This window comes from Meriones unguiculatus, chromosome 9, assembly GCF_030254825.1.
Source record: "Meriones unguiculatus strain TT.TT164.6M chromosome 9, Bangor_MerUng_6.1, whole genome shotgun sequence".
Lineage (NCBI taxonomy): Eukaryota > Metazoa > Chordata > Mammalia > Rodentia > Muridae > Meriones > Meriones unguiculatus.
In genome coordinates this window covers 62,831,935-62,969,014 of record NC_083357.1, presented here as the reverse complement: position 1 = coordinate 62,969,014, position 137,080 = coordinate 62,831,935, and the positions used below count along the sequence as shown (strand labels likewise).

The 137,080-nt window shown below is 47.8% G+C and overlaps 1 protein-coding gene and 1 long non-coding RNA gene across 8 annotated transcripts; both read right to left on the bottom strand.

Annotated features, from left to right (window-relative positions):
* Positions 1 to 10,022: 10,022 nt before the first annotated feature.
* On the bottom strand, positions 10,023 to 18,104 carry LOC132656629 (uncharacterized). Its single transcript, XR_009594343.1, has 3 exons — positions 18,020 to 18,104; positions 17,612 to 17,857; positions 10,023 to 11,101 (listed from the first exon to the last, which is right to left on the bottom strand). It is a non-coding gene; the product is annotated as an uncharacterized LOC132656629 (long non-coding RNA).
* Positions 18,105 to 37,133: 19,029 nt separating this feature from the next.
* Scara5 (scavenger receptor class A member 5) lies at positions 37,134 to 128,600 on the bottom strand. Of its 7 annotated transcripts, XM_021654480.2 has the most exons (9): positions 128,237 to 128,600; positions 123,752 to 123,869; positions 107,476 to 107,604; positions 70,464 to 71,138; positions 64,277 to 64,357; positions 62,347 to 62,445; positions 60,411 to 60,458; positions 45,513 to 45,707; positions 37,134 to 39,233 (listed from the first exon to the last, which is right to left on the bottom strand). In XM_021654480.2, exons 2-9 carry the CDS (start codon positions 123,861 to 123,863, stop codon positions 39,097 to 39,099), a joined length of 1,476 nt encoding a protein of 491 aa, XP_021510155.1. In that variant the 5' UTR covers positions 123,864 to 123,869; positions 128,237 to 128,600; the 3' UTR covers positions 37,134 to 39,096. The 7 variants fall into 7 exon arrangements, with proteins under 7 accessions (XP_021510155.1, XP_060247331.1, XP_060247330.1 ...); XM_060391348.1 differs by lacking the exons at positions 123,752 to 123,869; positions 128,237 to 128,600 and adding an exon at positions 117,635 to 117,757; XM_060391347.1 differs by lacking the exons at positions 123,752 to 123,869; positions 128,237 to 128,600 and adding an exon at positions 112,209 to 112,313.
* Positions 128,601 to 137,080: the final 8,480 nt, after the last annotated feature.

Below are 137,080 nucleotides of genomic sequence, written 5' to 3'. Positions count from 1 at the left end.
TGATTTCTTTATTAAGTGGGTTTAGAACTATCTGACATCATCTAAGTAAAGTAAAGGTATTGTTTATTCTTTGCCCTGTCATATGTTAAGCAACTGTTGAAAATCGGTGCTGAGAAGAAGGCTTCATGGAGACTGATCAGGAGCTCTATCCTACACAGCCCTGCTCCCCAACAATTCCGGCTGTTCAGATAAAATGGAGATCAGTCACAACCTGCCGTGTCTTCATTTGTAACTTTCCTTAGCCTGTTCCATTGGCCTCAGGAGAAAAGTTCCCTCCTCCTACCTAGGGGACCCAGTCAACCCATAAGCTCTAGAGCCCTCTCCTTCTCTCACACATCACTGCCAAATCACCCGCCTCTCTGGCATTTTTACCTTCCCCTCCTTTAAAGGTCCTAAGAAAACAAAACGGTAACAGTAATAGCAAGCACTTATCCAGTACTATGGTGGGTCTCACAGGGGTTCTCTTGCTTTTCCTGTATTAATGTATTTCATCCCCACATAGCGATCATATGGATCGCTATGATCAAACCTCATGTTTCCCTTTATAATATACATATATATGTAATTTTAAGTGTAGACTTCCCATATGAAGAAAACATGCATTATTTGCCTTGCTAAGTCTGGTCTATATCTTTAACATATGATTTCCAGATTAATCTATTTACCTGAAAATATCATGATGAACTTTTTTTTTTCAAATGAGGAAAACAAGAAAGAAAAGAGTTAAGTAATGTGTCTGAGGTCAGAGCTAATAATTTATGTGGACAGGATTCAAACATATGTTGAACTTAGTGTTCCTTTTAAACAAATGTTTTCAAAATCTCTTCACACACACACACACACACACACACACCCTTACCTCCACTCCCAGGACCTTTCCACTTTGTATCACTCTCTTCCAAGTATAGTATCTTCTCTCACCTCCTCACCCATTACTTATTTAGATAATTTTTTGTTGCTGTTTTTTTTTTTTTTTTTTTGAGACAGGGTTTTTCTGTGTAGCCCCAGGAGTCCTGAACTCACTCTGGAGACCAGGCTGACCTTGAACTCAGAGATCTGCCTGCCTCTGCCTCCCCAGTGTTGGGATTAAAGGCCTGTGCCAGCATGCCCAGCAGAATAGATTCTTACTATATAGTCCTGGCTGGTCTGGAGCACACAATGTAGGCTAGCCCCAAATTCAAAGAAATCCACCTGTTTCTGCTTCCCAAGTGCTGAGATTAAAAGTATGTATCCTCATACACATATATGTACCACACACGTGTGCCCTTCAAGGCCTGAAGAGGCTGTCAGATTTCCTGGAGCTAGAGTTATAAGCAGTTATGAGCTGTTATAAGCAGTTATAAGCAGTTATCCCAGGCTGTTTGCTAGGTCTCAGGTCCTCTGCAAGAGCAGCAAACACTCTTAACTCTCCGGCCATATCATAATTGTGTGTGTGTGTGTGTGTGTAAACATGGTATTATATGCCTTGTCATCATTAAATATCTATAATGTTCTATGTTTTTATTGAGTCTTAAGTTTTTATGAGCCCTCCGTGTTTTGTTTTTAGTGGATAATAAAATCCTGCCTAAAACCAGACCCCAAAAGCGTCTTAACCGACCACTGCTTGTGAAAAGAAGCTCTAGGGAGAAGAAATTACTGACACAGGTTTAAGTTGAAGCTGAAGTATCTGTGAAAATAAAAGTCCTTGCCTAACATTTACAACTATCCTGCTCCGTTCCCAGTCTTGGACCTGTGAAAGTATCCCCAATACTACACACAGAAACACGTGATCATCACAAGTTTATTGCTATGGCCTGTGAAATACATCCATTTATCTCAAAACCTTGCCTGCTAGTCTTTTGTCATAGAGAGCAGCTCCAACCAGGACTAGATTTTGTCTTCTCTTTGAGGTCATGCCTTTGCTGCTTATTGGCTAGAAGGATGATAAGACTATTTAGGAAAGAAGAAAAATATATTTTATCTTGTTGCTTCTGTATTTCCAACCAGTCAGTTCATCGTGGTCTTGAACATTACACATATTCTGGTGTCCTGAGAGCTTTAGGTCCCACAGAGAAGGCACCGGAACTTCCTGCTTATGCTCCTGTGTGCTGACCTTTGACTTTCTATATCCAAGGCCTGCACTAGAGATTCCCTTTTGTCCTGGCTAGTTTTATGTCAACTTGACACAAGCTAAAGTCATTTGAATAGAAGGAACCTCCACTGAGAAAAATGCCTATTTTCCAGCTCATTGTGGGTGGTGCCATCCCTGGGCTGGTGGTCCTAGTTCTATAAGAAAGCAGGCTGAGCAAATTAGGATGAGCAAGCCAGTAAGCAACACTCCCCTGCAGCCCTGCATCAGCTCCTGCCTTGTTTGAGTTCCTGCCCGCACTGCTTTTGAAGGTGAGCTGCTATATGGAACTGTGAACAAAATAAGTCCTTTCCTACCCTAGTCGTTTCGGGTCATGCTGTATCATCGCAGCAACAGACACCCTAACAAAGACACCTTCATCACCCCGTCTATGTTCTGAAATCTCTTCCTCCTGCATCTCTGATGTCTTTTCCCTGCCTGGACTAGCTGCCCTCCAAGCACTCCCGCTCAGAACACTGCTAATCTTCTAGTTTACCATACTTCTGCAGGCCTCTCCTCCCTTCTTGTAGCTTTCCATTTCAAAGTCTGGTTAATCTTTTTGTCTGTAAATTTCATCCTGTCATTCCCTTGCTCAAAATCCTCCAGGGACCTGATAAACTTCAAGGTAAAATTCACCCTCTTTGTCATCTGACCCTAGAGTTTGCCTTGCTGGGTCTCTGGGCTCCCGTTAAAACTAAGCCTGAAGCTGTGCCTGGAGGGTTCATGGTTTTTTTCCCTCATATCTCCAGCACACATACACTCTCTTCTCAGCCAGGTATGTCCTTCCTGTCAGTGTTAGCATCACCTCACATTGCATTTTTCAGTCCAGGTACCACCCACTTCTGGGCACCCTCTTTTTTCCTCACATGGGCCACAGTCATGGCTGTTTTTCCTCTAGGCTCCCAGAGTGTCTTCTAGTTCTCCTAGTCCAGGACATTCTAACACAGTGGAATTCTCTTTACTTCTGTCTACCTCTACCTCCTACAGCATCAGTCTTAGATCATTCTCCTGGGTGTGTGCTCAGAAATGAGTAGGTGAAAAGATGGACAAACTGATCTATCTGTCCTTTGGTGACATGCCAGCTGGTCTGGGAGCAGTCACTGAGGTGAAGCTTTAATGACTTAGCAGCCGTCCTTGAGCCCACGTTTGCCATCTGCTGCAGCTGAGCTGTGTGCCTACATTCGCCCACCACACCCCAGAAAAAAGTCACATTTGAATTCCCCAGAGCCTCCTAGGATGATGTTGGAGATGAGGCCTGCCTTTGGAAACTAATGAGATTTGAATGAAGTCATGAGGGTGGTGACTAGTTTGACAGGACTCACTCTCCTAGAAGAAGAGAAGCCAGCCAAATCCCTGATACCATTTGAGCATCCGGTTTAACTCAATGATGACATTAATCAAAGTTAGCAAAGATCCCCCAGCAAAGGGTACAGTCCCATAACACCTTCATGTTAGCTGACAATTGCAGGCACTAGGTCTCCACCTTGGCTACAAGTCTGTGACATACCCCACAGTGCACCCCACCCCACCCCTGCCATGGGTTTAGTCATTATCAATATCTGTTCATAGAACTAAGGAAATAGTTGACATACTATTGCCAGCTATTACAAAGGATATTTTGTCCCTGTGAAAAAGTACAGAGAAGGGTACAGAAGGATACCCAAAGCAGGAACATTTGCCCCTGTGAACTTAGGATATACCACCCTCTTGACACATGGACACATTTAACAATCCAGAAGCCTCTTGAACCCCGTCTTTTAGGGATGTCTCTGGAGGCTTCATTATATATTATTAACTCAGTCTTTGCTTCTCTGGATCTCTAAGGATTGGGGGTAGACTGGAAGTTCTATGTTTCTAATCATGTCTTGGGTTTTTCTGTTGAATAGCTTCCATGAAGAACCTGTGAGAACAACCAACGTGTCCATCACCCAGGAAGCTCCAAGGCATTAAAAGCACTGGGCCAGCAGCTGTTACGCCCAAGTCTCATGGACACCAAAGACCACCCAGGAGCCAATTCCTATGCAAACACAGTAGGGTCTTTATCACAAGCTCAAGCTCGGGCCCTCACACTTACTGATGCAGCAGTCCTCAAGTGTAGAGCCCCTAAGCTGGGTGACATTCAGCAAGGGAAAACTTGTTACTAAGTGATTGGCTAACTAACATAACTAACATTGAGAGAGCTATCACCAGACCTCAGGAATGTTAGGTATTTCTGTGCCATGAATGTTCTACTACAAGGTCTGTGGGCTGCCCAGCACAGATGCCCCACTCTGAGATAAGATTCCTTCCCGTTCTTGTAGCTACCTCCAAGCTATTCCTTGGGTAAGGGATTTTATGGTCTTGTTCCTGGAATTGGTGACCTTCGACCTGATTCCTGGGACTGGTGACCTTTTTGGCGGGGTGGGGGGGTGGGGGGTGGGGGGGAAGGGTGATGGGGAAGTCAGGCCTGGTCTTCTCACAGCCAGACATCTGGGAGAGAAAGCACAGCTACGGCCCTGTGGAAAGACATTGGAAGGCCTCTACAGCCACCTGCTTGGAAGGTGTAGACCCTGCTCAGCCTAAAGGTGTCCACGCACGTTTTTTCTTTTTCTCACCTTTCAGTAAGGAGTGAAACTTGCTGGTTCTGGGAACATAGGGCCCACTTGAAAAACAAGAAGTGCTTTGGAAAATGTGCTATGATCTCAGATGCCTATAATTGATGAGTTCCCGATTCCATTGTGGTCCAGTGGACTGGGGAGATATGACAGGGAATTCAAACTCTCCCTGAGGAAAGATGCCCACTGCATGCCTAACAAAGCCGAGTGTTCCATCTCCTGTGATTGTGTAAGACTCCAGGCTGGCCCCTGCAGCTGGCCACAGTCTCAGGTCCTGACGTCATTTCTGCTCCACAGCACTCTTCACTCAAACTCAGCCAGGAAAAAAAAAAAAAAAAAAGTATCAGTTCTCAATTTCTAAGGGCGAATGAATACAATGAATAAACGGGAAATAAGCTCTGGCGGTTTGCATTTTTAACCACTCAGTGTCTGCTTAGTATAGGGTGTTGAGGGGTGGGAGTAGTCGAAGTCCTTCTGTCTGCTGCCCTCTGTTTGACGCTGTCCTGCCACAGAGGCAATATATCCACTGACTATACATGTGGTGGCTTATCATGAGCATCAACCTGATAGTATCTGGAACCAACTAGGAGACTTGCCTCCGGGCAGGTCTGGGAGACCTTAAAAGGATTAAATGAGGAGGGGAAGATCTTCCCAGAGTCCCAGAGTAAGTAGCACCCCCCCAGCAGTGACCCAGATAAAGAGGTCCAACGTACAAGACTCGGAGGACTGAGAGAACTGACCTGAAAGCCTCCTCCCTGGGGACTAGCTGTGACACCAATAAATTACAAGCATGACCCATGCGGTAAGATATCCCTAAGGGTGCAACAGTAGGACTCATGTCTTGGATGCAGCCAACAACTGTCTAGTTGGACTTATGACCCACTCAACAGGAAAAAAAATATGCCTGGTACTGGAAACCTGCTCAACTTCCTGGGACTAGTGAAGTCATGGAGCTTAGAAGAAAACCGTATACCACCACTTTACTAAACCAATGGAATTCCTAAACCATATTCAAAAGCTATCCTTATATACCCATAGTTAAGTGTAGCTCTTGTGCCTCAACAAAGAAGCTTCTCTTTACAACACACAGAAACCATCACAGAAAACCACAACTGCTCTAAATAAGACTGGTCATGGGGATCCCAGGCACAGGGGATGTCTTCCATCCACCTCCTGAACCTAAGGCCTGAGCAACATCACAGGAGAGAGGTCAGAAGGATTGTTAGAGTCATGATATCTCAATAATCTGCCTAAAAAAAAAGACCTGAACCATGCTAATGCCAATAGCTATGCCAAAGCAGAAAGGAAATAATCTCTTGGGGCCCAACCCCTAGACAGCGCATTACAGGGACCAAAGAATGGTGAGGACAGGAGAAAAAGTCTTCCCTAATTGGCTCTACCAAGTTATCAGTCTTGGCTCTACCAAGTACCAAGTCAGTACCAAGTTATCAGTCATATATGTAAAAGTAACACTGAGCACAAATAGGTTGTATTTACACACACACACACACACACACACACACACACATACACACACACAAACACAGTACTGGGAGAGTCTATGTAGCTTCCAAGGGACAGAAGTAACCAATAGTCCTGCCTAGCTATTACACCTATGAACCACAACAATGGCTGGTATAGCAGGATGTCCCTAAGGGTGAAATGATGGCACTCATATCTTGATAGCAGCTGGATATGTGACAATAACAAAAACAGGCTGCCAATTTGGAAAGGAGGCAAGGGGACCATGGGAGGAATTAGAGGGAAGAAAGGGATGGAGAAACTAAGCAATTACTTTAATTTTTTAAAAAAATTTTAAAGCAATCCAAGGAAAACCAGTGCTTCCTGCCTGCCTGCCTTGCTTCTTTCTGATGAGTATGTCTGTCTCTGATAGTGCTGCTGTTCTGTGTTGACTCTGGACTCCAGTTACTTTGGGTACTTGGGACTGAAGACCAGCAATCCTTTAGAAGTTTTCCATTCTTTCAGCACCAGATTGGGACCACCAAGACATCCAGATTCATGGACTGAGCAGTTACCAGTTCTCAGCCTTTCAAGCATGCATTGTTGGGCTCCTCAGCCCCCATTTCAAGGGACCTTCCCAGAACTATAGAATTTGATGGGTTAAGTCTTTGTTCTTGTTTTGGCAGATGGTTGCTACCTGCATGTTGGATTCCAAGGCCTGAATGTTACTTCCATCTTGGTGCCAGTTGTGCAAAGATTACCCAGTGTACTGAGGTCTGGAGGCCTGTTACAGTTCTGTTTTTAAAGTACTAGAAGGAAAGAGACCTGAACACATATATGAACTTCCCAGTCTCTCTGTGTTGTGCTTTTCAGTGCCCCCAGCTCTCTCTGCAAGAAGATTATCTTAGCTACTTTTCTCATGACTATAGCCAAATGCTTGACAGAGAGCAGCTTAAGGGGGGAAGAGTATATGTTGGCTTAGCTTAAGAAGGGTACAGTTGGATAGAGAGGTGGCTCAATGGTTATGACCACTGTCTGCCCTTCCAGAGGTCCTGAGTTCAATTCCCAGCAACTACATGGTGGCTAACAATGGTCTTCACTGGGATCTGCTGCCCTCTTCTGGCAAGCAAGCATACATGCAGATAGAGTACTCATATACATAAAATAAATAAATCTTTTTTTAAAAGCCACTTATTATAAAAAGAAAAGCGGGGTACAGTCCGTCATGGAAAGGAAAGGTTTGTGGCAGGAGTGTAAGGCAGTGGTCACACTGCATCAGCAGTGGGAAGCAGACAGGAAGTAGGGCTAGGCTATCAAGACTCAAGACCAGGCCCTAGTGGGTCACACTCTGCCTCCTAAAGGTTCTACAACCTTCTCAAACAGTACAATCCAAACTCACATTCATACCACTGCAAAGGTCATTGCCAAATACATCTCCTTGTCCTTGAACCAGGTCCCTGGATTGGAAAAAACTTTCCTGCATAACTTTTTATGGTACTGTATTATTAGCAATAAGAAGTGGGCTAGGATGTACTAGGGGCATATGAGAAAGAAGACTTCTCAAAGCCTACTAACACACCTATTAATAGTCTCAGAATGAATTCAGTAAGCCTGAGTCAGAAAATAGTCCTAACTGCACATATAGCTTATTAAGTGATGTTATAATGAATAGGAGTTTTCACCTAGTTTAAATGGCAAATGCAAAATTAGGTAGACTTAGTTGATGCTCCTCCTGTGCATATAGGAAGGGTATCCATTCTTTTAAAGTGTGTGTGTATGTGTGTGTGTGTGTCTGTCTGTCTGTCTGTAAACATGTGCACATGAGTACAGGTTCCTCCAGAGGCTAGAAGTGTCGGATCCTCCTGGAGCTGGAGTTACAGGCAGTTGTGAGCCACCTGATGTGGTGCTCATAGGTGAACTTCTAACCGCTGAGCCTCTCTCTCCACCTAACGAAGGAATGCATTTTAAGAACTGCTCACAAACTGTCCAGTAGGGGGCCCTTGTGGGTAGGCCAACTTCATTTTCTTAGGTGTAGAGCTCAGTCTCCTTGGAGAAGGAATAAGAGGCTCTGACAAACGTTGGGGAAATGGAAAGAAGCTGGTTCTGTTGGTATAATATGTTGTGCACAGAGCACTGTCAAGCAGGACTCCTCCACTACAAAGACTAGCTCTGTGGATTGCCCACTTCTCCACCAATGCTGTTGTTCAGAAGAACAGATCTCTTAGTGAGATCGGAAATGTCTTGGGTGAAATATGCATCTCCAGAATTCAGATGAGGATGACACCCATCCTCAAGTCCAGATAGAAGAGTTAATCCTTAAAGGATGTGATAACAAAATTACTTCAAATTCGGCTGCTTGATTCAACAAGCCACAACAGCTGGAAAGCAAGGATAAGACACCTTGTGGATCATTGCCTACATTTTTGTAAAGGGAAACCCTGTAGCAGGCTGATGAGCAGGACCAGTGTTGTTTTAAAGAAATAAAGTCCTAAACATTCGACTTCCCAGGGGAGACTCAGGAGCCAGATGCTGGGATGAAAGCTTATTAGCTAAAAGAAGCAGAGAGAGTACCCAGCTGACCTTCCTGCTCAGCTCACATCCCAGGAAGAAAAAGTCCTTCCTCCTTCTCCACGCTGTCTTAAATGCTCTCAAGTCAATACACCTCCTTTCTGCTTAATCCCTGTCAGCTGGTTACTTGCTCCGCCTCTTGACAAAGGTTTAACTTTATTTAATTCTGTTTACAGAAAGCTCTTGGATTAAAGGAGTGTGCTAGGGCTGAGCCACACCACAACCAGTACACATTCTCAGGGTTCACAGAATGATCAAATATCCTGCAACAGACTGGTGCTGCCAGCTGCAGATATTGGATTATAAGACCAACTGATAATGTTATCACTATGCAAGATGGATCAATAGATAAAATCACTTGCCACCAAAGCGCAATCAATGGCCTGAGTTTGGTCACTGGAACCCACGGAAGAGGCTGGATACAGAAACGGGAGGTAGAGAGAAGAGACTCTCCTACAAAATTTCAGCTAAACCAGAGAATACGTCGCAGGAGAAAACAACAGGAGAGACCCTGCCTCAAAAACAAGGTGGAGAGGCTGCTCTTTCACAGGAACCAAATTAGATTCCCAGAACCCACATAAATAAATCTCAGAGAAAAGGGAAGATGGAAGAAAAAGAACAACACCTGAGGTTGTTCTCTAATCCACATGTTCAAACTCTTGCACAAACATGTACATACACTTCATACACAAAATAAGTAAATTTAAAGAGATTATCATGTGCTTATTTCTATCTTGCATATGAATGTTTTGCCTGCATTTGTGCATATGTGCGTGTATAGTACCCAGCAAGGCCAGAAGACAGTGTTAGATTCCCCTGGAACTGAAGTGATAGTCAGCTATGAGTCACCACGTGGGTGTTGGGAACAAAACCTAAGTCCTTTGCAAGAGCCCCAGCCCCAGCATGTACTTAAAAAAAATAATTTCATGGAGGGGGGAAGAAGTATAGAATGATTATTAATATTTAATATTGATTCATATAATTATTAAGATGGTAGTTATTCCTCAACCTACTATTATATAAATACATGAACACAGGAACCTGTCAGATTTTTAATAAACCCTAATGCACTGTGGCTGAGCAGATCCTAACCCTCTAGCTATCTTGTCTGTTTCCCAGCAATCCTCCCCCATTAATACTTGCACATGTTTTCCATTTGGGCTGCTTCTACTCCATCACAGCAGTCTTCAGAGTAAGCTCCTTGTGGCCACATGCTTCCAGATCACTGCGAACCCATGGCAGCCTGCTGGTTTCCCTTCTCCTCTCCTCCCTCAGTGATGGTTCTGTGACTCTTAATGCTCCGCCTACTCTTTTCTGCCCAATCCAGGCTGTAGGCAACTTTATTAGCCAAATGGGGATAATTACACAATGTTATTTTGGATATGAGAATTTGCTTGTAGGACACCAGGGATCTTGAGGGAGGCAAGCAATTAACATTTGGATACATAGCAACTTCAGATCAACCCCAACAAAGGAGGAACAACCATTACCTTCACGCAGTTTTAAGTTCACAAAGAGATTTTTGCAGCAAATACAGCTTCCATGCACTTCCTACCCGCAATACACATAGTTCCGGACATTACCAGTATCTTCCACCAGAGGGATACAGCTGTCACAACCCATACTGTCACATCAGTGTCCACTCTTGACCTCACACAGTCCAGGGGTCTGAACGAATGTATAATGACGGTGTCATGACATTCTCATGTGGAAATTTTCTACTGCCCCAAGTTTTAACTTGCCACCCCTCTCTTATCCTGAATTCTCACTCACCAAAGCCATGTAGCCTTTTCAGATGCCTTTGCACACTGGGTGATATGCATTTAAGGTTCCTCAGTGTCTCGTCATGACTTGAGAGCTCATGCATTTCCAGTGCTGAATAGCGGCCATTGTGTGAGGTTTGTGTTTTCATCCAGTCATCCAAGGGCCTTTTGGCTGCTTGTGTGTTGTAGCATTGTGAATAAGGCTGCTATAAATATCCACGTGCGGATATCTGAGTGGATGTTTTCAACTCCTTTGAATAACTATCAGGATCTGAAAGTCACTGTCACCCTAAGGGTACTCACTTTTCAAATGCCTCATCTTCTAGGAGTTTTATAATTTTCCAGTTTTCAATGGAGTTTGTGATCAAGGTAGAGTTAATATTTATAAGGGGTGTAAGTCCAGGGTGTCTATGTTAATTTTTCTTTCAGCACATGGCTCTCCACTTGCTCCAGCACCCTTTGTGGGAAAGGCAGTACTGCTTTTGTTCCTTTGATGTGGATGTCTGTTCTGACCCATTGATGCACTTGTCTATTTTCTGCCAAAAAGCCACGTGATGGAGAATGGGAGAGCAGGACGCGGCCATCTACGTCTGGCCTCGTGGCACCTGCTGGCAGACATGGGCACTTGAGCACACACGTTTTCATCTAATCCCTTAGTGTTAGCCTTGGCTTCACTCCCGCTTCCCCCAGCACCATATCTGAATCGCAAGCTTCGGGAACCTTTTAACTCCAGACTTAGGTTTCACTCTTAGATTTGACTCTGCTGCGTCATGTGACACTTAAACATCACTTCCATTCTTGAAAATGTTGTGGTTTTGTCCTACCCGTGAGGAGCCCAGAGCATCCCTGTGTTGCCCCCTTCTGCTGGGAGCCCCCTACCCTAGATTCTTTCCAGCTACAGGAAAAGCCTGCTCTGACCCATAAAGTTAAGACAAAAGCTACAGCCTTGAGCTGGTACACATCCTTTCCCAGGCGCTCTGCTATCAAAAGCCCCAGCGCACTCCTCTCCCTGTTCCTGCACTCCCCGCTCTGTTATCACAGCCGTGGGAGTGATGCACAGCATCTGTTCCCATACTCTTCTATCGGGCACACATCCTGAACGGGCCAGTACTCAAGTACTCAAGAATTTGATTCATGGTTTTGTTTGTTTGTTTTGCTTTGTTTTGTTTGCCTGCTCCGTCCCCTCAGAAGCCACAGTTCCAGCTCCAAAGTCTGGGCTGTGACTGCTGAAAAAAAGTTGCTTTCTGGCTTACTTACACTTTGTTGGTCTTTTCCTCATTGTATACGAGACCCTCAGACCCGACACCCATATTACCTCATTCTTGTAACTGTATGCCTATGAATAAGGTGTATTATTTTTCTTTCACTAGTGTTTGTAAAGTCAATGAAAGCAGGTATGTATGTCTAGTCTTCTACTTATAGCTTTGAGTCTCTTCATTATCCTGGCTTTATTAATTTTTTGTATGTATTTATGTGTGTGTCTGTGTATGCATGTTCTCATGTGTGAATACACGTTTGGGGAGAGGGCATGCATGTGCCTGTGTGTGTGTTGTCAAATTTTAAGTTAGGAGTCTTCTTCAATGGCTCTTAACTGTGTTTATGGAGGCAGGGTCTCTTGCTGAACCCAGAGGTCACCAATTCTGGCTAATGTAGCTAGTCAGCTTTCCCTGGAGCCCCTGTCTCTGTCTTCCCAGTGCTGGGATGACAAGCAGCTGCCGTGTCTGCCCAGAGCATCTGAACCCAGGTGCCTACGCTTGCATTTCGAGAGCACTCAATGTACTGAGTCATCTCTCTCTAGGCCTCATCTTGATAATCCTTTTTTTTTTTTCTTTTTTTAAAGATTTATTTATTTATTTTATGTAGGTGAGTGTTTTATCTGCATCTACACCTGCACGTCAGAAGAGGGCACCAGGGCCCCATATAGATGGATGTGAACCACCACGTGGTTGCTGGGAACTGAACTCAGAACCTCTGGAAGAGCAGCCAGTGCTCTTAACCACGGAGTCATCTCTCCAGGCCTCATCTTGATGCTCTCGATCCAACTGCTTTATTACTCCTCAGTAAACATCAATGGGAAAGAACTAAAGCTCTCCTGAGAGTAGGTGGCCCAGCTAGATTCTGGTGTGCTCCTTTTCGCCCCACTTGCCTTTGCCTTGTGTGTTTCCTTTATAATCTCGTTACCTGGGATTTAGACCCCCCGCCTGTGTTTTCCTGAACACCTCCAGATTCATCGTATGTGCTGTTGATGCAGACTTTCTGATTCACTCAGGGTCAGACTCTCGCTGTAGTTTGATATGGTTTAGTTGTGTCTGCCGGAGGTGTGTGTGCTAGGAATATTGCACCCCCGTGCTCCAAGCTTTGCAGGGCTGTGGTGATGAAACCCCATCATGGAGGCTGTGGTGACTTGAATGAGTTGTCTTGCATGTTTTCAGACATTTGCATACTAGGTCCCCAGTTGGTGATACCCAAGTTTGGGTAGATTTAGGAGGTGTGGCCTTCGTGAAGGAAGCATGTCCCCTGGCGGCCCCTCCTGTCGGAGCTGCCACCATTGTGGTGGGATTTTTCCGTGATCTCACACCAGAGCTAAGCAGAATTCATTCCATGCTCTGAAAGCCTCCTGAACTGTGAGCCTAACAAAGCAAACTATCCAGGCTCAGAGGCTTAGTGAGAACAAGAAAAAAATAGATTAACACACGTCTTGTTGTTGTGATGCTGCTGTTGTTAACCTTGATGTTGACTGACTGGTTACCAAAACTATACCAATAGTCCCGATTCCTAGGTGCTGCTAGGTTTGGCCAGCTGTAAAGCACAACCATTGCCCTCTCATCTGTAAAATCGCTGGGACATCCTGACTCTAAGGCAGGTCCACCTTCTCAAACAGGAAGAGGATTTCGGAAAAGGGCCATTCTACCCCGTGAAGCATAGAATAATGTAACATGGATTCTGGCTTGATCAGGATCTAATCTTACCTACCCATTCTAAACACTAGAGGAGATCTTTGCAGAATTATGGCCTATTTCTAAGCAAGTTATGGTCTATGGAAAGTTTTTTTTTAGAGAAGACTTGACACTATTTGTTTCAGGAGATAGTTTGTTTTGCCCCATTGATCCTCCTGCTCCAGATAATTTATGGTAAGGTTGGATGATTTGATTCCCCCTTGCAAAGAGGAAAGAAGGAAGAGCAAATTAAAAGACCCTTAGAATTCTTTGGGAAAGGGACATGGAATTAAAGATGAGGCACCAGTGGCATGCTGTGTGTCTCCAGCGAGCACCACGTGGGGCATGCCTTGACCGCGGGAGTGGCCACACCAGAAAGAATGCCATTTTCTGATGCCATGTATTTTCCACAGAACTTGATTCTGCTCTTTGCTCTGGCTGCCTGTGGCCGCTCAGTTACGGGAAACCTGCTGTGCCAGTTCTCTGCTAAGTGGCTTTGGCAAGGCCTCTGCTAACATTTAATCATGTAAGAAGGCTCCAGAGACTTTATTAGATGTAGGAAGAATTATAGAGATGTTAGCCTGAGCTGGATGAAGACCAGGGTAGCTGTAGTGTTCTTTAAATGGTGAACTTCTCAGAGAGACTTAGCTAAGTGAGTTGAAAGGCATCCTGGGATTTATCTCAGATCATATTACTAAAGATCCCGAGTATCCCATAATTCATAGCATTCTTGGAAATTGTTATGTAAATCTTACTTTTCCATTTAATATATTATGATCTTAGATGTGATTAATCTGCATTCATGGCTAAATGTCAATGTATAGACTCTTCTCTCTCTTACTGGAGAAATTCCTCATTTCACAAAGTTTCTTTGGCAACTATTTAAATATGACAATGTAAATACACTAGGGTGTCTCTCGAGTTAAAGGATTATTTATTGAATATTTTTGTAACATGAATATCCATTTCGTGTTTTGATATTGTATGCATTACAAGAATTAAGTCTTGGCTTCTTCCAAAATGTATGCTTTGGCTCACTGAATCTGGTTTACTTTACTTTCTAAAATGTATTCCATGGTTTAAATCTGAAGTGTCTTCTATAGGGTCATGTTGGATGGCTTAGTCCCCAGCCTTACGGCACTGTTTTGAATTCTGTGGGTTAGAGAGGAGGTAGAGTCTAGCTAACAGAGGTACGTTACCATGGGTATGCTTTTGAAGTCATGCTTGCTTTTGATTCTGGCCTGTTTTCTCTGCCTTTTTATCTACAGCCATGCTAATGAGCTGCTGACTCACTGCCATGGACCAAATACCCTGCTTTGCCTTTCCTTCTTTGAAGGACTGTGTCTCTCTGAAACACATGAGCCAAAACAAGCCTTTCTTTTCTTGAGTTGTTTCTGTCTGGCATTTTATCACAGTGACGGGAAAAGAAATGAATGCAGAAAGTAATACCAAGGAGTGGTGTTGTTGCTCTGTAAACTCAACTATTTGGTCCACAGGCCTTGGAACTTGACCGTAGGAGGAATGTGAAAGAACTCCTAGAGTATTGTAAGCAGAACTTAATGGATCATTCTGGTGGAAGCTCAGAAGGCCAGATTACCCCAGGAAATAAGGGTAGTAAAACCATTCATGAGTTTCAGATAGGAATAAGGAATTTATAAGGAACTGAGTTAGAGAGCATTTGTGTTACATTCTGACAAAAAAAAAAAAAGAAAGAAAAAGAAAAAAAGAAAAAAAAACTGGCTACATTTTTTTCCATGTCCATACGTTTTGAGTGAGGTGAATTAAAAAGTAATGAATTTATTAATCTGGAAAAGCATAACAAGACAGCATACATTTTTGGCTGTGGCATGGTTACTGTTGTCTGCATTTAGCCAGGTTTATAGTGAGCAAAATGATGTAAAGGCACGCAGTTTGGTAAAGAAAGAAGCATAGGCATAGTTAAAGCTGCAGGTATAAGGTGACTGTCATTAGGATTAGTACTGTTAAAGAGAACCTGCACATTGCACCAGCACATAGGAAAATGTTCTGAGAGACCCAAGGTGTCAAAATGCATTTGAAAAATCTTTTCTGGAGAAGAGAGTATCTGGATTAGTTGGGTGGTAGAGCACTTGCCTAAGACATTCCAGACCCTGGGTTTAATCCTCAGCAATGCAAAGATGAAAAAAAGAAAGAAGAAAAGGAAAGGAAATAGAAAAGAAAAGAAAAGAAAAGAAAAGAAAAGAAAGAAAAGAAAAGGGAGTGTATCTGAAAAGAGGAAGCCCAGGAAATTGAGATGGAAAGGACCTAAAAAAGTGTCTTTCCTCTTTCTGTCACCCAGGCACTTGGAGGCCACTAACTGAAGCTGTTATAAAAGGGACCCTGTGCCAGGCGTGGCGGCATATGCTTTTAATCCTAGCGCCTGAAAGGAAGAAGCAGGCAGATCTCTGTGAGTTTGAGGCCTGCCTGGTTTACATCGGGAGCTGCAGGCCTGCCAAGAAAACACTCTAAATCAATAAATAAATAAAGCAGAGGCTGTTGACCAAGGTGGCAGCGTAACTTAGACTTATCCAGGTGGTACTGCTTTGCTAGCAAGCAGAATGTAAGACTCCTCTGGCCATGGAGGCTTGCACCAAGATTTAAGAAGCAAAGCCTGGGTGACCAGATGATAAAGAATGAGACTCGATTGCTTGCATTGAACCCGTGGGTAGGCTCAAGAAGGGAGCAAAGTGTGATTAGACTAGCAGGGTGGCTCTAGCCTGTTGGAACCGATGATGCCACCACATGCCCAGATCCTGGGCTGCAGCTGCAGAATCTAATGTTTTATGTGCTGGGTTTAAATCTTGCCTTGGTCCAAAGTTTCCTTGCTATTCTCCTTCCCCTTTGGAGTCGGGATGTTTATTGTGGGCCATTGCATCCTGGAATTATGTAGCTTCCTTTTTTAATTTACAGGGGCTCACAGCTGAGTATTTGCCTTGAGACAAAGTAAACTCTTGGAAATTTCAACTTTCAAACAGTGTTGGGACTGTTAAAACTGTGGGGATTGAGAAAGATTTATTGTATTTTAATTGAGTGTGTGTGTGTGTGTGTGTACCAGAGAAGGTATCAGATCCCCCGGAGCTAGATTCACAAGCAGTTGTGATATACCTGACATGGTGCTGGAACTGAACTCCCATCCTCTGTAAGAGGCTGTTCTAAACTCCTGAGCCATCATCTCTTCAGCCCCACTATGGAGACTTCTGAAGTTGGACTAAATGCATCATGGGATAGACAAAGACTGTTTGGAGCCAGAAGTCCAGTGTGTTAAGAATTTGCTTCCTAGCTCAGGAAGCTATTGTAGGGGTTGTAACCTTCATACCAGTGGTTCTCAACCTGTGGGCCACAAACCCCCACAGAGGTTGCAAGTCCGATAGCCTGCACACAGATATTTACACTAGGATTCATTACAGCAGCAAACTTATAGTTATGAAGTATCAAGAAAAATAATTTTATGGTTGTGGGGGGGGGAATTCCCCATGACATTAGGAAGGTTGAGAACCACTGCTTTCTACGACAGTGTCTAGCTGGCTGGTGGGTCACTTGTGGCATGCCTGTGAAGGTTACATCTGCTTTAGGTTCCAGCCTATTTCCTCTGCCCACTGGCCAGCAGCCACAAGAACAAGCTGCTACCACACCTTCCGCCACCAAGGACTGATACGTTTTGCTTCGCCTTATCCTGCAGTGATGGACTATGACCCTCTGAAGGCAGGAGCTGATATAAGCCTTTCCTTCTCTGAGTTGTTTCTGTCAGGCGTTTTATCATTGCATAAGTAATTAAGGCAACAAAAGCAGTGCGTCTGCCTGCCTGTAATTAATGTCTTCTCCCAAGAGGTGGCAGTGTTTTCAATGCTGACTGTTCTTGCTAAAATCATTTTTTTTTTTTTTGATATTTCGCTTTCAAAACAAGACAAGCCGTGGGTTTTGTTTTGCTTTGTTTTCCTTTTTTGAGATAAGGATCTCATGCAGCAGCCCAAACGCACTATGTAGCAGATGACCTTGAACTCCAGGTCCTCTTGCTTTCACCTCTGAGCACGGATTACAAGTGTACGTCACCACACTCAGTGTGTACGGTGCTGGAGATGGCACCCCGAGTTCTGGGTTCTCTGGACAAGCATTGAGTGACACCCACAGCCCCTCTGATTGTAGCCATTGTCATTTCCAGCTTACCTCTTCTCAGTGTATTCACTGCTTGCTTGTATCAATGTTTCTTCAGTTCTGTGCGGCCTCTGGTCCTCTGCACAGTACTTTTCTGTGCCGCAAAACAAATGGCCACGCTCTTATTACCTTAAAGCAGCAAACACTGTGGTTCCCACTTTACTGAGTGACAGGCGAGGAGTGCTCCCGTCTCCAACCAAGCAAACAGATTAGTGAAACTCCTGGGTGAAACCCAGAACAGACGCTCTGGAAATTATCCTAAGGGCATACAGCAAATGAAGAAGAATTTATTCCAGAAAGCCCAGTAAAACTTGGTTAGAACAGTGGGAGTCTGAGGCTTCGAGCCATTCCCAGGTCACTGTGTCAGAAGCTCCACACTCAACAGTGATGAGCAGGCCGCCACAAGTTTGTGTGTCCTACCTTCTCAGCTACACGCTGAAGTCCAGGTGAGTACAGCGGAAAGGCCCATGCTCTCCCGGTTAGCCAGCATCCACCTAAAGGGTTATAGGAGAATCACACTGAATGCAAAGGCTCCAATCATCTGGGCCCCAGCTTGTTTGTAGGGAGGAGGTTTCACTGTGGGAGGCCAGCCAAGGAGGCCAGAGGCTAACATTTCCGCCACCTTATTTACCTAAAACTAGGCGCTACTCACAAGAGAAACAGGTCACTGCAGCTCAGGGCTGGGACTTAGAGATTTCGTTAAGACGGGGGTGGGGGTGGAAGGGGGGAGAGACAGAAAGTTCCAGGCTTCTCCTCAGAGGACCCAGCTTCACTCGAAACAGAGAATGAGGGGGTTAAAGCCTTAGCAGCAACTGAGGTCTGGGTTGTGAGGAACTGACATGAGTGTGTTACCAGAAAGAATGAGGGAAGGAGGGAGCTAAGAACATTGTCATTGTCAAGTATAAACCACTGGCTTCAAAAGTTACCCTTGCAAATGGCCGCACGTTATTGGATCAGACTGTGATGAGGTTTCTACCCCAGAGCGTTTACAGAGAACCACAGAGTGATATCCAGAATTGGTAGAGCCTAACAGATGGGCGTGGTCGGGGAAAGAGAGTGCTAAAGAGAACCCTGCAAAAATAGCTCTCCTTCCAGGAAGAATATGAGCAAGCCCAAGGCTGTGTACCTTAGGAGAAGCCTATGTCTCTCGCAGACACATGGGCCTGTCAAAATCCCAGCATGGATGGAGAAGGGGCTCAGGAAGCAGGGAAGCTTCTGGCTTGGCCGGATGCTGTGGGAAGAAGAGGTAGCAATCTTCTGGGTTTGTCTTCTGGTAGGTTGTTCACACTCTATGCATGGCCCTACACCCACACATGTACTGGAAGCACTGACCGGACTCCGTAGGTTCGGAGAAGAGAGCACCCCAACGTCCTATCTATGAACTGCTGGATCGTGGGAAGGGACTGGTTCTGCAGATCCAAAGCCGAAGGCTCTCCACAACATGAGAGGAGTCCCCTTATTGAAGCTGGGAGACTGCTGTTTCCTCCCAAGCAAAAGGCGTAAGAAGGCAAGCTTAGCCTCTCTCTTCTACTGAGTGAACATCACATCTTCCCTTCTCAGGTCTCACCCCCATGAGGATTCAGTACCATCCCTCCAGGGGGTACAGCAACAAGGTGCCACGTGCTGTTTGAGCTCCTCCAGGAGCTGGCTCTGCAAGCAGGGTTGCCTCTGCTCCATTTCAGACCTAGTGCCCGTCAAGACCCTTTCTCTGGAGAAGAAATGGCTCCCTTAACTCTGTGACAGGAAGGGAGGAGAAGAGCGAAACATCCCAAGAATAAAAGTATTGTGTCCTTAAAAGCAGGAATAAGGGCAACCATGGATCATAGTTGTTTCTCTCATGAGGTGAAAGTGGCTATGTGAGAAACAGAAGCTGCATTTCAGCTATGGGGCAAAGCTCAGGCAGGAACTCAAGCAAACTACCTCAGCTTCCCCAGTAGGTTTCTGCTGGATGCCTTGAGCACCTGATTGATGGCATCTCTGATTCTGTTTCTTCTTTTACTTTGGAACCTCATCAAGCAGACAGCCTTCATCAGGAACTCCAGCCTTAACAGGACATCCCTGCTCCATTTCCGATGGATGTTTTAAGTATCGGAAATGATGATGTTCTCCCCCCCGCCCCGATTTTATTTTAGCTTGCAGTATGCTTACTAAACTCACTCATTCAAAATGCTAAGTATGGCTGTTGCTCATTCTCTGTCCATACAGAACACATGTTCATTGTCATTAGTGATAAAAACGGTGTTGGGCTGAATATTTTTTTTATTAGCCCTATAATTATTATAGTGGTATTGTTTAGCCTGCTATCATAATTAGTAAGACACAGAAAGCTGTTAGATTTTATAATTGCCTTATTTACCTTAGGCTGGGCAGACAATTCCATCTATGCTATCTCAATAACCTCCACACAAATCTCTCAGTCCCTATCCAATGCCATTCACCTTAACCATTACTATCTAGGCTACTTTCCATCCATAATCTTATAAATACGTGCTTATATTTTTTATCTTGGTGTTTTCTCCATCCATACCATCCTCGGCATCCTTCCTCCTGGCCCCTATGGTTCCTTCTCCCCACTAACTCAACGTGGTCTTCTCCTTCCTCCTCTCTCCCCGTCTTCCTGTCTAGTCTCCTTCCTGTGATTCCCCTGCCACCCCTACCTCCTTCCTCTCTGCCCAGGTACAGGCCTTCTTTATTAACAATCATGAATAATGTCTTAGGCAGGTTTCTACATCAAGGATAGGTATATCCGTGCAGTAACCAGATCTTGGGGTCCGGTAATTAGCATAAAAATAAAAAACCCAGACAATTCATGGAGCTGGACTTTGAGGTGTTTCAAAAGTACATGGTTGGGAGTAGGGGCCACCAAAGATGCTAGGGATTAGATGCTGTGGGAAGGAAAACAGACACTAACAAAGGCCCCAGGAGCAAGCCACACGCAGGGGAAGGCGGACAACAGAGGTAAATGGTGGCTGTGCTACCAGTGATCTGACCAGGGCCCTTTGTTCTACTTGAATGGTATCATTATAAAGCAACGAGTAGCTTTTGTAGCACCCGACCCTTGAGTGCCAAAGGCTTATGGGTGGAACTGAAAAGCCTAAATGCTTATAGCCTTGGGAACTAGAGAGTTATGTCTACGTATTCAGACAGGCAGTTTATTGATCTAGGCTTTGGTTACCAATGCCTGGCACTTGGCAATGGCAGCAGCAGTCAATAGGAGTTCAAGGCTTGGCAGCTCCCTGGTATTCTTCCAGAATGTGGGGCTCGTAATCTGTGCTGACTTTGGATTTCTATAGCTCTTGATTTCTGCCATCTTGTGCCAGCTTTCTCATTGTGTACTTCCACAGCCTCTGTCATCTCCACCAGCCAAACACTTGGCCTCCTCTGCTCCCCACCAAGTCTACCCCCAGCCTTCTTGTACTGCTGCTGCTGCCATCACTGTTTCTGTGGCTACTGTTACTTACGGTAAAGAATGGAGTCTACCTCTGGTGAAGACATGCCAGTCATTGTCTCCTCTAAGTTCAGTTAGCCATTCACCTGGCCAGTCCTCAGGAGAGCAGATCTACCTTAAACCAGGCTGAAGAGAAAGAGGGAATAATTTTCCCTTTAATGAGATAATCTGTCACACACACCTCTCCCCCTTCCCCTCCCTTAATTCCTGCTCTCTGTGCAGTTGTTATAGGGCTGCCATGAGCTTCCATTGGGTCTGCCTCAGAAAGGGTAACTTCCCCTTTTTCTGTCTTCTCATCTGTGTTTTGGATGCTAGCCAGCGCCTAAGCAGCCTTCCCTAACACTCTGGGCTTTGCTCTTTCTCCAAAACTGCTTGTCCGTCCTGTGGCTGACCTCCATGCTGGCTTAATGCAAACAGCATGAGTGTTTTCTTCTTCCTCCCCCAAGCATCTGCCAGGATAGACAGGTTTTTTTTTTTTTTCTTTTAAACTCTGATTAAATTACTCTCAAGCTTTCTTCCGAGTTTGTTCTTCAATTCCTATATTAATGAGACTAAGAATCTCATTAAGGGGCACTGGTTTCTATGGTAACAGAGGCAACTCCACCAGGTGTCCCCCAAATTTTAAGTAATGCTACCACAGAGGCAAGGCCTGCTGTCTCTTCTGGGGCTCAACCGTCGACTGTCTCCCCTTCATGATACTGGCTCAGCCTGTCCTAGTCATGACGAGATCACAAGCGGGTAAAGAAAGGTTGCCAAGACAGAGGGCAGCCTCTAGGCTGACTCGAAAAGTGAGCTTAGCAACCCAATTAAACAGCCGGGAGCATGGTATGGCGTGAGCATGGTATCCAAATGTGTGACAGCTTCCAAGCTCTCCCATCTGTCACTCACAAGGTTTTAGGCTAAGTTGTAAGGAGAATGGCCTCCTCTAGCCCCTGTAAGATGCAGAGCCATCACTGGGCAGACTCGTGTAAGCTTATTCCAAGCTTGTCTTACTGGGGCTAAAGGTTTCCTGTTGCTAGTTCAGGCTCTGACTGGCACAAGGCCTTCTGAAGAAGTCATCTTCAACAGCCCTGGTGACAATGTCCCTTATAGCTGGAGGCCAATTCTTCCGGGGAACAGTTCTCTGCTCAAGGCTTTCAGGTGTAAATGATAGTCATCCTTTTGACAGTTTCATTCAAAGAAAAGCATCAAAGAGGCTTCTAGAAAATTACTTATGAAATGTTCAACAAGCCTTAATACAATGAACAGCATTTAATACTGTTTGACGAAGCTTAATCCCAGCCCCAGTCCCTACGGAAAGTGCCTCAGTTTACCAACACAAAAGTCTCTGGAGAGCTTTGGTTTGTCTCAGTGGTTCTGAGCAGGAAGGTGAATTAGAATCTGCTGGTCAGGGAATGGGAAGAAGGAAATGGAGTGGGCAGGTCACCTCATTTTTGGGATTTGGCTTTGAAGAAGAAAACAGCACAGGGGCTGGAAGTGCAGGCAAGAAAACCATGTTCTTAAGCCGTGGCCAACAGTGAGGGCTCCATTCGCTCATGCCGTCCAGCATTTACAGGGGCTCAACCACATGTGCCAGGACCCGTGCTATATGCTGAAGAGGTGAGTGGGACTGAGGCCCCAGGTGACAGGCAGCTGGCTGTGTATACAATTCTCTCACATACACTGGACAAGAGAGACGGCCTTGAGTGTGGCAGAGAGAGACCAAAAGATATCTTTCTTGTAGTAGCAGATTTTTTTTCTACTATACTAGCTTTGGCTGAGCAGGGTGTGTGGCTTTTGCTGTTGCTGTTATGTGTGTGTGTATGTGTGTGTGTGTGCGTGTGCGCGTGCACGCACGCATACCACAGAGTGCATGTGTTGCTCAGAGGACAACATTTTTGGAGTCCGTTCTCTCCATCCACCACGTGGGTTATGGGGATTAAAGTCGGGCCTGTGTCAAGTGCTTTTAGCTGCCGAGCCATCTTGCCGGCAGGTGAAGAGGTTTTGGGGTAATAAAACACTGGACCTGGCAGAGAGCAGAGATACCATCTAATTCCAGCCCTTCGTCTTAGAAACACAGTAATGTGAGTTCCTCAGAGGCTGAGCGGCTTGCCCAAGGCCACATCCGGCCAGTGGCTGACTCCAGCAGAAAGCTCTTATCTTCTGCTCCCCCACTGCAGAGAATTTTCCATTGCCCTGTGCCAGATTACACACACAAGCGTTGCTCCTGCGCTCTGAGCTCCCATACCTTAGCCACTTCTTTAAACGGTAATGTTAGTGGATTCCAAGAGGCGGTGCTAATTTTCCGTATTCTGCCAGTTAATCGTGGTTTGGGGATAATCCACTCCAAGTCCCTGGGTTATAAAGTGTGGCGTCAGCTAATCTTTTTTCAAGGTGACGCATTCCGAACCTTGCATCAGTTATACCTATTATAGTTCAGTCTTCGCGTTAAAAATCAATAGTGCTATTCCTGTCCCTCACAGCATGATCACTGGGAGGAGCCGGTTGTCTCCTATTTGAAGACAACAGGATCTTACCTGGTAGGCCTGCGTGGTCCCGAGTTGGCCTCCAGCTCACAATGATCTGCCTGTCTCTTTCTCCTGAGTGCTGGGATCAAAGGCTTGCACCACCACACTGGGCTCTGGGAAAAACCATACCACTGTGGGGTGCAGGCTGGCCACAGGACCAAAATAGATAGCCTGGAGAGTGGAAAGGGCCAGGCTTAAAGGAGCCCCATCTTCATTTGGTGGGTAACAGGCAGGAGAATTGGGGATCTGCCTTTCATTATTATCGCAGGCAGCCAGAGGCAATGGTAAGAAGGAGACACGTTATTTAGAAGCCCCGCACCCTCCACCCCTGCCCCCTTCCCGGCAGTCCACACTGGGCCACTGCCATCTGGAAAGTATGAAGTCTGTTTGGAAGCCAGAAGCACCTTCTGTATGTAAAATGAATTACTTCCTTAGCCAACAGCACATCCAAAAATAAGAAAACAATTAGCCACTGTACAAACAGCCATTTTCATAGCCAAGACTTTCTGGCTATCAGATTAACCTTTGATGGTCTCGGTCTCACAGACCGCTGCTCCATTAAAGAGGCAAAGACATGGTGGCGTACAGCAAAGGGAATAGGAGACCGTATGGGCCAGCTTGTGTTTAAGACAACATGGCACGGATATGGCGTTCTGGCTTGGGTAATGGCTGACAGTGAATGCGTGAGGGTCCCCAAGGTGAACAGTAATATGACCTCTTATACACCTGTTCACGGCAGACACCTCATTTTGGGATTCTCTGATAATGTAGCCTTGATGTCGGAGGCCAGTACCTTCACTTTTTGCATTTGTCAGCCAACCTGTTCAGCTGCGTGTGCCTACCTCATGGCCTGTGTGTCTACCCAAGTGTCTGCTTGCCTAGAGGCTGGTGTGCCAGTAAATACAGTTTTTCTTCCTGCTGATGATTCCTGGATTTAACCTCTGGCTAGTCATAACCCTCTTCTGTTCCAGGCTTTGGAGCTTGGACCTAGCAGTGGAGATCTGGGCCAACTATTAAGCATATGAGCCAGAAAGTACAGGGGAAGAGAAAAAGTTTCTTCTATCCTTTGTCCCTGTTGTTTAGGTTGACGGATTTGTAAGAGGAAGACAAGCAGAAGTGTACTAAGATGTATGACCCCCATATTTGTGAGAAGAAAATGGACCCTCAAAGACGTAGCTTATAACTCGGTCTTAACGGGATTATTAGCAGACAGCAGAGGACGCTAGGGTCAGTGACAGGTGCAAATGCAAATATGTGGGAAACTAATTACCATATAGACTTCTTCATTACATAGCATGCCCTAGTGTGGGGTCCAGGTTGTTAAGGGTCTTAAGTCATCTTGAATGATCAATTTAGTCCCTATTTAGAGAGGGAAGCAAGGAAGACCTTACAAAGTTCTACCACACTCTAGGGGAAAGGTAGAAAGATGTCTCCTGTTTGTTTCTCCTTAATTGCTTTCAGCTCCAAATAGTCCTTATGTCAAAGCGGCATATTTGGAGGATGCATATTCTGATGTTCTTTGAAAGTCTTTCTGGGCACTTGTGGTTCTGTATTACAGACAAGGACGTAAGGCTTAGGAAATGAAACACCTCATGTGCTTGCTCTCTCTGTTTGCAGCTTTCCCACCTGATTAAGATAACCTCCGACATCCTTTCCACCCTGACAGCCGCGCTCTGAAAGCCTTTGCTGAGCCTTACTGCTCCTCGGTGGCTGTGGGCAAGCAGCTGAGGCAGCAGCCAGGAGCTTCTCAGACATGCAGAATGCTGAGCCCGGCCCCGGTTCAGCTGATGGAACAGTGTGGTGATCCGCACGTGTTTAAGACCTGCCTTTAACATTGAGGTTGGCCCTAGACTCCTCGTGGTGTTTCTCTGAAGGTTCCAGTCTGTTTCTCTAGTTAGCCCGTAGGTGTCACCAGAGAGCCGACAGCCGACTTGTTGAAGCAGAGGTAAGACTTCCTCAAGTGAAGTTTGATTTGCCCCCAGCTTTTTGGGTAATTCTCTTTAGACTTCTGACCTGATACCCTTTGAAACTGTAAAGAAAAAAACCCCGACAGATATTTTGAAGCTACCCACACCTCAGACATTGAAGGTCCTGCCAATTTAGAAAAGAGAGGAGCCCAAGGGCCTCTGAACAAACCACATGGAATAATTTTAATAAGCAAAAATTCTGGTGTTCTCTGTTTGTCCTTGTGTTTTAAGACAGGATCTCACCAAGTCTGGGCTAGCTGAAAACGAAGCTGAAGTTAACCTTGAACTTCTGATCTTCCTGACTCCTTCTTCCAGCGGGCTAGTGTTCTGGGTGTATGCCACCACCCTCGGCTGCATCCACACAGCGCTCTGCTTGCTGGCAAGCACTCTAGCAACTGAGCGACATGCCCAACCCCTCCTTTTATTTATTTTTGCAAGTTTAGGTAGAGTTATTTTTTTGCACTCTAGTAATGCCATCTAATTAAACACAACCTGTTTTGCTCCTAAAATATTCATGAAGGTGTCTATGCCGTACTTTAGGGTTTTATTTTGTTTTGTTTTTAGGAGTTGTTTCCTTTTATGTGTATGGGTGTTTGGGTGACATTTCTGTGCATTGTGTGTGCGCCTGGCGCTCAAGCCCAGAAAAGGGTGCTGGCTGCCTTGGGCGTGGAGTTCTAGCTGGTTGTCGGCCACCATGTGGGTGGTAGGAGCTGAACCTGGGTCCTCTACAAGGACAGCCCGTGCACTTGGCAGCTGAGCCATGCTCCAGTGTCTATGTTATACTTTGTTGTCCACCAGTTCCCAGTTTTAAATGGTAATGATCACCTTTCTCATAAACTACAATCTTTCATGTTATCCAAACTATTATTTATATACTGCTTCAGAGTCTGCAAACCACCTCCAAATGAACTTCTTTTTTTTTTAACCCTCATAAATAAAGCTGTGTGGGATATATCCTTTTACAACAATGGCCCTGAAGCCGTTGTTCCTTCACAAATTGATGGAACCAAGCTCAGAATCAAGGTCCTTCAATCCCATATTCCCGTCAAATAAAATTTTATAGGAGGCATCGATTTAGACTAAGCCCAGCAGTTAAACTGATACGAAATTTAATCACAGTAGCCGGCCTTTATTTAGCTCATTGCAGGAGGCTCTGTAACCAATTCTCTCATTAAGTTCTAGCCAATTAAACTGTTTCTCGCAGTTCCATTTTCTATAAATGTCAGATTATGTTGTTGGTTGGAGCTCTCAGGGTCTGCTCCAGCTTTGGAAGCAGTCTGATTCTTGAGACATTTTTTGGCTTTGGCTTTTTCTTTTGCTTACTTTTGTTTGGTTTTCCTTGCTTAAGTTAATTTTGCTCAATGTAATTGGTCACAGGAATTTTCCTTTCAACATTCCATAATCTTGCTATTGTACCAACGACCTCCACTAATTACAATAAAATTTCTACTCTCTAATCATGCCAAGGCATCATCAGCCACCATTGAGAAATTTCACGTGGAGATTTAGCATCTTTATTTTTCTTTCATTATTATTATTATTGTGTTGTGTTATTATTATTGTATGTGTAGACACGTGCGTGCCACAGTGTGCATTTGGAAGTCAGAGGACAACTTGAGAGACTTGAGAGACTCTCCTTCCACCATGGGACCTGGGTTTGAACTCAAGTCAAGTTTGGAAGGCAAGCATTTTTGCAGGCTGAGCTACACTGCCAGCCCTCCACCTTTATCTGATAACATTTTCTTCAGCAGCTCTGTTCTTCAGCAGTGATGAAGAAGGTAGGTGCTACCATTCCCAACGATGACCCAGATGTGCCTAAAATTGGAAAGCAGCTTCCGGTTTTTGCCAGTGATGTTCCAACAACAACAACAAAAATGGTGACATTTACCTGGAAAGCAAACCGCATTCCTAGTTTCAACGCACAACTATACTACTCCTTTCCAGAGCAGAGAGGATATTTTTCCTGTTCTCCATCTTCATTCTTTTCTCAGATATTAAATACCTAGTGTCCCACTTGAGAGAGTGTCACCTTGATGAGCTAGTCACTGCCCTAGGGCTCCGAGTGCTACCATCCCCCTGGGTGTTAGGATTTTAAGGTGGGAATTCAGAGGGGCGTAGACATTCAGACCATTGCTCTAGCATTTTTCCAGCCTTGCTTGTATCCAGGCCTGCTGATACCATGACAACTGCCCCACTCCTTTCTTAGTGAAATTGATTGTTTATTGCAGTAGGACACTAGGCAATCAGGAGTGGTATTGTGGAGGGAAAGGGCGGTGTTCCATGACAGCTGATAGTGAGGGGACCCCAGCATGGGAATCAGGCAGGCACCCCGTCCCTGAGCCTTGAACGGGGTGAACCGGATGTCTCATTTACTGCTGAGCCCTCGACAATTGTTTCTTTGTTTTTCTAAACATCCAGTTAAGAGTCTATGTGGAATGAGGAGACTTTCAAGTTTGAAGTTTACATCTTACTTAGACTCCCGCACAATGAGGATGTCTTCATTCTGGCAAATTCCCATTGACTGTTCTGTTTTTTAAATTGGTCTGTGTGTGGAGGTGGGGGTAGGTGTTGTTTGGGCACATGCAGTAGGCAGCTCCAGAAAAGAGAGAGATGTCAATCACTTCCTGTCTTTTCCCTCTGAGACAGGGTCTTTCCTGAACCTGGCGCTAGGCTGGCAGCCAGTATATCCTAGTAATATTTCTGTCTCTACCTGCCACAGTGCTGGGGTGACAAGCGTACAAGGCCACTCCCAGATGTTTACATGGGTGCTGGAGATTTGAACTCAGATCTTCCTGCTTTTGCAGCACGTGCTTTTACCTGCTGAGCTGTCTGCTGAGCCCGAGCCCGGTATTCAGGAATTTTATAAATGTGAGCCCCCTCATCTATAAATGATTAACTGTTTCCTTTCCAGTCCTGGTAGCTTTCCTCTCCTTGCTCTGCATGCTGGGGTGTCTGCGCATGGCGGAAAAGCATCAGAGACAGCTTGATGCTTCACTTTATTTTTAATTTTTTATTGCCAAGTTCACGCTTACAGTGTTTATGTTCATATCTGCTTATTGCATGCTGTTGACAGAGGTCTTAGTGGGAAGTCCCTGCCTTTCCTTAGCCCATTGCAAGTTTTTATTGTACGTAAATACCGAATTTTCTGTGTTTACTGAAATTGTTGTATATTTTTCTCCTTGAGTTTGTTAACATGGAGAACTGTAATTATGGACTTTTATTACATTAAACCAAGTTTGCATTTCTAGGAAAACTCCAACTCAGCCTAATGTATAATTCTTGTTGCTTTGTGGGTTCTGTCTGCTAAAATGTTGTTTGTGGCTTTTGTATTTATGTTGGTGCATGAGACTGGCCTGGAATCTTTCTGCTCTCCTATGCTTTTGTCTCATTTTGTTATGCAAGGGATTCAGGTTTCACAAAATGACTCGGGTGGGTGTTTCCCCATTGTCATGTTCTGACGCTGCTGGAGGACACCCATGCCGTGTTCTGAGTGCTAAGGGTTCACCCTAAAGTCACCGAGCGCTGCTTCCTTTGCGGGAAGCGTTTCAATGACAGGTTCTATTCTCTTGGGCTCACTGCAGTAGCTAGGTCTTTGTCTTGGTTCTACTTCCACATTGCTTTGAACTGTAGTCTCTTAATTTTTCCAAATTGCATTGGCACAAAACTGCTTATAATAGTCATTTGCTATGTTCTCCTATGTCGCTGCTTCTCTTCTTTGCCCTCTTTCACATTCCTTATCCTTTTATTTAATTTAAAAATACTCTTTTGGATTAGCTGTTTTTATTATTAATTTTTCGTAGTAAGGACCGAACTCAGGTCTTCCTTATGCTCCGTAAGCATTCTGCCACTGAGCGACATTCTGGTCTTTTGATGTTTTTTATTTTGAAAAGGCCTTGCCAAGTTACCTAGGCAGGCCTTGAACTTGCAACCTTCCTGCCTCAGCTTCCTGACTAGCTGAGGTTACCTTTGTCGTTTTAAAGCTCTATGACCAAAAGCAATTTTGGCGTACACGCACACATCACTGTCTACCACTGAGGAGTTGGGGCAGGAAGCTGGAGGCAGGAACTGAACCAGAAGCCATGGAGGAACAGTTTCCATTGTGTTTCTACACAGTGAGCTGTTGTGTTTCGCAAACAAGTTCAGCAAGCGAGCACCACTCCTTCACCTGTGCATTTCCTGTCATTGGGTAGTAGGCTCCCTGGGTGGTCAGGGTTAGACTGAAAGCGACAAGAAGATTTCTGGGATCATGAGCGCCAAATGTATAAACATGTGCACCTTTCTCTCTTGTACTTTAGGAAGAGAACGCAGGGTAGGTCCCATTAGCACCTGCTAATCAGGGTAAATGGGCCTCACACGTGGTAGATACTCAATCAGCACATGATAAGTGTGATGGTTTGAATGAAAATGGCCCTTATAGGCTTTTAGGGAGGGGCATTATTGGAGGTGTGGCCTTGTTGGAGTAGGAGTGGTCTTGCTGTAGGAAGTATGTCACGGGGTTGTGGGCTTTGAGGTTTCAGAAGCTCAAGTAAGGGCCAGTGTCACTATCTCTTCCTGCTGCCTCCTGATCTTGGCCTCCTGTCAGATGCAGAACTCTCAGCTACCTCTCCAGCACCCTGTCTGCTTTCATGCCGCCGTGCTTCCCACCATGATGATAATGGACTAAACCTCTGAACTGTGAGCCAGCCCCCAAAAAATGCTGTCCTTTATGAGATGTGCTGTGACCAAGGCAATAGAAACCCCAACGGAGACGATGAGTGAATACATAACTGAGCAGGGTATAAGAACTATGTCCATGCCCTTCAAGGGGTAGCACAGGAGCTTCTGCAAGGAGCGAATGCTGACTCACAGTGCCCATTAAGATGAGTCTGCCTTTGTCCGCTGCAGAAGTATGAGGTCCGTCCCCAGAACCACACCCATGTCACCAGGAGTGGACCCCAGGGGAATGATGGGGAGTGTGCACTGCCCTCTCTGTTCATAGAGAACACGGCTTAGGGAATAAGAATTTTCCTCCATTGACCTGAGAGGTAAGTGAGCCAGGCAAGGGGCCACTGAAGCATTACCAGCTCTTTGGGGCCACAACACACGCAGCTATTGATCAGCCTACTGCAACATCTGTCTGGTTTAAACCTGTTTTGCATTCTTACTGAGATGATTTCCTCATTGCTCACCCAGAGCTTAGTTATGCAAATGCTAAAGGGGAACCCATGGAGAGCCTTGAGACTGAGTTTTAAAGGGTATCTGGAGGGGAAAGGCTGGGACCCGGCTATAAGAGAATGCTATGGGAAGGGACAGTCTTGGGACAGGGACTATTTGAGTGTCCTCTACAAAGGGAAGGGGCTGGGACAGGGGCTACAAGAGAATGCTATCAGAAGCTTTTTGCTTACTCAGTCACCTCTCCCAACCAGATCATCTTTCCAGAGCTCATCTTTGCCAAATGGCGCTGTGTTTGAACAAAGATGTTCCCTTATGATTCTCCTGGACCAGTAAATAGCTATAGGGGAGATTTCTGCTTCTAGCCTTGGAGAACACTTACCAGAATTACCTACCTTCTGACATAATTGGAAACTGGCAAATTGCACAGCGTTTTTGAAACCTATCATTTTAGACGTTGAACAATATGTAACTGGAAGACTGTGGGATTCCTGAGCAAAGGGGAGCGGGTGGGGAGCTCAACCTTGGCCTGGATTCTTTCTCTGTAGTATCAGGAGTAGGCCACATCTAACAACTTTGCAGAGGTGAAAAATGATGCCTGGAGACGAGAGGCCGAGCCTTGCAAAATTTCTCAATACTTGAGAGAACGGAACGTCATAGAGAAAGCTCCAGAAAGGCGTACAGGCATTCCTTTGAGGCCTTGGCAGCTCAGCTTTGATCAGCACATGTATGAAGCTCATATGGGTGGTACAGCTTCTGAAAGTGTTACACCCAGTTTGAGAGCCCCCCAAAGATTCACAGGAATTTATTACAAGCTCGAGCCCGGGTGGCTGCCCTTTACAAAGACATTTGGGCAAGTGACCCCTGGCTCCTGGAGATCAAGGTTTTTAAAGGAACAAAAATGCCAATGGGGTAGTACAAGCCTTGGCATTACAGGATTGGGTAAGAGGAACAGAACGCAAGCAGGGTGGTCTCTAGGGAAGCTGACCATTAAAATGATTGGTCTATTTTTAAGCGCCAAGACTGCTAACGGTCGGGCCTAGCTACCTGGGAGACATCTGACCTCTAGTTCTTAGGAGCCATGTGACTCCAGTCATACCCTGAGGTTTATCTGGGTGGGGACTGCTGCTGGCCCATTATCTGAAAGGAATGTGGGACTTTGCCCTAGCCTCTGGGCTAGCCCTCTGCTCTGAAAGGAATGTGGTTTTGTGATTCTGCCCCAGCCCCAGGAATTAACTCTAACCTTTCAAAAGAAAACCTATGAAGAGACCCCACACTATTGTCTCCCCTATGACTTCCTCAAGGTCTCCCCCCAGGAGATTAAATGTTCTTCTAGAAAGTCCCTTTACTTTTTCTAGTTGGTGGAGAGGGATGAACAATAGGGATCCAATAGGCAGAACCCACCAACACTAAGTAGAGGGAGGAGAGGCATTCAAATTTGGTTGAGGAATGTGTGTTCTACAGAAGGTCTCAGGTGGGGAGTTTGGTTCTGTTCTTTTACACCCTGGATCTGTTAGAGAATGTTAACCTGATTTTTTTTTTATTATTTTTGTCATCAAAATCACTGAAGAAAATTGGGGCCAAAGTTTGAGACAATTGTCCAAAAATATATGCACGTTTGTTACTAGAAGTGGCTGCATTTGACTTCTGAACAGTGGGAAAGACAACAAAAGGTGTGTTATGTCCAGATCTCGGGGTCCCCAAAGACCACCAGGAGCTGGACAACATATACAAGAGCAAAGGGCTTTGTTTGGGCTTAAGCTTGGGATCTCCACTGTCACCAGCTCAGTGGATCAGAGAGCAGAGCCCCAAGCTGCATGGCAGGGTTTTTTATTGGGGTTTGAGCAAGGGCAGTGAATTTCCAGCTTAGCAGTTACATGATTGGGTGCTGTTCAGCAAGGGCAAGCTTGTCATTAACTAACATAACTAACATTAGGAAAGTTAGGTCTTTTCTTTCCATGAATGTTCTACCCAGATGCCCCACCCTGTGAAAAGATACTTTCCCATTCTTGTGGTTACCTCAAGCCTATTCCTTGGGTAGGGAACTTTATGGTCTTGTTCCTGGAATTGGTGACCTATGGCCTAATTCCTGGGACTGATGACTTTTTTTTTGGGGGGGGGGGGTGGCGGTTAGGCCTGATCCTCTCAGGTGGAGGGTGCTACCTTCTTCCAGGGCCTTGATCACACAGACAGGCTCACTATGGTATGTATAGGCAAGGAGGGCAGGCTACCATCCAGGCCTTTGGAAAAAGAAGGGAAAGCACACTGCCTTGATGGATTTCCAGAAACATCTGTTGATTGTTAGCACACTGCAGTGGCCCCCAGCAAACTCAGGGCATGAGGAACTTCCCTTTGCTGCCGTGTAGGAGCATCTAGGACTGTGGAGGCCAGACCTCTCCTCACAGGCTGCTATGGTTCTGTGCCTGGGATACTGCTGCCCAGGAACCTCACACTTAGTACTTAATTGTTGTTGGTTTGAATGAAAATGCTCCCATAGACCCATAGGGAGTAGCACTGTTGGGAGGCAAGGCCTTGGAGTAAGTGTAGCTTTGCTGGAGGAAGTGTGTCACTGTGGGCTTTGTGTTTCATTTGCTCAAGCCAGGCCTACTGTTTCTCCCTGCTCCTGCTGCCTGTGGATCCAGACGTAGAACTCTCAGTTCCTCTCCAGCACCATGTCTGCCTGTGTGCTGCCATGCTTCCAACCATGATGACAATGGACTAAATCTCTGAAACTGTAGGCTAGCCTTCATAAGAGTTGCTGTGGTCAGGAATTTTAATTCAGAACATGGTTGTTCTGGCAAAAGATCACATCTTCTAGGTCTGTGTGATCCCTCTGTAATATAAACACGCCTTTAGTCCAGGAGACAGAGGCAAGCAGATCTGAGTTCAAAGCCAGCCTGGAATAGAGCAAGTTTCAGGTAAAGAAAAGCTTAGGTCCAGGCATGGTGGCACATGCCTTTAATCCCAAACAATGAAGGTAAAGTTAGTTTGTAGAAGGAAGCACCCATGTTTGAAAGTGATTGAGTGGTGGAAGTCTAATTGAGTGGTGGAAAAGGTGACAAATCAGAGAAAAAGTTGACAGATTAGCATATGCCCAACTCTCACAAGGAGAGGAAGCTACAAGGGAGCTACTTAAGGGGCAATTCAGAGAAAGAGAGAGAGAGCAAGAGAGAGAGAGCAATTTTACTGGGACAGTGATAGAAAGACAGGTTGCAGAGAGAGAGAACACAGGTGAAGACTGAATGAGCTAGAGAATGAGGAGTCAGAAGATTAGAAAAGATTGTTGGAGTTAGTTTGAGGCCAAGCAGAGAAACTCAGAGGCCTAGAGTAAAGGTAGATTAAATAAGTTAGCTGGGAGAGGAGTTTGACCCAGAACAGCTGAGTTGAATCAGCCAGCCCAGACAAGAAAGGGTGAGCTTATTAAACAGTAAGTCTCAGAAGCTGAAAACATAGGCCTAGGTTAGATAGTACAGAGGCTAGAAGCTTCTTGGACTAGGCCTATGTTAGCAGAAGGAGTCAGTACGCCTCTGAGACAACAATTACAACAAGAGAATAAAAGTTCATTTTACAATCATGCCGTCTCTTCACAGCAATAGAAACCTTAACTAAGATAGACGTTGGTACCAGAGACTGGGGTATTGCTGTGATAAGCCTGACTATGTTTTTGTTTGGATGAATGTGGTCTTTGAGGCTTGGGGGCTTAAGTGTGCCTTAACTGGCCACACAAGTAGGAGCATGCATGGAAGACAGTGCTGCCGAGAGTGATTTGTCGGACTGGCTCAGAGGTTTCAGAGGAGAAGAATTTTAATATATGGCCTAGAGACTGTTTTTGTGATATTTTGATGAAGAGTGTGGATGCTTTCTGCCCGAGGCTAAATTGAAGAGTTATTGATTAACAGATTTGGCAGAGGGCATTTCCAAACATCCTAGCATTTACTGTGTTGTATTGTGCCCGATTCTTGAGACCTCAAAAAACCACCAGGAGTTGAGTCCATTGCAAAACACATGAGGATCTTTTTATTACAAGCTATAACTTGGGCTCACACTCTCACCTCCACAGCAGTTGAGAGCAGAGAGTGTTGTGCTCAGGGTAAGTGGTTGATTTAAATATTCCAGTCCCTCCCAGGGCACCCAAAGCAGGGGAATTCCTGCCCGGCAAGTGTCTATTGGTTGAAGCACAAAAGGGGATGTTGCATTTTGAACTGATTTGCTATAGGAAGGCCCCCAAACCATTAATGGTCTGGCTTCCTTTGCTTGGCTGTCCTAGGGGAGAGGGGCTCTCTGAGCCCTTTTCCTAGCAACTGTATCTCTAGTGGGCAGAAAAGAATGCAGTAAGGCTGGTTCCTCCCTGCAGGTGGCTGGACATGTCTCCACCTGTCCAGCCTTTTTTCAAGGTTTGTGCTTTAAACTTTAATTCAATAACCCAAAAAACTAAATTTTTAATTCTTTGGTCTCTCAGCTGCATGGCTATTAGTGGCCAGTTTCATGTATATCTATAATGAAAAGAAGCAAGGTGAGCAAGGAAAAATACAAAATGCACAGTTGGAGGAGAAAAGGAGTAAGTATGAACAGATTAAAGAAAAGCTGAGGCTAAGTGGAGTGAAAGGAGCGGTGACCTCAGAACACTATTACACCTGGCTAAGCCTCTAAAACGTGAAAAGGAATTTTAAAAAAATCTCAGGGCCAGGTGTATTCGTGCACACTTTAATCCCAGCACTTGGAAAGTGGAGGCTGGCGATCTCTGAGTTCAAGGCCAGCCTGGTCTACAGACTGAGTTCCAGGACAGCCAAGTTTGGGCACTGAAGGAAACCATTAAAAGCAGAGTTGGTGAAAATGTATTTGAAGAAAGGGGCTTATTCCAGTCCCAGCAGGCAGCAGAACTTGGCAGCTTCATCCATGTGGTTCTGGATTTAGAGTCAAGGATACCAGAGTTTATGGAATCTCCCTCCAACACTAAGGAAAGCCCCTGAGGCCAGGCTTGTGGCAGGGATGTCCCTGCATGAAGACCTAGAGAGCCTATTTTCTAAATCTGTGAAGGTGAAGCCTGGATTGCCTTGGAGGCCCCCACTGGTTAGAGATGCCATAGCTGTGGGATGCCTGCCAAGGAGAGCTGCTAGCAGGGAGTGGAACCAGACCAAAAGAAAGAAGTGTATTGCCGTCAGCAAAGCTGCAAGAGTTGGAAATCTGTAGAGCACTTTGACATCAGACATGGAGACGCAGAGTTTGGACTTTGCCCAGCTGGTTTTCAATCTTCCTTTTTGGTCCAGTATTTCCTCACTATGGTCCCCTTTGGAATGGTAATGTATATATCCTTTTGAAATGGTAATGTAAATTCTGTGCCATTATATGTTAGAAATATGTGATCTGCTTTTTCATTTTGATTTTACAGGGGATTACAGTTAAGAGATTGCACGAGTTTCAGGAGAGCCTTTGGCCATTGGACTTTTAAACAATGTTGAGACTGTGGGAGACTATGGGGACTTGTGAAGTTGGACGGGATACAGTTTGCATTATGATAAGGCTACAAGCCTTTGGGGGCCAGGGAATGAAATATACTGGTCTGGATGAAAATGCTCCCATAGGTTCATAGGCAGTGGCACTATTAGGAGGTGTGGCCTTGTTAGAGTAGGTGTGGCCTTAATGGAGGAAATACTGCCATTATGATAACAGACTAAACCTCTGACCTATAAGTCAGCTTCAGTGAAATGTTTTTCTCTGTAAGAGTTTCCTTGGTCCTGGTGTCTCTTCACAGCAATAGAACCCTAAGACTCCTTTCTTTTGCTGGGTACAAACACGAGCACTTCCTTTTGGCTGAGAGCAGGTGCAGCTTAAGACCATTCTCTCATGAATGGACCCCAAGGGCTGCTTGGAAACTGTTTTCTTTGGTGACCACCAAAACTGGCTTAAATGCCACAGTTCTGCTGTGGATGTCCCCTACACGTGCATGTGTTGGAACCTTGATTCATCAGTGCAGCAGTTCGGGAAGGTGTCTGGATGACATGGGCGGAGTCCTCATAGAGGGGTGCGTTTCCCCCAGAAGTCCCCTTCTCACTGAACTAGTTTAATGATGGTGGTTCTAGTTTGTTCTAAAGCAAGCCTGTCTGGCCTCTGTTGAACAGACCCATTTGTCCTCTTCCTTCTGCCATGAATTGAAACAGCGTGAGTCCCTTGCCAGATATGGCTGCCCAGTTTTGGACTTTGAGTGCCATAGCTCAACCCTTTTTCTTTATAAATCTACCTCATCTCAGGTGTTCTGTTACAGCAGCAGAACACAGACTAAGATGTACTCTGCAGGTATGATCAGTCTAGACATGTGTGTTGGATGTCTTCTGAAAGCACTAAGATGGCTTTGCAGCCATCTGTAAATTCTGACAGCCCTCACGGGAAAGTCATCAGATTGCCTTACCAGCCCTCTCCACAGTTTCTGGGTTTTCATGATAAAGAATATGAAGAACTACGTATCAGTGGCATCTTTCAAATGTTTGCTTTATTGAAATTCTTTCTTACAAAAAGTCTGAAGTATTTTAGGCCTGGTTTCCATTAGTCCCTGAAATACAGTCCACGGTCATTTCCATGTCCTCATAGGTCGGTCTGTAAACTAGTCAGCTTCTATTTTTGCGGTTAATATACTTTTCAACATTGCTTTTGTAAACATAAAACCAGACTTCTGTTTCCCCCATGTAAAGACCAAGTGAGAAAGTTACCCGAGTCTTCATCATTGGGGTAACTGGATTCTTTCCCAGAATTCTCAAAGTGTTGTTTAGGCACTTTTAAAATACCCATTTTTTAAAAAATATGCCCTTTAGTATGTCTTTTCAAACATAACCGTGTGACGTGCTGAGCTATGTGATAAGGAGCGCTGATACGGGTGTACATACACTGGCTCTGGGAGAAGATGCATGAGTACATGCATGTGATGTAAACATAACAGTTGGTCAGATCAGGAGCACAGTAGTGAGTAATGCGTATTGCAAGCAAGAGTGACCAAGATCACATGTTGGCTTAGTGGCCAGCCAGGATCTTTGCGGGAGGGGGACTACATCAGAAGGTACCTAGGTCTTCCTGACCCCAAGGAGGATAATGCCCGCCCCATCGGGCATGTGATTGTGTCTGTGACAGGTCCGCCCTCAGTCGCTACCCTTTAGCTCCCCCGGTTCTAGAATACATGTACCATCTGGTTCAACATCCTCCTCCTCATCATCATGTCAACAGCAGAACGTGTTCCCTTTGTAAGCAGGAGATGAGTGCAGCGCACAAGATTGAAGAGGCCCAAGGTGTCTCATTTCCCACGGGGAAGGTTATAGGGCAGTCACACATCTTTCTGCCCTTTAGAGGTTTATCAGGATTGTGTTCCTCGGATCACAGGATTATATTTCAAGAGGCCTGGAAGGTATGATGTCACCAACAGCCCTGAGACACAGTCTCTAATAACTGATGGGCTCAGGTTAATGGGAATAGCTCCCATGACACCCTTCAAATCAGCACTTCTGTGTGGGTGTTTGACTTAGAACCCCATCATGTCTGATCTTACACGTTTGCTGTAGGATTTGGGGTATACATCTTTCTAATAAGCAATGTCTACAGCTCAAGCTTATTGCTCAGGCCTAACAAGGGCCTGACCATAACACCAACGTCCATGAGGGAGCCTGGTCTCAGTCTCGGTCATTCTTGGTCTTCTAACTTGGAAGCCGGATGGATGGGCCAGGTGAGCACTACCTGGAGACAGGGTCCTGCCCCGAGTGACCTTGCCTTGTATTAACACAGCAAAGTGGATAAGTGATTTCAGCACCCAAGATACGGTACTTGTCCTCCTCCCTCCCCAGCTCCAGCCGGGTTTCTTCCGGTGACTGGCATTTTCTTTTGTCTCCCATAGCTGACTTCTCCTCTGCCCTTTCGTCAAACTAACATATAGTGTGAAGAGGCAGAGGAGAAGAGGGGAAACAGAGTCATGAAGGGTTTCTACTTGCTGGGGAGGTGGTTGGTTAAAACTCTGGGATTTGAGAATTATCTGCAAAGTAAATGACCCACAACAGTCCCCGCCTCTGTCGATACTCTTGCCTATGACATCATATTAGCATCAATCTGTAACCAAGAGAGCAAAGGGAACATGGATTCCCAGGCCCTGCGGATGGTCTTCAAATTGCTGAGCACACTGTTGGTTCAACTGACCAGGCCTCCCATGTAGAAACTTTGGTGGAAGGGAAAGACAGAATGTAGGTCCCGCTGAGCACTTTGGAGCAGTTTTCCTGGAAGGAGGGTAACACCAAGTCACCGTGGAACCAGAGGAAGGCCAACCGGAAGCAGGGGTCGGGTGGTGTTGGAACAGGCGTGAGCCATGATTAGGTAGCTCCAAGCAATCCCCTACCCCAGAGACACAGGGGTGCGGCTCGACAGCAGTGCCCTGGCCTTGGGCTGTGGCCACTTTCAGAGTGTGGTACAGGTCACCCCAGCATCCTCAGCGTGCCCGCAGTTTGTCACTCCCCATTTGGAGAACTGGCAGTGGAAGATGGAGCTCTCGGTGCCCTTGCAGTTCACATCATCCATCCAAATCCTCCCTGTGCCTGTGAAGAGATGCAGACACAGCTTCTTAGCAGTGATCTGGGAAGCAGGAAGGAGGAGAAAAGGGAGTGTGCCTGTAAATGACACCACCACGGCCTTGGCTGTCCCTTAGGTACACGGTCATGTTCACTCTCTGCTCCACCGAGAATGCCTCCTTATTTATAGGCTTAGCCTCCTATAGGTAGAATGACAATAACAGATGGTATGGGTGTTTGTGTCTTGTATGAAGCAGGCCTTACAGTTATGAACCTCTGTGATCCTCACCATTATGCTTTGGGATGGATAGTAAGATACACATTCTGTAAGTGAGAAAGCTGAGGCTCAGAGAGCAATTGGTTCGTGATCACACATCTTATAGCTAGTGGAGACTAATTTGAAACTTAAATCTTGCTACCCATCCAACTATCCCCAGGCTCACACTGGATACCCTACTCACCCTACCTCTGAGATATAGTCTCTTGAAGCCTTTATGAATGAACAGTTTGGCAAAGTCCAGTCAGAAGTGTAATGTTGTACAGACCCTGAATTACCCAGTGGCCGAGAACTGAGTTTTGTAGTGCCAAATTGCTACATGGTCCCATTCTGTGAGCCCAAGATCCCATGGTACCAGAAAGATAAAGGATTCCCAAATTTACATTACAGTCAGACACCCTCAAACGGTAAGTCATTAGGTTAGCAACTCAGACAAAGAGTCCCTAAGCCTTGCAACCAGCCTTGTCCACCCAACTGTAATGGGTCATTCTGCTGGTCTGAAGGTGGCTCTACATTGGAGAGCCTGGTGCTTTAACAGGTTGTCACAGAAGAGCATCAGAACCTTGAATGGTATGAACTTGGCTTCCTTCTGTGAATATCAGGGTTAGGGAAGCCGGGCTAGCTTTCCAGGGCGAATACAAGGCTTGCCTAGCAGTATGTGGGAAGACGGGAGCAGGCTGTGCCAACCACCCCACGCTCCTACTGATGAGCAGGGCAGCGGGAAGGTGGGGGGTGCTGTGGGTTCCTTATGTTGATGGCTGTGCACTGGATTCTGATGCCGGGGCCTTCTAGAAAGATGACTGACTTCATGACTCCCATGGAAGCAGAAGCTTTACTATCCAAAGTGAGGCCTCGACCATGGGTGTTTGTATCACCAGAACTTGTAAGCTGCCCTGTCCTGCTAAGGCAGAATCTGCATTTTTCACAGAGGTTGAACTCTGCAATTTCATAAGCCCTGGTAACAGAAGCAAAAGCCAGGCTATGCCCGCGGGTCTGGCTTCAAACCAGGGCTCAGCACCTTTGGGGGGTGGGGTGGGGGTGGGAGTCAGTTTTCAAAGAGAGAGCAATGTCCCAGGATATGGGACTTTTCCTGTGAACCTTGGTAAGCTCTGGTCAGACCTGGACTGCTGGCCGCCTCAGCATTCTTCCTTACTTGTTAGGTATATGATGTGTACTATAGTTTGAATCTGAAGTGCCTCCCTCCCAGGGTCCTGTTCTAAGCATTCGCTTCCTTGTGTTGGCTCTGTTTGGGGAGGCTGTGGCTCCGTTAAGAGGAGGGACCTATTTATCAAAAGGAAGTAGCTCACTACAGTGAAGACTTAGAAAGTTACACCCACCCTAGCCTGCTTCTGAGTCTACTAGAATACCTCCCACTGCTGCTAGTAGCGTCTGTCACCATGGTTTCTCTCCCAGGATGGGCTGCTGAAACCATGTGCTAAAACAGTTATTTCCTTCCCTGAGTTGTTTGTGTATGGTATTTTGGTCACGGTAATAAGAAAAAGAGTGAATACAACAAAGGGGCATAAAGTACAAGGTTGAAGGTCTCCCACCAGGCTCCAGCGTGACTGGCCGTGTCACGCCACCGTTGTCTGTGAGATGTTTCTATATTGGGAAGGGCTTTGGTGTCCATGAAAGCCTACAGGAGAAGTAGCTCGGGAATTTGACCCACAACCGACCTCCATATTGTAATCTCCCCCGAAGCCAGATGGTCCCTCTCTTTTCTTAGTGGAATCATTGAGACTATGAACATCTTCAGTTCTGTTAGATCTGTCCTATGACATCCTTTTACAAAGAAGCTCGAGGGAAAGTCTGAGCCACGGTGCTATTGACTAAACCAGCTACAAGAATTAAGCCGCTTAGACCTGTTCCATGGAGATTCTCAGTGCCCTCTATCACAGGATTGCCGTGCAGTAACGCAAGGACAGAACAAGGAGGAGAGGGCTCCTTCTGCTGTCTGCTGGGACCCTGTCTTCACCAGAGCATCCCTCTGGCTCTGACACAATAAGGCCTTTGAGGCACAGCTATAACTCGCAGATTAAACGGTCTCCTGGAAAACACATCACTTCACAAATTACCCAGGAAAAGGCGGCAGGCTCAAGAGCGCCCGCTGCATTAGTCACACCCAAAGCAAATAAAGGGGACGAACAAATAAAGAACAGGCCCAAGGCCGCCCATCCCAAATGCTTTTGCAGGATGTGGACACTGTAAGCACAGCCTGGGGCTCTGCCAGGATGGGCCGGTGTCCAGCCTCGGGAAGGCCAATACGCTTGGAGTGGGGTCATCTCATGAGGAGCCCCAAACTGCTGCTCTCACAAGTGTGTGGGGCTGTGCTAGGGAAGGAGCAGATGTACATCCTTCACCCTGTGCCACAGAAGCCAGTGCTCTGAGGAGCCAGGGACTCATTGCACCCTGTCATTAGAATAGTCCTCTGGCTGCACAAGGCGAGTTCCCCAGGACCCGCCTGGGAACTCATTAGGACTTTAATCTCGCCCCAAGGTGATCCAGGGATCTGATCTATGAAGGTTGAAGGTGCCCAGTCATTCATTCAACAGGTAATCTGAGGGCCTGCTCGACACTCAGCACTGTTCTGTGCATTTGGAATCACCCAGGGAACAGCACGGGTGACAGAGACTTCCAGAGTGTACGCAGGAGCTAAAGTGTGTGTCCATGATGAGCCGACGTATCAGAGGGCCTGGGACGCTCCTTCCAGGAGACAAAACTGAGCTGCCTCTTACAGCTGCTGGGGAATAATAAGGTTTGGAGATGGGGGGGGAGGGACAGGAAGCAGCATCCGGTGGCCTCAGAAGCGCAGTAGACACCTGTGATAGAAACACCCTGTGACAAGTGGGGAGTCATAGGAAGTGGCCTAAGAAGGGCTGTGGAGTAGTGGTGCGTACTTGAAACCCCTTCACTTGGGGGAGCTGAAGCAGGAGGATTGCAAATTAGAGAGTAGCCTGAGATACAGAGTGAGGCCAAGGCCACCTCTGTCTCAAAGAACAATTGGTGGAGGGAATTAATAAGAAGGGCTTTGTTGCTAATTTGATCCCAAGAGCAATAAAGGCCCACTGAAGTTTCAGGAAGGTGCTAACAATAGCAACTGTTCATTTTAGGCCGATTGCTGGCAGCTAGGGAAGGCAGGCCCAGGCACCAGTCTGCAGGCTGTAGTAAGAAATGGCAGCAGCTCATAAAAGCTCAGAGTTGGACTCAGGGGGCCTTGGACTGACAGCCATCTTCATGCAACAGATAACAGGCAGAGATGGGCAATGGTGCCTGCAAGATTCGAACTACTCGACACGTACAACCTCATCTCACACCCGCTGAGTTGAAGCTCAGCAAGGTTAAGAGATTTGCTCAAGGGTGTAGCCGGGTCAGTGAGGAAGAAGGGGAGGAGAAAGACTCAAAAGACCCTGGAGGGGTGGACGTTGCTAGAATCTGTAAGACTTGGTGATGGGGCAGATAAGGAGTTGGTGATAGGGTGGAAAAGTCCAGGGCCTGGTTTGGATGGAGTCTACCACAAAATGGTGCTGTGGGCCTGACCGAGAGAGGTAAAGGATTCGATGGGAAGAAAGTGACCCCTTTGACAGGTGTATGAAGTGTCTGAGTGGCGTTCTCTGGGAGGTAACTGGATACTGAAGGGTCTGAGGCTCAAGGGAACATTTCAGGGCAGAGAGAATGATCTGGGTCAAGATTGAAACCCCACATGTAGAGATGGATTCTAGAGACAGTCTGCAGGTTGTTAGGAGGAGGAGGAACAAGAGGAGCAAGTAAAGGATCAAGAACATTTCAAAATAAAGAGGTGTGCCAAGAAGGGCTTGGAGTGGCACAAGAGGATTTTGGCGAGGCTGGAAGGAGGAATGGGTGTGTGCCCCGGACAGCAAGGTAAGACACACCCCAGAGGGGACAGATAGAGACAGACAGTGCAGCCTCTGGGAGACTGAAGAGAAGGAGAATCTGGAGAGACAGGCAGGATCCTAGTGTGAATAGTCCTATGGGGAACCTTGTCGTAAGTCTACCCATTGCCAAAAGAGTTGATTCCCCTCTCCCAGCTCCCAGGGGCCTCAGAGTTCTCACCATGCTGGCTAGAATACTCTCAACTGTGTACGTGTGCTGAGAACTAGGGTTTATTTGGCTCTGTGCCCTGGACCTTGTGCTTAGCATCTGGCTCATGGAATGTGTCCTGACATTTCTTGTAGAAAGACAGAAGAGACAGAGGGAAATGCAGACTGGATTGGAGGCAATAGGCTCAGCTAGACCTCAGCTGTGTCAAGCTCCTCCTTTACCCAAACCTCTGTTTTCCAGTGTGTGCCCATCAGTGACTCTTGGCCAGCCTATCTGCACAAGGTTTGACTAACATGTTAGATAGCTCAGTGGATTATGATGGGAGGTAGCAATGCAAATTTGATACATCCATGAAGGAAGTCCATTGACTGGCTAGAGGAATCAAGTGACTAGTTGGAGACACATGATGTAAAAGTCAGGGCCAATGAATGGCCAGCTACAAACCCATTGGATGAATGGCCCAGCCCCAGGAGCCATGTGGCTCAGGTTAGGCTACCCGACAGTAACTTAGGGCTTTAATTTAAGACTATGAAGAACTTCAAAGTAGCTAACTACTAAAGCTTCCTCAAAAGAGTTTATGGTTTTCTTTTTCATTAGGAAGGAGTCTCAAATACAAAGGTAATGATGGGGGTTGGGAAGATGGCTCAGAGGTTAACAGCACTGGCTGCTCTTTCAGGGGTCCTGAGTTCAACTCCCAGCAACCATATGGTGGCTCACAACCACCTATAATGAGATCTGGTGCCCTCTTTTGGTGTGCAAGCGTACATGCAGGCAGAACACTGCATACATACAGGAAGGAAGGAAGGAAGGAAGGAAGGAAGGAAGGAAGGAAGGAAGGAAGGAAGGAAGGAAGGAAGGAAGGACAGAAGGAAGGAAGGAAGGAAGGAAGGGAGAGAAAGAAGGAAGGAAGAGACAGAGAGAGAAAGAAAGAAAGAAAGAAAGAAAGAAAGAAAGAAAGAAAGAAAGAAAGAAAGAAAGAAAAGTAACAGTGGTTCCTCATCTTTCAAAGGATAGCAGATAGTATGGAAGCTTTCCTTGGACAACAAGGTTAAAACCAGCACACAGCTTTAACAGGGACAGTGGTTCTCGCTCCTGGTGGTTGCCTCTGCATTTCTAAACTCTTGGATTTCCCTGTCTGCTCTGGCCCTTCAGTAGAGAGGCCAGGATGTAGGAGTTTTGATCAGGTGGCCACTCATCAGGTGGTGCCATGAACCAACATGTGACCGGAGTCTTCAGATGACCTCCAGAGCAAGAACTGCAGCAGCTTATCATGGCAGTTGTGAGGAGCAGAGGCCCTCAGGGACAATCCATTTAGCCGCATAGAAGAGGACAGGCCACCCAGCCTCTTTCTTCATGCCGCGCTAGGAATCCCTGTAACTATTTTAGCTCAGAAGAATGGAAAGCCGACGTCTTGGGCAAGATAGTAGGCGGGTCTGGCACCGCCCCACACCCCCAAAGCCACAGCTGCCACTCACAGGTCACCAGACACACCTGATAGCTGAGTGTGACGTGATCAGCTCAAACCCTAGTCCTCCCCGCACCAGAATACAGGTTTTCACAACAGTCGATTGGATCCCAGGGGCCTGGGCTGGAAAGCAGCCCACAGTCTGTAAGCCCCTTTCCCAGACAAGCACACCAAGATGCAGAGTGGAGAGGGGGCAGGCCCAAGTGCACGCAGCTGAGGAACAGGGCACACGGAATTAAATGGAGGAGCGATCCTCTGATCCATGCACTGGGCACTGTTGTTTCAGGTTCAAGTTGGCCCAAGTTTCTTCATGTTAAAATTCTAGAGAGAAAGTGTTTATAAGTATGAGGGGTGTCCTGAGAACAGGAGTGAAGGACGGGTGCCCCCAGAGCACAGCTGGCTATGTCACATGAAGGTGATGCAGGCTTTGGGGAAGGAGAGCAGACCTAAAATCCACAGCTCTCTTCCGTGTTGTCCAATCTGTACCTTTCCTCCCCTTCCTTACCTTGCCCAAAACGAGCTGTCCGGTACACCTCCTCAACACCGTGGAAACCCAGCATTCGGCACACCACGTCCCCATCCTTCTTGTCCCAGCCATCATCACACACCGTGCCCCAGCGACGCTCGTGGTACACCTCCACTCGGCCCTCGTGTGGGCCAGAGCCGTTCACCAGGCGAATCATTGTGAAGTCCATATCACCTGCCAGGAGAGTCACCGTTAACACTGTCGCTGGACACCCAGGGCCAGACCCCGCATCCGGAGTGACCATCCCTCCACACAGGGAGGAGAGAGCGAGGGCTCAGGACCGAGAGGTCACAGTGTGTCGTTCCCACCCTTTTGTCTGTCTTGCTTTGCTTTGTTTTGAGACAAGGTCTTGTGTAGCCCAGCTTGCCCTGGGAAATGCTTGAATTATGGGTGTCTGCCACCACACCCAGCTTTCTTCTTGCTCTTTGTCAGCTTCCTTCTTGCCAACTGATTTCTAAAAAGAGTTTCGAGTTCACAGCAAAACTGGCTAGAAAGATCTCTTCTTGGGATTCAGTGAGTTTCATTCCTGACCAGGCAACCAGCCACCCCTGACAGTTACTGAAAACCCATCTCCTGCCAGCACCCAAGGGAGGCTGAGGGGCAGTGGGAGAGCATGGGGACCTGGAAGAGGAAGCTGTTGTGGAAAGGTAGAACCCAGAGGCCATATATAACCAGGGTAACTCCCTGGCAACAGTAAGGAGGAACTGGTGACACCAAAATAGGCCAGAGGCTTGACCTCAGCTTGGCTACAGGTTTTCCCAGACCTGCTTAGCTCAGATCACTTGAGAGTGTTGTTCAGTGAGGCTGAGAACAGAAGCCTCCATGTGGGCTCGGAGGAGGCAGGAGGAAGAGGCTATGGGTTCCGGAGCTGACCAGGCAGCAGTGAGGGGCAGGTCGGCAAGAGAAAGAGCTGGAATGTGATGGATAGTGAGGCTATTTTCAGTCACTGACTTAGCTTCTGTGCTTTGCCCAACCTGGCTTCATTCTGGTCCTTTGCTCATGAAACAAACTACCAAGCATCTGTTAGAGAACAGTGGATACACACATGAGCAAAGGATGTGCCTTCATGAAGTTGACACTGGAGGGGCAGAAAACAAACAAACAAAAAAAGAGCCTGGAAAACAAGCTGTAGAGCCAGATGTCATGGCACACATCTGTAGTCCCAGCTCCTGGGAGGGTGAAGTAGGTGTATCATTAGCTCTTAGGCTAGCCTGGGCTACACTGTTCTCAATATATGTATTTATAATAGCATTAAGTGTAGAGATAGGGACGGAAGAAGGGAGTAGAGGGTGAGAAAGGCACCATCTTAGAAGTGTAGACAAGGAAGTAGGTGGAGCAAGGTGAGGTGACACCTTGAAGGATGAACATGAGAGAATGAAGAGAGGGGCCATCTTGGAAGCTAGGCAAGGAAGGGACTGAAGAGTGAAGGAAGGAACCACATTTTAAGTTAGACCAGGAAAGAGAAAGGAAAGCCTGGAGAGGTGGTAGCTCATAAGTGTGGTCCAAGCAGGGTGTGAAGAATGAAGGGAGACACCTCACTGGAAACAAGACAGGCAAGGAGTAGGAAGTGGGAAGAGGCGCCATCTTGGAAACATGGCCAAGGAAGGGAATGAGCAGTGAACAAGCAGATGGGAGGGAGGATGTGGAGATGGAAAAGCCCTCTTGCATAAAATGCCGCCCTAATTCGCTCCAGGCCTCGGCTGTAGGTGTCTCCATCTCTCAGACAGCCTCCCCTAGTCCCACATCTGGCCTTTCTCCAGACATATTTATTCCTTTGTATGATGATAATTGCCTTACTTTCTCAGGTGATCCTGTTATATGGTGCAGTGTCAGCGACACTGAGGTATCCACTGTGTTTAAAATGAAGGCATCCAGATATGAACAAACTCCCTTGATAACACAGAACCTGGTGAATGCACTGGTCGGAGTCCAGGGTTTCAGTTGCAGACTGAGTGGAGAGTCCACCACCAGGGAATCTCAAGGCCCTGATACTCAAATTACATCACTGCCCCACAATTACCCAAGGCAGTTCTAGGTTCCAGACCCTAAACTCGGATTACTGTACCATGAGTTCACATTCCTCTTGAGAGAACAGGGATGCAGCCTGTCTTGGATTTTAGTGGGTGCTAAGAAAATCTGGAAAATGTCATTGAGATGGTGACGTGCTTGAATTCCCAGCAGCTCTCAGTGCACACGGAAGTGACAAAAGCAAACGTGGAAGAAAGGAAATTTTTACTAAATTGGAAACATGGTAACCAAAATAATGGGATTCATAACATCACCTTCAAAGATGTCACTGGCCCGTGGCCTATACACCATGCAGAGTCATGGGTCCCTAGTAGGACAGACCTCCCAGATAGCACCACATTGGCCTCGGAGGCTTAAAGGAGAATTAGTATCCATAGAAAGTGATACACTAGGCAGTGTCACCCCACCCAGGCCTGCATCAGTTCAAGTACTAAAGAGCCTGTTCTTTGTCACTTGTCTCCTCAGGGATGCTTGCCAAGGTGAACCACCATCTGCCCATAGGGTCAATAGATGCTGCATGTCCCCAAAGGGTGACAGTGAGTCTGAAAACTGTCCCCTCCCCTGGGACTCATTCAGAATGATGGCCCATCTCATTCTTGCCACGTCTCAAAGATGACAGCAAGCTGTGTTTCTTCACAAGCCCTTTCCCCCCCCAACAGATCTCGATTCCGTTTTTAACCTTCTTGCAAAATATATACAGAGGGTTTCCTGGCTAAAGTATAGACGGACCCAATTCAGAGACCTCAGTTCAAGAGGCAGTTCCTTGAGCGGTCCTTAGCCCCCTTGGCCTGCAGAGGAGCATGGAGGCTACAGAAGAGGCAGCGCCTTTCCCAGGCTTGAGGGGTAAGGCTACTCCCATCCACGTATTTGGGGAGTCACCAAGCCTTCCACTGAGTATCTGTCTCTAGCCCAGCCAGGTAGAATGGAGTATCTTGCTTAGCAGTTTGTATTTTCTGTGGGTAGAGGGTTTCAACTGGGCTTCCTCCCAGAAGTTTCTGCCCCAAGGTAGAGTTTTCCTACCAAACGGTCACCCAGAAATCATCCAGAAATGCTCCCACTTCATATTTAGTATGTCAGCCCCCACTTAACTGGACTGGGTGCCTGAGAGGCAGCCTCAGCTGGTGCTATGGTTTGGACTGGAAATATCCCTGCAATGTATTTGAATACTCCTGAGCTGGAGGTGCTCTTTGGAAAGTTTTGAACTCTTAGGAGGCAGAGCTTCTGGAGGTAGCAGGAAACAAGTCTGGAGGATGTCTTGCTCTCCGTTTCCTGGTTACAGGGACAATGTGACCCCCTTGCTTTGCTCTCCTGCCACCGTGCATTCTCTACCATGGCTTCCCTGCCATGCCTTTCCATGGCTGGAAAACCCCGGGGGCTTAAGCAGTTGTTCCTCACCTGGAACATGGAGGACAAGGGATGGTTATCCCAACTCGACACTTGGTCCCTGACTCTCGGCTCACAGCTCCTGGGCAGAGCTTTCTGTCTGTACCCTCCACCTTCCCAAACTAAGCTGACATTCCCAGATGTCCACAGGGCTGGGTCTCAGTTCTTTTCCCTGGGGTTGGGGATTGGGGACCCCTATGACACCTGGGGTTAGAGGATTTTCCCTTTTATGCTGAGAAGCCTGCAGTCATCTGGGGCTTAGCATCACTGCTTGGAAGAAATCCATAAAACACCCAGGACAGGGCATGGGTCCCTGGCAGCCATGTGGCCTCCTGCACTTCCAAGGGCTTATTGTTTCACCTACAAGTTTCCTGGGGTATCAGTGGTTCTGATCTCTGCTCATGCTACCTTGCTACCCCAGCTCCTAGAAACTGCCTCCTGTTCCCTAACCTGCTGAACTGTTCTTTCCCAGCATTACTATGGTCCTCATCCATGCTCTGAAGGAAGCTCCAGGGTTCCCACACCCAGACCTGCCTCCTCAGTTAGGAGGGAAAGGGACAAACTCGGGATCAGGCTGTGAGAAAAAACAGGGGATTTGGGCTAGGAAGCTCTGCATTTCCTGAGGCTGTGGATGGCTGCAGCATGCTACAGCCTAGCTGTGGGCTTCAGACATTCTATCACGTAGCGCATGGAGCTATTTCAGTTAATGGTGACACAATCACTGGGCTTTTCCAATCATCACAAATGACAGCGAAGCATGGGATTTGCCAGCTGGCCAAGATTTCGAGATGATGCGGTGCTCACAGGAAGTACCACCGGAGACCCAGAGAAGTGATGTGACTTATCCAAGCCGTGTCCTGTGAGTAGGAGAGCTGAGGTCCTCACTGGGTGCCTAACCTGAGGCCAGTGCCGAGCTTGCCCTTTCTCAGAATCCTACAGTCTTCCTGAGATCTGGGCTGGTTCTACTGACCTGCCTCACGACTGTGATGGAGCAGAAGCATGAAAAAAGGTACTTTAATTACCCTGGGGCTATCATGCGTTTTCTAGAAATTCACAGAAATGCAACAGCGTCCCCAGAGTCTTATGGGTGAACCATGATGGCTGCAACACCCTTGCAGGGCACAGATTGGCTGAGTGATGTCGGAAGTGAATGCACTACTCTGCTAGGCAGGGCAAGGACAAGCCTTGGAGGAAAGCCCAGTGAGTCCGTCCATCTCCTGTGCATTAACTATTCATTTCTTATAATATGTTGGTGTGTGCCTTTCTGTTTCCAACCGTTCATTTAGTTCTCCATCGAGATTCACCTCTGGAACTCCCAACCACATTCCAGGGTTAGAATGGTTGCCAAAGGGGAGTGGAAACAGAAGTATTGTCTTTCACCTCGAGTCACCAATAGATGAAAAAAAGAAGACCATGAGGTGCCAGAGGTGGCAGGGGACTCAGGGACTCCCCTCACACCCCATGCAGAGATGAGGAAACTGAGATTGAGGAAGCAGTTGTTCCTGGGAGGCCAAGCCCTTTTCCTGGAGCTCTGTTTCTTTCTTCACTCCTGACACCGGATCATCATACCATGGGAAGCTGGTGGATGGTTAATATTGGTACCCAGGCTCAGGAGCTGCCACGCCTCAGACCCAAGAGCTCTGCCTGCGATTGCTCTAGGACTCTCTCAGCCTCAGGCTACACTCTGAGCAGAATTCTTTTTCCCCGTGGCAATAGCTACTGCTGTTTGAATCTGTTCAGTACCCTGTCGTTACTGCCAATTTGACTTTGCCGATGAATGTGGCAAGGCTGTGGTATTTGATAAACCGATCAAGGAGTGTGTTGTGCCCACAGCCCATGGTACTTCCTTAAATGTGAGAAAGGCCCAGAAGGTCTGTTTAAGCGCAGAACTTCTGTCCAAGCCACTGTAGTGAAAAATTCCAGAATCACTGAAGAAAATGAGCTGGGGAATGTGAAGAGGGGGGAGTGGAGGCAGGAGCCAAAAAAAAAAAAAAAAAAGGCTGAGAATCGGGAATTGGAGTCACTAGGCCATGTCTGAGATGAGACACGAGCTGACCCCTTACTTACAGCAGTGGGCCCAGAGCAGCTTTGGGTCCCAACAACCCCTCAGATAACTCCCAGAAACATCTGAAGAGAACAGAAAGGGTCCGGGGATGGGAGGGGGTAAGATATGCCACACCCATCTAATGACCAACTGGTAACCTGCCTCTGAGGGTGTCATTGTGAGAAGAGGTTTGCATAAAGCCTACCAGGATTCCTCCTGTGGCCCTGTGGAGTAGAATGGGCTGGCTTGGAGTGTTGGCGCCAGTGGCCAGCACCATCTCTGGACACATAGGTAGAATGGGTGGCAGTGAGGAAAACGCCTAGAACATCAGACATCGTGAATTTTGGCAGGCCAATCAGCACACACCCGAGTTATCTCTGGGCATCTCCTTGCGCTGCTGAGGACCGCTTGCACAGCAGGGCCTCCAGCAAGCCAATCTGTGAGGATCTCCTCGCTTCCCCTTCTTTCCCCAGTTTCTGGCTCCTTGGCAGGCTAGGGGAGGGAGTTGGGGGCGGCGTTGGTGTGCGGAAGCCTGGCTCCTGCTGTCAGCAACTCTCTGCACGCTAATACAAACTGGATGTGATTTGCTAAGCGAGGCAGTTCTGGAATGATGTAGGAATTCTGCACCGTGGTCCAGGCCATTTTTGGGCGCCTAACAGCCCTTATAAATGTAACGTGTGGGGATTCTTCTCTCAAAGCGAACATCGCTTTGCTCTCACTATCCTGTAAACACTCACGTAGGAGAAGCAAGATCTTGGGAAAAGAATCTGGATCTGGGTCATGATTCCCTGAGCACTGGGTGGGAAGTGGCCTTGGCCTCGGCCCCTCCCCTTGTCCCCACCAGACTCAGATCCCTAATCTTTCCACGAGCCTGACAGCTGCTCACCCTGCCTCTGGGCATAGGAGGGAAGGCACCGTATCTCTTGGGAATCCATCCTAGGACTTTCAAACCAGCATCTGGTTTCATGTCTAGGGTGTTGACATCCCTGGCTGTCCCTGGCATTTCCTCAGACACAGGCTCCTTTACCTCGTTTGTATGTCCCGTTTGGGGTTTTGTGACTTTTACTGGGGGGGGGGGGGTAAACTGTGAAATATCTTTCTGCTCTCAGCATAACTGAGCAAGTTGCTCCATCCTTCTGCCCTGGGGGCAGATCTGAGAGGGTCATGTAAATAGCCAGTAGTGGCCATCTCTCAAAACTGGTTTCCTGGCCGAAGTAGCCTTGGAACTCCCAGCATGCCTTGGTCTTGGATGGCTCAGAGCTGTCCTCAGACCCAACCACATCAAAGTCCAGTCCTGGGCATATCACTGTGGGAGTTTTCAAGTGAAGCAGGAGCAGCGCAGGGGCGGGAAGTCTGTCCCCTGACCACCCTGAATGCCAGGTGCCATTCGAAGTACTCCATGCGTATATCTTACTGCCACGTCACATCTTACATATATCTTACTGCCACGTTAGTTGTTACAGCTTTCCTCATTCAACAGAAGAAATGGGCCCAGAAGAATCAAATGATTTCCCCATGGTCACACAGCTGCTACAGGGTGCTCAGAGCACTAGCCTGTCTTTATGCAAACAGTGTGAGTCTTGGGCTGAACACTGATGGTCACCGTCTAACAGCAGCCTTCTCCAAATGTAAGGTGCTTTCTCTCTGTGTAGGACGGTCCAGCAGGGTCTTCAGCACTTGCTGTCCTGAACTACGGGGTCTGAATCTTAGACTTGAAGCCTGCCTGACCTCACCCAGGAATCAGCGGGGGAGATTTGAAAGCCTCCAACACAGGGGCAATTTTGAACAGTCTGGGGTAAGCTTCCCTGATGGGTGCTTTTCTACCCCCTCCGTCATTGGAACTATGGAATTATCACACAGCGATTTCCTCCCCGGCTCCCTATGCGCCCCTCCCCTCCACTGTGTTATGAAAAGACCACAGCCATTCAGTATCCAGTTGTGTCCCCGTTTACACACAAAGACCTTGATGTGACAGGAAAGTAGGTGTGGAGAAAGAGTCATCAGGATTAACCTATGGGATTAACAATGGCACAGCAAGGTATTCAACCCACTGTATTGAGTGAAAGAGTAGAGCAGTGAGTGGTGAGTAGGACCCACACGGCACTTTAAGGCTGTAAGAACCGGATAGAGCACTGACTCAGGAGCTCCCTTGGCGATGTATGGGAGGGTCCCAGAGCCCAGGAATTCTGCTTCTAAAGCAAGCTGGGGAGCCCAAGCCATGGTCAGAATGGGTCCAGTCCCTTGATGTTTGTTTTTCCTGCCTTTCAGTCCTCCTCTGCCAAAGCAAAATCAAGAAGGGAGAAAGGAGGTTGTGGAGAATAGAAATAAACACACGGGGCTGGGAAAAGGGCTCTGCAGTTTCTGCAGCTGCGAAAGGGGCGGGGGTGTGGGTTGCGGGGCGGGGGGCAGGGATAATTTGGACCATCTGCCCATTAAGAAAGTTGAACTTTCATTCTCTTATAAAAGAAGAACTCCTCATGCCCTACGCTGGCCTGGAGTCCCCACCCCCTAGGATGGGGTGACACTTCTCAACAGGAAATGTGATCCATATGGGAACACCAGAGCCATCCCTGAAGCAAAGAAAAGCATTTCTGGAGAGGCTCTCCTGGAGGGTATTGCCTGTGGGTAGAAAACTCCGTTTCTTAGGGGAACGTCTCCTCTATCCCTAATGGGGGAACTTGGTGCCTCTTTAGGGTATTTGATTAGATGTTCTCAGTGGATGGTTAAGGCTCTCTTTCAAGGACAGTGAAGAAGGGAAAGAACTCTCTAGGTCACCTGAAGATGTGAATTCTTTTGGCTCTTTCCCTTACTGTGTGTATCTCCCTTGTACTGGGTTGAAGGTGCCACAGATACATCTACCTAGGTGTCACTGCCCTAACTGCATTGCTTTTGTTCATTTGCTTGTGTGTGGTGCTGCCTGTGGAAGCTAGAGGGCAGAGTCACGTGTCTTCTCTCTCTGCTTTTCTCCATCTTATGCTTTGAGTCAGGGTCTCTCCTGGACTGGACTTCATCATTCACCAGGACTAGCTGGTCAGGGATCCCCTTGTTGTTACTTGTCCAGCACTAGGATTACACATATGCACCAACACACTGTTTTTGTTTTGTTTTGTTTTGTTTAATGTGAGTTCTGGGGATCTGAACTCAGGTCATCCTGCCCATGTGACAAGCACAACAGAGCCACCCCTACCCCAGTCCCTAGTGTTAGTCCTTTAAACTGCTGACTCACATCTTCCTTTCTCCAGCTCGGTCACATAGTCTTTGGAAACCACGTGTGTGGCTCTCTGATGCTGCTATTCCTGGATGCCTGGTTCCTAGTACTTGTCAATAAAGATGTGTCTAGGGGCTAGCACCACGGCTCTGCGGGTTAAGGTGCCGCCAAGCTTGATCACCTGAGTTTGATTCCTTGGGGCCTACGTGGTAGAAGAAGAGAACAGACTCTTGCAAGTTGTCTTCTGACCTCCACACATCCACACAATAAATAGATAAATAAATATAATAAATCTTATTTTAGAAAGATTCATCTTGGGGCCACAGAGATGGTTCACTGGTTAAGAGTGCATCCCGCTCCTGCAGAGGAGATGAGTTTGGTTCCCAGCACCCACATGAGTTGGCTCACAACCACCTGTAACTCCAGCTTTGGTGGCTGATGCCTCCATCTCCATCATGTGCACATACCAACAGGCACACATACACATAATTAAAAATAGTAAAACTACATCTTAAAGAAGATGTGTCTGTCAAATAATAGATGAAGAAAGCTTGGAGCTAGGAGCTCACACGCTGGCAGCGGGAAAGGGTCAAAGCCCAAAGCTTCTCACAACTATACTTGTAGGCATCTACTGGGCATATGGATAGCTGAGGCTCTTCTCTCTCACATTGTTTTCTGTCTTTCAAAAGATGCCAAGAGGTGAGAGCCAATAAACCTCTTTAAACCTCTTCTTTCTTTCTTTCTTTCTTTCTTTCTTTCTTTCTTTCTTTCTTTCTTTCTTTCTTTCTTTCTTTCTTTCTTTCTTTCTTTCTTGGGCTAGAAAGGAAGCTGGGAGAGCCAGGAGACAATCAGGAGTGCTGATTGATCATGTCAGCAGGCCTTGAGCCTTCCCTACCGAAGCCCTCCAGGGAGAGATGCTGACATTTGAAAGACCTCTCTGGCAAAGGCTTTACAGATCTATTGCTTAATCTCCACAGTTCCCCCTATTTCCCCATCCCTTCAGCCCCAGTGGCCACTCCTGGGGAGGTTCTTTCTCCTTCCACATCCTGATTCCTAGGATGAGCCCTTCCAAGTCCAGGACTAAGCATCCCACAGCTGCACTGTAAATCCTCACCTGGAGACCCAAGCTTGGTGCTAAGACTGTGGCCCTGGGTGAGGACACGTCCTCTCAGGGGTGTCTGCCTCTGTTCCAGGGAGCGACGGCACACTGAGAATTCAGTGGGAGGATCATGGTGGGGCTGAGGTGTGGTAGCAAGTGACCCTCCCAGGCTGGGTCAGCAAAGGAGCAAATGTGAAGCCTTGCCTTCACTGCACCCACAAGACTTCCCTCAAGCTCTTCTCTCTTTTCTAGGTAAATCTCATTAGCATCTCTTGAAGAAAAGACCCATGGCGGCCAGGCAAGGCCTTCTGAAGCTGATCCCAAGTACCTTCCAAGGCGTCTTCCACATCCAAGGATGGGAGGGGTCGTGGAGTGAGAACATCAAGCCATGGCAGCTCTCAGTCTTCTAAGTGTCATCTCCAAGGCTCTCATCTTCCTCTGCCACCCAGCCTCACAAGGAGAGAGGGCCCAGGGTCCTGGGGACTGGGAATCCCTCTGGAGTTTGTTTGAAATGCTTCCCTAAACAACTAGTCAGGTCACTCCTAAGTTTTCATGTCCAACTCAACTTTGCTTCAGCCTAAACCTTATTTGCACAAAACCCACATCAATGATCCCATCTTCAGTCCTTTGGTGGGTTCATGACTCTTTTCTTTATTTTAAAGTTTTAGTTTATCTATATTTATTTTTAATGTGTGTGTGGGCCAGAAGAGGATATTGGATCTGCTGGAGCTGCAGTTATGGGCACTGTGAGCTGCCCCTGGTGGAGGCTGGGAGTCGAACTTGGGACCTCTGGGAGAGCAGCAAGCTTGCTTAAGTGATGAGCTACCTCTCCAGCACTGTCAAGGTATTGTTTGCTCACCTTCTGTCTGAGGTTTGTGTTACTAAGTGTCTTCTTGCAGGGCAAATCCCAGAGAGTAGGCCTCTGAGTCCTGAGAAAGCTGCCTCCAGGCCCTGAGCCGAAAGACTGAGTAGCTCGGAGCCATGGGGGAGAGCTAACAGAGTGTTGGACCCAGATCAGTAAGCTGGCTGGCTTGACCACCAGGCATGAATAACCCACGAGAACAGCAGTTCAAAGCAGCCAGCCCTCCCAAATTCCAAATGTGCCCCTGGCTGCTAACCCTTGCTCAGTACACATGCCAAGCCTTCATTTGTTTATTGTTTGCTAATAGCTGCCCTTCTCAGGCCCTGGCCCTTGACTCCTGCATCTACTTAGATGTGTTTAGAATACAGATATTAGCACTCTGTTAATGGTCTCATCACCGCTGTGTTCCCAAGAGGGACCTCACTTCTTTAAGCGTTGGCAGTAGCAGTTTTTTTTCCTTGCTTGGGCTCAGGAGCCCTTTCTTGTCTCTCTTCAGCTGGCCAGGGACGGTGAGAATATCCTCTTTAAGGGAGGAAACAGGAGGAGGTGCTGGAACTCAGGGAGGCCACTGGAAGTACGAGTTACAGCTACTGGATCTAAAGTGGGGTCCCTGTGACACTGAGCAGATAAAGTAGGACACCTGGCTAGTGCCAGGAAACTGTGGTATGGGCAAAGCCAGCTTGAGGTTACAGCATGTGAACGAGCTCTGAAGAAACAAGTGTTTTTCTCCAAGCCACCCTATGGTTCAGACTGTTTATACAGTTTTGTAGAGTTTGGATCTTGTCTTTGTTTTGGTTGATGTTGCTGAAAAAGGCCTTGCTAAAGACAGGGACCCCACAGACCCAAGCAGGAGCTAGAGCAGAGGAGCAACCTGTACCCACAGAGGGGACTGTCCCCAGGGGAGGAAGGGCATGCCTCAGGGCTGGCGAAGGAGAAGGGCCTTCAGGGATGACAGCTTCTGGTTGGTTCCCCCAGCCACCACACAGTGCCCACTTCTGCTGGCGGCTTCCCAAGGTCAGAGAGAAGAGGATCGAGGCCAACCTCCCTACCACTGCAAGGTTCTTGGGGGGGGGGTGTTCTCACCTGTCCCCTGAGCTTGGATTTTGTTTCTAATGCCTTAGACTTACTTAACCCACCTACAGGAGTATCGGATCCATGCCCAGCTCCCTGCATCTGGATGCCATCACTCTCCACAAGTGCCTACTGGACCCCAACTCTTTCTTCAGAGTTTGGGTCATAACTCCTCTCTGACCTTGACCCCACTTCTACCACAGCTCTTCCCAAGGGCACCTGTCACTGTTAACAAGTCTTTCTCCCCCTGCAAGATGGAAATTTCTCTCCAGCACTTTGCATTTGCTTCAGTTTTTGATTCAAGCCGATTTTTCTAGGCAAAATGTGTAGCCCTTTATGTTTGCAGTTACCAGATGTGAGCTTTGGGTGTGTGTGTGTGTGTATCCTTTTTCATTCCCACACTGCTTTTATCAAGCCATTACTAGACACCAGAAGGAGAAGGAGAATGAATGAATGAATGAATGAATCGGTGAATAACTAGCCTGAATGAATGAATGAGTAAATAACACACACACACACACACACACACACACACACACACATATTTATCTTGCAAACAGACCATTTACCAAGCTAAAACAAATCCCTGACTTCCTTGAGTTGTACATATGGATCTTGTTTTCCGCCCCCGGGCCAAATCTCCAGGTATTTAAGGGGATGATTGATGTCACGAAGGCCTGAAGGGAAAATAAAAGTCTTCACTTATCAAGAAAAACACCAAGAGGTCTGGATTCTAGACCCAATCATCTAAGCGGGTAACCTTGGAGTCCCTCCACCATGGGGTTCAATGACCTGCAGGGGTGGGGCTGGGAATGCAACAGGAAGTGATCTGAAACCTATCCAAACCCCCAGAATCCCAGAACTCCAGATTCAAGATGGGTAAACACTGGCAAGATTTTTGTTCTGAAAAACATCTTCACACCGACTGCAAACTTGGTCCCCAAGAGTTTTCTCTAATAGTGCACATTGTCCACTAGCCAGTGAGAGGCATCTGTCTTGATGTTGTCATGAATATTGTTACCATAGTAACACTCCCTGTTGGAAAGAACCTCACGCATTTGCAATGCAGCCTGACCTGAGGAATCTGGTAAAGTTCTCAAGCCTCTGGCAAAGGCACCGGCTGCCAGAACTCAGCCTGGTGAGCTGGGCCCTGCACCACACAGCTCAGGGGTTTGAGGCTCTCTGACGCTGAGAAGTCACATTTCCTACCTCGTAGATCTCACGGTGGAGCTGCCAAGGGCCCAGGGAATGACTAAGAAAGCCTCAGTAGTAGCAGGCATTGTGTCCATCAGACTTTCCACACTTTTCTGAAAGATGAGCCACTGGCCTCTCCTCAGAGCCCGGGTCTCAGGGATATAAGTAACACAGGAGGGCTGTGTCTGCATATGACTTGGTGTGGCTAGAAGCCACCCAGGAAGCTGAGGCCGTGGGAAGCCAAGGCAGACTCAGACCTCAGTTCTGAACTGAGGCGAAGGTCCCCTCAGCCTAGGCCTTCCCACGGACTGAGGGAGGAGGAACTCACTAGGAAGTTTGGGGAGCCCAGCCCTAGCATCCAAGACTCCAATGCCCTGACTTCTCATTTCAGACTCAAGAAGCCAAGGCCCCCGTGTTCAGTTCTTGGCCTCTGACAGTGGAGAAGGTGAATGGTAGCCTTCCAGTTCATTGGTTCTAGAATTTCTGTGTGCCTCCTAGGCCCTTCCTCTTGCTGTGAGTAGCTTCCTGTCTGCCAAGCTCCCTCACCTTCAGTTCTGGGGCACAAGGAAACCATTTCTGGGGTCTTTGAAGGGAAGCAAAGAGTTTTGTATGAGCTGTGGGCTTGGGCCTTGTGTATGAATCCTGGGTTCCAATCTGGATACAGCGTCCTCAAGACAGTAAAGAAACCTTCCTTCCCCTGAGAGACACATCCAGAACAGATGTCCCTGGTTAGGCCATCCTTAGTTCACCTGGATGGGTGCTCTACCCCAGCTTTGACTTCTGCCTCCTCAGTCTCAGAACCCAACCAGCTCTGTCCAGGTAGATGGTGGCCACACTCGCTCTACTGTCTGTGACCCTGTTTGGGCTCTCAAACCAGCTAAGAGAACAGTTGGCAGACACTTCCCTGCGAGACCCCTCTAGTATGTGGGCAGCGATTCTGATCTCCCTCTCAAAGGTCATCTTTCCACACAGTTCCTCCCTTCCTGCCCAACCCCACACAAGATGTTTATTTCTCAGAACTAAACGCCACAATCCGTTCCCTCTCAGTCACCTTGACAGCATTCTTTCAGAAACGCGGGAGGAGGCGGTACCCCAAAGACCACGTTTGCCACCCTGTCCTTTCCCGTTCCCGGGCCACATCCTCCCACCCCGGAGTAAGGCACAGAGCGCAGGCGCCCACAGACATGCTAATCCCCCCAGGCCCTCCTGAGTATAGACTCAGAGGCAATGGCGCCCAGTGCTGGGCTCTCTATTCTTGTGTGGAACTTGGTTCTTCCCCAGCAACATCTTTGGGAGTCTACACGGAGCCCTTCGGGGGGAAGGTACGTGATACGGAAATGTGGCTCAGCTGGATCAGCCAGCTTCCTTGCAACTGCCCCAAGGAAGGGTTTCAGCAAGGAAGATGTGCCCCTTCCCACGTGAAACTGTGCGGCTTGCCAGGGAATGAGGTGTTTTCCTCCTCACAAGCAGCAGAGGGGAAGACGGAAGAGGTTCCGCTCACCCTCTGCATGCTTTGCACGCAGGAGCTGCTTCCACAGACCCTAGAGCTGAGTTTTCTCAAACATCCCCAATGACTTCAGGAAGTATGTCTGAGCTGACATAGAATATTAATGGCTCATACCCACGAGCCAGGCCTGAATCAGGTGTGCAGACTCTGTCACACATGAATCAACTTGGTCAGCTCTCAGCACAGCCTTAAGAGGTCAGGATTCTCATTGTCTCAGTTTTACAGATGAATAAATGGAAGCCCAAAGGCAGCTAGTGATGCCACCGGGGAGAAACCTCTAGAGCCGTCCATACAACCCCAGGCTTACAACCCTAGGGTTTGTTGGCAACTATTGCTGGGCCAGTGAGGGCCATGGAAAAAAAAAAAAAAAAGGCGGAGGGCATGTTCAAGTTCCAGGGTGTGGTTCCAGCACCTGACCCCTGACCTTAGAGGGCTCCACCTACGCCCCACAGTACTCTGTAACCCAGCAGAACTTCCTTACCAGATCTCTCTCCTCTCTCTCCTTTCTCTCCTTTTGGGCCTCTCTCACCTGCAACAGAAGGAAAACAGGCATTAGGAATGGAAACAAACACGGTTAGTTAATTAGATTTAATCTTCCGGAAGTGCTAATTAACTGAGGAGAAAACCCTCAGGCAGGGGCCAGCAGCCACCAGGGGGCACTGTGGGGAAGATAATGGTAACACCTGTTCCGGTCCTATGGGAAAGAGAAGAGCCCAAGAAGGTAAGCTTCCTCCTTTCCTTTAGTGAAAGTACAGAGAGCCCCATCTACCACATAGCATCAGCGAATGCCTGGAATGGAGCAGAGTTTGTCAAAGTTGGAGAGATTTGCACCTTAGTTCATTGGCGAGAAAGGGGCTGAGCTCCAGTTGTCTATGGAGACAGGTTGCCAATCAGGATGGCTTTTTTCTGGTAGAGGAGACATTGGGGTCAGAGTTTCCAAGGACTCCTGGGTTTAAAGATCAGAGCGTTTCCTAGCTTCCACCTCTCTCTATAAAGAAGGAAGACGTCCTGGCGCTGCTCAGTGGGCAATGGAAAGGCAGGGGTGATTCTATGTTAAGGTTTATCCAGACATACATCTGCAAATCAAAAGCCCGCTGCATGTTGTGGGTGAAGAAAGGAAGTCGGAAACTTCCAGGAAAGAGTATTCACTGTGATTCCAGGTTTGAAAACAATGAAACAACCACAGACATGGTTGGGCACTGCTAAAAACTGTCCAGTGGCACGGGCTCCGAAGAGCTCACAGAGGTTGTCTGAAGAGTAAGAGCCAAAGGAGCTGAAGAAGAAAGGACTTCCTGTCTACTTTATCCTTTGTGTAGGTCCGTACTGTCTAGTCGTTTTTCAGCAAGCACCAACTGTCTTTACATGGTCTTTTTAAAATTACATGTTTTCAAACTAGCATCATAAAAGCAAAAACCTCAGGCAGTTTCATCACCAGAGAGTGGAATATGATTTCCCAATGATCCAAGAACAGAAGACTTCCCAGTCACAGGGTGGGAAGGAGGAGCAGTGCTTTCTCTGAGTTGTCATGGTAACGAGTGAACCATAGACAGCCTGTGCAAAGAGCATCAGGCATCCTTGTCTTCTATCTATCTATCTATCTATCTATCTATCTATCTGTAATGTATCTACCTAACTCTCATTTATCTATCTAACTCTCATCTATCATTTAGCTATATATTATCTATCATCTAGCTATCATCCATATATCCATCCATCCATCTATATCTACCTATATTTTTCTATCTATCTATCTATCTATCTATCTATCTATCTACCTATCTATCTATCTATCTATCTATTCATCTGGGACATGGTCCCTCTCTGTAGTTCTGGCTGTCCTGGAGTTCACTATGTAGACCAGAGTGGCCTTGGAATCACAGAGCCCTGCCTGCCTCTGTTTCCCGAGTGCTGGGATTAATAGCATGCACCACCACCCCTGGCCAGTCTGACAACCTTGAACGGAAGGGGAGCTACAGAAAGAAGGAGACTGAATCTGAAGAATTAGGTTCCCCTAAAGGTGAGCAAGGGGACTAGCCACAGAAAGATGAAAAAAAAAAATATCAAGAGAAATGCTGAGAAATGAAATAAAGTTGTAAGCACTGGGGGAAACATGAGGAGTCTTGCAGAAGGAGAGGAGTCCAGAAGGGCCAGTGAGGAGGAGTGATAGGGGCTTGCAGCCTGGTTTTGTTCTGAGAGAGCCCTCGCTAGCTTCCCCTGTTTATATCTCTGGACTGCAACCTGTACACACACACACACACACACACACACACACACACACACACAGAGAGAGAGAGAGAGAGAGAGAGAGAGAGAAAGCACTCTGCTGATGGCAGAGGGTGAAGGTGGCCCCCTAGCCCACCCGCTCCAGAGGACTGAAGGTACATGAGGCTCCAGGGTGCACCAAGCTTCGTTGTTACCTTTGAATCCACGCATGCCCATGGGACCCGTGGCCCCTAGCTTCCCATCATCACCCTTGAGACCAGGCAGTCCTGGGGCACCTCTTTCTCCTGGCAGACCTGAGGCGAGAAGAGACAAGGGCGGAGCTGCAGGCTCAGAATGGAAAGGTCCATTGGATGCCGTTGTCTGGTTTAATGATTACTAAGAACCTGGTCTTTCATAGCCTCTGCTTCCTCTTGCTTAGCCTCCTTCCTCTTGCTTAGGTCAATTCACAACATTCCCATATACACCTATACAACTCTTCCCTGACCCCTCACCCTTGAAAAGCCTAATACTGTTGTGAGTTGATGGTAGTAGTGCCAGTTGAATTCAGAGACCTGCAGGCATGCTGGACTTCTGAACCCCGCAAGCATGTTTCGGATTACCCCTGTGTGCCAGGCATAAAGAATCTCATCTAATCCTCATAACATACATGGAGGTGTTACTACACATAAGAAAACTAAGGGTTATGAATGCTTGCCCCAGGGCATACAGCAAAGGGCTTTGGAACCAGGATCTGGATCTTGTCAACAAGATGTTATGCTTTAGGCTAAGGGGCTCACTGGTCCTGAGGGAGGGGATGCCATGGGGGATGGCATTAATGAGTGAGAGGAGGGTGAGGTAATGCCTCAACCTATTTAAAGAAAGGGGAAAACAGCAAACAGAAAAACAAAACACTCCCTTTCTTTCCACAAACAAAGTGCCAAAAGTATGAGGATGTCCACAAAACCAATCAATGGGTGTGTAGCCTGCCACCCCATTAGGCCCCATACTCCAGGCTCTTGGCCATTAGGCCCTGTGGCTACAACCTGCACTGCATGTACCATGGAGAGCCAGAATCAACAAACACTTTTATGGAGTGAGAGCCCAAGGGCCCCAAGAGTCCTGACCCAAGTCTAGTCATCGCTGCAGAACACAGCTCTCTTGATCAACTTCCTAATTGTTCTTTCCTGCTTGGAGAGCAAGCTGGTTTTCATTGGTTGTTTTTTTTTGTTTTGTTTTGTTTTGTTTTCCCACAGCACAAGAAACCTGTCTCCCAGTTATTACCCCAGGGCTAACGGCAAATGAATGGGAGAGGACAGTGGCCTCCCAAGGGTGTGAGGACGTCAAAGAAATTGGTGGAATGCCTTTCTTTCCCTTCTTGACATGATGCATCTGTTCCCAGAGTCTGAGAGTCCTGCGGCAACTCTCATGCAAGATGTGCCCAAGGCTCCCCGCCCTATGAGTCATTAAGCAGGAAAAGTGCTTCCACTGTCCTGAGAGCCTCAGGGTATCCTCAGCTGTGGATCTGAGGACAGAATGGAGGTCAGGCTGGAGAGCTCCCAAGCCCCACCTTCTCCCCCTTGTCTGTAATGTACCTAGAGATTTGGCAGGAATAATTCCTAAAACAAATAACCAGACCTTTCCTGATACGCTTTCTCTCCTAGCACCATCCCGAAGCCTATTCACTCAGAGGAACGGTGCGTGCAACACGGGCTCAGGAACGGGCAGATGCAGATGTCTGCCAAAGGCCCTGACATGAAACTTCTAAGACTATGAGCCTAAGAGGAATACAGTCTTTCTAGACGGTCCTAAATTCTCCCGCACGAGACATGCGGCTGCAGGGCATTTGGAATCGAGATGGCACAAGAGAGCGTCAGGCTCCTGGTATCATAGAACACCTTTACTGAAGGCCCTGGCCCTGGGAACCCTGATTCCTACGTGGGCAGTGACTTAGGGAAGCTGGGGGCTCTTGTGAGCCCCTTCCTTCAGATCCGGGTGCTTCTTAGGCAAAAGCATTTGGCCCATTGTGTGGTTAGATTGACAACCTGGTGGAAGTGGAGGAAGTCTATCATCCCTAGGATGAGAGGGTCATAGGTGGACTTGAAGCACTCCCCCCACCTCCAGGTTCCTCCCAGTGTACCCCGTTACCTCGAAGCCCAGGGAGCCCAGGAGTGCCCGGCTTTCCCTCTTTTCCTTCATTCCCTTGGTCACCTTTGGGTCCCGGTGGCCCTGAAAGAAGTCAACAACAACAACAAGATTAGAAGGTAAGAAAGCCGGGGCTTTGGTGGAAAATGGAAACTTCTCTCTCTGGGGTGAAAGGAAGGACCAGAAATGTACGTTGGAAACACATAAATGTCAGGTACTCAGCTTTGCGGAGGTCCCATGGAATCCTGCTCTCGGTAAGTAGAGAAGGGTGGAGTGTGTTCAGGGCTATTTGGTTCCCTCTAGAAACCATACGTTGAAAGTTTTAACCTCTCCTCTTCCACCCCCCGGGGGGGTTATGGTTTGGAAAGATGAGGCTGTAGGAAGGGACTGTGTTTAGATGAGGTCAAGGATGGGGCCCTCCTCCATGGAATCAGTGGCTTTATCAAACGAGAAAGGTCAGTTGTGATGGAGTATGCCTGTAGCCCTAGCATTCACTCAGGAGGCAGAGGTAAGAGGATGGTGAGTTCAGGGTCAGCCTCAGCTATAGCATGAGACCTAGTCTCCTGTCGGGGGGGTGGGAGACACCATTGAGCGTGGCACTAACACGCTATGCCTGTCCTCTCCCTTCATTCCTGTCCTTTATCCTGCCTTTCTGCCAGACCAGACTATAAGAAACAAGTAGCCATGTACACACCAGGAAAGAAAGGCCTAACCTGAACCCAGCCATGCTAGTACTCTGACCTCAGACTTTCCAGTTTCCAGAACTGGAAGGAAAGAAATGTCTGTGGTCTGGGCCCTTCAGCCCACTTCAGTGGTCAGGGGTGACCAAGATGGCACTCCAAGATGGTCAAAGGGAGAGTTTTGTGCAGAGGAAGCAATCCCCACATGGGTGTAAAGCAAAGGTATAGCTGTGTGAGCTACTGTGAACCAAGCAGCAGGGGCTCAGTGGGCTGGGAAAGTGGGGGTATTGGAGGCCTAGGTGCTGGACTTGATCTTGCCTGGGGGTACTAGGGGACTTGGAAGGGACCTGGTAGAGGAGCCACATTAGGTCTGCACACAAGGAAGGAAGATGTCTGGAAGGTGGTATGAAAGAGAGATGGAATAGAAGAAAGTGAGAGGCAGGGGCTGGGGTCCATTCAGGTAGAAAGTGGAGGAGCCCTGGGTTAGGAAAGAAGGTACCAAAGACATAGGGGAATGGCCGGATGGTTTAGAATGTGGGACAGCTTTCGGCTCCCCCCTGAGGAAGGAGGAGGAGGCCAGCCTAAACTCAGGTTTCAGCTGGGCACCTGGGTGGAGGATAAGTTTCTGACTGTTTGTGAGTGGGGCGACCTTCCAAGGGCGGCTCCAGCGGGGCAGAGATTCAAGTATACGTGACTGAATTCAGTCTCCATCCCTCCCCATGTGTTGGAGTTACTTGTCTGAGGCCACACAGGCAGCCACGGTGAAGGAGCCATGGTTTCACTCCAGGTCTGTCTGGCACTTTTCCTTCTTGCCACACCCACAGGACCAGACAGCTCACTCTTCCCATCTTCTGGCCGGCCGTTCGTTCTGGTACCTGCTGTTCCCAGGCTGGTGAGCCTGGCAGTCCTCCCTGTCAGCTTCCCATGACTATGATCTGGGGATGCTCCTTGTCATTTTGCTGTCCATCTTTCCTGGTCCCATGGTTCCTGCCGACATGGGCACAAGCTGGACAAGCATCCCGGGGGCACTTTGATACACCCTGTATACCTGCCCCTGCTGTGAGAACCCGGGTTACAAGCACTTACCTCCTGCTATACTGCCTGAAGACTGCTCCTAACTTATCTGTCCCCAGAACCTCCTCACCTTTCCTAGGACACTGGGTTTCTACAGATGTCATTAGTTAAGGTCCTACTGGGGTGGGATGGACCCTAATCTTGTGACAGGTGTCCTGTCAACAGACAGAGACATAGGACAACAGAAGCAGACAGGGGAAAGAAGCCTCTGCAGACCAAGATTGCCTCACCCACCAGAAGTTCAGAAGGCAGAGGGAGGACCCTCCCTCTGAGCTTAAGAGTGATGTGACCTCACAGATGCCTTGGTTGAAGGCTTGCAACCTCTGGACAATAAACTGTTATTTTTAGCCCCAGCGTGTGGGGCTGTCGCAGGAAGCCAAAACATGGAGGCTGGCAGCAGGCAGTGTCTCGCACCGTCCATACTTGACAAATGAATGAGAATATGAGATCACAGGGTGTTAATACACACAAAACAAGCCCGGCCGCCAAGATCGAGATGTACTGATACATTCCAAAAGTTGGCACTGTCCTCAGACCCTAACCGAAGCTGACAGCTGTTTAACAATTCAATGGCTCAAGAGCAAGGGAAAAGTAGTCAACTTTAAAAAAAAACAAAAAAACCTCATGAGTTACATAAAACATTTAAGGATAGCTGGAGTTTTTAAGCATCATATATATATATATATCATATATATATATATATCCCAGTTCTCAGATAACAGGATCAAGACTCAAAACCTATTTTGCCAAGAATTATGCAGCCAGTGAAGGGCAGAGCTAAGATGCAAATGAGCTCAGCCCCACCTCCTACCCCACCCCCATCCTGCTCCCAGCTCCCTCCCCTCCAGGCAAACTCAGTGGCAAAGGAAACCTAGCCCAGATCTCCGTTGCTCAAGCCCACAGAGTTCACACTCTTCCCGCCATTTCAGTCTTCATTTCTCTGTGGGCCCCGGCCTCCAGGAGTTGAGCCCTCTACAGCTGTGCCAACCCACAGCCGGCATTCTGAGGTGACTTCTGGGCAGTATATGCGGGTACAGTGGCTGTCGCTCCCAGCCTCGCCCACACGACACTTTTTTTACCTCTCAGATGTTTCTAGTCACACGTCTTGTTTCTCCTTTTCTGAGGTGGACCACAGTGTGGAGGGGGTTGGGACGAGGTCTGTCAACCATCCGAGCCCACACGGACCCTGCCACTGACTGCTCTGTCTAGTGTCCCAACTCTACAACGTAAGAGCAAGGTGTCTCCTTATTCGAAACATCTTTACCTAAGAAAAGAACAGGGCAGGCACTGCAGCTCCATTCCACAGCCAGGAGAGGAGCATCCCCAAGAAGTTTAGGGCAGCCCTGCTGGTAGGAGTGCAAAGGAGGGCAAAGGGCAAAGGAGTGGAGGCAGGATGCATTCACAGAGTACCCTGCGTCTACTCTGAGGAGGGTGAGAGTTCAGAGGGTCACGCACCGCACTCACGACCTGTACGTGAACCCCAATCCTTGTAGAGCAGATAACACTTGTTTTACAGGCAGCTCCATTCACAGCGGCTGGCTGTCCATTTCTACTAACTGGAAGCTAGAATCCCCTTGTCAGACCTAGAATTCGGTCCCCACTCCTTTACTCCACACACCTGACAGAAGGCGCGAAGGACTCCCTTCTCCATCCACTAGATGGTGTTTTCTCTCGGAAATAAAGCAGTTGCCAGATAAAGCCGCTTTGAAAACCTGTTTTCGTTAATCGAGAGGTTTGACATTTGACTTGGATAAGTCATTTCCCCTCTCGGGGGCCTTGTGGTTCTCTACTATGGTACAGGAGGATTAGACCACATGGTTTCAGAGGCCTATTTCCATTCCAAAGAATTCTAGAAAGCTTGCATTTCAGCCATCTGAACATGGCCGGGTGGGCTGCCTCAGGGCTTGCTGCACCAAAGTCTTCTGGCCTGTCTTCCCTCTCTGATTTTCCTTTCCCCCTCCGGGAATTCCTCCCTCTCTGATAATCTAAGCTCTCTGTGCCTTTAAATCGCACCGGATTTTGACAGACCTCATTGATGCTGAAAAATCCAAAGCAGAAGCAAGCAATGCTTTGCTGTGAATGCCCACCAAAGATGAGCTGGAGTCAAAGCCCATAGAAAACTGCACAGCAAAGTGAGAGAATGAAAGCCATTTGAGGCAAGCTCAAGTATGATGTAAATGCTCTCATCTTTGAAAAAAAAAAAAACCACATGCGCTTGAGTAGTTAGGGATTCTGAGCCAGAGAAAGCAAAGAGGAGGAATGTGGTATCTGTATTTGTTCATATGTGCATACGTGTGAGCTATGCATGTAGATGTCTGTGTTTGCGTATATGTGCACATGTGTGTACCTATGAGTTATGCATTCACATATATCTGTTTGCTCATATGTGTATACATACGTGTGAATTATGTACATGAAGGTGTTTATTTCAGGTGTTCGTGCTGGTGAGTTACACATGGAGGAATCTGTGTGTGTTTTTGTACATACATATGTACAAGTGAGTTATGTATGCAGTTATCTGTGTATGTATGTATGAAAACATTTGAGTTATGCATTCGGGTGTCTTTGTGAATGTATGTGCATGTGCGTGTGCATGTGAATTATTACATGCCAGTGTGCGTGTTTATATAGGTATGTATAGGCATGTATGCATATATATGTATGAATGTGTACACGTGTGTTTAAAGAGGTACAAGTTAGAGACAAATTAGATAGAATGATGGCAGAAAGTCCGCTCCCACAAGTGTAGAAAATAGTGGATGCATTCAGGAGGACTCTGGACATGCAGAACTGAAGGCACCGGGGTGACTATAGCTCTCTGCGGTCACTGTGGAAGTTCAGAGGAGGGATGGCAGCATAAGGAGGAGAGGACACAGGGCTGGAAAACATTAGCTGGAGAGGTTCAGATGGTTCTGTCTACCTCCCTCTGTGTGGGAGTGGAAGGCAGACAGGACCAAAGGGAACATTCCAGAATCCATGCCTGACTCTCCTCACCCTGCAACCTGAGCAGGCTCTTTAGGCTTCCTGGTTCTTAGGGCCCATGTAGCACACAAGGGCAGGGTGACACTCACCCAGAGAGGCGCTGCTCTTAACAGATGCTGTGTGGCATGGCCTCGGTTTCCCCACATGCAGCAGGTGTACTAATGAGGACAATCTCAGTAGCGCTGACTTCCAGACTAGTCAGTTTCAGGAGCTCCACAGCCCAGCAGGGGAGAGGCTGGCTTATCAGAAGCGCAGAGCTGCGTCTCTAGGTCAGCAGTTGTTGAGTGTGTTGGCTAGTGTCATGGCAGTTTGACACAAGGTAGAGTTGTAGGAGAGGAGGAAGCCTCCACTGAGAAAATGCCTCTGTAAGACCCTGTAGGGCTTGTGGGTGGTACAACCCCAGCTCTGGTGGTTTGGGGTTCTGTAAGAGAGCAGGTTGAGCAAGCCATGCAGAGCAAGCGAACAAGCAGCACCCCTCCATGGCCTCTGCATCAGCTCCTGCCTACAGGTTCCTGCTGTGTTTAAGTTTCCATCCTGACTTCCTTCAATAATGGACTATGATGTGGAATGGTAAACCAAATAAACCCCTTCTTCTCCTGTTTGCTTTTGGCCATAGTGTTTTGTCACAGCAACAGTGACCCATTTATTGGTGACTTCATTCATTCATATACTGGGTCTTCTTACACAGACCAGTCTGGTTTCCATCTGTTGAGCTTCACAGGCCAGTATACACAGTCAATTTAATGAATTTAAATTACTCTACCTGGACAAACAAATATATATATATATATATATAAACAAATATATATATTTGTTTGTTTGTTTGTTTGTTTGTTTTGGTGTTTTAAGACAGGGTTTTCCTGTGTAGCTCTGGCTGTCCTGGAACACTCACTGTAGACCTGGCTGGCCTCAAACTCGGAGATCCACCTGCCCCTGCCTCCTGAGTGCTGGAATTAAAGGCACGTGCCACCGCTGCCTGGCCAAACATATTTTTTCTAACAGTCTCGTAGGTCAGGTTCAAGTTTGGAATTCCCAGTAATTGGATCTCCACTCATTAGAACCTTCCCAACCGGAGGAGCCCTCTGCCCTCTTGCCAGGCCTATACAGGACTGTCTTTTGTCTCTTGAAGGCTGCAGAAGGCACACCCAATCTCTGACCACCCTATCCCTCATCATCTACCCTTGGTTGTTTTCCTGCCTAGGGGTATGGATGCTGAGTCCATTCTCTGCCCTAAGGAACTTTTATCAGCAGAAAGACCTAGGTGGGCCCTGGAAATGAGGATGAGTCATTCAGACAGAACATTCTAGAGTCATACAGTGCAAGGCTTAAAGGTGAAGGAGTGAGTTTTAACTGCCACTCCAGGATGGGTCCTTGGGACGAGCTTTGCAGGGGGAGGCCTGAGCAGGAAGGGCAGACAGAAGGCGCTTACAGATAGGGTTGGGTCACTCAAGTACCTTTGGCGAGGGTGATGTTCCTCAAGGCGATGGAGTGTTCCCAGTCCTTGAGACGCAGGTCCTCGGTCACCACGCTGAGCGTGGCCAGCTCCTGCTTGAGCTGCATCTCCATGTCCATGTGCACCAGCCTCATGAGGCGTGTGTCGGCGCTGGCATTGCTCACGAGCACCTGCAGGTCCTGCAGCCGAGTGCTGTGCAGGGCCACGTCGTAGGACAGGCTGTGGTTGAGGCCACGCAGTGCTCCACCCACGTCAGCCAGCTCCTCACCCAGGATGCCCACCCTGCGCGCCAGCCCGTCCAGCAGGCCCGCGTGGCGCTGCAGCAGCAGCTGGCTCCGGTTGCTTTCCACCTGCAGCTGGTAGAGTTCCAGCTGCGCGGAGTCACTTTGCTGTCCCGTTCGGTCACGGAGCAGGGCCACGGCCTGCTCGGTCTGCGCCGCCTGCGCGTGCAGCCCCCACAGTGCGCCCTCCAGCCTCTGCACCAAGCCTGCCAGGGCCAACAGTGAGTCCGTCTGGTTCTGCAGCGCATCCTGAACCTTCCACACCTGTTCTGTCAAGTCCGCCTGCAGCGGAGCCTGCAGCAGGCGCAGCTGCATGTCCCGGAAGCTCTCATTCAGCCGGTTGACATTCCGAGTCAGCGCCTTCAAGTCATCTGGGGAGCTCCGAGGCCGGGACACTGTAGAAGAGGTGAAGGGTGAGAAAGGGTTGGGCAGGGAGGTCCGAATAACAACAGGCAAGTCTAAGGCATGCAGCAGGTGCTCAATAAAATGTGAATGAAAGGGAAGAGGGATGGCTGAGACTGAGTGCTTCCTACAGTGGTTCCCAAAACTATCTGCCACTGTAATTCCTGCAGATGCTGCTGATACCGGGCAGGAGGTTGGCTTTGGAACTTTAAAAGATTCCCAGTAACCCTAAGTTAGAGCTCAATTTGTGTTCTGCTGCACAAATGTACACAGTATGTCCTAGACTGAGCCACAGGAAATGGCCATTCTTTTCCATTGGAGATGGATCGTTTTATGGAATTCCACTTAAGATATTGGTTGTTCCAAGGAGGACAGTGGTGGCACACGCCTTTAATCCCAGCACTCAGGAGGCAGAGGCAGGTGGATGGCTGTGAGTTCAAGGCCAGCTTGGTCTACTGAGTGAGTTCCAGGACAGCCAAGGCTACACAAAGAAACCCTAGATCAAAAAAAAAAAAAAAAAAAAAAAAAAAAAAAAAAAAAAAGAACATCCAGGAAGAGGGGGTAGAAAGAATGTAAGTGCCGTAGGAAGGGGTGGAGAGGAGGGTTGTGCAAGAAAGTCTTCCATGTATGGCAAAGTCTTTGTGCTCATGAACTTACAGACCCTACACAAGCTTGGTCAGTCAACATTCTGTTAGAGGGGAGAGGGGTTCACAAGGCCCCATCCTCCTTGAAGATCTATTGGCAATTAATGATTGCTGGAGAAGGGAGATGTTTTCTTCAAGGATGTGGACTCTGGCTAGCTGTTCATGTTCCTCTAAATACTGCTCATCCATGTTCCTATAAGAAACTGTCATTAAACTTGGTCATTTGTGCATGTACACACACACACATCTTGAGAGAAAAAGTGTGTGTGTGCTATGACCCCTTCCACCTCAGGAAGTAGGTGCCAACAATGGTCTAAAGTTGTTCCCATTCATCTACAGAATGAAAGCCCTAATTGCCAGTGATAACGTTAAAAGGCGGGACATTCTGGAGGTGACTAGGTCATGTGGGCAGAACCCTCACAAATATAATTATGACTTGTACATTAAGTCCAAGAAAGCTGTCCACCCCTGTCCCCACAGGAGGACACACCGAGGTGCCATCAGGCATTGACTCATCTAGGGCCTTGATCAAGGATATCCAGCCTCCAGAAAACAAGCAAGAAATGTCTGTTGTTCATAAACTATCCAGCTTAAAGGGTTTCATTATGGTGGCCCAAACAGAATAAGCCAATCCCGTTATACTCCCTCTTTCAGCTAGACCTGTTAATGTGGCCCAGGGTCACACAGCAAATCCTACCCCAGTGGGCTATCCCAGAACTGGGCTTTCTTCTATGCCAGTGTTTCTCAACCTGTGGGTTATAACTCGTTTGGCAAACTTCTGTCTCCAAAAATATTTACAATACATTATAAAGCAGTCAATGAAAATGATGTTATGGTTGGGGGTCACCACAACATGAGAAACTGTATTAAAGGGTCACAGCATTAGGACGGTTGAGAACCACTGCTTGGCGCCTTCCCTAGGGCTGCTTAGGGCAACCCCATCTAGCAATAGGCAGAACCAGGCTGACAGCCACAGTGCTGGTTTGGTGGTTTCCTCCACTGGGGTCCTATCTCTTTCTGCTGCAGGAAGAGTACCTCTAGGCAGTGGAGAGTGTTTCAGATCTGTTCCTATCCCTCCTCTGTCCCCTTCCACCCTTCTGGGTTCCCTGTGTTCCTGCCCAGCGAAATAAGCCACCCTGCCCCTCCCAACATTTCCTGATGGAGAGGGGTCCTTTCCCTGGTTATGAAAAATCCTAAGAGGAGAAATCTTCACCACTAGAGTCTGTCACAGCACCCTGGTCTGTCGCCTGGGAGCTCGTGCAAACTGGCTGCTGAGGTAGCTATGGACAGGTGCTCTGGTCTGGAGAGTCTGAGATGGAAACCAGTGGCTGCAGTGGGACTGGGGCAGGAAGAATAAAATAATGCTGCTTTGGACATCTTGAATCCAGAAGACCAGGAACTTAGTGCAAATCTTGGTCCACCAAGAAAACTGACAGCACACCTCCTCTCTGAGGACACTGCATTGGGAAGGGACAGGAGACAGGAGGGGTGCTGAGAGGCACGCACATATTCTGAGTTACAGAGACACGCTGCACACCACACGGCACCCATGTACCGTTGTTTGTTCTGAGGTCCCTCCCCACCTCAACCCAGACGCCCTTAGAGGAACACCAAGTTGAAACCAGCAGAAACTGACTTGACCCAGCACCTCTAAAGTTCTTGAATCCACACAGCCACAGAATGAGGAAGAGCACAGGAAGTGATAAGGAGTGAGGAACGGACCTCGCGCATCTCAGAAACACGGCTGACACCTGAGCAGAGAGGCAAGCCTGAGCCCTGGGACTGACGCTCGGTTTTCTCCCTGTGAGATCTGCTGGCTGAAAAAAGAGATGAAATAAGGATATTCAGGGTAGCCACCCACTGTCTGCTCAGATTGCCAGCTCTGTGAAAAAAGAGCAACGTGAAGATTCAAGTCCTGTCTCTGATTCTGACGTCCCAAGTATCATGAACCGAGGCCTGCCTATGGAAGAAAATGCAGGAAAATAATAGGTCATGAGGGTTCTTAGACCACATGATCGTCTGCTGCGGTGCTCCTCCCCTCATGTGCCTGGAATCACTCAGGGTTTGTGGTGATCCGTTTTGGAGAATGTAAGTCACCATAGATAAGGTTCTGGGGTGTGGAGCTGTTAAGCCTTGGCGCCTGCTTCAACTTTCTCTCATTGCTTTGATCCACGGAAGTCATTGCCAAGTGCTCTCCCAGTCCCTCCACCTTCAGTTACTTCTGACTATTGGAACATTTCGCCGTTCATATTTGAATTGGCCTCGCTGGAGTTTCTATCCACGGATCTTTCCCTTTGGTAGCATATAGACCACGCACACTGTTGACAAGGCGGCCCTTGAGAGTTTTAAAGAAACGCATTTTCTGTTTAAAACCTACACTTCCCTTGTTCAAGAGACTAGGCTTAGCCTGAAGACACCTTGGTCGCTTTCTGTACTTGTTCTGTTTTGTCAACCACCTCTTACAGGTTGAGCAAACATATGGACTGGTAAAACCTGGCAGAAGGATAAGTTCTTTTATCCTGGTCATTGGGCTTCCGGTGAGTTGGCCCAAGCCAGGACTGCTCAGCCCCATCTGCGCTCTGCAGAGCTCAGCCACTGACTGGATCTCTGCAGTCTCTGGTGAACCGAGCGTCTTCCCCATTCTCCTGATGAAGAGACTGAGGCCAGGAGGTGGAATGACCATTAACGACAGCCTCCTGACGCATGTTCCCATGGTCCACACCATCGCTGCCCTCAGGAGGGTGAACTGAAGAGTTGTCGCTGTAGAGACAGCTCCCAGGGAATGAAGCCGTGAGCGGCCCAGGCAGGTGTCCACAGGACTGGGAGCTGAAGAGTCCACAAGATGGGGCTTGACTGTGCAACCACTGTGTCTGCGCATGCTCCGCCCACAGGTGGCGGGGCGAGGCACTGAGACAGGGCAGGTGGAGAGCAGAGAGCCCAACACTTGCCCATAGCTCTCTGCTCTAGATACCCCAGAGCTCAGGCTCACCTCAGTTCATCTGAGGTAGAAAGGACCCCTTGAGGTATGGATGTGCTGGTTCTACTGTGCATGTGAGATCCTGGGCTGAAGTGACACGAGTGGTTTAAGGCAATACATTTGCCCAGCGTCCAGGTAGTTAGCCAACCATTTTATTTTTTCTCCTTCCCAGCGCCGAAGGCTCTAGGCCCTGCCCAGCTGACCCTTCCTTGGTACCTGCAGCCTCCAGGCCTTTCTCTTTGTCCAGGGAATGGAGCTAAGACTGCATCCGTATGGGGACAGCTGACAGTGACCTTCTCCCTCCCAGGAGTCCCTCTGGGTCCTTGATCATTGCACAACCAATTTGAACACAAATCCAAATTAAAGGAAGAAACTCCTCCCCAAGCCCACACCCTCCATCAAAGCACTGTTTGCTTTTCTTTCTCAGCTCCATCCCCTTGCACACACAGGATTTACAATAGCATTTCTGCAGAGTTTTCCATTTAATATTGTAATTATTTCACAAGAATTTCACCATCTTTCTCTTAGCCTCTTATAATTTTGTTGACGGCAGGAAGTTTCTGGAAGGGATATGTTATTTATTGCAGCAAATAAATGTAGGCATTTTTTTCTTCTTTTTTTTCTCTCCCCACCCCCACCATTTGTATGTGTGTATGTGTGTGTCTCTCGCTTAAGATTTTCAGAACAATAAAATCCCAGAAGTTGCATTAGCAGGTCGAAAGATACATAGACATTTTTATGACTTAAAAAAAATCTCATAACCAGGTGTGGTGGCTCACAACAAACACTAGGGGGGGAGGCTGAGACAGAAGGATTGCCATGAGTTTGAAGCCAGCTAGGTTACATAGTATAAATTATAGGCCAGCCTGGGCTACAGAATGAGACCACCCTCCCCTCTTCCTCAAAAGCCAAAACCAACCAAACAGAAAAATCATAATCAAATGACTCACCTTAAATAATGTTAATCCGTACTCAGGGCACAGATGTTTAAGGGAGTCAGTTGCAACCCTACTCACTAGGCATCACAGCTTTCTTATTGCCCATTCCACAGACAGAAAGCAGCACCTTGGTCGTGTAGTTCTGTTAGGGAGGCAGCCTTCTCAAGGTGATGTGGGTGTCCATTGCAATGGCCTAGATAGTTTAGGTACCTAGCCCAATCAGACCACTGTTTGTGAGGTCAAAGTTTTGGGGGCCCCAACTCATGCTGGCCAAGCCTAGAGCCATGTCCTTCCTCTGGGACCGTTTACTCACAGCAGAGTGAATTATCTCCTTCCAACAGTCACCAAGTGTTCTCTGCTCGTGACCCACCTCCTCCCCCTTTAATTCCTTCCAGATGGTTGCTGTCCTCAACAGGGAACAATTCTTACTTGAGTGTGACTCTCTTAATTCGTGTTTACGCAAGCCACTCATTTATCTCCTTTCCTGGCATATCTACTTTTAATGTGTTTTAATTACTTTTCAACTTTTATACTTTCACAAGTGGGAAAATAAATACAGACTTGCAATAACAACTGGCATCTCCCGAGTCCTCATTGCGTGCCAAACCCTCTGCTTCTTCCATACTAATGCAAAGAGTCCCAAAACTATGCCACATAAGCCTAGAGTATCGTTAGCATCCTCATGTTCCAGAGGAAGAAACTGAGGCAAACCGAGGGCAGGCCACTCCCAAGGGCAGGAGGCAGGGGAGGCTGACTTTGGGCTCTGGAAGTGTGGCTCCAGCTTCCCCATTACGAATGCCTCTGCTTTCTGATGACAGGAATAAATGTGGAGACCAAACTCCGTGACAGGCGCACTCAGTGCAGAGTGAGTTAGGAAGACAGTGATCTCCCCAGCACAAACCCAGGGTGGAGCCGGGACGCTTGGTAGAAATCACACAGATATTTAATTTCAGATCCTGCCTTGGTATTGATTTCTGGGTCCTACTTGATGAATTGATGCTTCTTTTGGAGACAAGACACAGTCGGTGTGTGAGCGAGCGCCTGCCTCAGGCAGCAGTAAGATCAGCGTCTCAAATAAGCCTGTTTCTCATAGCTTTCATGGCTCCACCTGGCCTTCCATCCACACTCAGTTCTGAGTCAGCTCCCTGGCCACAGTCGTCCTGTTCATGAATAAACTATCATCTGCAGGCCCCGGCAGGGTGCTCCAGATGTGACCTGAGCAGTGAGTTATTTTCCCAGCCTAGCAGGAGTGCACAAGGAACAGTGAGGCCTGTGTGTGGCAGGCAGGGGGACTCTTCATTCCACTGGATGTTCAGTGACATGAACGCTGGACGTTGGAGTTAATCCCTGCCCTCTTCTGTGTGGATGTGTGTGTGTGTGTGTGTGTGTGTGTGTGTGTCAGTAGGTAGGGTAGGTAGGTAAGTAGGTAGGTCAGAGCTCAGCTCCAGGCATTGTTCCTCAAGCACCATCCAACTTGTTTTTTTGAAACAGGGTCTCTCACTGAAACCTACGTCTTGCTAATTTGCTTAGGTTGGCTGACCAGTGAGCTCCAGGAATCCTCCTTCCTACACTTCCCAAACACTGGGATTACAAGTACGTGCCAGCATGCCCTAATTTCTATGTGGGTGTTGGACATTGAACTCAAGTCCTCATGCTTGTAAGCCAGGCAATTTACCCACAGAGCCAATCCTCCAGGCCTGTATCCTACATTTTTCTATAGGAGCAGGCACCTATTACGCCCCTTCATTTTCAGCCCACCTTTCCTTGGGAGGTGGGGAGGATAAAATTCATACTCTTATTTATCTGTGGTGGGATGTCAAGAGATTGTCTGAAACACAAAGCAAGGGCGAGGGTGCTTGAGCATCTGCCCCTTCCTTATGCTCTCCTCTGTAGCTGCTGCTGGGGTAGTCAGTCATGCGCCAAATCCAGGCAGGAGGAAAGGAACTGGTAGTTATCACCATCTACTCTCTATCAAACAGTCTGGGTTTTTAGACGTTGCTCTCTTGCCATCTCCCAGCAAGCTTGGGAAGTAGGAATGGCCACACCCATTTTTAGTGAAGCAGATCCAAGAGGTGGCAAGGTGTGTGGGCAGGCTTGGCTGCTGGCAGGGAAGGCTCCAGAGCTCCAGTCGACCGTCCTCCACTGCACAAAGCCGCAAGGTGCATCTGCCCTCTTCTTATCCAGAAGAGCCCTGGAGGGATGCACTTGCCAAGTGTCCTTCAGTCCCACTGGGGTTCTTCTGCTCCTGGGAGCAGACAGTGTCACTGCCCACTGCTGGGAAAATCTAAAAACAGGCCTCCTAGTCGCTAGCTCAAGGCTACCCTGCTAGTAGGAGTGTGCTGTGAGCCTGCACTCCCTCCAAAGTCCCAGCGCACATCCTGCCTTATCTTCAGACCAGTGACGCAGAATGTAGGCAGGCGGGCATTGGAACCCCCGGAACATTATATTCAGGGTGGAGTGTGGGAGAGGACAGCGCTGACTGATAATGGCAAAGCCTGTACATCCATAGAAGCCTCAGGAATGAGGGGTACGTTTTCCAGATGAGCTGTGGAACCGGACTGTTTATTACCTGAGCTCATGGTGAGGGATTTGAGTGAAAAAAATCATTTAAGGGTAGAGATCAGAGCTCAAACACCTCATCAGGTCAGGTACTTGCTGCGCATGCGAGGACCCGAGTTCATGGCCTATGGAAAAAATCTGAGCATGGCGGCATGAATTTGGAATCCCAGTATGGGTGACAGGGAGGCAGGTGGACCCTGGGGCTCACTGGCAGTGCAGCCTCAGCAGCCACTCTGGGCCAGTGAGAGACCTTGCTTCCAAGAACAAGATGGGGAGCACCTGAGGAATGCTACCTCCCCCGGGTGACCTCTGGTCTCCCCGTGCATTCTCACACATGTGCAAGCACACCCATACATGCACACACAAAAGCAGAACCCGACACCCCTTCAGCACTTTCAATGAGGAGTCTGTCACAGAGCTGTGACATGGATTGCGGTGCCCACCACGCTAGTGTCTCCCGACCCCAGGAAATGGGACAAAACCAACAGCAGCCTTCCTTTGCGTGTCACCATGCCAACACATAAGGCCAGAGCTTTGCCTCTGGTTCTGTCAAGACTTCTCTCTGTAAGCAGACATTAGTTCGTCTTTCAGCTTGTACTTTCCCAGTGAAAGACCACAGGAGAAAAGGTCCTGGGCTTTTGCATTGTCACTGTGTTACATCACCCCCTCAGCATCAGCCCTATCCTCTCACCTCTGCCTCTCACCTCCTCTTTGTCCATGATGGGAGCAGTCAGAGTGGGCTCGGCACTTGTGATGGCTCCAGAAAGGAGCCCAGGCAATTATGAAGGCTCCGATGGCCCAGCATGTCCCCGGGCCCAAGGAAACACAGCAATGAACAGCAAATTAAAAAAAAAAAAAAAAAAAAAAAAAAAAAAATTCCCCTGGCAGCTTTTCCCCATTTGTGGGAAGAGGGCCTTCATTTTCGCTGTGTGTTTGCTCCTCAAATGATGCAGGCGGGCCCGACCCAAACTCACCACCGTCACTCTGGACAGACAGCAGATCTGAGATTAAGCTAGTCCTGGGGGTGACGGGGTGTGATAGAGGTCATTTTCGCTGCCATGAGGAAGACCACAGCATGGGAAGCATAGCCTGAAGGTTGGAGATCTGAGGTCACGGTACTCCCAAAGTGACTTCCAGAGTTCCGGAGGAATTCTGGCTTTTGTCCAACCACAAGAATTTGTGGAAATGGGGCTTCCTTTGGACTTGACAGTTGTGAGCTGCCCAGTGTGGGTGCTAGGAACCAAACTAGGATCCTCTAAGAGCAGTGTGTGTTTTTATCTGCTGAGCTATCTCTCCAGCATCTTGGCTGTGGTTTTTTTTGTTTTGTTTTGTTTTTAAGAGTAAAAAAAAAAAAAAATGCCTATGCCATTTGACCTACTAATCCAACTTCTGGGAACTTACTGTGAGGAAAAAAAAAAATTCAAAAGACAGGGAAAGGTTTCTATGTTTATTTACCAAGCTTGAGCGGGAGAGTCACCAGGAAGGGACTGGGTCAGTTACAACGTGTCCCTGGGTTATTGCAAAATATGCCTTTGTTCTTCATCCCTCTTTCCTGGCACAGGACTGCTAAACACCTCAGAATCTGCAAAATAATATCAGAAAGTGTCTCCTGGTAGGCTAATGAAGGGCATGATGGCTGCCAGTCCCCAAGAACTTTAGGAATGGAGTCTGGTCACTAGAAAAACCAAGGGACAATTTGGGACAGTTGGGATTTTTCAGTCCCAGCACCATGGCCACCCTTCCCCTGCTGCCAACTGTCAGGAAAGGAGGAGGAGCTAAATATCAAGTGACTCCTGGTGGCCAATGATGTGATCCATCATGTCTACCCAAGGAACCTTCCGAAGCCCAGAAGACTGAGTTTGTTCTATTTGATTAGCTAGATGACCAGAGGAAGGATGGTAAAATTCTCACAAAATCATTACACCAACGTTGTTAGGTGGAACAGCTCTGCAGAAAGTGACATTGTAATGCCTAGATATGCAAATGGGTGGATCTGAAACCAAACAAAACACTGATTTGATGGAGGGTGTGGGCTTAGGGAAGAACTTTTTTTTTTTTAATTTGGATTTATAGTCAGATTAGTTGTGCAGTGATCGAGGGCACACACAGACCCTCAGGGAAGCTGATTGTCAATTGTTCCTTAATGAATACAGTCTCAGTCCCGTTTCCTGTTTAGAGAGAAGGAGTTGGTAGGTTCTGAAGAGGGATGGCCAGGCAGGACCTGAGGCTTCCAGCAGCTTGGGACAGGTGGGCTGTGGGTGAAAGAGACAGGAGGGAGTGGTCCTAAACTACCCTGTGGCTTCAACCCTTTCTCCTAGTCGCTCCCAATCACATCAGAAGAATGCCCTTACTTCAGGGTGTCTTTCCCACCTCTGATGAGCTCAGGTTTGCCTGAGTTCTGGGGTGTCCAGGCCAGAGACTTTGGGCCCTCCGTTCTCCACCTGCCGTGTCTCAGTGCTTCGCCCCATGTGAGTGGAGCATGAGCAGACACACTGGTTTCACAGTCAAGCCCCGTCTTGTGGACTCTTCAGCTCCCAGTCCTGTGGACACCGGCCTGGGCCGCTCACGGCTTCATTCCCTGGGAGCTGTCTCTACAGCAACAACTCTTCAGTTCACCCTCCTGAGGGCAGCGTTGGTGTGGACCATGGGAACATGCGTCAGGAGGCTGTTGTTAATGGTCATTCCACCTCCTGGCCTCAGTCTCTTCATCAGGAGAATGGGGAAGACGCTCGGTTCATCAGAGACTGCAGAGACCCATTCAGTGGCTGAGCTCTGCAGAGCGCAGATGGGGCTGAGCAGGCCTGGCTTGGGCCAACTCACCCAAAGCCTAATGACCAGGATAAAGGAGGTAATCCTTCCTCCACACTCTACCTCACTTTTCTGCACCTTGGAAAGTCACCTTTGATCTGCCTGTTGTCTACAGATAGGTCCCATTTCTGGCACACTGCTGGCACACAGGCTGCATACACACAGGCAGGCACACAAGCCAGTCACAACCCACCCATATTGGGAGGTCCTGTGAGAACTTCAAAGGAGGCCAATCCTCCCAATGTGTTTGTTATTGTCCCAGGGGCCCAGGCTGGATACATTGTGTATACTGTGTCCTGGCAGAAAGGTTGCCTGATCCTGATCCAAGCACACAGTGTCTCTAATAGTTTCTGCCGATTACTGTGAAAATGAGATCCAAGATGAATTATAAACCAAAGGCCTCCTAACAAGGAGATTAGCCCTGGCTTCCCATTTTGGAGGCTGGAGTGTCTGGAATCATGGCCAGCCACTCAAAAAAAGAAAAAAAAGAGAGAGAGAGAGAGAGAGAGAGAGAGAGAGAGAGAGAGAGAGAGAGAGAGTTTTCACTAAGTGCATGTCCGTGATAGGAAAGGGACTGAGTCCTTCTAAGTTCAAGTCAAGACTGCTTAGATCAGCACGACGCTTGAGCCTTGAACTTCCTGGGCGATGAGTAAACAGCTGTCAAAAGTGTTACTGAATGATTGAAAATAAAGAACGTCATCAAACACAAGGTCCTCTGCTCTTCCTGGAAGAAAGACTTGGAGTCCTGGCAGGTCTTGGGTTGTCCCTCCTGCCCTCCAATGGCCTTTTCCTTCAGCCGTGTCTGCAGCTCCCAAGTCCCAAGTTCCACAACCCAGCTCTCCTCCCCCTCTCCAGCCTCTGCAGCCAGTGCATCTGGCCTCTCAGAGACAAGCGGAATGACTTGAGAATTATAATTTCATGCCCTTGACCCCTGGGAGATCCTGATTGGATGCAGGCAGAGACGATGCTAGTGCTTTCTTGGAAGGGACTGCTTGAGGCTCTTGTGACGGGATCCTCAGTTAGCAGAAAGGGATGGAGTCCCAGTGGAGACCAGCTCAAAGCCGCATGCTTACCTTGGCTTTCTCTGTTTCCTGGTTTTATTCCCTCCATCTCCCAACACTGCCTGTGAGGACCGCATCTCACCACCAGCTGCTAGGCCTCCACCTTGCACTCTGGGTCCACAGGAATCCCAGGCCCAAATAAGAAGCCCGTTACTAATAGGGCAGCTGAAATCCCATCTTCCTTTGTGCCTTTGGTTTGTTCATTTCCTGACTCTTCACTGTCTGTCTTGAGAAACCACAGGTAAGCTTGGATTCAGGCTGGAGGTTCACACACATTTTAAGTCATCTGATCTGTGAATGTGAGGTAGCTACTCAATGCATGAGTCTTTCAGTTAGTGAATAGACAAGACTAGAACCTGATCGCTCCCACCAGTATGGCTTTGGGGGAAAAACTACATGTTAAGAGAGGACCCGTTGGGGCCAGAGAGACTGCTCAGTGGTTAGCAGCACTGTCTGTTTCAAAGAAGAGCCAGCACTCACATGGCTGCTCACAACTGCCTGCAGTTCCAGTTCCAGGGGCTCTAAGACCATCTTCTGGCTTCTGAGGGCACTGCATACATGCGAGTAAAATACCCCGTACACATATGATTAAATTAAAACTTGAACACACTTTAAAAAGTAAGTGCTTATTCATAAACTTTGTCTGGAAAGATGAAGTCCGGCATGGAGATGAACTGAAGAAGCTGAACCCTGAGTGCACACTCTTCATATATGTGGGGACAGAAGGGTGCTTCTAAAATGCCTCTGTTGGCAGTGAGGAGAACGCGCTGGATGGGGACGGGATCCTGGGGGAGGCTTGGGATGCTGTGGTCCTGATGAGAGACAGAGAAGTCCCTGAACCACAGGGCTGCGGTTTGAAGCGTTCACCCCAAAGCTCTCGTACGGCGAAGACCGGGTTCCCAGGCTCTGGCACTAACTGGGAGGCGGTAGAACTGTCATAAAGTAGGGTCTAGTGGAAGGGAGTTAGGCCATTGAGGATACCTCCTTAGGGGCAGTGCTGGGACCCTGAACACTGGCTTCCTGGTTACCGAGGAAGTCAGCATACTTGTTCCTGTTCTGGCTTCCCCACAGTGATAGACTGCGACCCGGGATTGTAAGCCAAATAAACCCTTCGTCCTCTCAGTTGCCTTTTGTCGGGATATTTTTGTCACAGTGGCAGAATTGAAACCAGGACACACCCCAATCACCTCTCTAAAGACCCTGTCTTCGTGTATATCATCGTTTCAGGTAACTGGAAGTTAGGATTACACCACATGACTTTTAGAGGACAAGATTCAACCCCCCACCCCAGATCCCTTACTGAAGATTAACTGGGAAAATATGAGGTACACTCAAAACACAGGTGCCGGGTCCAGTGTCCATGCCATTAGGCAGATTGACCCAGGATACCCAGAAGGCTCTACAGCAGTGGTTCTCAACCCGTGTGTTGTGACCCCCTCGGGGGATCAAACAATCTTTTCACAGGGCCCACCTAAGACCAGAGGAAAACATAGAGATTTACACTACAATCCATAACAGTAGCAAAATTACAGTTATGAAGTAGCAACGAAAATAACTTTATGGTTGAGAACCACTGCTCTATAGGATAGCCGTTCTGAGGCTTTTGGAGCCTGGTGGCCTGGCACTTCCAGAACTAAGCCAATCATTTGCCACCCTTGGGCTTGTGCGATCTGAGGATGGCAGTGTAGAAACTTAGCAAATCTCCCAGTGTGCATGGCAATTTCAATGTACTTAACGTTGCTGACCTTACTTGAGCGTGATGAAGAAGCTCAATGTAGTGGCATGAGAGCATACCACAGCTTTAAAACACAAAACAGAAGAAACCTCTTGTGGGGAGCCTTCTCCACAAGGCTGTGCATGTTAGTGGTGTTTTCTGTAGCTGTTTCAAGAAAGTCACCCTCAGTGCCTGGCCAACTGAGTACCCACGATGGATATAAAGAAATGAGAATGTCTCCGGGCAAATTTAGAGCCTGTCTTCAAACACACACAGGATGCAGAGTCCCACATAGAGAACAGTGGTGTGATCACTGCCTTTCCCAGGTATCACAGAGCTGCATTTATAAAAAAAAAAAAAAAACCAACAACAACAATTCCCACTTGGCTTGTGAAAAAAATAAAGGTCCCACCTGTAGTGATGTAATGCATGAAGACAGACATGAGTGTGGATTACTCTTGTAGAACCCAGCACTGACCTTATCTCCAGGGTTTTCGTTCCTATGTGGGAAGTTCTGGATGGAAATAAACGCTGGCAAGGTGGAGTTCATGTACTGCTCAGGCCCTTTCCATAAACGTAGCCCCCACCCATCGTAAAACAGTTCCTCCCTTCCGGGATCTCATTTCATCACTGTGTTAGCAGAGTGATCATCTACACGTTTTAAAAACAAGCACATGGTTTGAACGGTAAGACATCGCGACGTCATTTCATGTATTTCCTTTATGTGATGCTCACCTCCCCGCTGCTAAATTTATCCTTTGAGAATTTCGGGGAATTCTATTCTTTCCCACCTCACCGCTCTTCCCATATCTCCCACACTCCCCATCCAACTTCATATTCTTTTTCTCTCTTAAGGAAAAAAGACAGAAAGCTTGTCCACTAGAAAACATGGAGTCCACTTTGTGCCGGCCCTCTATTCCTGACCTGGGGTGTGATGGGGCTTTGTGCCTACCTCCCCTCCTTCACGCTGGGATTCCTGTCTGGTTTGACCGTGTGCAGGCTGTGAGCCTGCTTTCAGGCTCTTTGAGTTTATCTGAGTCTCTGAAAGACCCTTTTTCCTTCAGATGAGGGTTAAACCATGCCCTGATCTCCGAATGTTATTTTTCTTAACAGCTGAATAGCACTCTGTTGTCTGCATGTATCATATTGTCATTATCTGTTTTGGTTGATGGACAGCTTGACTGTTTTTAATGTCTGGCTACTAAAAAGAGAGCAGCAAAGAACATGGGCAAGCAAGTATCTCTGTAATAGACTGTAGAGTCCTTGGGGTATATGCCAAGAATGGTAGAGCTGGAGTTTGTAGATTATTCCCAACTTCCCAAGAGCCACCACACTGATTTCTATAATGGCTGTACCCGTTGTCACTCCCCCAGCAATGACTAAGCGTCCTCCTTTCCCCGAATCCTCGCCGGCATGTGCTGTCATTTGTTTTATTACTATAAGCTATTTTGACTAGTGTGAGATGCAATTCATAAGCAGTTTTGAATTGCATTTACCTGCTGCCTAAGGATGTTGTCCATTATTTCAGTGTTTCTCAGACATTGGTGTTTCATCTTTTGAGCACTCTGTTTCTATCCCCCATTTTAAAATTAGGTTGTTTGTTTCTTGATGTTCAGCTTTTTGAGCTCTTCATGTTCAGTATTTTTAGTGTATCTAGAGACTAACCCTATATCAGATGTATAATTGGTAAATATTTTTCCCCCATTCTGTAGGTTTCCCCCTTGTTCAAATGATAGTATCCTTTCCTGCACAGTTTTTAGCGCAGGCATTAAGACCAACAATTAATAAATGCGACCATCTTGTTAATTGTGCCTGTGAATTCAACCATGTTCCCATTTTCTGTTCTATGAGATTTAAGGTGTCTTACATTGAGACCCTTGATCTCTTCGGGGTTGTTTTGTGCAGGTGGTGGACATGGATCTATTTGGGTTCTTCTATATGCAAACTACCCAGTTTCGCAACACCATTTGCCGAAGGTGCCGTCCTTACCCGTGTGTGCACTGCTGGCTTGACGCCATTTTAAAATTTACTGTAGAGATACACCTGGGCCATGAGTATTCATCAGAAGGAAAGCTTTTTGTTTATCCCCCATTTAAACTGACAGCCGGGTACCATGCTGGATAGCTGCCCACATACGGAATCTCTGATATTTGACCAGATCCTTTCTTTTCACTTTTTGAAAAAGATTTGTTTGTAAATTCCATCTGCGTCATGTGTTTGCGTGTGGGTATGTGGCTGTGAGTGCAGGTGAGGTAGAGGCCGGAAGAGGGTGTTGAATTTCCATGAGTGAGGTTACAGGGAGGTGTGAGGCACCTGTTGTGGCTGTTGGAAACCAAACTGGAGGCCCCGTCTTACCTGCTGGGCCATTTCTCCAGCTTGATTTTTTTATAGCAGTCCTCAGAGATGGGTGATGTGTGAAACCTAGGGTCTGGCACGATACTTCAATCACTGGAAAATGAACTTAAATGAGGGAGAACAGAGACCTTTTGTGCTCTGTTTTCTCACTGTTGTAGCCTTTCTTTTTGCCCCATAAAAAGCTGGGTCTGTGGTCAGGTGCTGAGGAAATGTGAGCCCTAAAGAGCTTCAGTGCAGGTCCAGGCTCACACAGCAGACAGTTTGTCTCTTGATCCAGCATCATGCTGCCTTTTCACATCCTCCAGTAGAGCCTCCTGACTCTGCCCCTTTATTATTACTATTTACCTACCCCTCTCTCTCTCTCTCTCTCTCTCTCTCTCTCTCTCTATATATATATATATATATATATATATATATATATATATATGTGTGTGTGTGTGTGTGTGTGTGTGTGTGTGTGTATTGTATGCATATATTATATATTACTGTGTATGTATGTATGTGTACACTTGTGTGTGTATATAATTTTAGAGAACAGGGGTAATGTTGGGTGTCTCCCTCAATTGTTCTCCACCTTAAGATCTAAGATAGAGTCATCCACTGATTTTGTTCAATTGACTGACCAGTGAGTTACAGTACTAATCCTGTGTCCACCTCCCCAGTGTTGGGATTACAGGCCCATGCCGCCACAATAGAAATCAAGATGGAATGAGGAACCTAGAGGTCTATCTACTTGACTAGAGTGGACAAGAAAGGAAGATAACACCAATCAGTGTCTACTCAAATCCAGGCAGAGAGCTTCTGAGGTCATGTGCCCTTGTCTAAATTTACATACAAAGCTTAGGAAGACTGGCTGGCTTGCTCAGGATAAGTTCAGTCAAGAGCAACAAATTTAAGATTTAAACCGCTCTGCCTGCCTCACTCTGTTTCACTTCCTTGCAAGATCCATTCTCTTACTCTAGCAGGAACCCACTGAGTCCGATCAAGACTGCTCCTGTGTTTCTCTAGGCTGTTTCCTTGCCTTGGTCCCCCAAGGCTGGGATCTAAAATCATCAAGAGCAGGCAGCATGTTTCTCCATTCTATCCTTGTGGACAATTTGTTCCATGAGTGCTTGTTTTCAAACAACTCAACATCTCTTCCCCCATGGGGGGCACACTGCCTTTGGCTGGAGCAGTGTTGGCCAATTTTCACAGATCCATGTTTCTTCACTTGTTGAGCCTGTCATAAAGTATTTTAAGGAGGCTAAAAATTATCTTCACTAATAAGCATGTAAGGAATCTGGGACAGACTTGCCAGGACTCTTGACATTTATTGGGATTTCTCTCTCTCAGAACTTGAGGTCTCGAGCCTTTGAATTTCTTACATCTCTGTTTTCTAAACTGTGGACTGAGAAGACAGTAAAGCCCCAGACACTCTGAGCTGAGAGTGACCTTCACTTACTTCTTACTTTAAATGAAGAAATTGAGACCGGAAAAGGTGGTGTGACATGTTTTGGGTCACCTATATCACTGGTGACACAGTCGAGACACTTGCACATAATTCTGTAGAAGTAGTTTGTGCCTCATTCTCCTGTGCCACACTGCTGTCAAGAAAACCAGAATCAGTGACCTACACCTGCCCATTTATTATTCAACTTCTCATCCGGTATGTATTATTTACCTACCCATCCACCCATCCATCCATCCATCTCTCCATCCATCCATCCATCCATCCATCAATCCATCCACTCATCCATCCATCCATCCACCCATCCATCCATCCATCTATCCATCCATCCATCCACCCACCCATCCATCCATCCATCCATCCACCCACCCATCCATCCATCCATCCATCCATCCATCAATCCATCCACTCATCCATCCATCCATCCACCCATCCATCCATCCATCCATCTATCCATCCATCCATCCATCCATCCACCCATCCATCCATCCATCCATCCATCCACCAATCCATCCATCCATCCATCCACTCATCCATCCATCCATCCATCCACCCATCCATCCATCCATCTATCCACCCATCCATCCATCCATCTACCAATCCATCCATCCATCCATCCACCTATCAATCCATCCATCTATCCATCCATCCAGCCAGCCATCCACCTATTCATCCATCCATCCATCCACCAATCCATCCATCCATCCATCCATCCATTCATCCACCCATCCATCCATCCATCCACCCATCCATCTACCCATCCATCCATCCATCCATCCATCCATCCATCCATAATAGTCTATCCACTTACCCATTAATCTATCCATCTACTCATCCATTCATCGACCACCTACCTACCTATTCATCCACTCATACATTCGTGCATCCATCCATCCATCCATCCATCCATCCATCCACTCATCTACCATTTATCCACCCACCATTCATCTACCCACCATCCACCATCCATCATTTATCTCTGCATTTATGCATCCATTTATCAACTACTTATCCATCTACCCTTTAAGTATACAAGCATACATCTACCCACCCTTATTCATTCGCCTGAACCTCTACCAACAGTAATGAGACAGACAGAATCATTCTGGTTAAAGCCATTAACACAAATAATTATTTGGGAGGACTGATTGGTCACCAGAGTGTTTGGCATTGTAAAGTTGGTGGAGGATTTCCAGTGTTGCAAAAAAAAAAAAGAAAAAAAATTTAGTGTTGCAAAAGGCTTGTATGAAATCATGCCAGCAACAGTTATCAGTCACAGCATGGTGTTAGATGGATTCAGAGACTTTTTGAACCAGAAAGAACAATTCTGATGACAACATTTACCATGTTGTAATTTTTTAAAAGCCCACTACATTCATGTTATGCTTAAAGTTTTTCAAAATCTGGCAGCTTTGTGTGCTACGCAGAAAGTTGCATAAAGAAAGTGGGTCTGGAAGTTTAGAGTTGGGTAGGCTGTTAGACACAGCTAAGTTAGAAAGGAAGGCCATCACTTACTTGTTATCTAAATGACCGGGTTCAAATCCTGTCTGCCAGGACTCTGCTACCTACTCCGCGGTGAAGGACTTTGTCTTTCTGAGTATCTCATTTTTCATATAAAAAGTGGAATTACCAACATCTATCCGAGGGACTTGTGTGAGGACTCATGATAATAATGAACACTAGGTGAACACCTACAATAAGCCAGGCTGTGTTTTTATATAATGCAGATTTCCTTCCACTGGAGGAAATCAAATAGGAGGGAAGGAAATCTGGCATATAGTACAATGCCCCATTTGAGTCCAAGCTATGACCATGGTCACCATTAACATCCTTTGATAGATTCCTGCTGCATTTTGATGCTTCCCCATTCTTCACTGGTTAACAAATTTGTTGGTATTAATATTCCAACACAGAGCAAACGACACTTGGTGAGTGTTCAATATCCATTTATATCACATAAAGAACTGAGGTAAATAAGAATTAATATTTCCACTAGTGGTCTGTGACAACCAAATGGAATCCAGGGACTGTAAGTCAAGACGAGTGTTTCCCTGGCCCTGTTCAGGATCTGTGACTTTAAAAACCTGAGTGCACAATTCTTCATCCTGTTCACCCAGGTAGCCACAAGGCTAGCTCTCTCGGGGACTTGGTGACCACTGAACGCTTTCCACACAGGTCCAGAACCCTGTCTTCTCCTTTCAGCCCACTTCTGCTAAAGCCATCCTCTCCCTTACCACATCCCAAACTGCCCTTGTCTTCATGCATGCATCCACCACCAAGCCATCCACCCATCTACCAATCTATCCATCCATCCACACATCTACCCATCTACCAATCTATCTATCCATCCACACATCCATACATCCATCTAGCCACAGATTTACCCATCTATACATCTAACCATCCACTACTCATTCATCTACCTATCTACCCATCATCCATGTATTCATCCATCACTACACATTCATTCATGCATGCGTGTATCCATCCATCTCTCTACCTATCCATCCATCTCTCTACCCATCCATCTGTCCATCGTCCATCCATCCATCCATCCATTGGCTAACTACCTAACTACCTACCTAACCATCCAACACCTATCCATCTAACCACAAGTGGTTAACACTCTATACCTGACATGATAAGCCACAGTTGAACAAACTGGAATAATCTCTTCCTGGGCAGGATGTAGAGCAAATGCCAAGAATGTCTAACCTACATCCACGATGGGGAAACTCAGCAAACCCGAGTTGTTGCAGAAGAGCATGACCAGCACTGGCCTGTCTTTTCAAAACAAGCAAACAAGCAAACAAACAAGTTCAGTGTCATGAAATACAGTGAGGGGCCAGGATACATTTTAGATGGCAGAGCAACACATGACACCCACAGGTATGACCCTAGACTGGATGGTGCTCAGAATCAAAACAATGCTGTAACTGACATTACTGAAGCAACTGAAAAAAGTTAACATGGATGATGTATTTACGGTCAAATTGTATCAGTGTTTAAATTCCTGAATGTAACAGTTATATAGTGATGATGGAAGAGAATGCCTTTGTTTTTATGAATGCCGACTAATTTAGGGGGGATGTTTGTGTCCCACTCTTAAATGATTTTACAAAAACACAAAGGAGGGAGAGAGAGAAAGAGTAAAGAAGCAAGAAAGAACCAAAATGTAGCAAAAGTATTTCTAGTTGGTGGCTCAAATGAAGGACATGTGAGTGCTGGTTACAGTGTCTCCTTTCTCTGTAGGTTTAAAACAAAGGCAGTCACAAACAGGCTAGTCTGATCACGCTGGCTGAACAGGGCGGTCACACTCTGATTCTATGCACTGAATCTCTATTAATGTAACTTTGGTAACAATAGCATTGGATGCCATCCGTGTCACCTTTACTTATATGAGTGTAACACCAGCCCCAAACCCAAACCTTGCTTTAAAAACTGTTGTCAAATGTGAGTTAAAGCTGTACATGGTAGCTAATTCACACCCAAAGGCCTAGCACTTGTCAGGCCCAGGTAGGGGATTTACCTCAAGTCTGAGGTCAGCCTGAGCTACAAAGTAAGTTTATGGGTCAACCTGAACCTCAAAAAACAAACAAAAAAACCAGAAAGAAAAACGAGCAAATCCCTGTGAGATGAAATTTCACACTGTACCCCATAAGTATGTTAAATTATCATTTGTCAGCTAAGATTATTTATCATTTATTGCACCACAGCCTCCCCATTTCTGTGCTATTATTACAGCCATTGTCAATATTAAATGGCTGAGTCTGAGAGCTCTCTCTCTGTTTCTCTGTCAGTCTCCCACTCTGGGATTCAGGCCTTTCCTGGAGTTAAAGTCCCCATTCCTTACAGTTTAGTGTTAGTACAGAACTCAAAAAAACAAAACAAAACAAAACAAAAAAACCAAAACCAAAAACAAAAACAAAAAAACCCCATAAAGAACATAAATGCGTTATTTGGGACTGAACTACACAGAACAAAATAGCACGGCACACATGTGACATATGACGCAACACCAAATGAAGAAGACGTGATAGTCGGTCATAACCTTTAGGGGATAAGAAGCAAGGCTTCCTTGGTCACCTCACGGTTGCCTATGGTCATAAGCATATTACACTTAAACAACCGACTTCACATTTCCCAGTACACAGGCAAGAGGCTTAAAGATTCAGTTCCCTAAAGCTGCAATACAGTTGATAAACATACGGATCGGAAAGCATTCTGAGATCGCTATCTAGCGAAAGGAAAGCAAAACAAGGCAGGAACTCTCCTGAAATATGACAGACGGCGCTACGTCACGCTGGCGAGACCGCAGCGGAAGGCAGAGTGTTTATGTGTGGCTGATGACTGTGCAAAATTCTTTTGGAGAACAGTTTGGCAAATTGCATTGTGAGCCGTAAAAAGTGTTCGCCTCGTTCATAAGCTATTCTCCCTCCTGGGGGTTCCCCCACCAAAAAAAAAAAAAATTCTAAATAACAGAGTTGTCTAGTGCGGAAAATGTCATCAGGCGTTCACCTGTAGTTTGAAAAGACCTGGATGGTGGTGAATGGGCAGTTAAGAATGATTAAATGGTCAGCTAGAGGGACCCTGCTAAAGCCCTCAACAGGACAACCCTGAAGCGCGTACCTAGCACCACTGAAACACACGAGCCACAGTCGTGAGCACATGTGTCTATGCGTGGGATCCCAGGGCTAAAAGGGAGCTGTCGAGGTTGAGGGTAGCTAACTCTAGAGCACAGGAATGAGGAATGGGTTCTCACGGACCCAGATGGTGCTGCTACGGGCCGTATAAGGGATTTGACCTGGTCACCTAGCGACTAAAGGAGGAAAGCAGCGTGTCAAGGGGTCGAGCTGGGACTCCCCCTAAGTTCACACGTCGAGGTCCCAGAGCCTAGCACTGTACACCACACATGCGGAGAGGGCCTTGAGGAAAGCGTTTGGGACAGTTAAAGGAGAGGGCGAGAGGGTTTCCTAATCCACACTCATGTGCCCACACACATGCAAAAATTCATATGCACAGCACACATGCCACAAACTATACATGCGACACACATATACGCACCACATCTATCCTCTGTGTTATCTTACATACACACACACCCCATATCTCATATCCCCATCATATATACCACACATACCACACCATACATGAATACCACATTACATATACATACCATACACTGCACACACACACACACACACACACACACACACACATGTGCGAGCACACACACACACACACACACACCGCACAGATGGCCCACCACACACACACTACGTGGATGGCAGAGACGTGAGCAGACTATTGTACACTCTCATTCACAGCAGTCAGAAGGCAGAAGCAAGCCCACATGCCCAGCCAGCCACCAGTGAGCCCTGAAGACTCCCAGTGAAATCCACCCATCACAAAAGGGACAGATCCCACCTGCAGGCGGTACCTGTGTAGTCACAGAAAGTAGATGGGTCATGGTCAGGGATTACCAGAGCTGAGATGGTGTGAGTGCTTACTGAGCACAGCTCCCCTGGAGGAGCTGAAGAGGGCTCCGGAGCTGGAGCCGGTGGTTATAGCCACATATCAACTCCTCCGATACACACAACATTGGCAAACTATGCATTTGAAGGCTGGGTGTGAGGACACCAGCCTTTAATCCCAGAACTCAGCAGGCAGAGGCAGGCAGATCTGTGAGTTCAAGACCAGCCTCATTTACATAATGAGTTCCAGGCCAACCAGGCCTACTTAGTGAGACCCTGTTTCAGGAAAAAAAAAAAAAAATCTACACTGAAAATGGTTATGAGGGCAGCTTTTCTACCACGAGTTTTCCCACGATGAAATGATTCCAAAGGGTAATTTAAGAGGGGCGTTGGACAGGGCGGAGGGTGGGAAGATAGACCGAATTTCAGTCTGGGTCTCGAGATTCAACCCCAGGGATGATGGAGGCGACTTAAGGGAGAGTCTGGCTAGATTGAGGCAAGCTCTCCAGGCAAGTAATTACTCAGCGTCTACCCGTCCCACCCAAGTCCACATGATGGATGGGCCAGCTGGGAGGGACCCCGTGAAGCCCCAGATCAGCTTTCACAATTGAAATTTGGGGACCTGGCTCCGAGCCCATCGGGTGGAGTCTTCAGTCTCCATTGTCTCTCATCCTTTCTTCCATCAGAAAAAAAAAAAAAAGGTAGTGGGCCTGGGTCGGGCTTGTTCTACGAGCTTGTCCAAGATGTCAGGCTAGCTCCTCTGCCCAGTAAGAGAGTTAAGGACGCTGTTTGAGTACCACGTGCTTGGGCTTTGTGTGGCTGGGGACTTTTGAGTTCCTCAAACTAGCCCTTCCCATGGGCTTTGGTGGGTAACATTTCCAAGCCCCTCTCCTAGGAAGAAAAACAAACAGCTGAGAGCCGGCATCTCCAGCTGCTGCACATGATCCAAAGCCGAGAGGGGAGAAAAAGTTATCCCAGCCCCAGATGGCTAGTTAAACGGGAAGCAACAGGCGATGGGAGGGAATGGGAACATTTCCATAAAGCCGTTTTATCAAGGAAATTTGAAAAGCCATCCCTGAGAGCTCGTGCGTTGTGCTTCGTAATTTCAATGTGGTGCTGTGGTCCCCGTGCGCATCTGTGTGTGAGCATGTGCCATAAAACAGACCTCGTAAAAACCCACACACGCCCAGGCTGTGTGCGCAGGGCCCAGATGAGGAGAACAGAGAATTGGCTTGGTCCTTGCTTCTTTGTGTAAAAACCACCTCCCGTGTCCATCACTTCTGGCTGCCCCGTTTCCCCCACTGTACTTTTTAAGAATCCATTGGACACTGGAAGAGCCAAGGAAGAGCCGAGGTCCAGCTTGATGTGAGCACGTGGGAGCAGAGCTCTGCGTGGGCCCAGGTTCCAGTTTCAGCTGGTCTCCACCGCCTTTGTGGAAGCCAGGTAGAAATCATGAGTGGACAACAGGAGCTTGTGGGATAGGCTTTGATAGGGCGAACAGCCCCTACCACAACCACCAGCACCATTTAAATTGGCTGAACTTTGTGCAGCAAATTCTGTTATTGTTGATGGCGGTGTGTGTGTATGTGTGTAGGAAGCGTGTGTGTACAGGTGCACATGCCTGTAGAGGCCAGAAGTCAATGTCGAGTGTCCTCCTCTATTATTTTCCACCTCGTTTTTTGAGACAGGGTCTCTGGCTGAACCTGGAGCTCACTGAACGGCTAGGTGTCTGTAGGTGAGACTTCCATGTCCTCCTGTCCCTCCCATCCCACCACAGGGGTTCCAGGTGCACACGGTCACATCCGGGCTTTGATGTGGGTGCTGGCGAGTTGAACTCGGCTCCTCACGTTTGTGTGGCAGGCACATGACCCCGAACCACCTCCTCCACCCATCCCTCCTGATGTATTCTCTTCTGTGGGAACTATGACCCTCCCTGGACGTCAGTCTTCTCACCTGTAGATGGCAACGACACTGTCTCACACTAGAAGGAACAACTGACCTCTCTAATGATATGATCACTGCTGTAAGGCAGTGGTGGAACTGGTGGAGAGCGCGCATAAACAGAGAGGTCAGGGTGCTTGGGGTACTGGGCAGGTTGGAAAGCAGCCATTATTGCTGCTGGGCGATGTCTCAGGGGAAGGCTGGATGAGTACAGATCAGCAGAGAGTCTTCGTTCACCTGCACCTGACCCCTCTCTCCTGGCTGCATCCCATTCCTGGTATTATGCTGTGGAAATACCAACTATGGAGACCAGAGCTAGGCAGGAACATCCTGACAAGGTTTCAGATCTGTGGCCCCTGGAAAACCGGTGTGTGTGGAAGGGTCATGAGTGTGAACTTGGCTCCTGAAAAGACCCCAGTGACTTCAGTGGGTGAGGTTGGAAACAGCACCAGCTGGTGGGTGGATAGCGGTTCACATGGACGGAACCCTTGAGAAGGTAGAGGGCTGTGGCCCTGCTTTCTGCCTTTGCCGCCACCACCCAAGGGAATGGTTCCTCACCTTCTTAATGTTGAGACAATTTAATACAGTTCCTCATGTTGTGGTGATCCCCCAAGTGTAAAATTATTCCATCGCTACTTCACAACTGTAATTTTGCTGCTGTTATGAATCATAATGTAAATGTTTTGGGCTATAAAGGTTTGCCAAAGGTGTTGCAACCGGCAGGTTGAGAACCGCTGACCTAAGGAGAATGGTCACTATAGACACGGCAAAGCAGTTTTCTCACATCCTTGACCTCTCTGCTGGTTGCTCAAAGTGTAACTAAGCCATCTGCTGGATTCTCCTGGTGACATGGATGACCTCTCTTGTGGACCCAATAATAACAAATCATTTACACATACTCACAGAGACCAGCTAATGAAAAAGTTGGGCCACTCCAAAATGGCATAACCTTTATCTAAAGACAAAATTATGTCTTTGCCCTCTTTAGAGCACCATCAAGGGTCTAGCCCCAGGAAAACATTGACCATGTGGGTGATGAGTTCCATGGAAGCATGATCTATGCAGCAGGAGGCACACCCCCAGTTCCTTTTGATACCAGGCACAGGCCAAGCTGGACTAACAGAAGGTGGCCTTTTGTCCTAAGCCACAAAGAAAAGAAAAGAAAAGAAAAGAAAAGAAAAGAAAAGAAAAGAAAAGAAAAGAAAAGAAAAGAAAAGAAAAGAAGAGGGAAAAGGCTCTTTTCATCATCCCAATATGGAGTAGTTTCCATCAGAGTCGGCCATTTTACAAGAGAAAGTGTGATGTGTGTAGATGCCTGGCCTAAAAGAAGAGCTGAGAAGAGTTCTCTCTCTCTCTCTCTCTCTCTCTCTCTCTCTCTCTCTCTCTCTCTCTCTTTCAATCTGTCTCTCTCTCTCTCTCTCAATCTCTCTCTCTCTCTCTCTCTCTCTCTCTCTCTCTCTCTCTCTCTCTCCACTTCTCTCCACTTGAAACCAGGGGAGACATTGAAGCCTGAAGGCTGACAACCAGGACCAGTGGCTAAGAGGACTTGACATGATGGGAGAGCAGGTATCTAAAGCCAGGTAGGGAGGAGGTATCCTTTCCGGGTTGGGAGTCAGGAAAGGGCTACCTCTCATAGAGCCTGAGAACCCGAAGCCAGGACACACAGGCTAGCATATCACAGAAGCCCACTGCTTCTCCTTCCGCCAGCGCCTGGGCTTGAGGCAAGTCAGCCTTCTTCCTGGCCTTGGCCTGATGGAGAACTATCATTAGTTTTGGCTCTCTGCTGACCCTCAGGTATGGAGTTAGAGACCTTAGCTGCCAGCAAGAGGGCTTTACTCCAAATAGGATGCTATACTTATAAAATTGGGTCCAACCAAAGGTGGACCATATCATTAATGGAGCTAAGCGATAGCGGAGGTGGAGCAGATTGGTGGCACTGGGGTCCTCCTGGGAAAGAAGAGGTCACCAGAGTCTCCACAAGGAGTCCTCTGGAAAGCAAGTGCCTACACAGAAAGAAGTGAGACCTCAGTGGTAGGAACATGCATAAGGTGGCTCAAGCATGACAGACCCTGGTTCCCTGGCCTCTGGTGCCGGGAAAGTGGGCCTCATGGAAGAATGTACCCAGATAAGCTGCTTATGGGGAAATGCAACAATATTTGATTCATGGCTTACTCTAAAAATTGGCAGTAGTGGGTTCTGGTTTTATCTTTGTGATTTAGTTAGTAAACTCACAGGCTTCAAGAACCAAGGGAGGCCCCAAAGGGGTGGGACTCCTCCCCCGCCAAGGAGGAAGATGGAGCCTGCAGGCAAGGCCCTCTGCTCCCTCTCTACACTGGCCTTCCTCCCATTTACAGAGTTGGGGCGGGGCTGATGTGCCCTAGCCCCCACCTTGCCCCCTAGGCTTACCCCTTCCAGCTCTGTCCCTAGCTCTTTACTCCAGGAACCTCTGCCGGCCAGGATGCTGAGCCAGGTAGAGCAGTGTTTCAGCAGAGGCTAGAGGATACCCGTCTGGCACCCTGGGGATGGGGGATTGCATGGATACAATCCCTCAGGGCTCCAGAAACCCCGCTGGGTGCCAAGCTCTCTGGGTTGCAGGGGGATTCCTGTGGCATTTTTAAAGGGCTGTTTGATCACCAGCACCAACAGAGCTAGAGTAAATTGGAAAGAAGAAAAATGTGCCCCAGTAAAGCTCCCACCCAGACTGTGAGTTCCCTTCTCTTTATCCTTTTATATACATATTTACATAATGGTCCTCTAAGTGTATACACACACTGGGGGCTCTCTTTTCCCAAAATATGCTTTGTAAACACTTTCCTTTGCTGCTGACACACACACACACACACACACACACACACACACACACACACATGTATGTATGTAGACACACATATTTTTAAAGCACTACACATTAGGTAACATCTTTTATTAGATACCAGTCTAAGCAGAATCTTACACCTGGAGACACCTGGAGAATGACAGGATGGTCCACCAATCCAGGTTCCTTCAGTAACATTCACATATGTCTCAAAGGCTGATAAGGAGCCTTCCCCCAACATCCTATTTTCCCAGGGAATATCTGTCTGATTATGGATAGAGGGAATTCTAACAGAAGCCCAAACAACCAAACCATTGGCAAGGGTAACTCTGAGTGACTTCCAGAGACGACCCCCTCTCACCCTGGTAGCCAGAGACTGGTCCCAGGTCTCTGGGTAAATGATTAATGATAGTGTTCCCCAGGTCATGCTTGGTCAGGGGCTGGCTCTGGATCTACTGTAGTATCACGTGACCTCAGAACTAATGGCAAGAGTCCTGATTCCCTACTCTAGATCATATCTACCATCCACTGCCTTGTCCTACGTGATCCCACCATAGTGAGTCTGGCCTGAGGCTGTGGATCAGTTGAATAAGGATGCATCTATGCACCTCTATGCAACGAAAGTATTTGTCCTCATGGCCAAATATAGGCTCTTCCCGGTCCTTTTCCAAGTAGAATACCAGTAGGGCATGAACATGTTCAGAGACAGTCCGCTAGGCTTTTTCATCTCCTGTGGTGCTCGCATGTGCTTTAGAACAGAAATTCCAAATCATTGGTTGCACAAGCCACAGACAGAAGTCAAAGGCACAAAATAGTGATGTCGGTCACTAGGAAAAAAAAACTCAATTCAGCTAAAGATGCTGAGAAGATGACCCAGGACCGGGCTCCTTGTTCCCCAGCATGTATAAGCAAAGCAGGTCAGGCTGAGAAGCCAAGAGCACCGTTGATGGTTGCACCTGAACTAACCCAGAACTTCTCAGGGTGTCTCAGAACTGTCTGTTGAGCTCCACAGGGAAGCACTCACTGGGTACTTGCCTGGTACAAGGCATGCAACGTGCAGGGGCACTTTAGAGGTCACGGCCTGGAATGTAAATGATCACCCACATCCCCATCTTGACGCTTTTCAAACATGAAGCTCGGGGAAGCTTAGTTAGTTTCTCCAGATGGCAGATGAAGAACGATCAAGCTGGGGTTGGAGAGATGGCTCAGCTAGAAGGCTCTGCTCTGCGGAGGGGCCAAGTTCAGTGCCCCAGTGTCTACCGAGGGTAGCTTACAACCACCTGTAACTCCAACACCAGGGGGGATCGGATGCCTTTGACCTCAGCAGACACCTGAGCTCACATGCATATACCTTCACACAGAAACACACACACACACACATATATATACACATGATTTTTTTAAAGATGAATTTTTTTAAAAAGGACAATCAAGCTAAGATGTGAACTCTGGTTTGCTGAATCCAAAACATCTTGCTAGTTCTGTCTGTTTCCTGACTGTCTGCTCTACCATCAGGCCTGATCTCTACGGCTAGGGCCTCTCCTTGGTCCTCCTCCTCCTGTGTTTCCCATAGTGTGTGGCATTTGGCTGGCACTTGTTAAGTGATGAGCCAGATTTGATGAGGGCAGGCTCTGAGTCCTTGGGTGTGTCCACCAAGTCATGTTGCCTACAGGATTACCACGGAAATCCCAAGTGTTTATGACTTCTCACCAATAGGCTGGAAACAAAAGCATGCTGGTTGCTTGGCCTCAGTCCCAGTCCAAACTCACAACCTCCTCAGCAGTCCTTGGCATCCCCAGGAGAAAGAGGAAAGGCAGGTAGATTGCAAAGTTGCTACAGCTGAGCCCTGAAGAAATGGGCAGACTGTGGAAGGAAGGCGCTACCCAGTTAGAAAACTCCAACCTCTAGGGAGGTCTGTGTGCTATACACAGCCTCCAGTGTCTTTTGGTGTCCTGGCATAGACTCAACTCACTTGATCATTTCTGTGGAGTGTGGTGAAATATGAGTTGGGTTTTTAGTTATAACCACCTCATGAATGCCAACAGGATTTGTAGGGCCAAGCACCAAGAGAGGCAACTTAGTCATATGGATGAGGTAGTGACACCCTGACCACAACAGTGGGGGAGGGGAGTGCATGGAGGACTCCTATCCTCTTCCTGGATGGGGGAACTAAGGGGCGTGTATGTGTTGGGAAAAAAATCCTTTCCTCTTTTTGGATGGAGACACAGAAAATCACTTGTCCACAGTCAGTAGCAGAGTCAAGATTTGATCCCCCTCAGTCTAACTCCTGCTTCCCCACCAGGAAGTAGAGTCTACCTCACACCAGGAGCCTCAGGGAAGGAAGACAGCATGTTCTCCTACACTCTCCTGTACTCCAGGCCCGAACCCCAGCCCTGTGGGACCATGGTCCGCAGCACCCAATTCCTGCATCTCACTTCCCTGAAAGTAAACTGTTTTCTACATTCCTTTGCTGTTATGAGGACTGAATGATAAAATACACCTGAAAACCTTTGAAAAGTGTGAAGCGGGCAGAGGGTCTGGGAACTAGCTGAAGAGCACAGAGGCTGAAAGCAGAGCTGCCAAACCCTGCCAAACCCTTTCTCTCAAGGGTCAGGAAGTATATGTTTCAGGCTCCGTGGGTCACCCAATGGCTGTTACTGCCATCTTGGCTGTCAGAGAGTGGAAGCAGCCACAGGTATATGTGTGTACAAGTGTGGCAGTGTTCTAATAAAACTTTATTTATAAAAACAGGCAGTCCTTTGCCTAAAAGAAGGACTCCAGTGGGATGTGACCGATAACTCTCCTCTGCTCTTCTTTCCAGGACTTGATTGGTGAGCCAGAGAGAGAAGTTAGCAATACTGCTCTCGTGACGCCTTCTGCTTCTGTCCTTTACCTTTCTCCTCTCAAGGGAAGTCAGAGGCATCGTTCCAGGTGATATAATCAGGGATGGGGGTGTCAGGGTGTCAAAGTTCTCCTGGTCCTTTCTTTTTCTACCACCTCAGACCTAAGACACGATGGGAGGTGTACTGACAGGTGGGAAACCCAGCTGAGTGAGAAGGGACTCGGGGAGCAGATGTCCCTCAGGTGAGTGTTGGTCAGATCCAAGGATCCTAGGTGGACTGTCTCCCCTTGCAGGGCACAGGTAAAAATGTGGGCGGGTGAGGCCCTGGTTATGTTCTCCGGGGAACTGTACACGTGGCAGCACGCGATGGAGCGGACACTGGGTTGGGACACTGGCACAAGGCTGACAGGGAAGCTGAATGACAGATGTCTGCGCTCTTTGTCAAGCTGATGCAACAGACTGCAATGTTTGGCAGAATCCAGCGTGATGACATCTCCCTGACAACATCTGCATTTAAGTTGAAACAGCAACAAAAAACCAATAAAGCTTGTTTTCCTAGCACAGGATTGAAAGCTCTTACCAGGAAGTGTGTCTTTTGAAAGAGATCTAGGGCTGGGGTAGGAAATGGCCATGATTGTTGGGGGCTGCATAGTATTCCATAATTAGAACTACATGGGCCAGACCACGGTTGCCCCAGCCTACTATATGCTACGCTCACACCACACCATGAGTAATGTGTATTTATCTTTATCTCTTAAACCTGGAGCTTGTTGGCAGGATGAGTGTTGAGGGAGAACGGTGTTGTGCTTATTCTATCCATTAATTTAGTATTGGTTATATACAGGGAATGAATAATACAAGAGGTAGCCGGGCAGTGGTGGCACAAGCCTTTGATCTCAGCACTTGAGAGGTAGAAACAGGCAGATCTCTGTGAGTTCAAGGCCAGCCTGGTCTAAAAATTAAAAAAATAAAATAAAATAAAAAAAGAGGTAGTACTTTATCATGAAAGATTCTCTTAGAGTGGAAAGGAACAGAGGCACAAACCAATAACTTCAATATGCAAATATGAAGAGGGAGGTCTCGAGGCACCAGGGTCTCAGAATCTGGTCTGCTGAACTGTTGGAGGGGATGAGCTCGCACACTTCACAGGTAGTACAAACAGCACGAGGGACAGCAAGAGGGATAAAGATGTCTCTCATCTGTGGCTGATCGTCACTTAAAGCTGAAATACTTCATCTGGCCGGGGAGTCAGGAGGGCGGTTCTTTCCTAGGGGGGAGGGAGGCTGTACAAGGTTCCCTGAAGGCCTCTCGAAAGGCTGAGCCTCAGCGGCATGGGTGGGGACGGCACTGTGGATCTGGCATGAAGCTCCTCCTCTGCTCAAGACGCTCGAGTTGGAAATGCTGTTCGGGGTCGGCCTGGAAGCCCTCAGGACCATCACTAGGCACCTCTCTGTGTTGGTTGGGACGGGGTGGGGGTGTGGGCACGTACCGCGTAAGTACAGCTCTATCTGCAGACGGTCACAGTGCTCAGGCTAAACCACAATCCTCTGCCATTCTCAGAGCAAAATACCTCCACGTGGGTTAATAAGAATAATCTAACGGTCACCAAGTTCCCTTCCTGTTCCAAGAACTAAGAGTTTTCACGTATTAATTTGTTTAATCTTTACAGTGATCTTACCGGGGTGTGTACTACTTTATAAATGAGAAAATAGGAAATATTTAAACGTTACTCTTCTTACCCCCCAAGATGACGCTCAATGATGGAGCCTGGAGTTAAACCACAAGTTTGGCCTCAGAGTCTAGTGAGAACGGCACTCTTTTTACAATATGTGAAAGACACAGAGAAAAATAAAGCTGTCATTTGACCCATTATTTTTTAAACTATGGCTGTGTTCCATACAGATTATGAAACAAATGACTGGGTTGGGACTATTTTAAAAAGTTTAAAAAATTGAGGGGATTAGGACAGAAAACCATCAGACATTTCAGTACTAGGTTTGTGTTTGGGTGCTGGCTATGATGTAAACCATACCTAAGGTCATGAGAAAAACAAGAAAAAAAGGGAGAGAAAGAAAAGACAGGAAGGAGGAAAGAAAGAAAGAAAGAAAGAAAGAAAGAAAGAAAGAAAGAAAGAAAGAAAGAGAAAGAAAGAAGGAAGGAAGAAAAAGTAGAAGGGAGAAAAAAAACAAAAGGAAGTAAAGATATGACAGCCTGGTCATATCTATCCGGCTGATTTTCCAATGAATAGTCTAATATCCATGTATTGGAGAGACACTCCGAGAATACAGGATATTGAGAGATGAGCCAAAACTAACTTTCAGTCTCCATCATTCAGCTCAGGTGACTGCAAAGGACATCAAGGACAAGAAAGAACGGCATTATCAATGACAGCAATAGTACCAGCTCCACTCCCGACTCTGTTTGCTGGGTGCCAGCTGCTTTCCTAGGTGCTTTTGATATATTGACCATGTACCCCTCACAGCAACCCAGTTTGGCACGCAGAAATGCCAGTTTCCTCTGTTTTCAACATAAGGACCGTAGCACAGAAAGGTCAGATGACGTGGCCATCGTCCCACGGCAGTGAAGAGGCTAGATTTCAAGCCCAGATGGGCTGGCTCTCAGGTCCAGACTCATGCCAGTGTGAACTACACAGCCCTTTCTGTCTTAATACTCTCTCTGAAGACGATAGAGTCAACATGTGCTAAGATGAATATGTGTTCATATCCTCAGCTGCGTGACTCTAAGTCTCCCCGCCAAATGTTCTTGAAGGGAAATTCCATATTCATATCTTTTAGATACTTGATTAAGATGAAAATAACCATCTTCCCTCCCCACATAAGTGTTTTTCCGAGGTTGTCTCGTTCATTCGCTTACTCATCCACTCACACATTTGAAAATATGCACTTGAAGAATCGAACCAGATAGATGAAAACACTGCAAGGCAAAACTAAGCACAACAGCTGTCTTTGTTCTAAAAGGTGTCAAGGCTGTTGGTGGAAGACACTGAAATACACCGAGATGGAAGCAGGCAAATGTGAAGGCTCCAAATGGAGCCCAAGTGAGGTGCCCAGCCCCAACGAAAAACCTTTCCCTGTGGTCTCTGCACTTGCTCCAGGTGCTCTCTCTGTTCCCATTTTAATCACCTTCAAATCCCCACAGGGTACAACAGCGTGACAGCTCACTCTGCCCGTGTTAATTGCTTCCTCAAAAGTGACTTTAATGACGTAAGATTCACAGCCTCCTCAGGGAGAAAGCCGGCTGACTCCTCACGCCTGCACACCTCCTTCTGCAACCGAGGAAGGAAAACTCTCTCAGGCATCCTCAGAGTCGGGATGCTGTAACACAATCAGCCATGTCCCTGACAGCTGCCACAAACGCAGGGTGGGACGTCACAGGCTTGTCTTAATAAAGACGGGTGCTGTCACACACTGACCTCCAAGATGCTTGATGGGATCCGAATGTACAGCGCAGATGTGTGCTCTGAGCGCAGGTTTCAGGACCAACTCGCTTGAAGCAAAGTGACTGAAAAGCAAGCACTCAGTTCGAATGACACTTGGCCAGATGTCCCCTAGACTGAGAACTCCAAAGATCCCACTTTGGGGAATGGGGCACTCTTTTTTTTTTGCATAATTTGCTAGGTAGCATAAGCTACATTGTGTGAGTGTGTGTGTGTGTGCGTGTGTGTGTGCGTGTGTGTGTGTGTGTGTGTGTGTGTGTGTGTGAGAGAGAGAGAGAGAGAGAGAGAGAGAAAGACTTTAACCTCACCCTCAGCAGCAAACAGCCCCCACACCTTTTTATTCCCATGATTGAAGACGATGATGGCAATGGTCTACTATGGCTGCTAAGAAAGAGTTAAAGCCAAGTGGGGTATCATATGCCTATCACCCCAGTACTCAGGAGGCCGAGACAGAGGACTGCCAAGAATTTGAAGCGAACTTGGGCTACATAGTGAATTCTAGTCCAGCCTGGGCTACAGTAAAGGATGACGTGTTGGGTGTGGATGGCAAGTTCTGCCCAAGATGAAGCATCTACAATGAGAACCCTGGAGGCAGCCAGCCAGGCAGACTGTGGGTCCCCCTGAACCACCGTCTCCATTCCCCACCATCTTGGTATTTGCTAGGAAGAAGCATCCTTGGGAGTATTCAGTCAGGTGATCAAAGAACCCTCTTTCCTAAGACTGGGAAAAGTCTCTTCAAGGAACTGTGCTCAGTGCTGCATTTTCCTTCTGATGAGTGTTGCCTGCACTTCCATGGGCTTCTCTCGTGACACCTCTCCCAGAGGCCAACAAGAACCCAGGGGAGGTGACAGTGGCCACATCCTCAGAAGCCAAAAGACTGAGTTCCAACCCACTCATTTTTCATTGCACACAGGCATTACTCCAAAACATACAGGTTCAAAGGTGACAAGAATAACCCCAAAACCCTGCTCAGTTTGAACAACTTGAGCAGCCTGGCGGCAGTTTCAGGGGATTGGGAAACCACATCCCACCCTCTTCTCTGAAGCTTCCAGGATGTCATCATAAATCCTGTCTGGCCACTAAGCCAAGAGAGCCTCTCTTTGTCACAATGCACAGCTCTGTGTCCCTGTTCTGAATCTGTCTTCATCCACCTTTGGTCTCAGTTCCACCCACAAGTCAAGTAGAACCCATCTACCCTTTTCCTTGTGCAGCCCTTCAGATATCAGAAGAGAACTCTCCTCTCCTGCATGCTTCTCTTGAGATGAGATGAGATGGTATCCTTCCACTCCCACCCTCAGCCTCCAGAGTTCTTTCCTAGGTTTCTTTCCTTCCCTTGTCCCTCTCCTAGAAACCCACTTTGGTCACCTAAAAGTTCCTGTTCTGAGCAGTTGTAACACCATGGTTTCCCTGCTGGAAAGACTTTCCAAACATTCCAGAAATTTGTTATGGTCCTGGAAGCCAAAACCACAAAACCCGGATGCCAAGCTCTCACCGAGCAGCCCAAGAACATGCTCAAATCATCCCCTGGCTGGCTTGGCCCGTGGTAGACCTTGCTGGACACCATCGTTTGGTCCCTGGGATGAATCATGAGTTTCTCTCAGTGTTGCTGTTGGCCACCCCCCAGTGCAGTGCTTGGTGAGACAGGAACCACCCCTGATAGCCTGAGTGTGGAAACCTGAAGGCACAGGCAACACCAACTATCCCATTACAATACCCAAGTGGCTTGTCCCACTTGATGGGGAGTGAGTCAAGATCAGGGAGGTCCTGGGCATCTGTCTCAGGGTTTCCAGCAAAGGGTCATCTGCAAAGGCTGGACCTCCAGAGGCTTGCCCTCTAGTTAACTCGGGGACCCCACCCTGAGCACTCCAAGTCAGCTCTGCCTGGACAGCAGTCTCATCCAAATGACCCCACCCTCCTTCAAGCCACAGCCATTTCCCAGAGTGCACCTCCAGCCCCCATCTGCCCCCTAACCCAGTGCCCACTGCACTTCTCCTTCACTGGGCTTTAGTCGCCTAACCCTGGATCAGCCTCCAGAGTGGAAACTCCTTCAGAAAATCCCCTGGCTCTTATTTAGCTGTGTCTCAGTCCTAGCACAGAGACGGTCACAAGGTAGGTTCTCTTGTGACAGAGAGCACCTTTGGCTTACTTTGCCAAACTGTCTGTGTCTCCATTTAGAAGAGAACAAGAAGAGACTGCCAGAGTCTGGCTCTACTAGGCCCATCATAGAGTGATGAACTGCAAGTGGAAAACTGGGCTACTGGGAGCACAAGGCCAACGGGCTCCCATTGGATCCCTTTCCTGTCTGTCTCTTCTTTCCTCTCCTTTCTTTCTTTCCTTCTTTCTTTCTTTCTTTCTTTCTTTCTTTCTTTCTTTCTTCCTTCCTTCCTTCCTTCCTTCCTTTCTTTCTTTCTTTTTTCTTTCTTTCTCTCCCTCTCTCTCTCCCTCCTTCCCTCTCTCCCTCCCTCCCTCTCTCCCTCCCTCTCTCCCTCCCTCTCTCCCTCCCTCTCTCCCTCCCTCCCTCCCTCCCTCCCTCCCTCCCTCCTTCCCTCCCTCTCTTCCTTCCTACCTTCCTTCCTTTCTGACAATATCTCTTCATATAACCTTGGCTGCTCTGGAACGCTCTCTCTGTAGACCTGGCTGGCTTTGAACTCACAGACATCCACCAGGCCCTGCCTCCTGAGTGCTGAGATCAAAGGTGTACACCACCACTCCCAGATCCTTTTCTAAATTTTCCAGCTCTGCCTTGACCTTGACAGGAAGTGCTCCCTCCTCCCCACACCCCACCCATCAAAGGCCCATCTCATAAACGAACATGGAGGAAGAACCTGGTTGAATTGAGATAGAATCTATTCTAGTTCCTTGTAACTGCAAAAGGAAGCAGGCTTTCCCAACCGTGATTAACCTCGGCAGCAAAGGGCTAGGTGACTATTTTGAAGATGCCCCAGGCTAAGAGCTAAGATAAGCCCCAGCCTGCTCAGATCACACCACATCCCAGAGATTGGAGAGGCCTGGAGTAAGGCATATGCCCCATGATGATGCAGGGAAGCCACCCTGGGAAACTGGATCTGTTCCTATTGGCTTCAGGTGTTCCACACCCTCACACAAACACAGGCAATGCTGCTGAAGAGCCATGGTCCAAGAGCCAAGAGTCAGAAAGACCAGCCAGCACCTCGCTCTGTGGTTTCCATAGCAACAAAAGCAGCACTTGGGCTTATGACTATAGGAATGGGGAGCAGAGGCTCTGAGAGTCTTTCTCTCCCATCCCCCAAAAGCCAGGACAGAAAAAGGCTGCTCTTACCTGCTAAGATGAAGATACCCACAAGAATCAGGAAGACCAGAAGATAGAGCCCCAAAACCGCATGCTTCAGCGCTGACAGGGAACCCAGCTGTGTACAGCAGCCACCTGCCCGCCGTTTGTGACACGGACCTGAGAGGAGAAATGGGACAGAAATGAAAACAACCGTGAGCTGTCTTTCTCTTGAGGTCTCACCTCTGCATCTTGCATACAGATGTTTACGGCCTTCTGCACATCTATAATCCAGCCACCTCAGTCAGGAACTTTCTAGGACCATCACAAGCTGTTCAGCTTTTTGTTCTCCACACACCCTCTGTGAATAACCCAAACAGGCTTGTGCCACAGTCACCATGAACCCATCTCCAAGTCACAGAAACATACTGAAGTAGGCTTTAATATGCATTGTTTACCAAGAGTCATTATCTCGCGTGATCCAGGGAAGATAGAGAAAGGTTAAAATAGAAATTGCTGGGTTCACAAGGTGGCTCAGTGGGTAAAGACGCTTGATGGCTTCAATCCCCACAGCCCCCAGAAAAGTGGAGAGAACTGACTCCGCAGAGTTTTCCTCTGGCCTCCACAGTGCGCTGGGTCGTGTGTAGCCACACATACATCATGTATGCTTGCGTACATGGGTGATAATAACGATTTTAAAGCAATAGGACTTGCAAGCCAGCCACGGTGGTGCATGCCTTTAATCTCAGCATTTGGAAGGCGGAGGCAGGTAGATCTCTGTGAGTTCGAGGTCAGCCTGGTCTACAGAGCCAGTCCAGGACAGCAAAGGCTGTTACACAGTGAAACTCTTTCTCAAAAAAAAAAAAAAAAAAAAAAACCAAAAAACAAACAAAACAAAAACAGAGTAGTGAGGACTATGTAAGACCTAGAATTTTTGAGACATGCTAGGACAGCGGTTCTCAAACCTCCTAATGCTTCAACCCTTTAATGCAGTTCCTCATGTTGTGGTGACCCCAACCATAAAATCATTTCGTTGCTACTTCCTAACTGTAAATGTGCTACCGTTATGAATCATAACATAGATATCAGATATATCAGATATGCAGGATTCCTGTTTGGTAACTCCTGTGGAGGCCAAGACCCACAGGTTGAGAATCACTGTGCTAACAGGCTCTGCCTAAGACTTAATTTTTAATGTTGGCAACTAGTTAAAAACTAAATGCAGTGGAGGGGAGCAGAAATAAAGCAAGTTTGGAAGCCAACTCCGATCACCAGCTTGCAAACCTGGATTTAAATTTACCAAAAAATCATAGTACCCTCATCCTGTGCAAACAGTGATTGTTGTCGTGGGCCTTACGGACTGCGCGTCCGTCTTCTTTGGGCTCACATCCCAAAGTCATCTGACTGAGTGCCTGAAGTATTAGCTGGGTCTCCCGTGGCTATAATAAAATCCCTGAAGAGAGCGGCGAGGAGAGAAGCTGCTGTTTGGTTCAAGCACGTCGTCCCTGTTGCCTGGTGGCAGGAGTGTGACATCACACGGCATCCGCAGTCAGGAAGCAGAGAGAGAGGAATGGCGGTGCTCAGCTCACTCTCTCCTTCCTTATTCAGCGCTGGACTTCTAACCCATAGGATGCTGCCGCCGATTTTCAGGATAGATCTTCCCTCTTCAGCCAAGCTTTCCTGGAAAGACCCTCACAGGTACACCCAGAGGGGCGTTCTTATGGTGATTCTAAAACCTGATGAAGCCGGTAATCAAGATTAACCATTATACATCTAACTTCCTGGAGTTATCTGTCTAGAATATTCCATCTCTTTAGGGCATATGAGGATTCAGCTGGTTTTACCCCTGCGCGTCTAGGCTCTGGGGACACTTCTGGGGAGAGCCACTCGTTGTCTTACTGTCCTGTAATGGAGGAAAGCCTGCCCCCTGGCATAGCCAGAGCAGTAGGCATAGCATGGTATAATGCTATACACATGCTAACTCTCATTATCACACTGGGGGTTCCATGTGTCCCCCTCGGGGCCTCCCTTCCCTGAGTCTCAGAACAGACAGGAGGAGGAAATTCACAGCCATGTAAGTCAAGTCTAACCCCTGCCATTTGTGTGCCTCTGTGCCTCTTGCTAGCTTGCCACAGGAGAGCGTCTGTACACTGCACAGTAGCACTCTCTTTTGGGGGCCTGGAAAAAAAAAAAAAAAAAAGAAGCCACTTTCCTGTTATCTTAGAAGCCTTAATCCCTTCCTAAATGAAGAAAACAATTTCAGATTGAGCAGAATACGGCTTCAGACATGACACTTCCACAAATGTTTGGACACGCAGAACGAGAGCACTGTGGCATGATGCTTAGGGAATAGAACCTCCAGGGAAGGAAAAAGAAATCAAGACGAAGACTAATAAATGGAGGAGCCTTGGCTGTTGTTGGCCTGTTGTTTGTGTGTGTGTGAGTGCCAGAGGTCAACTTTGATTGCCGCAATGCTCCATTTTATTTCTTGAGACAGGTCTCTCCCTGAATCTGGAATTTACCCATTTAGCTAGACTGACAGGCCAGTGAGCTAGAGGTGTCCTCCTGTCTGTGATGGAATTATCGGCGTGCACGCGCTGTCAAGTCTAGTTTCTGACACGGGTTGAAGGGGTCAAACTCAGGTCCCCACGCTCATGCAGCAAGCACTTTACTGACTGAGCCATCTCCTCAAACCATAGAGACGTGTATTTTTATTGTTGCTTGGACTTTTTTGGCTAAGACCAAGTGTAGGAGCATATTTTTGAGCAAAATCTTTATCTTCAAAAAGATGGCAGATTCGGGACCTTCTTCGCGTACCACGGCTTCCTCGGAAAAATGTGTGTAGTAGTGTCTATTTGTTTTATCCTCTCAAGTTTTGGGAACAAATTGTCATACAGTGGTAGCTAATTAGTAGATTTGTGAGCGGTGCAAAGTCATACATGAGGAAGAGACATGTCCTGGTCCTTCCCTGCCTCCTCCCGGATCCTAGACCAGAGCTTGGCACATGCCAATCAACAAGGGGAACTTGTTGATTATGCCCTCCAGTAGCCCCCAGAGGACAAGAAGGAGGCCTGTGAACAGTTAAGAGTGACGTAGTACAGTAAGTGCTCTGGCAGAGGTGGTGACTGGTGTCTGAGGGAGAGTTTACGTAGAGGACTCTCACCCTGGTGAGCCTGAAGGACAGGCCCGGCCAAGGGGCTGAAGTCCCTCCTTTTCCTCCAGCCTCATGGTTCAATGAACAGCTGTTGTAGATTCAAAAGCTGAGGCGGAGAAGAAAATGTTCCTCCCAACGTGAGAACAGTTTCTGAAGAGAGTCCTGGCAAAGCTGCTAGTTGTTAGATTTTGTTGTTGTGTTTTGCAGCTGAGGGGACACTGGCGACCAGATTGATGGAGAACATGGTAAATGACAACAAAAACCTTCGCTCCAGTGATGGTCCTGGTGGTAGGGGTGTCAAACGACCCTTTCACAAAATACAGATATTTACATTCCATTCACAACTGTAGAAGAGTTACAGTTATGAAATAGCAAAGAAAATACTTTTATGGCTGGAGATCACCACAGCATGAGGAGCTGTATTAAGAGTCGTAGCAAGACTGAGGTGAGGAGGGTTGTGAATCTCTTGGAATCCAAGCTCTAAGAGGATCACAGGAAAGGCTTTTCCTCTGGCTACGGCCTCTGAAAGAAACAGCCAGAGACCAGGAAGTGATGAGAAGGGGCCCAAGTAGCCATCAAAGGTTAAGGCCAATAGCTCTGAGGGAGTTGAAGACTAAATCCACATAAAGTGACTCAAAGAAAGAGCTCAGTGTACCAGCATTGGAGCCAGTGATCTTGCCTCAGTGTGCTAGCACAGGAGACAGTGATCTAGACTCAGTGTGCCAACATAGGAGATGGTGATCTAGGCTCAGTGTGCCAGCACAGGAGACGGTGATCTAAGTGAGGAGCTGGTGCTGACTGCTGGAGCTTCCCCGTGTGTAAACGTCTTCACTTGCGCGCTGCCTGCACTATTTCCCCACGGCTGGGTACCTCAGGTGCTTACATTCTTGACATCCATCCCCTGTTGAAGCTGAATTTCTTTAGGGAGAAAACTGTATCATCATCACACACGAAGAGTTACTCTCTTCCTAGGAGGTAGCTAGGTTAATGTCTCACTATTAAAATGACAAACGTGCACTTGTGTGTGACCCAGTCACTGCTGAGCATGACTGCTAGGTTGAACAGTCACATTCTAGGAAATGCTGACTCTGGTGACAGTAAGAAAGTCACAGCTTTCTTTAGGTGTTCAAGATTAAGAATGTTCTGGAAGGGACCAGGGACAATGGCTGTGGGTGAAGTACTTGTCTTTCAAGCATGATGACTTCAGTTTGATTTTCAGATCCAATCCACACACACACACACACACACACACACCCACACACACACACACACACACACACACACACGATGGTACAAGCTTGTAATCCTACAGCTGGAGAAATGGAAACAAGGGATCCTTGGGGTTTGCTGGACAGCAAGTCTAACTTACGTGGTGAGTTCCAAACTACTAAGAGACCCTGACCCACAAGAAAAAAAAAAAAAGAAACGGACAGCAGTTAAGGAAGAACATACATGGTTGTCCTCCCATTACCTTTTGCACATGCACTTGTATACATGCGCGCAGACATGCACAAGCATATAGACACACGTGCACGAGCGTGCATACACACACACACAAATATTCTGGAAGGTAATATACACTGAGGGTTGCTAGGCATCATCAGGAGAGCTATGAGAGGACCTTACGCACATCTCTGTGGCACTATCCTCGTTGTGTGTAACTGTTGGTGTGGGCTTCTGTCCATCCCACAGACAGCAGGCCTCCAAGAACAGAGTCACCTTGTTCTGGGAGCAGCAGGGTTTGGTGAGGTTCTGCGCAGGCGCAACACGTGTGAACACTTTTAGTTTTGCCGGAAAGGTCATCTCTTACATTTGCCTCACACAAATAAATAACTGGCCAGTTTCCGCTTGGAGCAGGATGTCATTCTGAAGAGGCAAATAAAGCTTTGACTTTCCTCACATACCCAGGATTTCTGGATAGCACTCAGTGCCCAGGTACATAAACCATGTAATCAATTCCTTGGAACTAAATTGACTTTCTTTGATGTTCTGTGGACTGAACTCCACCCTGGACACTCATTCTGATCCAATGGTGAAATCATGGATCTGGGGCATAGAAGCCCATGGCTCTAGAATAAGATACGTGTCATATCAAGAGAGAATGTGAAGACACATTCTTGGACAGAAAACGAAATGTCTATTATGAAAATTCAGTTTATTAGGGGGAAAACATTGGATTTCTTTCTTTTTTTTTGAGAGGACATATCCAAAATGAGACTGTTTTAAAGTGTTTTTATTATTCCCAGAGGTTAGAGGTGTGGAGTGCTCTTAAAAATGGGAGCAGGAGCGTGCCCAGAGTATCAGGCAGCCCAGCCCTACTCCAGCCCTGCCATGAGGGCAGGCCTGGGTGTGGGACTCTGGAAGGAGAATTAAAGACTGTCACGTAAGGACTGTGAGACCATGTGAAGGCATTCCAAACTGTCCCTCATCAACAGGCTCTTCCCCTGAAAACCTAACTTTCAATTTCTCTAAAAATAACGTTTCAGTTTTTTTTTTTTAATTTTTAGTTATAATTTTAGAGCCTTTGGGGAGTTATCTGCTTAGACTTATTTTTCTTTCAATCTCCGAGCACACTTGCAAGTTGGGCCTGATAAATCAGGTGTTTATCCTCCAAAGAAACTGGATGGAGACAACAGCAAACAGGGCACGGGATGTTTCTGAATCCAGCAAGTTGAGCTGTAACAATCACAATAGTCATTTGCTTTGGTTCTCATTGGTCCCAGGCCCATAAACAGCAGGTGGGGCCAGCGTTTTATTGCTGGGAGGGACGTCAGTGCTCAGCTCATCCAAGGATCTCCATTAAACCTGCCCAAGTCTGACTTCATTAGGAGAAGCTTCATTCTCACACTGGTTACTCATCCCTCATGTTGTTTTCATTGTACAATATGCGTGATGAGAGGCAGCCCCAAATGACCTCTGTCTCTGATGCTTCTGTAACTTTGTGCCTTTCAGTGGGGACCTCTGTTAAGAAGACACATTGTGTGGCAGGGGCAAAGTCAAGAACAGCCTTCAGCCTGAAGTGACAGTGGGCCAAGCAATAAGTCTTACCAGGGCCCGGGAGGGTCCTAAACATCTTTGATATGGCAATGCATACAATGGTCTTCATTGTATATTCTAGAGAAGTCTTCCTAAACCCTCAAAACCTCAAGAGGGAAGAGCATGTCTTTTGTACATCAATCAGGATGACAGGTGAGGGCACCTATGTAGCTTTAAAATAAGTCTGCCTCCCCCCAAAAGACAGAGGTACACAGAGAGGGGTGGGCGTTCTGGTTGATCATCAGTAGCCAGAGAGTTATTCAATGATGCTAACAAATTAGATTAAAAATCTCCAAATATTAAGTACTGAAGTCTTCCAGATAGCTGAATTTGTGGATGGTGCTGCCTGTGGTATGTCCCAGGAGGTTATGGAGGGGGGAGTTCTGTACCCTTCTCCATACCTCATCCTACACAATGCTTACATGTGACTGTTGGGCAGTGTCCTAATATATGGGGGCATGTGGCTCTGAGCCACTGCGACCAATTAGACCAGAGGTGGGGCTCGTGGGAACTCTGATTTATAGCCAGGGTTAGAAGAGTATGCCACGACCTGGGGTGCATGAATGGGCTCTCTAGTGGGGGCGCTGTGGGGCCGAGATCTCTATCTGTGGGATCTGAAGCTACTTGCGGACGACACTGTCAGAATTGGAGTGAATTATGGCACTCAGTCACCACAGAGCTGATTATTCATGGTGGGAAATCCTCTCCCCCTTCCTGAGCTGAAGTATTCTGTGTTTGATCGTTGAGTGGGAGAGGAAACCCAGCAGCACCACTTGCTTAGTTTTGTCCTATCTCGGCACAGCCAGCTGGGCCATAGTGAAGACCAAAGACAGGGATCTCAACCCCAGGCCTTGTTTAGTCCTCGGGGAAGACAGGCCAGAGTGGAGAAGGTACAGAGGGAGGGGTGGAGGTAGAAGTGATTCCCTCTACTATCAAAGCAGTCCGAGCCTTTCACACCCAGTTCTAAGAAAAGGAGAGAAGATGGGAAAAAAAAAAAAAAGGAAGGGGCGGGGTAGCCTGAGCTAATTCCACTACCACTTCCTGGGGCTCGAGGACAGGTTATCTTACAATTTTGTCACTTCTCCATGAAGTTCCTGTGTCCCAAGCCCCATCTGTTCCCAAGGTTACTCTGAATAAAGATTCTATGGAAACAATCAATGACCTGTGCTTATTTTCCACAGGCAACCAACGTAAGGACAGCCTGCTGGCTGCTGTGTGTCTGCTTTTAGAGCCAGGACCGAGAGGTGGAAACTGAGTCCGGGGTGGAGAAGAGCAGGCAAGGTGAGTCAGCAGCTGCCAAGATCCAAGTGGGATAGGAAGGGCCGTGGAGTATACAAAGAGACTTGTTCTTTGTATAAGAACGTGGTGGAAGGTACCACTATTCTTGCTCCAAATGGAATCATATCATCTCAGGTTTACTTAAAAATATGTATCGAGCATATATATTTATTATTATGAAGTTAAGACATCTGAAGTGATAATGCTCTTCCCATGAGCTATAGACTAACAAAATTCTCAGTGCCAGGCCTGGAAAAGTTCCCTTCAAGTTGTTGGTCAGGGGAGTCAAAGAAACTCCCCACACAGTATAGGCCTTTGCCATGGTCCTTGTTTGTCTCCTAGAACCTTGAAAATAAGACCCTATTGCTAAAGTCACATATATTTGGACACATGATTCAGAGGAACTGACCTGAAAACCACTTTCCTAGTGTATATGAAGATTTCTTTCTTTCTTTCTTTCTTTCTTTCTTTCTTTCTTTCTTTCTTTCTTTCTTTCTTTCTTTCTTTCTTTCTTCCTTTCTCTTCTCAGGACAGGGTTTTTATGTGTAGCCCTAGATGTCCTATAACTCGCTCTGTGGACCAGGCTGGCCTGGGACTCAGAGATCTTCCTGCTTCTGCCTCCTGAGTGCTGGGATTAAAGGTCACCACTGCCAGGCTAGTATCTGAAGATTCTAGCAAGCTGCCAAGGGAGAAAAACCAACCGATAGTCTTACCTGTCTGTAGCCCACACCAACGACCAGCATGCAAGTTAACCCCAACAGTATATAGCAATGACACCTATGTCTTGAGAGCTCCCAGCAGCTGTCTAAATTGGACTTAAAGCCAATTCAACAGGAGAGAATTCATGTCTAGCACATTAAACATAGTCAGCTACCAACTACCAGTGGCTGGGGAGGCCATAGAGCCTAAAGGAGAACCGACTACAGCCACTTACCTAGGCCAGCGTAATCCCTAACTGCACTCTAGATACTTATGCCCACAGTAAGTGTAGTTCATTCTGCAGCAGATGGAGACTATTACAGAAAGCCGTGACTAATCAAAAGGAAAAGAACACTTGGCTGTGGCTTGCCCAACCCCAATTGACACATCTACAACAGAACTCCCATGCACACGGCCAGGGAACATCACAGAAGAGGGGACAAAGGATTTTAAGAGTCGGAACAGGAAAGCTACATCTACAAGATCTCATAAATTTGGTCACCTAAACAGGACTGGTACAATGACACCATCAGGCCATGTGTCAAGGTGCTTGGGATTCAGCCTCACAGGACCCACCCGCCAGAGGAAGAACTCCAGGCAATTAATGGCTGCTGAGAGAAAAAGATCAGCTTCTGCTAAAACAAGTCTCTGTTTGGGTTATGCAGTGCTTGGTGGTCAGCCCTAAACAAACGGGAGGAGTTGGAGGGAGGAGAGTGAAGGGTGAAAATGATGCAAACAAAGCACTCATGTATGAAATTCTAAAAAGTAAATTTTAAGTTAAAAAACAAATCAATGAAAGGCAGTGTCCTTGCCTTTAAAACGATATTGCAAATATGGGGTGAGGGAGGTGCAAATGGACAGGATCCTCAAAAAGCACCAGACCTGGGATTCTGCCTAAACTCAGGCCAAAAGATTCTCTTGTGCTGGAGAGATAGCTCAGTCAGGAGAGTGCTTGCCTTGCAAACACAGGAACCTGAGTTCCTTCCTAGAGCCCATGAACAAAGCTGGACGGAGCAGTACATGCTTGTAATCCCAGCACTAGGGAAAGGAAGTCAAGCAGATCCCAGGGGTTTACTGCCTGGTCATCTGAGCCTGACTGATGAGCTTCGGGTCAGAAAGAAAAACAAGGTGCATGATGAGAAAGGACGCCACAGGCTACCACTGACTAAGACACACATACACACACATTGGCACACATACTAACCCCGAAACAAGCAAGCAAGCAAGAAAAAAAAAAAAAAAACCCAGAAGATCATCAGCTTGAAGAGTAGCCCCAAATTCCAGTAAAGGTTCTAAGTTCCTCTCCTGTCCCCTGTCAAATGCCCAAACTGAAGACGTTTGTAACATGGAGTGGGGGTCTGTGTCCTCCCTCCCAGCTCTGTCCCTGATGTGCCTGGATGAACTGGCTTCTTCTCTAGGCAGGGAAAAAAAAATCAAGTTTAAGGTCCCTGGCTTCTTGTCTTCACTTCTGTAAGCAGCTGCAGGGGACAGCTTTGGAAGGGTCACATGGGGGAGGGGAGAATCTGCTTTTGGAGACAGGACGGTTGAGCCATCTGAATGGAACTGAGCTGGATGTGTCCCTGAAGGCTGCAGCTGGGCCACCTTTACCCCCAAACAGAGCAGGGTGTGCCACAGAAGGAAGCTCAGCATATTTGAGCAAAGATCAACAACACATTTAATGCTGGGTCTGTTTGTGGTGTTATATTTTGGACTTATTTCCTTCCTTCCTTCCTTCCTTCCTTCCTTCCTTCCTTCCTTCCTTCCTTCCTCAGTATCCCCTTTTCCTTCTGTCCCACCACCCCAAGGGTTTCAGGGTCTCTCAAATTACCTATGGCACCGAGTGTCTACTACTTGCTGTACATGGTCCTAGGAGGACAATGACACAATGGCATTATTCTCATTTAAGGATGAGAACTGAGCAAAGCCAGCCCTCCCCCCTTACCCCTCCACCCAAGGCATCAAATGGTCCTCTCCTACACACAGACTTCTAGTCTTAAAAAAGGTGGTCTATGCAAATGGGTGACTAGGATATGGAACACTCACCAGGGACAGAACAGGATCCTGGAGCTGCCATCACCCTTGGGCCTGAGGATGTCTCAGGGATGAGACAGAGTGGTTGCAACTCAGAAAGGAAAAGCTCTCCTAGAGAGGATCCCTAGCCTGAGATGGCTCTGTAGAGCAGGCCTTGGGGAATAGTACACACCCAAGTCCCCATGCCTACCCTCCTCCAATCTTCTGCCAGGGCTCTCCTAGTACCTGAACCCAAGGAGACAGGAAGCAAGGTACAGGACAGTGGCACGTGGTATCAGAGAGGTACACACAGGCTTCTGCACCCAGCCCAAGGGCATGTGCCCATGCTCGACGTGGTTCTGTACGGCCTATGATCTGACAAGCTGCAATTCAGTCCTCCTCCCCCCATCTCTAAGCCTCTTTGTCTTGGAGAGATAACCCACAGGGACACCAGGCCACTAGCAGAACCCCTTAGTGCTCACAGCCTAATCTACCAGTACTTGGCTCTCTGCCCTTGTTTAACGGGGCGTGTCACCTGGTGTCACAGTACTGAACAAGCAAATGCTCCTATTCCGCTCTAACCTTCAAAGGGTGGTGACCCTCAGTGAGGCCGTAGCCAGCCCCCTGTGTAGCCATCTAGCGGCTCTCCGCTACGCCAAATGAAGCAGGGATGTTTGATGGATGGGAGGTAGATGTGGCAGGGCCCCGGGGGGAATAATTTAATTTTATGGGGGAAAGGAACTCAAGAGCAGGGCGTCCAGGCTTCAGGCATCCTGCCACCACCAGGAGCACGTGTAACTCATTACCTCCTCTGCCTTCCCATGGGCAGCCGTGGGTGACGCCACACGTGTGGTGGGGCGGGCTGAGGCCTCCGAGAGAGCAGTTTTTCTGACTCTAACACCTCTCTCCGGGCCTCACAAAACTTCAGCTTCAGAGGAGGCAGTCCCTGCCAGGCACCTTCCATTCCCAGGACTCCTCTGCATTCTAGAGCCAGCCTGGAGAGGTCTCCAGCTGTCTAAACAGGCAGTGGGGGGAAAGGCTGGAAGGGGAAGGTGAGAGTCTAGGGATGGGAAGGAGCCTGGGAGTGAAGAGGAAGAGATAGGAAAGGAGGCCCAGCTGGCCCAGCTCTGAGTTCCGGTTTGGTGGGAAAACTGAGTGAGACCACATGGCAGAAGGGGCCTTTCAGGGCTTTCTGGGATGGTTCTCCTAAACATTTCTGATAGTACTATTCTGATATTATGCTATTGTCCAGCAGGCTCTAGTCCCTGCCCATAGCCTCCGGGCTCCAGTGGGCTCCAGGAAGGCTGCTGAGCATTAAGACACAGAAAGATGATTTAAAAAAAAAAAAAAAGACACAGAAAGAAAGAAGCGGCCTCAGAAGTACAGAGGACCTGAACCACCAAGGCTATTGTGGAGGGTGGGCAGCTTGAAAGATGTGAGGGTGAGAGGACACCAGTGTTCAAAAAGGGGGCCTTTCACGGGGAGACCAATGATATACCACAGGCCATCCTCTTTCCTGAAGGGAGGGAAGAAGAGGAGAGGACGAAAGCTAGGAGCAAGCAGAGAGGGGGGAGGGGAAACAGAAGAGGTGGGAAAGAAAAAGAAACAGTCCTGTAGTAGACAGTAGTAAAAACGGCACCGTTGGAGGAGGGTCCCTTCCTTTGCACTGAGGACAGTCCTTAGGCAATGGACAACCCCCAGCCCCCCCCCCCCCACATTCAGTATGCAGCAAAAAGCTTCGATCCCTAGGCCTCCTCTCACTTTCCCTGTACAGGCTGCTTCAGTGCTCTGCAGCTCCTACTTTAGCCCGCAAAACAGGAACTCTCGACCCTTCAGTGCCCCTGAGGACCCTCTGGTGAGGAGGGACAGCAACAAAGTAAGGGCAGTACCAGGTGTAGCCACCAAGCTTTCTGGCTGGGTGAGCATTTCCTTCCCATGAACTCCTGCCCAGGGCTCTACAGGCGGCCAGTGGCAGGCCTGGGCCACATCCCTGAAGGTAGGCTTGCCGGGCAAAAGGCAGGGTCTATGTTTTCATTCTTACCTCCTATTCAATTTCTCTGTCAGTTCAGAATCCAGAGGTGGGAATCTTTAGGGTCATGAGCCCAACACTTTGTAAGCCTCTCCCTGGAAGGGAACCCTAAGTTTTAGGCAGGGAGGCCCTGAGTTGGGCTTCAGTCCTGTTACTACTTGCGTGGCCTCGAGTAAGTCACGCACTAATGGTCATCAATTTCCTGAGGGACTGCCGCTTACAAGGTACCTGGGGAACCCGGAGAGGAGTCCGTCACCTTCCCTGGCTTCAAGACATTTGGAGTGTAGTAAGAACAAAAAATCACACACACACACACACACACACACACACACACACACACACACACACAGAAGAGCCCAGCCAGCTATAATACACTGTATTTTATGCAGTGATTGGTTATAGTTATGGTCCCACAAAAAGGCTCAGGTGTTGAAGCCTTGGTCCACAGACAGTGGATCTGATCCTTGAGCAGTGAGCGGGCCCGGGGGCTCTCACTTAAGTAAGTGGTGGATGGGCACAATGATGGACTTGTAATCTGATGACATCATTTGCAGGTGACAGAAACTCCCAGAGCCTGGGCCTGCTTGGAGGAAATAGGTCACTGGAGTAGGTCCATGGGGTCTGTAACTTGTCCTGGACTAGTCTCTGCTTCCTGGCCACCAGGAAGCTAAGAGGCAGCCTCCTCTGCCTCACCCCAGGCTCAAAGCAATGGATGCAGCCAACCATGGGCTAAAACCTCTAACGCTGTGGGCCCAAATAAACCCTTTCTCCTGTGAGTTGTTTCTGACGGGTGCTGGAAACCAACCAACACAAGCTCTGAGACCCGGAGCAGGGAGGTGCCTTGGGCAGTGCTCCATGGGGCACAGAGCAGGGGGGTAGGACTTAAGATGACAAATGGAGCTTAGATAAAGAATATGGAGTGGGAAGGTTGTGGCTGCCTCAGGAGGTGGGCAAGAGCAAGAAGGTACAGAGAGATCCCATGGACTTACGTTGGCAGTGCCATCATTTGACAAGGAGGCCAAGATAGAACCTGGAAAGGATATAGCCAGAGAGAGATCTCTGACCAACATAAGCATTTGGACCCACAGTTCTTTTCTTTAAAAAAAAATAAATAAATTTTATTTATTTTATAAATTTTATTTATTAAATTTATTTTAATAAATTGGAGTTACAGACAGTTGTGAGCTGCCATGAGGGTGCTGGGAATTGAACCTGGGTCCTCCGAAAGGAGCAGCCAGTACTCTTAACCACTGAGCCATCTCTCCAGCCCCAACCCAAAGTGCTTAAAGTCCCACCTGCCTTAAAGTCTGAATCACACCTGAGCAGCTGGACTGTTCTATGCCACATCCCAAGGGCCAGCCTCTAATAAGAGGAAGCACGGGGCCACCTGGCTCTTCTCTCCCGCTCTACTTTGGGAGGCAGCTTTAGAAGAGGCCTGGAGCTAATCCAACACTTCTCAGTTTTAATCTGCTGGAGACCTCTGGGATGGACCTGGCTCAGGCTTCCCCCCTCCCTTTGCCATCTCCTTCCAGTTTCTTCTTTCCTCTCTTGGCCTCACTCAGCTTCTTCCTTTGTTTTACTCTCCAGAGAGGAAGATTAAAAAATAAAAATCTTGGTCTTTCCAAAACAGATCCAGATACAGGCTCAAGCCTCCCCACTTCTGTGTCCTGGGATGGTACAAAAAATAAAGGAATGCGGAGAAGTCAGAAGCAGAGGCCGAAAGGGTTTGCTTTGCTACTTTTAGATTTCAAGGTCCTTGTGCTCTCGCTCATCCACTCCCTCCTTAGTTCGCTCTTCGGGGAGTATTCTGAGAGCATTTGTTTGTGCACTGGGCCTGGGAGCACCAGTGGACAAAGCAGCCCACCTACTTTGGAGGAGGTGCCAACTCTCCTCCAGCTTATGGTGGTCAACAGAGAATAAACAGTATAATAAGTGTGCAAACTGCGTAATGTGTTAGGAGAGAAAAGGAAAGTAAGTTGTGGAAGTAAGGAAAATGAGACGTGGGAGGATAGCAGGACAGGAAGCAAAATGAGAGTAAAGACCAGAGTCCTGGAAGCCGGATCCAAGAGACGGTGAGGACAGCCTCTGTCTGTATGCACTCTGGAGAGAGCATCTTCCGCAGGGTGGAGGCCGAGGAGCACGGGGGTGGGGGGCATCCTGAAGGGGAGTATTAGCATGAGAGGGGAGAGCGTGGGTTCTTTGGCCACGCGATCAGGGCCTGGGCATCATTCTCTAAGTCTGAATTTAGAGAACCACACCCCTAAGGCGATGACCTCAGAGATACCCACTGTGTCCTCTTCCGGTGAATGAAGACAAAGGCCCAGAGTCAGTCTGGAATCCACAGCTCCTGCCTTCACTGCACCAGAAACTGGGGCCCAAGGAACCCTTACTCAGGACGCTAGCACAGCTGAGAGCTCATCAATCATCACATCACCAATGCTCTCCTGCACATCCCTCGGGTCGGAGCCAGGAAGCACAGAAGCTGAGCTCACTGCTTAGTTTAATTTCCCTGGTCAAAATGATTGGTTTTGATCCGCGGTACAGAACATAGGAGAGATGGGAGGGTGGAGAAAGAAAAGGTGTCGGTCCAAGTGACACCCCACACTGCGGCTTCACCCCCCACCCCAAGCCTGGTCTTCCAGGTTGACCTTGGGTGACTCCCTCCAACTACCCCCAGCCCCGGTCCTTTCTGACCAAACCTGTCCTCTTTTATAATGTGGCAGAACTGAACTGAATCGAGAGCGTGCTCTGCACACACGCTATGCTTGCACGCATGCGCACACAGCTCGCGCATTACACATGCGCACATTTCTTCTCTTTACACATGCGCACTTTCCTTCTCTTGCCTGGGCATCGGGACCACTGCCCTGGTCTGAGGAACAAGCTGACAGAACCTTTCCCTACCTCTTCTCTTTCAAAGTCTTCGTGTGGTGATTCCTCTTGATTGACAACTTGATGGGGTTTACAATCACCTTGGAGGCACATCTCTAGGTGTGTCCGTGAGAATGTTCAGAATGTTCAGTTTAATTGAAGAGGAGACCCACCAACACTACGCCATGGGCAGGGGTCCCCAAGTAAATGAAATGGAGAAAGGGAGGTTAGCACCCCCTTTCATCTCCTCTGCTTCCCGACTGAGGACGCAGTGTGGCCCCTGCCACCACACCTCGTCTGCCATTATGCTCTGAACCCTCAAACGGTGAGTCAAGCCTTTCCTTCCTTAGACTGCTTTTGTGGACCTTTTGTCACAACACGGGAAAAAATGGTATTGTCATTCTTATGCTCTTTGCCAGAAGCCATTTCCCTGCTTGACCTCAATATTCACACCAAGGGGACTCGCCTTTAATCCCAGAGCTTCCCTGACACCCAACACATAGACTAGAACCTAGGGGAACCCTTCCTCAGAAGCTTAGATTTCCTCGTGTGTCCCCCTGCCGGGCTGTCCCTCCCCTTCTCTCCCAGATGCCTCTTCCTTTCCTACCTCTGCTCTTTGGAGAAAAAGCAGCAGGGCTCGGAGAGAGCCAGTTGGCAGAGTGTTGCAAAACAAAGTTGGGGCTACTCACACCACAGTGTGGACAAGGGGCTATTTCCAGGCAGCTGGCCCGATGTCCTTTCAAAACGACCTGTAGGTGTCCTCCCCAACCTCTCAGAAGGGGGACAGTGTTCTCGTCTTTCACAGGAAAGAGGGAAGCCCAGGGAAGAGGAGTTTATGCACACAGCAAGCCTGTGTTAAGAACCTGCTCAGTGATGGTACAAACGCTTATTAAATGCCTCCTTGCTGTTATGGAGGGATGAGTGCCAGGAAAGTGCCCTGGACTCCAGTCTGAGGAGCAAGGCAATTCTGTGCCGGAGCCTCTCTGAGGAACTGGTGAGTTGTAGAATTTTTAGTGCTGTCCTCCACCTCCACAAGCCTCTCTGTAAAATGGGTTCTCACTTTGCTGGTGAGATGAATTTATTTATTGAGGTGAGTGAGAAAATCCACAAAGAGACCTTCGAGGACAGGATCCTCAGGATCTGAGGAACTTCCCCGAGAGGACAGCAGGCACCGGGGTGACGGGGGGTGGTGGTGGAAAAACAAGGCTCTTCCACACCCCAGGAAGAGCCTCAAAGCCAGCGGCACTCACCGTCCTCACAGAGGTTCAGCTTGGACAGGCTCCTGCCATCGAAGGGCTCCTCAAAGATGGAGCCGTTGTCACGGTCGCTCACGGTGTGCAGGTACATGGCTTTGTTGTCCATCAGGTCCTGGGGCAGCAGAGACACACACAACACAGGGAGGGCGGGGTGGACAGAGGAGACACAGAGTCAGCCACACAGAAAACGAACAAATGGTGGAGCCGGGCGTTCACCCATATGGCCCCAGCCTGGAGAGGGGCCCTCTCCACACCCACAGGAGCTACACATACCACCCAGGTCCTCGGGACCCCTCCATCAACAGCCCTCCCTGCTCAGCGCCAGGAGGCTAAGCCCTGGATAGTTTTCCCCGCATGGGATCTGTCCTTTCCTGACAACAGCTCTCTGTGGGGCTGGAGCCTTAGGCAGTGGACACCATGGCCACACCGGGCAGCACGTGGAGTAGAGAGTAGCTTTTACCAGAGGTTCTCAACCTGTGGGTCTCACCCCCTTAGGGGAGTCAAACAATCCTTTCACAGGGGTGCCTAAGACCATTGGAAAACACAGATGTTTGTGTCACCGCTCATGACGGTAGCAAAATTACAGCCACGAGGTAGCCATAAAATAATTTCATGGTTCAGGGTCACCACAACAGGAGGAGTGGTATTAAAGGGTCAAAGCGTTAGGAAGGTTGAGAACCGCCGTGTAAGCCCTCAGTGGCCTGGGAGGGTCAGAGAATTGCAAGAGGGGAACTAGAGGCACAGGTGCGTTGAGCAGGTTTAGGATCGGCTGAGGAGGTCAAACGGTCCCTGACCCCACTGCAGGCAGTGGCAAGAATTCATGTCCCAAGGCGTCTAAGGGGTGAGAAGCCTCGGTAAGTCTTAATGGGCAGCTGATGGCCAGGGTCTTCTGCCTACATGACTCCTTCCCCCAAGGCTGGGGGAGATTCTTTCCCTCGCAGTGACCCAGCCATGGAGTTTCCACAGCAGTGTGGCCTACGTCATCCCGCTCTGCCACGCATAACTGTGTGACTGGAAGCTATCCTCAGAGCCCGTGAGGATGGCTCAGGGCAGAAAAGCATTATGAGACCCAGGCTGGAAGGGATTTGCTAAGTTTTCTGAGATGTGTTTGCATTCTTTGTGTAATGAGAAAAATCCTTTTTATAAAGCCAATTTGCGAAGTGTTTGTTTACACAAAATCCTTTGACTTTTTCCTCACATATATGCCCTGTAATTTGACACATTGCCTTCGGCACAGTTCTAACTGGCCGTGCGTTTACGTCAACTGTTTTCCTGATGCTCTTTAGCTATCTGGGCTAAATAACCATAAAGAAGGGGGAGGGGGAGAAGAGGGGAAGGAAGGCAAGAGAGGTAAAGGGAGAAAAAAAAAGTCAGATTGGGGTGGGTATTTACTCATCTTTAGAGTAAATTTGGAAAAACAAATCTTCCAGGAAGATTTGTACAAGGTCAGCATAGAGCAGACCCACCGAGGTCTTGAGAAATAAGCAGGGGCCCTTGGCCTGGATGAGATGGTACAATGGCTGGGAGGTACTGCTGAAGAGACTGCAATGGGTCTGGGAGTTGGCCCATCATCCCTATTTAAGGGCGGCATCCCTGGGGATATAAAAGGGGAACAAAGCCCGGAGCAAAAGCACGTGCTTTTTTTTCACGACTTGAACTTGGTCTCCGGAGACTTGGCCTTTGGGACCGGGGAGAGGCTGAAACTGACCAGTGGCCTTTCAACTGTCTGTCCAACCACCCAGGTGAGACAGGCTTTTCTGCTCTATCACTTCAAGTAATGAGATGCCACATTTCCCCACCCTGGTTCACTCACTCCTACATGCATGCATATATACATGCATACATACATACATACATACATACATACATACATGTATGCACTCAGTCTCTTGGCCTTTCTTACAGGCTGTGTGAGGGACAGGAGATGAAGATGGTTCTTGGGTCTCCCAGGACTTCTCACAGCTCCTGCTCAGACAGCTCCTGCTCAGCTTCTCTACGCCTCACCCCATGGTGTCCAGTCTGCTAGTCTCCAAACGCTGGCTCTCCATCCAAGCCCTCCACCCAGCAAAGGGCCTCTAAGTGGGGCGCTGGGTGGCTCCAGCTCTGCTCAGCTCTAGGGGGATCCTCCCTGGTCTCAGGATGTGTGTGGTCCTTCCCCTCTGGCCTCAATCTCCAGGAGCTACAAAGCAGAGCACCACTTGTCTCCGCACCCGCGATAACCCTCCCTCTGCCAAAAGCAGCAGGGTTTCAGCCAGAGGGCCTAAGAACCTACAGGGCAGGCAGCCCTGCTTTCCTGCCACCTTCCTTCTCTCCTTACCAACTCCAGACCACTGTGATCTGGACCGCATTCACTGGTGACCCCTCCTAGCCATCCTCTCCACCTCCTGGCAGGACTGAGCAACAGCCTAGGGGGAGCCTAGAGAAAGGGGCCGGGGCCCCAAGCAGGGCCAGATAGGAGAGGGATGACTTTGACTTTGGAAATGCTCGATTCTTCAATGCTTGTAAACAAAATGTGAGCATGTCCTGCCTGCCCTGCTTTCAAGTATGGCTCTGCTTTCTCCTCTCGGAGTCAAGAGCAGATCCTGGACTCTGAGATCCCATCTTGCCACCTTTAGACCTAGTCTGTGCTTTCAGACATGTCACAAGTGACTATCTAGAGTAGTGGTAAGAGTGCAGGCTGCTGGTGCATTGAGCACAGCCCTTGGGCCTGAGACTGAATGCCCTCGGGGACCTCCTGGGAGCACTTCTGAGCAGGACAGAAAGATCATCATTTTATCATTCCCATTTTGAAGATAGCCTAACCAAGACCAAAGAGGCAAGAATGACAGAGCTGGAAATTAAGAGTAGAAGAGGCAGCCATTAGACTGTCCAGGGTCGCCAGGGTCGCCACACACTGCCCTGGCTCAGCCATGGGCTGCCGTATCAAAGATGTAAGTATGAGTCAGTCACTTTCAGTGGCCACCCTCAGGGTCACCGTAAGGCAGCAGGGGATGGGCACACTTTGGAGAGTCAGCCAGGGTACCTCTGTAAGGACGTGAGCAGAGGAGAGGGACGGAAGGGGAAACCTGGGTAACATGGATGGAACCGCAGGTCCCCTGGTCCGAGAGGAGCCTGGACTCCAGTTTTGCTGAACAGAAGGAGGCTACCCTGTAAACAGCGAGGGGTGGTTTTACTGACCTCTGGGGAGGGGGGTTATGAGTCACTTCCCATAAGGGTGGGGCAGGTGCCAAGCACTGTTTCCAAGGTCTATCTGACTGCTGCCCCGGGACATCCCGCCTCGCAGGTGCAGTAGTAGAGAGCTCACAGCACAAGGGGCTCCTTTTCCTGTCTATCAGCTTGAGACCAGTCTAGGCCTCCTGCACCTCATCCCTATGATGTGAGGTCCACTCTGTGATCCCTGACCCTCTCCCCCCCAGATGAGCATCATGAGCTGATGCAGAAGGGAGGACTTTGCAAAGTCATGCAGAGTAGCTGGGGACAGTCATAAGGGAACCCACGCCCTCAGCAGGTAGGGGCTCTCAGAGTCCTGAAGACTCCCCATTGCTCAAGAGGTCCCAGAAATTAAGTTGTGGGGGATCTCTTTCAAAAAAAAAAAAAAAGCAACCTCAAAAGTGGCATAAGACTGAGATTAGGACCCTGATTCTGGAAGTTTCTCTGGGAGCACCAGAAGACTGAATGAACTTCTCCTGCTTTGGGGGGTGGGGATCAGGAACCTCAGTTGCAACTCTAAATCGATTTCTGTGGGCGCTGGCTTTTAACTCGGCAGGGCTTGCAGTTTTTCTTTGGAGTGCCTAGTTTTTAAAGCTCATTTAAACCAAATAAAGTCACAGCAAATGTGTCCCCCTCCACACACACACACACACACACATGAAAAAGCGGCTATGTAGGTCTTAAACCTTTCCTTCTTCCAGGTACTCAGTTCACTGGATCCTAAGTAACAGCTGGAGAGGTCCAGATTATTGTTGTCATCAATAACCTCCTGCATCATTCGTCCTATCCTGATGTAGACCACATACATACGTATATACATACATACACACACACATATACACACACTCACACTTAAAACACATGCATACATACATTCAGCACACTCATAACTCTCTCTCTCTCACACACACACACACACACACACATACACACCACACACAGGGTGTGTGTGTGTGTGGCTGTTTGCTGATCCATGGATTCCCTGAATAGGCTCTGGAGCAATGACATGAGATGGCCAGAGATGACACTGAGGCCACAGCATCCCTCTGGCATCTGGATGCAGGCTTACCCTACAACCCTAGCAGCTGGGTCCTGGGGCCCCGGGGTCTACAGGCTCAGATCCCTGAGACCCTCCCACCTGGAGGCCATTCAAGGTCCTGTATCTGCCAGACTTCCCAGCACTCTGCTTCAGCATCACATAAGGTTTCCTCCATGGGCCTCTGGAGCACCATCACCCAGTAGCTTCCAGGTCAAAGCGTCAAGACTCACCTGTATGCCGACCCTGAGGCTGCAGCCTGTCCCTTCAGTTCCGGGCGATTGACATCATAGCCAGAGGGCTGACTGCTGCCCACGGAGACCCAGGCAGTCCCTTGAGGCTTGTCCCCACAGCCAGCCAAATTCAGATGGAGTCATAGAAAGAGGCTGCGGGGTCACCAAGTGACTTAGGTCAAGGCCACAGGGTCACTTCTGTGGGAGGACCAGTTCAACCGAGTGGCTGAGTGACGGGTCTGCACGTGGGACAGCCTGTCTTGATAGAGCGTCGGTCAGCCTCAGAAAGCGATCCGGAGATGTTCTGTGAAGGCACCCGCAGCTCTGCTAGGTACTGACTGGGTGGGAGCTGCTCCAACCTCCAGTCTTTATTAAAAAAAAAAAAAAAAAAAAAAAAGTTCTTAACTGCTAGAGGGAGTCTGGACTACGCCTGCCCTCTTGAGGTCACTCCCAGAATTACAGCTCCGCAAGGGGCTTCCATCCCAATCCAGCGGGGCGAATCAGCCTTGGCTTCAGGACCCAGCGCTTGCTGTAAAGGCGCTGCTGGAAATACTTTTTGGACAGCTTCTGGGAAAATGGCAGCTAGGCCTGGCTTACGACCCACCCAAGGAAACCAGTCTTGTAAAATTTCTTGTGGGACAGAACGGGCATTTCTCAATTCATTCAGCGAATTTGGCACTTCCTGAAGTCACATCCACTCCCAAAGGGCTTGGACAGTTCACACTGGGGCTATTTAGAAGAACGTCTGAGAGCGTTAGGGGTGGGGGAGCGGGGTAGGGGCTCCGGAGGGACTGCCCAAAGCCAAGCTCAGCACGACTCCATAACAATGCCAGTGTCTGTGGAGCACGAAAACTGCACCCCAAAGACCTGGAAACCTCGGCACAAACAATTACATTGTAAAAAGGAGGTGCGCCGGGGTCCGGGAGATAGCTGAGTCCACGGGGGGCCCTGACCTCTCAAGCAGAAGGACCTGAGCTGAACCCCCAGCACCCACATAAAAAAGACAGTGTGCTGGCACCCCGGTGCTGGGAACGTGGGCACAGGACGATTGCTGGGCCCACTGGCCAGCCAGCCTCGCGTCCTTGGTGAGTTCCAGGCTCGTAAGGGACCGTGTATAAAAGCCCTCAAGGTAGATGATGTTCCTTAGAAAATGACATCCAAATTTGGCCTCCTTCCCACACATACATTTGTACACATGTACACTCATAGACACCAGACACATACACACGCGTGCGCGCGCGCGCGCGCGCGCGCACACACACACACAAGATACACACTGCAATAAAAATACAAATAAAAGAGATTAAAAGGAACTCCAACCAGGTGTTAGAGAGGCAACGGATTCAGATGAGAATAGTGGGAAGAGTGAGACAAGATCAGAGAAACATGCCCCCCCCCCAAAAAAAAAAGTGTGATCCAGGAACAGATTAGATGAGGTGATAGATCTGGACCACCACGTCAGAAGGTGGCACTCACGAATAAGTTTCTGTTTGTTTGTTAACCGTGAGACCCCCTCAGGGCTTCAAGGTCGGGCTTCCTAACATCAGGAGAGTTCGCCAAACTCAATCCCGCCACAGAGCAGCTGCCAACCCCCAGCTGATGCAGAAGAGTCTTAGCCACTTTCAGCGACCAGCCTCCTAACTGTCCCCAGGGCCGGCTCCTGCAGGACGTTGTCTTACAGGAAGAGAAAAGTAGTTGCTTGTGTAAGTGGGAGGAAGTGCAGGAAGAGGAGGAGAAAGGGGGCACTTTATGGTATATGTTGTATGCTGTGTATACAGATATGCGAATGCGCTGTTCCTAGTGCTTTTCATACCTATATCAATGATATCCCCCTGAGGTTGGCTTCAGGACTCTTCCATTGATGCCAAAACCTCGGTGGCCAGTATAACAGCATGGTGTGTGCATAAAGGCTCTACACAGCCTCCCGTCTACTCTGAATCCTCTCCAGGTTGTGTGTACTATCCAACAATATAAATGCCATGAAAACATCTGTCATACATCCCGCATAGGCTCAAGACTTGGGCTAAGAATAAGTTTTCATATTCAGCACAGATAATTGGTTATTTTTTTAAACAATAGTTTCGTTCTGTGGTCAGTGTGGGTCTGCAGATGTGGACGCTGTTAATACAGTGAGAGGCTCTGACCTTGCGGTAGCCCTGTGAGACAGGTGCCGCTCCAGTAACCATTTACACAGAGAGATCAGGTGGCTGGTCCCGGGTCCCTCGGCCTGTAAGTGGCAGAGCTGTAATTCAGCCCTAGGCGCTTGGGCTGTGGAGTCTGGGCTGTAATCAGCCCCTATATTACCCTTTGCAAAAAGAATGCTCTGTCACCCACCAAGTCCTCTACGTCCCCAGGAATGGAATCTTCCAACAAGCCAGATGTGTGCTCGGAATGTGACACTCACGGATCTTCACTGTGGACATGTATGCATCAGCCAGAAACGCAGCGTGTCGATTCTGTGGCTGGATGCCCCAGAAACTGAATTCCTGGTGCAGCAGAGCAGGGAGGCGGGGCCTAGTGGGAATGGCAGGAGCCAGTGGCAGAAGGCTTTATAGAAACATCTTCCTTTTGTCTGTCCCTTGACATGGCAAGACTCAACCTTCATTCTGCCTTGTCTCCTGTCATGTGATTGCACTGTAAGAACATGCCAGAGGCTGGCTTTTTTTTTTTTTTTTTTTTTTTTCATCTTGGACTTTCAGGTCTCACATGAGGAAAGAAACAAATTCCTGTCTTCTGTAGATTTCTATTCACAGACATTCAGTCTTATAACATGAATGGATTAAGGCAATCACTAAGACCTGGGGTCCTGTTGTTGAAAGTTCGATGGAATGGGGTTTGATATGTTTATTATTATTAGCCCTAAATTATTACAGCAGTATTATTTAGCCCACTGTCACAATCAATAAGACACAGATACCTGTTAGATTTTATAATTGCCTCATTTACCTTGGACTGGGCAGATATTCCACCCACACTGTCTCAATAACCTCCCCAACCATCTCCCAGGCCCCATCCAATGCCATCCACCTAAACCATTTCTATTTGGCCCATCGCCCATCGCCCATCCATAAGTCCATAAATACTTGCTTACACTTCATCTGGATCTCTCTTTTTGATGCCATTCTTGGAGTCCTTCCTCCCAGCCCAGTGGTTCCTTCTCCACCCTAACCCATCATGGCTTCTTCCTTCCTCCCCTCTTCTCATCTGCCTTGTCTCCCTCCGGTGATTCTCCTGTCCCCAAAGCCCAGGAACCTTAGCCACCCCTACCTTCGTCCACCCTGCCCAGGTACAGGACTTTTTTATTAACCAATCAGGAATAATGTCTTAGGCAGATTTACACAACAAGGATAGGGCAGTAACCAACCAGATCTCAAGGGCCAGTAATTAGCATCAAAATACAAGCATCAGACCAACCCCCTACAGAACCTCCTACATATTCTTCACCTCTGATGCTCCTGGTACCGCAATCCTGACAAAAACTAGGGAGAAAAGACTTATTTTGACTCCTGACTTAAGAGCACCCCGGTAGAGAAGGTGTGGACCCAAAAGGGTGTGGTGGAGGCTATTTACAACATGGCAGATATGAAGCACATCCCAAGACAGGAAGCAGAGCCTGGGCATAACCTCCAAAGTCCTGCCCCAGTGAGCTACCTTCTCAAGACTCCACAGCACCCCGAAATAGCACCAGTGACTAGGGACCAAGCATTCAAACCATGAAGCCTGTGATGAAGATTTCAGCTTCAAACTATAACACCAACTGTGCCTAAAAGTAAACACCATCTGTTTTTGTTGTTGTTGTTGTTGTTTTTCATGAACCTACACTGATTTGCTTTCAGTAGTAGGGGAAAGAAGACATATGTGGACCAAGAGGAAGGAGGTGAAATCTAAACACAGCCCAAGTGTTGTGGTTTGGATGAGAAATGTCCCTCGTAGTCTGGCATCGAACACTTGATCCCCAATTGGTGGTGCTTTTGGGTAGCTTTGGATGTGGTCCTACTGCGAGTCTCAATCTCTCTCTCTCTCCCCCCCCTTCCTTCCTTCCTTCCTCTCTCTTCCCTCCCTCCTCCTTTGGGCTCAAGATATGATCCCTCAGCTTCTGCTCCATTCGCCACATGCTGTAACATCCCACCTTTATGGGTTCTAACCCTCTGGAGCCGTAAGCTAAAACGAACCCTTCCTTCCGTAGGTTGCCTTGATCATGATGTTCTACCACAGCAACAGAGAAGTAACAGGATGCTGGCCAAGCCTCTCCTGTATCATCTGTAATTAACGACACTGATTTCAACAGGGTTGAGTTTTCTGCTTGAAGCCCCCAGACAGGCTTAGGACTGTCAAACTGTATGACCGCTGGAGGAATCTGTGTATCATTTTAAATCCAGTGGCCACGGGCCAGGAGACTTCTCTCTTTCCCCTCTTTTGTTTCTGATTCATTTGACTTCTCACAGGATAAGATTCAGCTGTACTTACTAGCTGAGTCTTTGCTTTTTGTTTGTTTCCTTTCTGAATAGTGTAACATCATGTGCCCAGGCTACACAGTTTGTTTATTTCTTCATTTATTTAATTTTTCATGTATACTGGTGTGTGCCCGAGTACACGCATGTGTACCCCATGCTTGCAGGACTCTACAGAAACCAGAGGAGCCATTGGATCCCCTGGAGCTGGGGTTACAGATGGTTGTGGGGTACCACGTGGGTGCTGGGAACTGAGCTCGGTTCTCTTGGAGAGCAGCCAGTGCTCTTAACAACTAAGCCATCTCCCCAGCCCTTGTTTAGCCCCCCTTTAGGGGCATCTCACGTGTTTACTATATTCGTTGTAAAAAGCCCCAGGCTGTGAAGGGGCCTCCTAGAGAAAGGAGAAAAGCAATGGCTGGGAAGGCAGGCTTTCTTTTTAGCAGGCAAGAAGTGCCTTCAGGTAGCTCAAGTCACATCTTCCTGTCATCTAAGATCACAACAGCCCAGGGCTTATAAAGTGGCTCAGCAGGCGGAGGTGCTTGCAGAGCCTCATGACCCCTGGAATCCACATGGTAGAGGAAGAGAACTGACTCTGACAAGTTGTCATTTTACTGTGGTGTACACATAAGTGCATGTGTGTACACAAAACAAATAAACACATGAAAATTAGCTGACATTAAAATGATAATTAGAAAAAAAAAAAAAAACAGTCCAAACCATGAGCTTCTGAAGGCCAGTCATCTGCATCCCGCTCCAACCCCTCCACCTTCCACTACAAGGTAGCAGGAAGAATGACAGAGGGTTAACTAGGCTTTGCCTATAGTTAAATCTGTGAAACTAAAGAAAGTGGATTCTGGGTGTTTAGTTTGAAGAGACTTTTTTTTTTTTTTTTTTTTTTGCATAATTGAGGACTCTCCATGGCAACCCCATCAGTTCTGCGGTCCTGGTGATGAGCCACATCAGACCATAACACGGCACTTCCTGCTATCTTGGGATTACATCTGTCTTGTGTTTGTCCTATCCTAGCATACAGCCCAGATATGGGCTCAGAGGAAGTAGAAAGCCGACACCTGCTGTGGGCGTCATGAGCAGCACCCCTCCCTGTGGAGAAAAGACTGGGTCTCAAGCCAGACAGCTTCCCCAGCATCGTGGTTGTGGGTAAAGCCATGGAACCTTTTTGACCTCAAGTTTTCTAGTCTGTGAAACCAAGCTCCTACCTTTGGCTTTTCTGTCTCGAGTGTATTTAATGAGAAAGAGGCTCTTTAAAAACACGGTCGGCCTTCCCAAAGGCCAGCCATTGCTATTAGTTTTCAAAGTTGACAGCTCTTGACAAATGGGATACTAATTGTCGAGTGGGTCTCCACAGTGTCCAGATGCTGATCCCTGGAGCTGACTCCAAGCAAGGGAAGCAGGAGCCTCTGCCTAATGGAATTCCCTGCTCCTAACCCATGGAATCTGCCCAAGCACCTGCTTTGTCTCCCTGAGCTCATGCTGTCTCATTCCCCAGAAGGTACATAGTTGATGAATTGCAGAAGACAGCCTGGGTTACCCCGACACGGGCTCAGGGTCATAGGTGGTGAGGTAGAAGAGCATCCTCCCTGGCCTACCACTTGGGACTTCCTTACATAATCAAACTCGGACCCAGGATAATTTCTAAGGGGTGTATCTGGAAATAAAGATGGCCTACATTTTGCTCGAGAATTAGATAATGCAATGATCGTAATGTGAGCAATTTGTAGTTGGTAGCCAAACATTCAATCATAATAAACTAGCCCAAACAGAGTGAGACACTGGGCCAAAACCCTTAAGAAAAGAATAATGAGATAAATGCAAAACAGACTCCAGTGTTGGAATGGTGTTCTTTCCCAAGAACAGGATGTGGGACACCAGGTTTCCCAGTGCACATTAAAAAAAAATCTCACTTTACATGATTCTAAATTAATGCAAGTCATTATGAGTTTAAGATGAGCAGAAGCATGGAGGTCACGGAGTCCCTGAACTCTGCCTTGACAAATGCATATGGGATGCCATATGTTTGGTTCCAGATGCATCTCGCAGAAACTGGGACCAGGATGCTGAAGGGTCCAGAGGTGGAGGTTCAACGATCACTCGGAGGAGGTTTGGGGTTGAGGAGGTTTGGAGTTGCAGATACATGCGGGCTGTCGTGAGAAGAAAGCTCTGGCATTCTCTGAATTATCTGAAAGGAAGATGCAGAATTCTCCCCACATGCAAAGGTCTGTGTATTGGTTGCCTTTCTATTGCTAGGATAAAATATCATGACAAAAAGCAATTTAAGGAAGAGTTTATTTTAGCTTAGGGTTCCAGAGGGAGGGACCACAATGGTGAGAAGGACCACACATAGGAAGCAGAGAGAACAGGAAGTAAAGATATAACACCTCAGAGCCCACCCAAAGCAATGGACTTCCTGCAGCAAGGCTCTAATGTCCTAAAGGTTCCATAGCCTCCCACAAGCAGTGTCATCAACCAGTGTTCAAATGCATGAGTCTGTAGGGCACATTCCTCATTCAACCATAACATCCTGTTTTCAGCACTGAGTCATCTAGAACTGACTGTCAGGACCAAAAAGTCCCACCATGGACTTTGTGGGGTCACAGTCTGGGACCCTGTTCCCAACAGGATTGCTACACCAAGGGTCTCCCACATCGTGTGGCTTGTTTGACCCAGGGACCTCTGATGGCTCTCCCACATCTGAAAGGAAAGTGTAAGAAACGCCCTTCCTCAGGATAAGAAGTAGCTCCCGGTTGATGTTGTCACTTAGTTTGCCGTGGTCCAGGAGAGAAAGAACATTCCATGCATGCTTTTAGTAGCCACTGAGAATGGGAAATGTGGTGGCCGGTAGACATGATGAGCCTAATAGTAAGGACATTTCAGCATGTACCATGCCAGGAAGACAGGAAAGAGAAAACATGAAGATTGAGAAAGAATGACAGAAACAAAAGAAGCTGCACTTTGTTTAAAGATACATTTTTAAAATAGAAAGGGTTGGGATGGTGTGTGTATCTTTAATCCCAGCACTCAGGAAACACAGGCAGGTAGATCTCTGAGTCTGAGGCCAGCCAGGACTACTAAGAGAAACTCTGTCTTGAAAAACAAACAAAAAATTTTAAAAGAAGAGAGGGAAAGAGAGTAATGAATTATTGTTTTTCTCTTCTTTTCCAGAGCAAAAATTAAGTTGGTGGAAAGTAGAAATGTTATTTTTTTTAATTTAAATTGTATATTCACCAAAGGAAGTAATGCAAGCATTCCACTAATGTTTTTGTTTTTGTTTTAACAATCAGACAGGTCCTTAAGGCTTGCATGAGCAAGAGCTCCCTCAACTCAATCCTCACACCAAAATCCTGTTTCCTATTGGCTTTCATTCCAACCCTTTAACTGTTACTTTTTATATTTATCTCCTGTATTTCCAAACAAACAAACAAACTCAATTAAACTGGGGTTGTGGCATGAGTCTTTTGTCTTCTCTGCATTCACAGAGATTGCTTTCAAATATATCAGCAGAGAGGCTGGAGAGGTTGCTCAGTAGTTAAGAACATTTGCTGCTCTGGCAGAGGACCAGGGTTCTGTTCCATCTAGTCCCCACATGGTGGCTCACAGCAGTCTACGGCCCGAGATCCGACTCATGAGATCCGACCCCTTTTCCTGGTCTCTACAGGTGTCAGGCACACAAATGGCACGTCTCCACACGTCCTGGCTGTATTAGCTACTCTTCTGTTGATGTGATAAAAAACCATGAACAAGGCCACGTATTAAAAGTAACGAGTTAAACTGAGCTCACATGATGGTTGAGCAAAGGCACAGTGGCAGGAACAACCAAAAGTTGTCCTCAACCTGCAAGCAGAAGGTAGAGCAGAGACAACGAGAGTAACAGCAATATTTTGAAACCTCAAAGCCACTGGCACACTTCCTCCAACAAGGCCACATTTCCTAATCCTTCCCAAAAAGTTCTACCACCTGGAGATCAAATATTAAAATAGATGAGCCTATGGAGACCATCTTTATTCAAACCACCAGAAAGGCAAAACAGTTGTACACGTAAAAATAAATAAATGGAAATACAAAAATCTATCAGTAGAATATCTCAAGAGACAAGAGCTCTTGAAAAGATAGTACATTATTCTTAGCTCTGGAAAGAGAGGGCATGTTTGTGGCCTACAAGGAATTCTTTGCATGGCTCCTTCTCTGAGGAGTCCTCTCCCTGCTACATCTCCTGAAGTTGGGCACAGCTCCACTGCATGACTTTTCTCCAAGCTGATGACCACATCCCAGCAGGAGAGTTGAAACCCAAGCATCTAGGGGTTGACATTCCAAGCCTACACCAATGGCCACTCTGAGCCCTGCAGCTTCCTGGGCCTCATCATGCTAACATTCCAAG

Coding starts and splice junctions, on each gene's coding strand:
- Scara5 (XM_021654480.2), bottom strand. CDS start 123,863: ATGGACAACAAAGCCATGTACCTGCACACCGTGAGCGACCGTGACAAC. Junction 71,139..107,475: donor GGGTATCTTCATCTTAGCAG/GTAAGAGCAGCC, acceptor CCTCTTCTACAG/TGTCCCGGCCTCGGAGCTCC. Junction 62,446..64,276: donor TGGGCTCCCTGGGCTTCGAG/GTAACGGGGTAC, acceptor TTCTCGCCTCAG/GTCTGCCAGGAGAAAGAGGT.